This window comes from Thermobia domestica, chromosome 9, assembly GCF_964235325.1.
Source record: "Thermobia domestica chromosome 9, izTheDome1.hap1.1, whole genome shotgun sequence".
NCBI lineage: Eukaryota > Metazoa > Arthropoda > Insecta > Zygentoma > Lepismatidae > Thermobia > Thermobia domestica.
Genome location: NC_137462.1, coordinates 35,424,816 through 35,568,994, shown reverse-complemented (window position 1 = coordinate 35,568,994; position 144,179 = coordinate 35,424,816). Strand labels below are relative to the sequence as shown.

The 144,179-nt window shown below is 35.6% G+C and overlaps 4 protein-coding genes across 6 annotated transcripts; 2 read left to right on the top strand and 2 right to left on the bottom strand.

Annotated features, from left to right (window-relative positions):
* The first annotated feature begins 20,566 nt into the window (after window positions 1-20,566).
* Window positions 20,567-51,035, top strand: LOC145694560 (uncharacterized). Of its 3 annotated transcripts, none has more exons than XM_081770889.1 (3): window positions 20,567-20,722; window positions 33,896-33,991; window positions 46,361-51,035. In XM_081770889.1, exon 3 carries the CDS (start codon window positions 46,369-46,371, stop codon window positions 50,953-50,955), a length of 4,587 nt encoding a protein of 1,528 aa, XP_081627015.1. In that variant the 5' UTR covers window positions 20,567-20,722; window positions 33,896-33,991; window positions 46,361-46,368; the 3' UTR covers window positions 50,956-51,035. The 3 variants fall into 3 exon arrangements, with proteins under 3 accessions (XP_081627015.1, XP_081627016.1, XP_081627014.1); XM_081770890.1 differs by lacking the exon at window positions 20,567-20,722 and adding an exon at window positions 20,971-21,133; XM_081770888.1 differs by lacking the exon at window positions 20,567-20,722 and adding an exon at window positions 20,971-21,276.
* A 2,217-nt stretch (window positions 51,036-53,252) lies between these two features.
* LOC145694561 (dynein regulatory complex subunit 2-like) lies at window positions 53,253-84,355 on the bottom strand. The gene is made up of 9 exons (XM_081770891.1): window positions 84,266-84,355; window positions 79,681-79,866; window positions 77,377-77,490; window positions 75,923-76,061; window positions 74,926-75,149; window positions 69,402-69,599; window positions 62,764-62,952; window positions 59,686-59,892; window positions 53,253-54,353 (listed from the first exon to the last, which is right to left on the bottom strand). Exons 2-9 carry the CDS (start codon window positions 79,819-79,821, stop codon window positions 54,012-54,014), a joined length of 1,554 nt encoding a protein of 517 aa, XP_081627017.1. The 5' UTR covers window positions 79,822-79,866; window positions 84,266-84,355; the 3' UTR covers window positions 53,253-54,011.
* Window positions 84,356-84,401: 46 nt separating this feature from the next.
* On the top strand, window positions 84,402-132,373 carry LOC145694559 (differentially expressed in FDCP 6 homolog). Its single transcript, XM_081770887.1, has 10 exons — window positions 84,402-84,509; window positions 90,660-90,779; window positions 90,971-91,174; window positions 96,287-96,520; window positions 101,193-101,428; window positions 110,636-110,837; window positions 112,063-112,229; window positions 116,611-116,747; window positions 118,384-118,508; window positions 122,211-132,373. The coding sequence occupies exons 1-10, from the start codon at window positions 84,411-84,413 to the stop codon at window positions 122,364-122,366; spliced, it is 1,680 nt and encodes a 559-aa protein (XP_081627013.1). The 5' UTR covers window positions 84,402-84,410; the 3' UTR covers window positions 122,367-132,373.
* Window positions 132,374-133,877: 1,504 nt separating this feature from the next.
* Window positions 133,878-135,569, bottom strand: LOC145660789 (coiled-coil domain-containing protein 38-like). The gene has a single exon (XM_081726196.1). The coding sequence runs from the start codon at window positions 135,567-135,569 to the stop codon at window positions 133,878-133,880; it is 1,692 nt and encodes a 563-aa protein (XP_081582322.1).
* Between the last annotated feature and the right edge of the window lie 8,610 nt (window positions 135,570-144,179).

Sequence of the window (144,179 nt, the reverse complement as noted above, 5' to 3'; positions counted from 1 at the left end):
ATTAATAATAATAATAAATATGAACATATAAAATATATTTTGAAAGAAAAAAGTTCCCCTGGCAGAACTTGTTTACTCCAGACGCCGAAGCGTTAACCAGAGTTGGAGTGGGTCAGTGGCTCGGTGGGTCGAGTTTTCTGAGGGGGACGTGGGTCAACAGCATGTGACCCACCACCCACCGTGTCGCACTGCGACCCATCACCCGCCATGACCCACTCTGCTCACTGCATTGTAAACAGCATTTTTTGAACAGCATATTTTTTTCACCCTCGACTCTAGCCATAGAAACTAAAAGCTAAAAAGAAGAAAAACATTGAAAAAGCAGTTGAAGTTAAATTTATATCATGGCAGTCACGGTGGTTCATATCAAGGACTGCCCAATATCAATATTAGGCAGTCAACTAATATCGATCGTTTTCGATTATTTTTAGAAATCAATCCTATATGTAGAAAATGTCCCCCCCCCCCAACAAAAGGGAATTTTAAAAAATGATATTGAAATTAGGGCCTAACTATGTATATGCCAAATGTCATTTCAGTTGACTTTGATGTTGATGATCACACATACATAGTTATATTCAATTTTTATATAATAATTCATACATTGTACTGTAGGTGATTCAAAAAAATCCAGTAGTTAGCTCCTCTAAAAATTCTTAGGCTGTGTCTGAAAAGTCAAGAAGTAAGTCCTATTGCTATTGCAAATATGATCAATTTCCTGAAGTTCTGCAAGAGTGCCTGAAGTTCTTTCTTCAATAGAAACAAGTGAAAAAACAACAAAAAGGGAGGCCTTGAAAGTAAAACGTAGACAAATTCACCAGTGCTAAGAAGAAGCTGTCTACAATGCACTGAGCAGAATCGGTTGGTGAGTCACAGTGGTTCGGTGGGTCAGCGTGGGTCAGAATAAATTGTTGGGTCAAAGTGGGTCACAGTGGGTTGTGTGTCGCAGTGAATCATATTCTGTTGACCCATAACCCACTTAAAAATCTTAATCCAATTGACCCACTGACACACTCCATCATTTCAGTCATTTTTGCCGAAATCCAGAAGATCAACATTTTCGATTACTTTCCAAAATTGGCCCTGTAGTGGCGAAACGGTCAGTGAGTAGTGGTTGTGCCTATTAAATCCTTTTCTCAGAATCACAATATCTACAACATATCACAGTTTCAGTCATTTTTAACGAAATCCGGGACATCAACATTTTCGGTTACTTTCAAGAAAGTGGCTTGTAATGGCCAAACGGAAAGTGATTAGTGTGTGTGCCCATTAAGACCTTTTCTCGGAATCACAAGATCTAGAACATATTACAGTTTCAGTCATTTCTATCGAAATCCAGAACATCACCATGTTACGTTACTTTCAAGAAAGTGGCCCGGTAGTGGCCAAACGGTCAGTAATTATTAGTTGTGCCCATTAGGACATTTTCTCAGAATCACAATATCAACAATATATCACAGTTTCAGTCATTTTTCGCGAAATCCAGAAAATCAACATTTTCCATTACTTTCCAAAAAGTGGCCCTGTAGTGGCCAAACGGTCAGTGATTAGTGGTTGTGCCCTTTTCTCAGAATCACAAGATCTACAACATATCATTTTCATTTTTTTCGAAATCCAGAACATCATCTTCGGTTACTTTCAAGAAAGTGGCCTGGTTGTGGCCAGTGGTTAGTGATTAGTTTGTGTGCCCATGGAGCCCTTACAAGATCTACAACATATCACTTTTCAGTCATTTGTACCTAAATCCAGAATATCATTATGTTCCGTTACTTTATAAAAGTGGCCCTGTAATGGTCAAACGGTCAGTGATTAGTTGGTATGCCCATTCGGACCTTTTCTCGGAATCACAATATTTACAACATATCACAGTTTCAGTCATTTTTAACAAAATCCAGAACATCACCATCTTCGGTTACTTTCAAGAAAGTGGCCTGGTTGTGGCCAAACGGTCAGTGATTAGTGGGTGTGCCCACTGAGACCTTTTCTCGGAATCACAAGATCTACAACATATCACAGTTTCAGTTATTTTTTAAGAAATCCAGAACATCACTATGTTCCGTTACTTTCAAAAAAGTGGCCTGTAGTATCGAAACGATCAGTGATTAGTGGTTGTGCCTATTAAATCCTTTCTCAGAATTACAATATCTACAACATATCAGAGTGTCAGTCATTTTTACCGAAATCCAGAACATCAACATTTTCGATTACTTTCCAAAATTGGCCCTGTAGTGGCAAAACATTCACTGATTAGTGGTTGTGTCTATTAAATCCTTTTCTCAGAATCACAATATCTACAACATATTACAGTTTCACTCATTTTTACCGAAATCTGGAATATCACCAACTTCGGTTACTTTCAAGTGGTCTGGTTGTGGCCAACCGGTCAGTAATTATTTGGTTGTGTCCATTAGGACGTTTTCTCAGAATCACAATATCTACAACATCTCACAGTTTTAGTCATCTTTACCTAAATCCAGAACATCACCATTTTAGCTTACTTTCAAAAAAGTGGTCTCGTAGTGTCCAAACGGCCAGTGATTATTGGCTGTACCCATTAAGACTTTCTCTCAGAATCACAATATCTACAACATATCACAGTTTCAGTCATTTTTACCGAAATCCAGGCCATTATTATTTTCTGTTCTTTCAAGAAAGCGGCCTGGTTCTGCCCAATGTTCAGCGATTAGTGGTTGTACCTATTAAGACCTTCCCTCAGAATCACTAATCTACAACATATCACAGTTTCAGTCATTTTTACCGAAATCCAGGACATCAACATTTTCGATTATTTTCAAGAAAGTGGCCTGGTTGTGGCCAAACGGTCAGTGATTAGTGGGTGTGCCCGTTGAGACCTTTTCTCGGAATCAGGAGATCTACAACATATCACAGTTTTAGTCATTTTTACCTAAATCCAGAACATCGCCTTATTCCGTTACTTTCAAGAAAGTGGCCCTGTAGTGGCCAAACGGTCAGTAATTATTAGTTGTGTCCATTAGGACATTTTCTCAGAACCACAATATCTACAACATATCACTTTTCAGTCATTTGTACCTAAATCCAGAACATCACCATGTTCCGTTACTTTAAAAAAGTGGACCTGTAATGGCCAAACGGTCAGTGATTAGTGGGTGTACCCATTCAGACCTTTTCTCGGAATAACAAGATCTACAACATATCACAGTTTCAGCCATTTCTATCGAAATCCAAAACATCACCATGTTCCGTTACGTTCAAGAAAGTGGCCCGGCAGTGGCCAAACGCTCAGTAATTATTGGTTGTGCCCATTAGAACATTTTCTCAGGATCACAATATCTACATCATATCACAGTTTCAGTCATTTTTACCGAAATCCAGAACAACACCATCTTCGGTTACTTTCAAGAAAGTGGCCTGGTTGTGGCCAAACGGTCAGTGATTTGTGGATGTGCCCATTGAGACCTTTTCTCGGAATCACAAGATCTACAACATATCACAGTTTCAGTTATTTTTTAAGAAATCCAGAACATCACTATATTTCGTTATTCAAAAAAGTGTCCAAACAGTCAGTAATTATTGTACCAATAAGGACATTTTCTCAGAATCACAATATCTACAACATATCACAGTTTCAGTTATTTTTACCGAAATCCAGAACATCAACATTTTCGATTACTTTCCAAAATTGCCCCTGTAGTGGCGGAACATTCAGTGATTAGTGGTTGTGCCTATCAAATCCTTTTCTCAGAATCACAATATCTACAACATATCACAGTTTCAGTCATTTTTACCGAAATCCAGACCATCAATATTTTCTGTTCTTTCAAGAAAGCGGCCTGGTTCTGCCCAATGGTTAGCGATTAGTGGTTGTGCTTATTAAGACCTTCCCTCAGAATCACTAATCTACAACATATCACAGTTTCGGTCATTTTTACCGAAATCCAGGACATCAAAATTTTCGCTTCCTTTCAAGAAAGTGGTCTGGTTGTGGCCAAGCGCTCAGAAATTATTGGTTGTGCCCATTAGGACATTTTCTCAGAATCACAATATCTACAACATATCACAGTTTCAGTAATTTTTTCCGAAATCCAGAACATCAACATTTTCGATAACTTTCCAAAAAGTGGCCCTGTAGTGGCCATATGGTAAGTGATTAGTAGTTGTCCCCTTTTCTCAGAATCACAAGATCTACAACATATCACAGTTTCCGTAATTTTTACCGAAATCCATAACATCACCTTCTTCGGTTACTTTTAAGATAGTGGCCTGGTTATGGCCAAACGGTCAGTGATTAGTGGGTGTGCCCATTGAGACCTTTTCTCAGAATCAGAAGATCTACAACATATCACAGTTTCAGTCATTTTTACCTAAATCCAGAACATCACCATATTCCGTTACTTTCAAGAACGTGGCCCTGTAGTGGCCAAATGGCCAGTAATTATTGGTTGTGCCCATTAGGACATTTTCTCAGAATCACAATGTCTACAACCTATCACAGTTTCAGTCATTTTTACCTAAATCCAGAACATCACCATATTCCGTTACTTTCAAGAAAGTGATCCTGTAGTGGCCAAACGGTCAGTAACTATTGTTTGTGCCCATTAGGACATTTTCTCAGAATCACAATATCTACAACATATCACAGTTTCAGTCATTTTTACCGAAATCCAGGACATCACCATGTTCCGTTACTTTCCAAAAAGTGCCCTCGTAGTGTCCAAACGGCCAGTGATTATTGGCTGTGCCCATTAAGACTTTTTTCTCACAATCACAATGGCTACAACATATCGCAGTTTCAGTCAATTTTACCGAAATTCAGGCCACCAATATCTTCGGTTACTTTCAAGAAAGTGGTCTGGTTGTGGCCAAAGGTCAGTAATTAATGGTTGTGCCTTTTAAGACCTTTTCTTAGAATCGCCATATCTACAACATATCACAGTTTCAGTCATTTTTACCGAAATCCAGAATATCACCATGTTCCGTTACTTTCAAAAAAGTGGCCCTGTAGTGGCCAAAGGTCAATGATTAATGGTTGTGCCTATTAAAACCTTTTCTTAGAATCACCACATCTACAACATATCACAGTTTCAGTCATTTTTACCGAAATCCAGAACATAATGTTCCGTTACTTTCAAAAAAGTGGCCCTGTAGTGTCCAAACGGTCAGTAATTATTGTTGTGCCCATTAGGACATTTTCTCAGAATCATAATATCTACAACATGTCACAGTTTCAGTCATTTTACCTAAATCCAGAATATCACCATTTTCGCTTAGTTTCAAAAAAATGGCCTCGTAGTGTCCTAATGGCCAGTGATTATTGGCTGTGCCCATTAAGACTTTTTGTCCTAATCACAATGTCTACAACATATCGCAGTTTCAGTCATTTTAACCGAAATCCGGGCCATCAATATTTTCGGTTACTTTCAAGAAAGTGGCCTCGTGGTGGCCAAACGGTCATTGATTAGTGGTTGTGCTCATTAAGACCTTTTCTCAGAATTACAATATCTACAAAATATCACAGTTTCAGTCATTTTTACCGAAATCCAGAACATGGCCATCTTCGCTTACTTTCAAGAAAGTGGCCTCGTTGTGGCCAAACGGTCATTGATTAGTGTTTGTGCCCATTAAGACCTTTTCTCAGAATCTCAATATCTACAACATATCACATTTTTAGTCATTTTTACCGAAATCAAGAACATCGCCATCTTCGGTTACTTTCAAAACAGTGGCCTCGTAGTGGCCAAACGATCAGTGATTGGTGGTTGTGCTCATTAAGACCTTTTCCCAGAATCACAATATCTACAACATATCACCGTTTCAAGCAATTGCTATGAAATCCAAAATAACGTTAAGTTGTGCTGTTGGCAAGAACGTGGCTCTGTAGTTACCAAACGGTCAGTGATTGGTGGTTGTGCTTATTGAGACTTTTTCTCAGGATCACATCTACAACATATCACAGTTTTACTGATTTTCATTGAAATCCAGAATATCACTATGTTCGGCTGTTTTAAAAAAAGTGGCCCTGTAGTGGCCAAACATCAGTGATTGGAGGTTATGGCCATTAGGACTTTTTCGGAATCACAATATCTACATCACGGTTTTAGTAATTTTGTCCAAAATCTTGAATGTCGTCTTCTTCGGCTTTTTTTTAAAGAATGTGGCCTCGTGGTGGCCAAACGGCCAACGATTTTTGGTTGTGCCCATTGAGACTTTTCCTCAGGAACATCATGTCTACAACATAACACGGTTCGAAGCAATTCCACCGAAATCCAATTTCCATAAAGATTGTTCGGGGTCCTTTCTCATTTCGTAGGAGCATTGCCTCTGCAAAACTTCTCTGTGAAGAACTTCAAAACCCGTATTTTGTACTTTGAAGTCATCTTTGCATCGGCAGAGTTTCGTTTCTTTAATTTGGTCCTTTTTAAATCAAAGGTATCCTTTTTTAAAAGGGACCCTTTGCCTCCTTTAACCTGTTCTCTGAAAGAAACAAAAAAAACATGTGTGCATTTATTTTGGGTCTAGTATATATGTGCCAACTTTGAAGAAAATCAGATGAAGAGAAATCCTTGTGAAGCTATCTCCTTTATACTTTCACTTTTTGGACTTGACAGGTAGTTTGCCCCGAAGTCTTCAATTTCTTTATTACCTCAAATTGCATTGTAAATAAATGCACTTGCAAATTTGCAATATTATATATTGTTATTTCTTAGCCGATACAATTTTCTGTCCCCGAAAAACAAGAAAGCACCCGTCAAAAGCAATTCCTCGAACTTTCTCCTAGAATTTATCATAAGAATGTTTTGTGTTCCTCTCTCTAAGAGATTTGCATACCTTTTGACCTTTAGGGCCACTCATTGACAAAAGGTACTCACATGACCGCTACATACAGACATGCTCTTAGGTACGGTCAGAGATTGAGAAAGTAGATGATTTTTTAGTAATAATAATAATAATAATAGTAATTATTATTATTATTATTATTATAACAATTAGGTTTACAACTAGGGTCCCATCTCTTTATCTTGTATGAGAAGCCCGCTAGTCAGCTAAGCCATTGGTGTTCCTTATTCTGTTTCTCTCTCTTTCTGTGTCGTGTGGATGTTTGTTTCGGGGTTGTTAGGCTTTTATATTAAACCTTTACATTATATAATCTTTTTCTTTTTTACGAGATTTTCTTTTGGAAAAAGGAAAGAAACTGCTTTCCTCTTATGTGTGTTGCTTACCGTTCACCTTGTTTGAACTGCTTAGGTAAGATGATTTTGTAACTTTTATGTCATCCATTGCCATCACGATAATAAAATGGTAAGTCTTAACAATTTATTTTATTCTCTTATTTGCAGTTTGCCACACTGATATATTTGTAACAAAATTGAGGTTTGGTCCAACGCCTTTCGAATGTGCAACCAACCCAACCGCTGAGCGTTTTGGGTTGCCTGCTATTGCAGGAAAGGGAGAATTGCAGGTGGTAATGCACTTTTGGAGTCGTGTATACATATAAAAACGAAGCTTGTTATGCATTCATACATACTGGGTGAACCTAAAAGATCTGCACATACTTCGGGAGGTGATTCGTGATATCAAAAGAAGACCTGTTGCATGATGCATATCAAAAGAAGGCAGAAAGTCCTGTTGCATGTTGTGGAATTCCGCGTCGTGTACGAGTGACAGGGGTGCCATCTTAAAATTGAAAATCGAATCCTGGCAATTGGAACGAGACATAAAAGTGTGCACAAACTTCGGGAGGTGTTTCCTGACATTCAAGAGGACTTTTTGTCTTCTTTACATGTCACGAATCATCTGTCGAAGTATGTGTACGATTTTCGATGCCAAGTTGGCACCTCTGTCACTCGTATACGACGAGGAATTCGACAACATGCAACAGGACTTTTTGTCTTCTTTTCAGGTCACGAATCACCTCTCAACGTATGTGCACACCTATCTCTTCCGTTCCAATTGTCAAGATTTGATTTTCGATTCCAAGTTGGCACCACTGTCACTCGTGCACGACACAGAATTCGACAAAATACAAGAGGACTTTTTGTCTTCTTTTGGTGTAATTAATCACCTCCCAAAGTATATGCACAACTTTGAAGTTCACCCTGTATGTACATTGTAACGTAGCACGTGTTTGTATTTACACTTATACGTATATATGCGTCTTTATTTATGTTGTATAAATTATATATTTTCCCAATGAAGGCTTATTTTAAAGAAAATGCATAAAATAGGCAACATTAGGCACTAAAGCAATTATTTAGGCAGTAAAGGTCGAAATAGACAAAGTAGGCAAAATAAAATTGACTTAAATCGAAACTATAACCCCCCACATAAACTTTGAAACTTATTTTTGATCATATCTTTAATATTAAAGAATAGGCATTTTGCCTAACATCCGGTCTCTACTCATTACACAACTGTTCCATTCTGGTGTTTAGTTCTTGTGCATTTGAAGCTAACAGGACAGGACTATATGATAAAGGAATCGTAAGTGATGAAGATATTCACCATTGACCATTATTCCAATTTCATTCCAGTTTCAACTTTGGAAAACTGTCTATAAGTCAGCTGTAAATAGTTTTGGAGAAAGTGAATCTCCTTACCTTACTCCTTTCCCAACTTCAAAAATTTCACTTTCTTAGTCTAATGACAAATCTAGCAGTGGAGTAAATGTTTCGCAGTAACTAGATGTATGTTTTATCGATGTCTTGATGTTCAAGAATTTACATACTGCTGCCAAGGAAATCAAAATCTATGAATCCCAGACATAGTAGAAGTTTTATTAGTTCTTTCCATAACTTCATTCAATGTTTGTATGTGATACAATGTGCTACGACGAGGTACAGCTTGTTCATTTCCTTCGTTAAAATCCGTCTCATTGAATACGATTAAAATAAACTTTGGTGAACATTTTGTATAGAACTGACAATAAACTAATTGGTCTGTAGTTTTCGACGCGTTCTTTGTCCCCTTTTTGTACAACAAAATGATAACAGCATTATTCTAACTTGACAGTACATCTCTCTTCCGCAGGTACATTTGGTAAATTTTCGTTCCATTTTTTTACCTCCCATGTCCATGTCCACTTCCTCTGGAAAGGTTTCTTGAAAAAATGTGTTGAAAATGAACAAACTGTTGACTTTTGAGTTAATGAATTATAGCATTGATACAAACTATGTAATAGGCTATGCAGCTTAGAGACCTGCACGGGCCGAATTTTTCGGCCCGAGCCCAAGTCAGCCCGAACGTACCTAGGCCCGGCCCAGCCCGGGCCCGAAAAGTTTTGGAAATTTTCGGCCCGAGCCCGGCCCGGCCCGATAAGTTTTTCAAAATTCTTGGCCCAAGCCCGGCCCGGGCCCGATCAATTTTAAAAGTTTTTGGCCCGATCCCGGCCCGATAATTTTTTTTAAAATTAGCTCGAGCCCGAATCTTTCTCAAAATTTAGTACTAAATTTGACCTAACCCTCAGAAACATTTTCTAAACTTTGGTTCACAACCTGACGCTTGCCTTCCGAATGGTACCATTGCCTCCTAGAACTTTGCCTGTCATCGAGAGAACAAAAACTCCATTCTCTGTAACAAAAATCTAACTTAATTGATTTTTAGCATAAAGTGAAGATGGCAATATTATTTAGCGACAGGCAAAACATTCTCACCCCTTCTTTTTATATTTTGAGTTCAGTGAAGGTCAAGGTCAGAGCTCAATTTACCGCATAATGCCTGCAATCCTCTATAGAGAAAGTGGAGCCTCTAAGCAACACAAACTGTAAATAGCTATTGCATTCTTTGTAACATTTTTCACGGACACACTTCTTCAACGTTTGGCTTTATTCCAATTTTCGTTTAACGAAAGTCAATAATTATTAAAGAATTGCAATTGATCGACTCCAGCCAAGCCCGACCTGAAGAGAAATCAGTGTCTGCCAGCCCAAGCCCAGCCCGGCCCAAAGAATTAACAGTGTCGGCCCGCCAAGCCCGACCCGGCCCAAAGAAATAACAGAGTCGGCCCGCCCAAGCCCGGCCCGTGCAGGTCTCTAATGCAGCTCTTCGCTTGCGGTACCACCGTCAGTAGTTTCGCAACCCAGAACACACCACGAGGAGGTGGCTGCATGACGTGTTCCACCCATGCCCTCCCATCCACCCAACCTTTTGGGCATGCGCATTTGTGACTACATTTTCAAAGAATTACTCAAAGCTCTATTGATTGCTGTTTTACTATACAATACTCAAACTAAAATTGAATGCAGTAATGTATATAGGCCTACAAATTAAAAGAATGAATAGGTGCATAGGTTGGGAGTTTTAAGCTTAACGTAAAGATTGAAGAATTCGCATTGTACACTCCAATGAATTTGGGAGCAGCGGCTGCAGTCAATCTTGTAAAGTGATTGACAGATCTGCAAAATCATTGCACTTGGCTTTTTTTGTTCTTCCTCTGAGATTTCATTTCTATTGCTGCAGTGATGTATGGTGGATCACGGATGGGCATATTTCTTGGTTTCCTTGGATCTACTAACTCGAGGAGGAGACAGTTCATATAAAATTTCTCAAGTTTTGGAAGCATGTTTTGTTCCCAAAACTTGTCATCACGCACAATCTTTTCTGTTCTTGTTCCTCTTGGTGTCCAAATAGCATAGATGCAGTAGTCTCTTCTGGTAATGTGTAACTGGCCTTGCACTTGGAAGAAGTGATCATGGTTTTTGTTTATGCCCAATATATTACCGTTTTTCGCTTTCCATATTGTAGCTTTTCCTTGTTTTATAATTTCATCTGGTGTCATTTCCCTGGCTGATGATGGGCACTTTATTTCTACAAATCCATTGTCTCCTATAAGTCCATCCGGAGTTGCTCCAAGATAAGGGATCTCAGGATCAATGAACAACCCACAATCTTCGATAGCTACTTTGCACACCTGTTCAACCACTACTTTTGCCTTCGCTTCATTATCTCGCCCATATGCCATATGGTCGTTATCGAATTTAGAATATAACATGGCCCTAACAATTTTTCCGCAACTTGTTGTTGGTAGCATCTTACATACTCTTCCAAAATTTGATGCTGTCAGGAGTTTCCTTCGATATTCCATCCATTCGCCACTCTCCCGTTGGGCTATCGTTGATCTTTCAATTAGTCTCCTTTCTGCATCCGATTTTCGGAGTTCCTGCATGAAAGCTTCTTTTTCAGATTCAAATTGATCTGGAGAGAGATCAGGTCTTTGCGCGTTAGGGCCATAGTCTGGATCAGGCTTGTCCTTTCCACGAAATAGTGATTTACAGCATCTTTTCTTTGGAGCACGATGCAGTCGTTGTAACTCCGACTTTCTTTTCCTTCGCATTTCAGTGCTTTTAGCCACATTTCCTGGACTGGATTTGTACATTTGTTTATGTAATTTATAAAAGGCCATACTTGTATTGTGCCTCACAACAGCTCCAACGCATCTCCCTGCATATGAACGACCTGCAGAAAAGTTAATCCTCTTGCCTCCAATAAATTTGGCCACTGCAGCATTGTAGTGTTCCACGCGGTTGCTGTCAACATCATGTATAAAACTTCTACAGTTCAAACTTAGGTGTCGCACAACTTCCCTGATCTTTTCTAGAAGTCCATGGCTTGCCAAATCAGGAATAATATTTCTGTCATCCTTGACGCCGTCTTGTTTGCAGAAATATGTTGCGCAGTTCCTGTGATTACCGAATATATGGTCAGTTGAATTTAAAATGTCTTTTCTTAAATTTTCTGTCTTTTCATGGAACTCAAAGTTTGTACTTTTATGATGTTTGACGGCACTGACTACTGCTTTCCTAAATCGTAAAATCCTGTCTCCTAACATTTTTCTCAGTACAACATTTTCCTTTTTCTTGTCGCTTGTAGTGGCTATGTCTCTAAGTTTGTTGCAAAAATTACGAAGCAAGTGATTGCGGCATTCAATTTTCTCAACTGTCAAATGTTTGTACGGGCGAGCATCTAAAATTTTTTTATATACACTGCTATCACCATCCGCAATAAGTTTATTGTAGCGTACTCCATACATTTCTTCACTTCTGCAAAATCCGTCAACTATTACGGCTGCTTCCATGCCACTTGAACTTTGATTGCTACTCCAGTTCTTGAAACACGTATGTTTCTTCGGTGAAACACCTTGGGCAGCTGCTCGAGTGCAAGTGTAACAATATTTATTTTTTATGCCGATATAGATAACTTTTCCAGTTTCATAACCGACAACAGCTCCCTGAAAAAATAAATAAATAAAGTAATGAATTTATGAATAAACAGTCTTTATGTGCTGCAACAAATATATTTTTGTTTTTTAAAGTTTGAATTCAGAAAGCAAATCTGTTGACCAATATTTTCAAAATACTTAGTTTTTTTTTTTTTTTTTTTTTAAGAAAGAAACTCGCATATCTACTCAACCATTTTTATTGCCTAAAGCACAGGACGTCCATTTTATATCCATATATGCATACTGCACATGAAATGAACGTCTAATAGACGTACAGAAAATGGAAGTTTCGAATCCAGTGGACATCGATAATGTTTATTACTAAAGTACAGTTGACGAGGTCCACTGCAAGTACTAACAATATTAAAACTTGCAGAGCCTAACATGTATAAGGGAAATTAAACTTTAATATATATGCCTTTAATAAACAATACCTCTTCCATTCGTATTTATTGTCGCGAACTACAGAGCACACCACATTTATTGTTCAACTGTACATTCACTAAATAGTTACTTCATAACAACGAACATCCTACCACTATGATTTCGAACGTTTCAAGCATCCCAGACATCACACGGACATCCAGTGGAGTCCACATGTAGACCAGTGGATGTCTGAATTCGTACAATGGGCATCCCTGTACCAGAGATGGCGTGGATCAATGAAAACGTGACCCTTGGTCCACTGACCCACCCCATCGTGATCCACGATCCACCGTAACCCACAACCCACCGTGACCCACTTTGACTCACCACCCACCACGAACCATTCTGAACAACTCCGACCCACCGAAACCCATCGTCATCAACTCTGACCCAAGATCCACGCCCTCCTTTCCATTTACTAAAAAGTTTACATTTGTAATAAAACAAGGCTGTGAAATAATCACTAAACGGAGTTTGCATTTCTACGGTCATTATCTCAAGCACCGCTCTGTTACAATACCGGTGGACAGTGGCGTATTTAAGGGGGGCTTCCAGGCTTAAGTCCCCCCGAAATTGTATTTACTACATTAAAGTAAATGAAATATCTTGCATAATTTTCACATTTCCAGGAACAAAGTTAGAGAAGCCCCCTCCCCTCCGAAACAAAATCGTAAATAGGCCACTGCCGGTGGATCAGATCTTTACAATATACAATGGTAAAGATTTTTTTTTTCACTATGTAGCAAGAGAGGATACTAAGTCTCTTAATTTTATTACAAAGGAAACACTTCCGCGATAGTGATACAAAGAAAGTCACTTGCAAAATGGATATCACTTTTTTGTGAATATAATTCTTGCGTTACTGTTTCCTTTACCCCGAAGGGGTTATTGTACTGATTATGAATTTAGAGAGTTGAATAATAATAAATTGAATTTTGAAACTTACCACTCCAGATAGTGAATTATAATTCTTTCTATACGATCGTTTTCCCCAACTTCCATCGGCAACAACAGTTATAAGAGGTGTGCCATCGGTATCCACATTATTTTTCTCTCGTGCTATTTTTGCTTCCTCTTCTGCAGCAAGTTTCATTTCATTCTCTGCTGTCTGCTCCCAGGCTTCACACACAACATCGTGATACTTTTTAAAAGTTTTTGAAGACATACACGGTACATTCATTGCTGATAGTACTTCTTCCAATTGTGCATGTCCACCACCTGTTGATATAGTTCCCGCAACAGCCGCAGTGTTCACATCCATACTACTTTCATAATTCCTTTCAGTTGAAATTGGAATTTCTAAATTGCACATAGAACACTTGAAAATAAGAGTGCTTTCCAATCCTATTCGCTTCTCTCGTACTAGTTTCATATTTTGGAAAGTGCAACCAATTGGACTGTGACTGTCTAATCTTTTCATAGCTTCTAGGAAATACTCAATGTCTATGATCCTTCGACCGGATAAAATACAGCCAGTTTTACTTTTCACTTCATTGTTGCACGCTTCATTTCCTACTTCTTCCGTTGCAGGCACTGACCTAAAATAAATTATTACTTTATGTTGTGTTCCTAAGGAATTAATTACTTTATACTTAAACGATATTTAAACTTACTTTCAATGTATAATTGAAGTGACTTTTTAATTACCCAAGGAATTATCCGTCTACGGCAAGGGCGCTGATCCTGGGGAGCCGAGGAGGCCCTGGCCCCCCAAAGCTCATGTGGGTCCCCCTATTATATTTGTGAATATACAATATTTGGCGTAATTTTAGTGCGATTTGTCTTAATATCTTCATATATATACCTTCTGCATCTGAATGAGTCCCCACAAATTTACAGAGAAATCGGCGCCCTTGGTCTACGGACAGATCATTCCGGTTTTCTAAACACCATTGATGCAAAAAATGACCAAAAAGCCAAATATGTGCTGTTATGTCCATGAAACTACGAATGGATGTATACATAAGTGAGCCGTACGTAGTATGAACATGTGCTACTGCTAGGCTTCAGTTGCCACCGTCCAATTTGGATGACCTATAACTAACTGCCTAGCTTATGGAACTCACAAGTTTATAAATGTGTAATTGATATGTCTTGCCCCTGATGTATGGCTATGAAATGTGAACGTTGAATGTCAAACAAGTCAGAAATTTAGAGTTAAGCAAAGAGCAGTGGACAGATACATGCTAGGAATAACTAGGAGGAACGGGAAGAAAAGTCAATAAATTTTATCTCAAACAAAGGTAAAAGATATGTTCAGGACTGCGAAGAAAATGAAGTGAAGATGGATCATAGGTAGGCAAACAGATGGAAATTTAATTACGATTGAATTGTTTTACATTGGATACCCAGAGGAAGTAAACGACCTAGAAGATGGCCAAGATGGACAGATGAAATCCGCATAGCTCCTGAAAACACTTGATAAGGGCAGCAGCTGAGTGATCTTGGTAGGAGCAAAATGGGGGAAACCTTCATCCAGTAATGGATTAAAAATCATTTTTAATCTAAACAAATTATTTTTACATTCTTTTCTTTAGTTCACAATGGTCCGTGGTGTTATCAATGGAACGTTAATTGAACTTATTTCCTGACGTTATAGAATTAAGAAATGTTGCAGAGCGAGATAAGTCCGATGAAATACAATATTCCATTATTAGTTTCATATATTGCAATATATTTATTTATTTTAAAAGTAAATTTTAATATTTTTTTCAACTTCTTTATTCTAAAATAAATACTAGCCTGCAATTAGCCCTGGTTTTCCTGGTTACATATCACTTTAGGATTTGGAAAAAGTATCCATCGATAAAATGATACAGCACATTTTAAAGACATTCTTCTTTTAATCAATTCGCACTAAAAAAAAAAAAAAAAGTTTATGCAAAACTAACAAAAAGAATGAGGCGTGTCATTTTAAGAATTTATAAAGTAACATTATATGAGAGCGCGTCCCATTCTTTTCTTTTTAGCCATGCATAAACAAAATTGTTTTTTACTTTTTAGTGCGACTTGATTAAGAAAAGAATGCCTTTAAAAGGTGCATTATTATTATTGTTAATGTTCGCATCCTTGGCATATGGTATGTTTATTTTGATAAGATACCATATGGTGCATTTCTATATTACTACTGTATATTATAAAATTTATTATAATAACTAATAATGTGTCTTACCTTTTCTCTTGCATATATTTTCTCAGACCGGGAGGAAGTTTTCTTTTCTTTCTTGGAATAGATAAACGAAGTTTTTTCTGGTTTGGTTTGTCCTTCGCAAATCTTTGTCGAAAGTTCGGCATTATCGCTTCAAGCACAAATCACTCCTTCTCACAGAAACCATTCAAATACACTGAACTGCTAAAACAGAAACCATCACCTAAAGAGGTCATAAATTTTGCCATTCCTTGTGTTTGAAGTTCCGTTCTTTACAATGATTTCCTTCCTCCCCCCTCCTGTTAAGAAGTTCAAAGTGTGTTTCCAAAAGGACTGGCTCCCGCTGAGAAGGAAGGGGGGATGAGAAATGACTATAGTGCCATCTAGCAGTTAGACGGCCAAGTACGTGAACACAAAAAAATCTGATTTCTGATTTCTGTAGATTCAATGATTAAGGATATAATTTCTCATCGATTGTGGAATGGATGTCTTTGGAAACAGCGAAAAAATAGTACAGTAGCGCACAAATACAAAGATAGTACTCCATTCTCAAAAAAGTTCGAAGTTTTTAGCTCTTTTCCTTACTATAAAAAAAACAGAAGATTTTTCCCTCTAATTTTGATCATTTTCTTATGGGAATTTGGATTATAATTATCCGTATTTATAAGAAGAAAATACAACGTAAAGTGTTCAAATTGTACCTTTAAAATGAGATGCATCATATTTAGTGAGCTATTGAGACACTTTTGCGAAAGAACGAAATGCAACCATGATTTGCCTAAAAAATGTTTGAGATCCCATGTTAAATTGAACGCCAATATTCTGGTCGCTGTGGCTCACTCCTTCTCCCTCTTAAGAACAAGATAGCATACAAGTAAGTTTCTACCGTGTATTAAGCAGATTATATATAAAAAAAATTGATTACGTTTTATTTGATTTCATTATAAAACAGTAGAAACCTGTAAAACTCAGTAATAAGATGTAATGACTAAAATATTAATTATGGGTTGGTAGCTTAGATACTTGCGCAATATCTTGTAACTGTAAGTTTAAATCAAGTTAAGGCTCGCGATGATTGTATTTGGTTTAATGTAGGTCTATCGAATGACAACTAAATTATTTTCTTGAGTTGTAGCCAAGAAAGAATTCCGATACGTTTCCACTCGAGAACTGTGGAAGTTCTCTCCGTTGGTCTATTGGCTAGCGCATGTGTCTTTGTTGTACGTGGTTCTGTGAGAGCCCAACAATTAATTTTACAATGTTTCACTTTCATTAATCATCTGTCTCCTCTAGCATAAAGACCATAATCATGGGACGTTAAACTAAAGAAATTTCATTTCATTGTTTCGATTAATGTGAACCCTTTGGGGGAAAAGGAAGTGAAGAAAAAATTTTCCTTAATTTTTTTAAAGGGCTACGGGATTGGATAGCTTGTCTTTCGGGATTGCCTTGTAAAACCTGATTACAATGTATCTTTCTTTTAGGATTATAATCGTAATCCAGCCTTTTGGTAAATGTGAAATAAAAGTATCGATAAAATATCAGCGTATGGGTAATGTAAGCATAAATATCATTGGTTCAATACACAATAAATTCATAACTTTTATTTATGAGTAGAAATTCCCTTTGAACTCCCTCTGAATTTCTTTCAGACCCTAGGTCTCTTGTGACAATTCTATTATCTGTTTTCATACACAATATAATTTTGAAACTTGGGAGCCTAGTGTTGTCTTTGTGTCTGTAATACGTAATCATTTGTCGATTGACTTCAGAAGACTGAGTTTAGCCCGTGAGCATAAGTTGCATATAGTTCAAACATATCAGATGTACGGTCTTGTTTAACAAATCCTGTGTGCACATATGAAATTCAAAGACAAAGGTAATCAATCGTCTTTAAACAGCTGTATTTTTATTTCAAGTGTAAGTACTAAAATGTGCTACGTAGACTTCCGGCCAATTGTTTCATCGCCGGTATCTTTGAGTAATGAGATAGCAGTGGAAGACAAACTTCGTTCTTCTAACTTGATATTTTGAAAAACTTACGCAAGTGGTTTTGTTACTTAAATACATATCTATTCGCTCTAATCAATTTCAAAAGTACCATTAACTTTATAATAACATAATGAATGTAAGAGTTACCCTGAAAATGTATTTTGTATTTCTTTTTTAATATGAAATTCATTTTTTCTGAATTTCACGAGCTATAAGAAATCAATTGTCAGGCTCCCCACTTTAATCGCTCCCCTACCGCCTCAATGTAACATTGGGTTTATTTCTTTTAAATATTTTTTTTTCAAAATATGGTAGAAATACTGGATTTTTAAATTACCAAACCATGCTAAATAATGACAGATTAGATATCAGAGAAAGTTATATTTATCTACCTTCTTAATTAGGGGCGGATCTAAATCTCCTTCGGAGGCGGTTAGATTATCAGTTTCTCTCTCACCAGTCTTTTGCAGCACATCCGAAAATGATCTCAATGCAAATTTGTTACTGAAGGTACTGTCAATCGATCGATCACATGGTCCAAATTGGTAGCAATTTCGAAGACGCCTTATCTCAAAACTACACAATAGAACTTGCTTTAAACAATGAAAGCGCAGTTGCCAAAGTATAACTTTGATTCACAAGGATGAACTTCGAGGTTTCGTTAACAGATGAATTAGGAATTCCTTACACTCTAATGCTACGAAGTTCTCAGTGTTCCTTTGTACAACACTGAGGTTAGTTTATTCGCAAGTTATTGTCATATTAATATGGAGGGTGTATGTACTTTTTTTTTTCAGTCCTTTAAAATGTTCTGAAAATAACTTCCATAACTTTTGAAATTGTGTTTGTCTTAACTTGAATATATGCGTGAAGTGGTTTATTATGAACAGGGCAAAAACAACTGTGATAGATTAATTACAAGTGATCCGGTTAGAAACACTGTTGTTTGTATTTTAGTTCCAAAATCGGCCGCCCGCACTCGTTCGCTGGTGGACTAATATATGTTTAGAAGTGTAATTGCGCGTTCTTTTTCTGAGGAGTTTTTTAGGAAATCTATGTTGAAATCTCCGCATATTATAATTTTTTTCTTATGTATATTCCGTATGCCCTCTAGAAACATTTTGAGTGAATTAAAGAAGGTGTCAAGAGATCCCCGTTGGCTACGATATACTACAGCAATTATTAAATTTAACTTTTCTATAGTAATGACTGCATTTTCATAAGCGAACTCGGTACTTCGCATGTCTATTTTTTTAACATCTTTTGTCAAGTTTTCTTCGACTAGGATTACTGATCCTGCCCTGCTGTTTATTTCCCTACAGAAGTGACTAACTACTTCATAGTTTTGAATTTTTATTTGTTCAATATTTTCTTTTGTTAACCAAGGTTCGGTCAGGCACACGATTTGCAGTTGTTTGTCTATTGTATGTAAGAATGCTTCAAGGTCAGTTATTTTTGATGTCAACCCTTGGATATTCTGGTGCATTAATGTCACAATGGGTTTCTGTGTGTTTCTCCTTACCTGGATATGTGGGTCGATGTCCTGTCCTCTACTCACTTATCACTGTTGTTCACTAACACTTCACTTCCCCCCTCCGCTCCTCTTCTTTGGTTGTAGGCGGTTTTTCCTCTAGGGTCCCTCACGTTGATGTTTCTTTGATAGTCTCCGTCGCCCGTTGCTTCCTGCAATGACGTGTTCCTGTCCGCAGAGGGTTTTGTTTGGTGGACCTGTTCTCCTGAATACATGCTGTTCTCATAGTCTATACACTGTTGCAAGCTGTATTTTGTACCGTTGATAATTATTTTGTCATATCTGAGATGCGCGTTGTAACCATCGTTTCTGACTTTTATTAGATGAACTTTTAACTGTTCACGAATTTCTTTCACTCCGCGAGAATATTGCTCACTGATACTTATGCCCGCTGTGTGTAGTTTTCGCCCATTTCTAAGAATTTCTTGTTTTTTCTTGAACGAAATTAATTTCACAACAATTGGTCGTTGCCCACGGCTGCTTCCCATCCGATGTGCTCTTTCGATCATGTCACTTGTTATAGTTACGTCCGTGTTTTTCCTGATAAGTTCTATGACCTTTTGTTCTGTTGTATTCCAGTCCTCGTAGTTTTCATCTTCTTTTACACCGTATAGCACAATGTTGTTTCGTTTGGATTGTCCTTCGAGATAGTCAAGTTGGTTTTTGATATCCCGGTTTTCCTTTATGAGTCTTTGTACTGTGTCCTGTTCTTTTTGTAGCTGTTGTTCGAGCAAAGTCACTTTAGTTATCATACTTTTCATTTCTGTTCGCAATGCTTTTGTTTCCGATATAAGGTTATCTTGACCAATTTTTAATTCTTTCAAGAGTTCTTCGATGTTCGCAGTAGTAGGTCCTGGGTTCGGTTCAACTGCTTGGGCTAATAAGAGTATCAATATAAGCGTAGCACTGATAAATGCACACTTCCCATTTTTGTTATCTTTGTTCGCACATGACACAGCACTTCCCTTTCTTACGTAGTTTTTTGATCTTGTTTTCGATATGTTGAAAAGTCCGATGGCCGGGGCCGCTCTATACTGCACAATGTCTTGCCCCATGTTGCAACGTCGCACTGAAGAGTGTACTAGAGCGCGTCCGTCTTCTCTGAAGAACTGAATTGAGATGCGCAAGGAGCCGTTACGGAAGAGAGTGGGCCTTTGCTAAGTACAAAGTTTAACTGGCTCACGGGCCGTACTGATATGAGCAAGGGTGCGGCCCGAGAGGACTTCTTTCGGAAAGACGAACTTCCGTTTCCGCAACGTTTTTGCTAGGAAGACTCAAGGAAGAAAGCATTTGCGATCGAGAAAATTCTACCAAGGCCTGCAGGTCCTGCGCCTCTTGATCTCTTGGGCCTTCTCGGGCGCTTGGCAATCGACAAGTAGCCAACGTAGCCAATCCGGCACTGGTGTTTAATATAAATATATTAAGTATTATGGTATGAGAGAGCAAATTTATATGTTTTGATATATATATATATATATATATATATATATATATATATATATATATATATATATATATATATATATATATATATATATATATATATATATATATATGTTTCCAAGAACTGAACGCCCTTCGAAAATTCAGGACAATTGCCTTCCCCTGGGGACGACTACACTGTAAAATAGGTGTTACTACAACAAAATGTTTTTGAAATAGAATTTTTGCAGTGGGGTAACGGTTAACGCGGGCCTAAATAATTTCATTGACGAAAGTAGAGAAATATGTTGCTTCCTGTGTAGAAATTGTAATTTAATTTCTTTGCAAGTGTATGTATTTTCTGGCAACACTGATTGATGAGAATTTCGGAAAATAAAAGTATGGCGGCAATATTTGACAAGTGAGTTAGGTGATTGGTAAACCATGAATTGCAAGCTAATATTTATGCTAACAGTTGTTTTCAAGAGTGGACAGTAACTTTTTGATACAAACTATATAGGAATATTATTGGTATTCGTTAGAATTAAAATGAAGAAATATCAGGTGTGTATACATATTAATTAAGAATATTCAGATAAATATGAGCATAAGTAATATTTTTACACTATGACATAAGTAATATTGCCTAAATTAAGTGTCTCAGTGGGCTGTGCTTATGAATATCCATGTAATGTAGCAATAATGATCCAAGTAGTATTCCGAATGGTAATGGTTAAGAGTAGTGCCACTATTTACAAAAATTTGCTATCCGAGTTTACGGAAACAAATTGGCATTTATTCCGTTAACCCCCGCCAGTTTTTAATTAACAACATTAAGTGATGATAATTTAAAAATTGCATAGGAAATTACTGTTTACTTGTACTAAATTGCCATACAAGGAGACCCGTGTCTCAACCCACGGGGTAGAGGTCGGGAAAAAGCACTGGGCGAAACCAGATGGTGAAGCGAGCAATGCCAGTTTAGGTTGGGCATTATTGTTGTATCGCCTAACCAATTTGGAAATCGAAAAAAAGTACCGAAGTTTACTCCATTTGGTTATATGATTCGATTAGATTAAGTTAAGTTAGATTACATTAGATTAGTGGCATAAAAACTAGTGCAAAAACAAACCAACCTGTGCTAGGTGCCCATTTAAGAAGCACGAATACTATCTAATCGAGTCAGGCAGGGTGAAGCTGGGTAGCCGCGTTGTGCTGCGTCCGAAGGGAGCAACCACATCAGCGACGGTGGGTATACCGTAAGCGAGGATAGTGAAAACGTGAGGGTTTTGGAAATCATACAAATTTCAATAGCACTTGCAGTAATGCTTCACTTGTAAATATAAAATTCAGCCTCCGTACACTGTGCAGAAATACATTGCCGTTGAGTTGGAAGTCACTTACCTTCAAAACTAAGGCTTGTAAACTTTTGCAATTTCAAGAAGAAAGTCATGTGCAACAGTTTCTTAACTGTCGCTCGTTATTTTTGAATGGTTCCATATAAGTTTCATAGGGAAGGTTCTAGAACGCAGGTGTATCTATATAGATTATTAGCTAGATTGGTTCCTTTGTGTACCAAAAATTTAATATTTAATTTACATAGGGTTATAGTTAAGGAGCCGTACTCCCGTTTAGGGAAGGACGAGGAACGCCATACTTTCAGGAATTATTCGTTGACTATCTAGGATGTTAAAAAGTAGGTAATAGACTGAGTTCTTGCCCTTGTACTTAGGGTGTTTTTCTAGGAATATCTGTTTTTTATATCGTATGGGAATAATAATGTGCCCTTGTACTTAGTGTATGACTATGTGTGTGGGGGTACGCCTATGGGGGGGATTTGAAAACACATATCGCATATTCCGTGTGCGTGGATACTTCTTACTGTTGCACTACGTAGGAAAATGATTCTATTTGGTGTACAAGTGGTAATAGAACACATATGAAACGCAGATCAATCTGTATTCTCACTCCATATTGGAGTGTGAGTGCAACATTATCTGGGTTTGTTGTGTGTTCTATTACCACTTATACATGATATAGAATCATTTCTGTAGGTAGTGCAATAGTAAGATGTATCCTCGTGCACGGGAGATGAGAAGTTGCTGTTCTTAACTATTACCTTACATAGTACTGACGAGCGAGCGTCAGCGAGTGAAGGCGGGTTAGAGCCCCGCAGGGCACGTTATTTTCTGTCTTTATTACAGCTAGATCGGAAGGGGGACCTGTGTTCTAGAATCTTGCCACTTTCACATGATATGTCACACACTCTTGATATACATGCGCCATTTCCACACTGTGTTCACGCCACTGTCATAACAAGTGTACCTCTCCGCGAAATAGTCCATCAGCATCCACATACGGTGCCGCGTACAGCATCAAAAACAACCACTTTCTTAACTTTTACTATTCCCCTTATTTAACTTTCACTCATTCTTTCTCACAAACGTAAATAAATTCTCCAATTGATGCGGTAAATTTCCTAAAATTGGTCCGGCGATACAGCACTTAACTTTTAGACTGCATAAAACGATATGTGCAGTATATTTCCAGAGTATATTTATCGTTGCTTGTGTAGTTATGACGCACCACATTTTGGAAGATTTTCAAGTAAAATTCAATACTTTGCTTGAAAAGACATGTTTAAAAGGAACAAATTGCTGCAGGGGACAAAATTAAATACAAAGTAAGACAGCTGTATTTTAGGTTTATAATTCTATGGTTACTAGTGTAAAATCATTACAAGTGCTTTACGAGCGATAAAATAAGTAATTGTATATGAAAAATAACTGTTAGACGCTATTTTCCACCGGTGGTGTGTTTCTACACAACTTACAGAACCTGCATTTTATGTTTACAAGTGGAGCATTATTAGTATAAAACCATGCCATTTACTATTGAAACTCGTATCATTGCCAAGACCCATATTTTTTTCAATACCCTTACTTACGCGCATGCTTGCCCCGGACGCACCGCCCCGCTGGCTTGCGGGTCTACCAGCTTAAACTGCAATGACTGTCAGATAGGATTCGTGCTTTTTAGTGGCCACCTAGCACAGGTTGACTTGTTTTTGCACAGTTTTTATACCATATATCCGTAAGCTGTAGTTATATGCAAATCCTAGAAGAACAATAAATTTTCAACAATTCTTGAATTTTGTCTATGCCGAGTGAGACATTTTCGGTATTAGACCTTAAATTTGAAGTATTTATTTAATAAAGAAACTTCCCATAGCCCAACGGTACATGTAAATATGATATCCAGGACTAAATTAGGGGAAAAATGTAGTGGAAGTGGGGTAATAGGGGATTAGGTTATAAGAAAAGGGGGTATTTTTCTGCTCTCTCTCTCATAGTTTCGGAGATATGACCCATTTTTGGGTACATCTACTCACCCATAAATTTTATGATTGGAGTCGTCGTAGAATATTGAGAGTTAGCAACTATATGTTTTATGATGTGTTTTTACCCTTGAGGGTCAATTTTGAGCTCATCGCTTCGGAGATATGGGCCATTTGTGTGTCCAGCGTCAAATTTTTGGAGGTACTCTTGAGTGGTGGTATGGAGCTGTTACTTGGTAAATGTACACGTATTTCGTTTTTCTTTTACTGTTTATGATCAGAGGCCATTCTTATTCTATTTTTGGACTGTGTCTGTCATAATTTGGCAGAAATGGGCCACGTTGTTCATAGACATAATTTTGGGGGATAGGGGTCCAAGTTAGCATAGGAATTGAGCTATAGCGTTATGATTTATAAATTATTTTGACAGATTAATAATTGCTTTATTATCTCAAGTGACAATATGAGAGTATATTGAAAATTTTTAAATACGTAACATTTATATCGACAACTGCCACACAAATTTGAGGGATAAATCTTTATAAAATTATTGTAATAGTGTTTGGTATAGTATGCCGATCCATTGGTACCAATAACTAGTATCTTTCCACCGCGATGTCTTGGGTGAGAATACCTGTGAACCATATCGTATGTGTAATACTGAATAAGATAGCAATTACCATTAATATATTCCCACTCTGGAAGTTTTCTTTCAACATTTTTAAATTCATGACCATGAAAAATGTTTCTTCTAATCTGATCATCTGACCATTATGTCAACATAAATCGAATACAAATTTCGAAATGAGCAGTCATATTTACTCATATTTATATTACTGTTCAAACTGTATTATATAATTGTAAATTGAAACAAACTAAGTATTTGCCTTAAATGTGAGTTGCAGCTTTCATTCCCTTTTTTTCTCTCTCTACAACAGTCAAACACCTGCTAAGTCTAAAACCCTATTTCCGCCAACTAATAAGAATAGCAAAGCATATTTATAATAGCGTAAAAGAGAAGAAATTTTGCTAAAAATTATATAGAAAGATAACGTTGTAGACTGTTTGCACGATGGGTCTAAGTATTCTTGGCTTCGTGTTTTATTGCCCATGACAACAAGGACCCCTACCCAAATAGTAGTTTGTACATTAAAACATGACGAGACTCTTATTAAGTTTTTTAATATTCATTATTGAATTGATAAATAAGGAAAATTTTTTTTTCGATTGTTGTTGGGGCCTTTTAATCTATTGTGAAATTAAGAGCCACCTTTTGTTCCACATCGAAAATTTCGGTGTTCCATGTTAAAAGTGGTAGTTGAGACGTGGTTGATATATGTTTCTGTAAACTTTTTTTTTATTTTTCTATTATTTATATAATCACAGTCCTTGAATTAACATTTACAACATATGCCATGTGCCATCTTTTATTAGTTCACTCCAGGGTTGGACCCACCTGAAAAAACCCACTTTAAAACCCACCTGGGTTTTTGACCTATTTGTTAGTATATTATTGACACAACTAAGGTGATCACATTGTAAGTAATTTTTATCAGATTTCAGACTTTCCTTGGGAGAATTAGAGGCTTTCACGTTAAGGTATACAACAACATTCATAAAGTTCTGAATGCACTAAATGAATTTGAAAAAAAAAAAAAATAAATAAATAAATAAAAATAACTTAGCTTGAGATAGTTATAGAACAAATTAATGTGCGGATTATGCTTATAGCCTATTTGAAGTAAAATAAGCAATTCTGTACTTTAGAAAATATTTTCCGTGAATAGTATGCTCGTCGACTTGGCGACACCAAGGGACATTATCACTCATACGTTTAACGGGTTTAAGGTCATAGGTGCCGGTACTAATAGTACATATATAAATACATTAGTATTACTATTAGTAATACTCCTATTAGTAAAACTATTAGTATTATTTCTTACCTTTGATGTAAAACACAAGGTTCTTCAACTAAAATTTGGTTTTCCAACAATAACAGTTTAGTTCAGTCATTTGTTGCTACACTTCAAGTAAGCATTCTGTAGAATCAATACCAGCAATAGCGTAAAAATTCTTGTCAAATTTAAGAAGCTTAATGCTCGGGGTTTCGAAGACTACGTAACGCTTACTATTTCAAGTGCTGAGTTCAAATTTCCGTACTAGTGGAAGTTTTGATGTACACGCTGTGAAAGAAGTGCTCGGGGAATTCCCGAATTAAACGCAGAAGATCGGAAATTAACATTTCAACAACAAAACTATTTATTTAAGCTTAAGCTTGCCATACGTCCCGCAAAAAACGGGAGTGTCCCGCGTCCCCGTAAATTTAGTCGGGACAGGGAAATGTCCCATATTTTAACTCCGTTCCATTTCTGCTATCAATATCAGCTTATTCGAAAAGCGAAAAACAAAAAATTCTGACATTGGCTGGGAATCCTGTAATTAGTGTATGAACAGTACGCTGTTGCATGTAACAGTTTCGAGGAAGTTGTAACACCACCCTGTTCGACTTGATAGCGAGCTAAATTTGCAATGCTACTTTTTCCATTACACTTGATGGAAACTCGTATACTCTCCGGAACATTAAAAAAATGGCTTTGAGTGTTTCTACATTTACAAACATAGGGAAGATGACTAACCTTTTCTTAAGCAACACATTAGATAATTAACAAGAATCATAATCTTTTTCAGAGGCTAGGGGCACAGAATTGTACTTTGGTCCAGGTCTTAGAAAAATGTAAATCTGGTCCTGACAATTACACACGACACAATGAGAAAAATCAGCTTTTCATCAAATTAAACTGACGAACGTAATTTTGGCAGATACAGCCATGTAAATAAATATTGCTAAACGCGCGAAAAATATTGATAGTAGATTGTATTACTGATTTAAATTTGCATATTGTTTTCCTGTAAAGCATTTTTATAGCACATCTTTAGTCTATACAATTAATTGCAGGGTACGAAAAGAGAAAAGCAGCTGCTGCTTAGTAAACTTTCGCCAATTATATTCTTGAAAAAAAAAAAATAATTAAATTAAATAAAATGAAATCTTTTACTTTTAGTCTCACGGTTATACCTGCTATGCTCAAGGTGACGGTGATTATGAGAAATGAGTGAAATGACAGAATGAAGAAAGTGGGAGGAAACGTGAGAATCTCGAGAAAACCCACGCAAAGGTGTTTGTCCACCACAAAGCTCACTTGGCGCGAGCTAGGATCGAACTAGGAACCCCATGCACTAGAGGTGAACGCTCTACCACTGAGCCACCGCGGCCTATTATACTTTTGTTCATAACCAGACAACAGTTCATTGCATTGTGTTGGAAACTTGAGGAAGGGGGGCATCTGAGGTGTCCCGTATTCTCATGGAGAAAATATGGCAGGTTTATTTACGCTGGAAGATGTAAATTTCATATAAGACATTTTAAAACATGTATTTATTTCATACAACATGAATTGTATCTTTGTTTTAAATTAATAGACCCCTTTTGGTATTCATATTTGGCGAACGTCAGTCAGGCTTCTGGATGACTTGATCTACATTTGTTCGTTTGTCTGCCGAGCTCCTTCATGGCTATGCGGTTAGTGTACGCGTCTTCAACGTGGGACCCGGGTTTGCTTCCCGGAGGGAGCTCATATGGTTTGGATTCCACGTTAATCAATAGGTCCCGTCTCATATATACTCCACTGCTGAAAGGGACGTTAAACACAAAATCAAATCAACTCGTTTGTCTGCCTCTACCACACACACTACTGGGTACAACTTTTGGCCTTTTAAGTTAAAATTTTCAGAATACAAGCACGAGACACTCTAAATTTCCTGTATAGATTTTGGTGGCATACCAACGTAAAATTTCAAAATGGCGGAATTTTTTTTTTTCAAAACACCGAGTATCCGCGCTACGAAGCGCAATTTTCAGTCTTTTAACTTGAAGTTTTGACGGTGAAAGCACGAGATCTGCCAAATTTGCTGTATAGATTTTCTCGGCGATCGAGTGTAAAATTTCAAAATGGCGGCCATTTTTTTCAAAACAGCAGTAAGTAGAAAATTGTTGCAAGTTCTGACAATGACAATCTTGAAATATAAATCACATTTTAACATTTTTGCCCCAAAGACATTGAAATATTTCGAAAAAACCCGATTAAACCCGAAAAAACCCAATTAAACCCGAAAATACCCGAAAAAACCCATATGGACCCAGGTGGGTTGGGCTTTTTCAAAAAAGCCCGGGTTTTTTCAAACCCTGGTTCACTCCCATTTTTTTTTTTTTTTTTTTATAATCTTCTTTTTTAATAACTCGGCATGTGCTAAAATTAAACTAGTTTCGCCAATAACTAACTTCTTGCTTCCAACAACTCCTCCCCCCGTCCATTATTGATCACATCCCCATCTGTCAGGAGCTCTTCTAATTCTTTGGGACCTTCTTCTATAATTAGTAGCAATAGGTTCCTTCTGAGACATAACAGAGCTTTTATTATTTCCAGTTTGCTCATAATTCTGTAATCTTCAATCGCTTACAATCTGCCGTGTATGTTCTGCAAATCCTCCATCATTTCTTTGACTCCATTGATTTTCTGTCGTAACTGAATGCTCTTGTATTTGTTTATTTTTCTTACTCAACATCATTCTAGGAATTCTCACTTGGTTTCTTTGATGTCTATGAATATTTCCATTTACTAACACTTCCAAAATGTTACTACATAACAATCGTATAAAATGACCTTTAATAAACTTAGGTAGATCGCCTTTATAATTTCTTACCCATACAGTTTCTCCTTCAGACAAATCTGACTAGATGATTCCAATAATCACGCTTTTTATTTTTACTGTCAAAAATACTCGGTGAAACATTATACCACGTACTAGGTTTAAACGAAAAAATTAAACCAGCTGGTGAAGAGTTGGTTACTTTAGTTGGAGTATGTAACATGGTATAATTAATTTCGTTTAACCAATTAACTACATTTTGTTTAGTAATCCTATATACATTGTGTATATATCTCTTTTTTAGTAGTTTCTTAAAAGTTTGTACAACTCTCTCGGCACTTCCATTATTTGCTGGTGAATATGGTGAAGTTGTTACTAATCTAATGCCTCTGTTCTTGAAATGGTTCTATTGGTTTTCCTTTTAATACAGATGAAGTATGTCCTATTGCAGATACCGCAGCTCCTGTATCTACCAAAAATCCTACCGATTGCGCCAGTTGTAAACCTTTTTTATTTTTCTATGATTTATATAATCACAGTCCTTGAATTAACATTAACAACATATGCCATGTACCATCTTTAAATACATTTGTCTAAACAAACAAAAATATGTTTCATATCCAACCCATCTTCTATTAGTTCACTCCATTTTTTATCTTCTTTTTTAATAACTCAAATGAAGAAGTAGAGGAAAATTATGAGAAAATAGAAGAAATTATAGATAGGGAGAAGAAGGGTGCATGCGTAATTTTAATGGGAGATTTCAATGCAGTTGTGGGAGAAAAACAGGAAGGTAGTATCGCAGGCAAATATGGTTTAGGCGAACGAAATGAAAGGGGAGAGGGACTGGTGAATTTCTGTAGACAGAATTCACTAGTAATTGGGAACACTTGGTTCAATCAGCACAAGAGAAGAAGATATACATAGAAATCACCAATAGACGGCGGAAGATATCAGACAGACTATGTTATGATTCAGGACAGGTATCGGAATAGCTTAAAGAACGCGAAGACCCTTCCCGGGGCTGATATTTTCTCTGATCATAATCTTGTGCTGGCCGAAGTAGATATTCAACTGAAAAATGTAGGCAGAAGAAAAGTAGGTAACAAAGTGTTGAATACTGAAAAGTTGAAAAACGAGGAAATAAGAAATCTTTTCGCTGAAAAATTCGAAGAAAAATGTTCAAACGAGGAAAGGATAGGCGCAGGTAGTAACGCACGGTGGGAACATATTAAACGTTGCTTACGGCAGGCTGCAGAAGAAGCAGTAGGTTACCGCGAACACAAAACTGCTAAGAAACCATGGGTTACAGAGCAGATGTTGCAGAAAATGAGGGAGAGGAAGATGTGGAAACAGGTTGATACAGAAGAGGGCACAAAGATGTACAGAAAGTTAAATAATGAATTACGAAGGGAAACAGACAAAGCGAGGGAAGAGTTTTACAAAAGAAAATGCGAGGACATAGAAGAATTAGAAAGAGTTGGGAAATATGAGGAAATGTACAAGGAGGTGAAATCTATGGAATTTCGGAGGAAACAAGGGAGTATCATGATGGCAGTAGAAATTAAGAATGGGAAGGTAGTCAGCGAGAGAAATGAGGTCATAGGAAGGTGGAAAGAATACGTTGAAGACTTATATGAGAGTAGGGATAGACCGTGTAGCCTAAATGTTGAAGTAGAAAATGAAGTAGGCGAGGATGATAAAGGATTTAGTATTCTTAGGGATGAGTTTGAAAAAGCTATATCCGAGATTAGGAATGGAAAGGCAACAGGAATAGATAACATACCAATTGAATTCATTAAAAATATAGGAGACAAGGGAAAGAAAGAATTGTGGCGACTATGCAATGAATTATATGAAACAGGAGAATGGCCAAGAGACTTTCTGAAAACGATGATGATACCGATGGCTAAGAAATCGAACCCAAAGAGATGTGAGGATTATAGAACTATTAGTCTTATATCTCATGCAGCTAAAATTCTGCTCCGAATACTGAACAGAAGGTTATATGGAAGAACAAATAAAGATGTTGAGGAGGAGCAGTTCGGGTTCAGAAGAGGCAAGGGCACAAGAGATGCTATTGGATTATTAAGGGTGATCGATGAAAGATTTATAGAAAAAGGGAAAGAGGTGTATGTTGTATTTATTGATCTAGAAAAGGCTTTTGACCGCGTGAATTGGGAATTGTTGTTGGGAGTTCTAACAAATATAGGGTTGGAATGGAAAGATAGAAGACTCATAAGAAACTTATACATGAACCAACAAGTAAGTGTTAGGATAGGGGAAGAACTGACGGAAGAGAGTGCAATTGGAAGGGGAGTTCGACAAGGATGCTGCCTCTCGCCAACACTATTTAATGTCTATCTAGAAGAGATAGTGAAAAAGAGCCTACATGATGATGATGGCATTTCGGTAGGAGGTAGAATAATTAGATGCATAAGATTTGCAGACGATATGGCCCTTGTTGCAGAATCTAAAAAGAAAATCAATAAAATGTTAGAAAAAATGAGAAGGGGCTTTGAAGAATATGGGATGAAAATAAATGTTAGAAAGACAAAAACCATGGTGATTGGAACGAAAGGGTCTGTGTCAAATATAAAAGTAGGAGGGGAGAAAATAGAACAAGTGAATAGTTTTCGATACCTGGGTAGTGTTCTTAGTAATGACATGAAGTGCGAACGTGAAATAAAAGCAAGGATAGGAATGGCGAAAGAAGCCTTTAAAAGAAAGAAAAGTCTGTTTTGTGGGACCTTGAACAAAGAGTTGAGAAAAAGACTCATAAAATGCTTCATGTGGAGTGTTGTGCTGTATGGGGCGGAAACGTGGACATTGCGTAAGGGTGACGAAAATCGACTGCAAGCCTTCGAAATGTGGATGTGGAGAAGAATGGAAAGAGTTAGTTGGGTCGAGCGGAAAACGAATGAGAGAGTGTTAGAAATGGTGGGTGAGAAAAGAACACTTTTAGATATTATTAGGAAGAGGAAGAGAAACTGGTTGGGACATTGCCTAAGAAGAGATTGTATCATGAGGGACGTCCTAGAGGGTATGGCGGCGGGAAAGAGAGGGAGGGGGCGAAGGAGACTACAATTAATGGATGATATTAAAAGAGAAAGATCATACGCGAAGACGAAAAGTTTAGCGGAGGACCGTGGAGCATGGAAGCTTCTCAGCTGCGGCAAGTGACCTGCCAATAAAGGCAGAATACCTATGATGATGATGATGATGATTTTTAATAACTCGGCATGTGCTAAAATTAAACTGGTTTCGCCAATAACTAACTGCTTGCTTCCAACAGTTTCGTGGTGTGTTTTGACCCGAAAGTAGTTTCGAGGTTATTGTGCTATATCTTCAACCGTTCCCGAGATATTTGGGAATTTTTTGACTGCCAAAGTTTGATGGTTCAATGTGGTCGTAAAGAGGTAAAATTTGGTATTGTGCTGCCAAAATGTCTTGAGTCGTGGCAAAAATGCAAACACGCTCACACCCACGCGTTGAGCCAATAAGGGTCCAGCTGTTGCTAAGCGAGAGAAAACGAGTGGAATTCCTTCAGCCGATAGCAGCGCTTGTAAGAAGACTAGGGATCAAGTCAATGTAGCATATCTATACATGTAAAGGTGATGTTCAGAATTAATTTGGGAAAGAGGGATAATGGGAGTAGGGGTAAAATATTGTTAGTTTTTTTTTTTGCTTTATTTTGGCTTTATCTTTCATAGTTCGGGGAAATGGCTCATTTTTTGGTGCATCTACTTTCACGTAAATTTTACGACTTGCAGTTGTCGTAGATTATCTGCTAGTCTATTTTATAGCACTCGTGCACTTTTCATGTATGGGCTCTATTTTCTTTGGGAGAACGTTGGTTCGGATTCGAGTTTAAACTTTTAGGCCTATGTCCTATGTAGCCTAAGTGCTTAAAAGAGGCTCTAAACTCCCATCAGCGAACTAACCTTTGAACACTGTATCTTAAACTAGAAATGTCGAAACTCGTGCGAATAGCCTCTCGGTTTCAGTTTGTTCTGGCCCGATAAATGTGTTCCAGCTCATGTGAGCACGAGTCCTATAAGTGGAATGCTAGGTTGATTCCGAGCAAACCCTTGAGAGACTACTGATCGTAACCAGGAGCGAGTAATCTCACTGAGGATTGCGGTCCATATCTCGAGCGAATGAGAGTCTGAGTTGAGATGATTCTCTTTAAGAGTAATGAGTACGAAGTTTATTGATTATAGTGACTGTTTTTTTTTTTTTTTTTTTTTAATTAATTTAATGTTCTGCGATTATGCACGGATGCTAAAAGTGGCGGTGATGATATGGGTAGTCATGATGGAATGGCGAAAGTGAGAGAAAACAGAAGAACCCTGAGAAAACCGTTGTACACAGTATTTGGAATGGTGTCTATCGGCTACGAAATCAGAAAACGGTCATGAAAGTCAAGAAAAGGTCACGAAATTTAGCTTTTGGGTCTTTTTTTTTTTCTGCAAATAAAAGTACAGACTGCAAAATTTTGTTCTATAAAACGTCAAAACTCACCACCAAAAATTTCTATGGTCGGCTTTAGACGCTACCAAATCGCAAACAAAGCATGCTTCTATCACATGCATGAAGATTCGGCCTAATTTGTACCCAAATTCGCTCTTGAGAATGTTACGAAATTTTGTGGTTTGGTAAAGAAAAAGTCACGAAATTTCATATTGGAATTTTAGTAGACACCTTATTTCTCCACCACAAAACCCACGTCGCGGGAGCTGGGATTGAACCAGGGATTCTACGCACCAGATGTGAGCGCTCTACCACTGAGCTCAAGTGAGCCCTTATCGCAAGATGCTCTCAATTGCTGGGGGAAGATCATTTTGTTACAAGAATATATTGCACGTACAGTCACGAGTATAAATAAGTAGAGGTAAGGGTCTTTATTTCTTATGGCTCCAACCTCTACTTATTGATGTTCGTGGTTGTGCAATAGATAATCGACATCAGATTGACACATAATTACATAATTTGATGTGAGGTTTAAAAATACTGTTCTTGGCTTACAAGTTATTTATTACAAATGTATTAGACACTTTCGCTTTCGATTATTTCATTGATTTGTGAATGTTTATTGTTGCAGTTCTAACAATGATCTTACGTGTATTTAATTTTCAGATAAAATTGAGGAGGAAGTTCTTGCATGGTTGCACGTGGCAAAATTAAAGGAACGCTAGGAGAGTCTTGTCATTGAAGTGCAAAACACGACTGAAGGTGATGTAGTTTATTATTATTATTATATTGTAGATACGTATTGAACAATGTTTTCCTTTTGAGTGACTCTCGCGCACTATTGTTGGAATCAAGGGCGCCGATACTGAAGGAACCGAGGAGCCCCCCCCCCCCCCCCCAAAGCTCATGTGGAGCCTCTCGCATTGCATTTATGAGTATACAATATTTTGCACAATTTGAGTTCAATTTGTCGTAAAATCCTCATATATTCCTTCTCCATCTAAATGCTCTCCGCCCCGAAGTTACAGAGAAATCGGTGCCCTTGGTCAGAATGTCTTTTTTTTTTTTTTTTTTTTTTTTTTTCATTTCATTCATTTGTGGATGCATTGTGACCATTTTATTGCAGGCTGTGACACATTATTCCCATGTCCTTCAAATTAAAATATGAGGAATGATCAGAATAAAGGTTACAAAGAGTATTATGGTTTATTGCTCAAGCACTTGTCAAAACGATAAATAAGGATTTACTTACCGGCTACACTAAAATCCGCGTACAGTTCTCATAGCCATCGTGAAACAGCGATTTTGATATCGTTACATATCAGATAATGGTGGCTAGCCGTGCTCTGCTTTAGAGCATGGGAGAGATGAAAGTCATTGGGGGCTAGGTGCGAGCTGTAGCCCGGTGCTCGAGTCGTTCCCAGCGTAAAAGCTGAATACATTCAACAGTGTTTTGTGCTGAATGGGCTTTGTTTTCTTTTATTAAGGAGAATAATGTTAATTGTTTCAAGCTTTGGTACCTCTTTAAATTGACATTTGTCAGAGGTTTATTTGTTGTTAAAGGAGCTTCTTTACAGACACACCGATATAAAATGTATTGATTAGGGTTGAAGTGCATCGAATTTAAAATAAATAAATAAGAAATTGTAGCACGTCCTATGTCGCCACAATCTATTCTTTTAAGTACACAAAAGAAAGCAATACTGTTGCTAATTTGAAGTGTTGTGAACTCTAAAGTAATATTGTTCGTTTCGATGTGTAAAAATATGATGACCATGTAGCTCTAATAAGTTTTACTTCATCCGTAGTAAATATAATGGTAAACCCTGAGAATTTAAATGTTTAGACCTAATGTTATCATACAACATTCTGCTTTTCACATGATAATTATTCCCAATACCCTCGTTCTGTCAGATATAGTTTTCCGGAGATCTGTTGGGTTCGATGTCTAGTGTGTTCTTTCATATGCGAAGATTGTATTCAGTCCCAAGTAAATAGTGCCCTTCTTTTTTTTGTCTGCAATAAATAATAGTTATTTTATTTTCATAGTGATTAATAATATGACTAAATGTCGAAGTCACGTTGAAATGAATTTAAATGAAGGGATGATGAATAGAGAATAATGTAATGTATTAAAGCGTCAAATACATTGTGAGAGACGGAATTAGAATACTTACTTGCCCATTGTATGTTATCGAGAAACTGTCTTCTGAATCGGCTACTTAATCCAACACTACCTGTATTAATAATCTGACGTATTTGTAGATGTTTTTGCGAGCTATTTTCTACAAAGAATGCAATAAATTATAGCTCTGTCTAAACGTAGATGTTTCTGTTATAAACGGTTTTATGGTAATAATCGTTTAAAAAAAAAAAAAAAAAAAAAAAAAAAAAAAAAAAAAAAAAAAAAAAAAAGTACTGCTGCGTTGAAACAAAGCCCTACTTTAAAATTACATTTATCGTCCTGTGACAACAACCTCTACCATGCTTGGAACTGTCTACACTTCATCACAGAATTAAATTTAAACTTGCACTCTCACGTAAGACGAACGTAAAATTCAGCTTACAATATCCATTATGAGTACCAGGGTTGGCTGGTTTAATTCAGAAGAATTGTGGATGTAGGTGATTTCAATAAAAACCTTTACTAAAAAATAAATAAATAAAAAAATAAGTTACTCTAAAAGATATGGCTACACGAATACTATATGACAGATACTTATTATTTTAAGATTAGGACTCTAGTGATAATGAAGGTGCCTGAAAAGAGCAAGGTAAGGAATACTTATTTATCTAAGAAGTTGCAGATATGCTGATGTAAATTTAATGGGAGATGATAGGGGAAGAATAGAAAGAAATGCAGAGGTCTTATTAAATGCTTACAGAGACATGGATTTAGAAGTAAATATGCGGAGAAAACTGAATACATGGAATTTTGTCTGAATCGTTATACGGCAAACTATGGATTCGTTAAAATATCAAACGGGTAATTCCACGTCAACTCAACACAGTCATCCAGACTGACCTGTTTGGATTTCGATGAATTTTGGTACAGTTGTTGACCTCATAAACCTATGAAAAAATACCAAATTTTAGGTCTCTTACTCCATTAGTTCTTAAGTTATTTAATTTTGAAATTTAAAAATTTCGAGAAAATTGGACTCATTTTGAAATCTTTAATGAAGTACTGGGCAGCAACTAATTAAGATACAGACCTGGAAGTGGTATCGTTTAAAAGCTCTTTTAATGGGTTTCCATATGAGATGTTACTTGATAGGGATTATTTTTAAAAAAAATCAAAATTTGTTTTTGAAATTTTCAAAATTATTTTTTTCAAAAAGTGACAATTTTAAAATTTTGAAAAAAATCTCAAAATAAGTTCATAATGTCTCCTTACATCACCCAAAGTTTTGTTCTAGGATCTCCATGGCATCAGGAGTTACAGTGTATAACAATCACACATATTCAGAAAACAATGCACTTATATCACTTATTGTCTCTAGTGACAAACTTTTAACTACTGGAATGTCTCCACATTTTTTTCCCCATTTCCTTTTCTTTTAAAGCGTATGTTCGACCGGTTGCTGTAACTGGATTGACTGTGCATAACACATCTGCAGTGGGAATCCACAGTATATCAGGTGCTGTAGGATGGGAAAATGAAGGTGTTGATTCTGTTGGAAAAAACCACTTTGAGTGTGAACTTTTCTTTGAACATTTTGTAGGCCTCCTGTAAATTGCAATGCATCAGTCTTTGGATACTTTAACTTTAGTACCTCTTTATCCACCGCGGACATGCAGCCCTTAATTCTTGACACTACTCGACTGACTTCGTCTCCTCATAAAAGTCTGATACAGTTAACAGTTTCAGTTTGTGGGTCTTCCCCGGGTTTCATGTCAGGGCTTGACAAGACAACTTTTTGTTTCAAAGGTGCCTTCGCTTGTCTTACAATGTAGTTGGGGCTTGAAATTCGTGCGTTGTTTTTATTATATTCCAATTATCAGGCACAAGAGTTAGCAACATAACCTTCTTTCTTTCTACTAGTGCAGCTTGCATATATCTTTTGACGTGTTTTAGGAAATCACATTCAGTATTACTGTCTTCTTTGATAGAAGGAGCATTCACCAACTTCCTCTTCACTGCAACACTGATCCTTGTTGCTTTCTCCTTCGAGTATGACTTGTAACCAATCTTCCTTTTATTCAGAGATGACTCTCCCATCTCTAAAGGAGAACAGTTTAGAGATTGAAGTGCTTCTGTTGTATTTGAATAAGATAAATCACAAACGTCTGCATCTTCCTGAGTGCTGCCTGGTAGATGAGAAGCGGTATCTTGTTATTTCAGATTGGAAAGTTTCTTCCTGCAACTATCACACACCTTAGAATTGTCACTTGTTTCTGGTATCAAGGCACAATCCAATGGGTCACAGGTGTCAGTCCTTTCCTAACGTGCGAATGGCTAGGCTTATCAAAAGGGTTAAAACAAGTCAAACTCTGTCTCTTGTCTGGGGGGCGCGGTGACTCAGTGGTAGAGCGTTCACCTCCGGTGCTTGGGGTCCCTGGTTCGATTCCAGCTCGCGTCCTGTGGACTTTGTGGTGGACAAACACCGTGCTCGTGGTTTTTCTCGGGGTTCTCCCGTTTTATCCCACTTTCTTCATTCCACCATTTCACTCGTCTCTCATCATCACCGTCTCCTATAGCCTAACCGGCATAATCGTGGGACGTAAAACTTAAAGATTTCATTTTCTGTCTCTTGTCTGAAGGATCCATTCTGCAGATTTGTAGTAAACGACCCACTACGACTAATCGCTGAACACAATGCACTCACATGGATCAACTACCCTCCTTCAGGTCTGGAGCTCCATTGACTGAGTACAGGTAGTATTCCCAACACTCAACTAGAAAAAGTAACTACATTCAATAGTTAAAAATGGCCAGAAACGACTAGGAAAGAAGCAAGCTTTCGCGCTCAGATACGCTAAATAAATTGGGTTTCTAAAACATAAAATTAAAACAAGATATCCCTAACAAAAACACAGTAAATGTCATCAATATCATCATCTTTAGGTTGAGGCGATGCTTCATTTGTCTCGGTTTCTAGTACCCGGTTGCTGTTTAGTTCCAACTAGTTGCAAAGCTATAGCCGAAATTTCGTATAGAAAACAAAATTTTCGAACACGGCGCAACACAAATCTCACTCTTAAAATTGAAGAAAGCGTTTTTGTTTTCAACCTGTTCATGAGAGTTTTTTTTTTTTTTTTTTTTTCTACATTCACCTAGTTAAATACATACTTCACTTACGTGTTTGTATGTGGAAGCTTTAGCATGAAAAAAGCCAACAAAACTAATTCAAAAAATAGACTCTCCCTCAGCATCTGCGCAAAGATTTACCTCTTGCAAACATTCTTCAGTTGAAGATTTATTCACCCATTTCATGAAATTTATGTTCGTTACTGATTATCAATTTTATCGATATTATCTTCAAGTCCCAAAGTGAAGCAAAAACTAAGTCATTAAAACACTGTTTCAGTGGTTTCATATATATATATATATATATATATATATATATATATATATATATATATATATATACTTAAACACACTTCTTCCACGAATATTTTTCTCAGCGTCTGCTGTAACTTACAGGTTTTGAGCTCCTCTACTGTGTAATCAAGATATGGGGCGGGATTAATATCACCATCAATACAATTTTTTTTTTTTTTGGGGGGGGGGTCAATTCTAGCAGTAGATCTGTTAGAGAACAAACGAATCCAACTTCAGAAAATAGAAAATGATACACACAATATATCAAGAAGTAGTTAAAGTCCAAAAATTGCTAGAAATGGCTAAAAGCAAAAAGAATATGGCTAGAAAAGCCACTTGTGGCTTTTTCGAAAATTTGTGGCTAGCAAGTTGCTCAAAATGGCCAGATCTAGCCACAAAGTGACTAAATTGGCAACCCTATTCACAGCTCGTAGTTGGGTGTGGAAGAAGCAATTCATGGTCAGGTGTGGATATTCACAAAATTGTCCAGACTTACAGTGGCAAGACCTGCCATTGGAAATTCTGCAAAAAGGAACTTCTATCAGTTTTAAGAACAGGACAGTGATAAAAGTGAATTTTTTCCTGAATATGTATGAGTATTATGCACTGTAACTCCTGATCCCATGTAGATCTGAGAACAAAACTTTGGGTAATGTAAAGAGACATTATGAACGTATTTTGAGATTTTTTCTAAATTTTAAAATTGTCACTTTTTTTAAAAAATTAATCCCTATCAAGTGGCATCTCATATGTAAGCCCATTAAAAGAGGGTTTAGACGATACCACTCCCAGGTCTGTATCTTAATTAGTTGCTGCTCTGCACTTCATTAAAAATTTCAAAACGCGTCCAATTTTCTCGAAATTTTCAAATTTCAAAATTAAATAATTTAAGAACCAATGAAGTAAGAGACCTTAAATTTAATATTTTGTCATAGGTCTATAGGCCAACAACTGTACCAAATATCGTTAGAATCTGAGATGTCAAGTCAGAATTTCCTCTGAAATTGTGTTGAATTGACGTGGAATGACCCAAATAATACTTTTGATAAAGTAGATACTTTCAAATATTTAGGATCAATATTAACGGTCGTAAACCACATTCACGAAGAAATTAAATGTCGACTAAAAGCAGGGAATTTGTGTTATTATTCAGTTCAAAATCTCCTGTCGTTGCGAATACTGTCGAGAAGTTTGAAGCTTAAAATATATAAAACGATAATCATGTATGGTTGCGAAACATGGTCGCTTACTTTGAGGGAAGAAAGTATTTGAAAGCAAGATCCTGAGAAGACTACTCGAACCCAAAAGGAATGGGAATGGGAAATGGCGGAAACTTAGTAACGAGGAACTAGGTAATTTATACGGTTTACCAAACATTGTTAGGGTCATCAAATCTACGAGACTCAGATGGGCAGCTCATGTAGCCAGGAAGGAAGAAAATAAGAACGCTTTCAAAGTCTTAACTGGAAGTCCAATCGGAAAACGACCATTAGGATGACTTAGGCGCAGATGGGAAGACAATATTAAGATGGATCTCGGAGAAATAGGAATACAAAATAGAAATTGGATCCAGTTGGCTAAGGATAGAAGTCAGTAGAGAGCTTTTATGAACGCGGCATTGAGCCTTCGGGTTCCATAGGCCATAGAGTTAGTTAGTTAAGAAGTTGCCAGATATAGCTTGCGAGGCCAATTTACAAAGAAGCTATTGATAGTGAGAATTGTTGAAGCGAGCGATTCCCTAACTAATATCTACCACAAATTGTCGAAGTCTCTAATCTTCAGCAAAACATGTACCGTTTTTACGGGTAACGCCATTTATAATGTTTTCAGATAAGTCACTTTAAAATTCCCAGAATTTTTCTTTTCTCACTCCCGCTGATGGTACTCTTACTTTCTAATCCGCTGAATCTGTATCAAATTCTCCTCTCTATCCATTACCCAAAATAAAATGAAAATGCTTATAAACAATCAAGAGAAATAAATCACAGAATCAGCTAACAATGCTCTATCTATCTACTTTCCGCTCTTAACGTTTGAACTTATAACAACCACTCCGTTATGAAAGTGAAGATCATCAAAGTGGCGCTACACTGTAGAAAAAATTCGAATTAAGATTGCAAGGAATTAACATTGTATACCATCTTGAAGCTCTAAACGAAACTAATGAACCATACAACAAAATGAGCAATTTTGTGGCTTAAACAAAATTTACAGAATATTTCGAGATGGCCGTATATTTTCGGGATTTTAATTTTCTTTTTTTCTTTTTCTTTTTTCTTTTCTTTTTTTTTTTAAAATTAAAACTCGAAATATTTTGGAAGTTTAAGTTAAGGGATTGTTAAACATCTTATTGAGGATATTTAACATAGGCAGTTTTCTTGATTACTGTTTATTCCACTACCGAATAAATTACACAATTCAATTTCCTGTTTTCTTCTTTGCATTTCATTATTAATATTTCAATAAGCGAGTTTATTATATACGACTTCTATCCAGAAAGTAACCCCCAACTTCCTCGCTATAATGGCACTTGTGGAAATTGTTCAGATTTTGTTCTGTAACCCCTTACCGCATGCCGTACCATATATGGCTCATCCCCTTTTTTTCACTTTAGCTTTTATGTAATTTATCAAAGGCGCCAAATGACTGTTTCGTCTGCTGTGTGAAATATTGACGTTTATGAATAAGAAATTTTGGTATCATCTGCCATGTTCTTTGTGAGTTGTATTAGGCGAGGAAATGTTGACATGTGGTTCTTGTGAAGCAGTGGATTCTTGTCAATGAAAATAATTTTTTGGCGAAACATTGTGCGCAGTTCCCCCCCCCCCCAAAAAAAAAGTATTACATTCAAGATAAATACTTTGAGATGTATTTCCAACAATATGATAGTCACTTTGTATGTTTGTATTGGAGGAATGTCGAAAAAAAGGTATGTGCCAAATATGTCACACCATGCGTTTACAGGTCTTTTATGTCGTTGAAGTGCGGAAGTGACAACTACTATAATCGTTCTGCAATACTGTTACAGCAATGGATCCAGGGGTTTATTTTATGATGGACGTTCATCAGTAGCTGTTAGAGAACTTCCAAATGGTGAAGAAAGTGAATTATCATATTTACCCGAAGATGAATCAGCACTAGATCCAGAAATACCAATATTTTGTTATCGGACTTGGATGGAGATTCTGTTGCTTCTTCGGGGCCGCGGTGGCTCAGTGGTAGAGCGTTCACCTCTGGTGCTTGGGGTCCCGGGTTCAATCCCAGCCCCCGCCAAGTGAACTTTGTGGTGGACAAACACCGTGTGCGTGGGTTTCCTCGGGGTTCTCCCGTTTCTTCCCACTTTCTTCATTCCACCATTTCATTCATTACTCATCATCACCGTCTCCTTTAGCCTAACCGGCATAACCGTGAGACGTAAAGCTCAAAGATTTCATTTCATTTTTTCTGTTGCTCTTTACCCTGAGAGAATCGTCATACCCAATTCTGATAATGGAATGAATTCAGATGCTGATGTCCCTTTCTGTCTCATAAATAATTCTCAGGATAGGAGGTCTACGTCATCGAACGATTTGAAAAACTCAATCGGAGACCTAGAAACATGGAAAAGTCCCAAGAGGATATAAAATTTCAAGGACCTCAGGACTTACCTGAAGAACTAAAACAACTATAAACGCCTATTGAATATTTCAAGTACTTTTTCATTAATGACATTTTTCATTACGCAGTTGAACAGTCAAAACTATATTCAACGCAAGTTCGGCCAACAAATGACTACAAATAAACTTGAACAGCTTATTGTGTGGTTTCTACATGTCAATTATTCAACTCGCAGCTACTAGACATTACTGGAACAGAAGACTTGGTCATGATGCGGTAAATCAGGTGATGAGTTGTGATCGGTTTGAAGAGATCAAATTTATTCACTTCAATGCCAATTCAACTTTTATTCCTGCAGGAGAACTTGCCCATGGCATACTTAATAAAATTAGGCCTTTTCTTGATCAGATACGAGAACGTCTGAGAGAAGTCTCCAAAGTGGATGAGCAAATCACTCCCGTAAAGTGTAGATCATCGATAAAACAATATAACGCAAAGAAACCTCATAAATGGGGTTATAAAGCATTTGTTCTGAGTGGAATTTCAGGTTTCATTTATGCTTTCGAAACATTTACTGGGGCTCAAAGTAATGTTGTTCCTACTGCAGCTCCAGACTTAGGCGATAGTAGTAACGTTAATGTTTGGTTGACTCAGTCTGTACCTCAAAATATAGTCCACAAAATATTCTTCGAAATTGGTTTACAAGTGTACCCTTAGAATTGTATTCCTGCGCACTGCTAGGAAAGTTTACGTTACTCATAGTGTGCCATATATGGCATAATATGGATACTTATTTCTCGTCAGAATCAAATGAAAAATCTAAAATTCAAGTTTTAATTCATTTTTCAAGTTTCCATATGAGGATTTTCAATACTGATTATTTTTTTCGCTAAAAGAAAAAAAAATCATGCGGAAAGGGGTTAAGATATAAAAAGAATGTAAACAATATACCGTTAGCGTATTTTTGTAATTTCCCTGGATGATTATTTCAGTATCTCTTATCAATTTCTACTCTAGGCAAGTACTGAACCTTCTTCCAGTCCTTTTTCCTTGTAGTTCGAGATCCAAGTTTTTACTTACATCATTGGTAGATTACGTATCCTCATAACTTGAAATTTTCCAGTTATTATGTATAAGTTTTGTAGTTATAGTACGGTTGTGTCCGTCCATCCGTGTGTCGACAGGTATCACAGCAAAACCAGTGAGAGAGATCGAAAAACATTTTTTTTTTTAAATCGATTAATCGTCCCAAGAACAGGTTCAATCCCCTCCGCTAACCTACTATTCAGATCGGAAGTGGTAGAAACCAACCATTTCCGGTTTGAACATTCATCGCCATAGAACTAAAACGGAAATAGATAGCAACAAGCTTTTCTTGGAATCGATTCAGCGTCTTACCATAACTACACGTAACATTATACCAAAATTGGAAGTGGTTGCAACTTCATAGCACTTCCGGTTTCAATATTGATTTGTATAGTGGAAAAAGTGAGAAAAGGTTTTATTTATTTATTTATTTTTGAACGATTCAGTGTACCAAGAATAGTTTCCATTTCCTCCGTTAACTTTCTATTCATACCGAAAGTGTAGTGGGAAGGGGCACGGTGTCTCCGTGGTAGAGCGTTACCTTTGATGCGTGGGGTCTCTGATTCTGTTTCCGGCCAAGTTAATTTGTGGTGCACAACATTGTCTGTGGATTTTGGCGGGATACACCCGTTTCCTTCCACATTGTGATTCTACCAATTCTTCCATTATCATTCACTTTCCGTAATCATCCGTCTCCTTAGTCTAAAAGTCATAATCGTGGGGCGTTAAACTGAAATATTTCATTTACACCGAAAGTGGTTGAAATTAACCATTCCTGGTTTTAGCCTTGCTTGCCAAACAACAGCAAGCGTTCTCTGAATTTGAATCACCGATACCACCTCCACTCGTATCATTCTACCAAAACCAAAACTGGTTAAAATTTCCTAGTACTTGCGGTTCGGTTTTGAGACTGATTTATGTAGATCGAAATTGGTAAAAGGTATTGACGACCGTTTTTAAATCAGTTTAGCGTCTCAAAAATAGGCCCCATTTTCTTCATTGTCTATTCAAACCGGAAATGTTAGAAATAATCGATTTCCGGTTTTAATCTTTATCCTTATACAACAGAAACGGCAAGAGATAGCGACGAACCATTTTTTTTTCAGTCGATTCGGCGTCGACTCCACCTTCTTATCTCTTTACTAGTACCGGTAGTAATGGAAATTTACTACTTAAAATATTTCATCTCATTTTTGCCAGAAGTTATAGATATGTGTAAATAATAATGGTTTGGAATACACCCTTGCAGTTTTCACGCATTAACTTGTTAATGGCTGTATACATTTACTAATTTCAATCAAAATCTTAAAATAGAATGGAATTGACCTAATATATGACCAAACCGTGTTTAATCCAATTTCATAATTCCCTTCACTATTAATACATCTTTACCAGCGCGTCATCCACTGCTTTAACTCATCCTGGAACACACTTTTTGTTATAGCTTGGAAGTCTTGTAGCATATTGTTGGTTCTCTTTTATGGATTTAAACGGTGACCTTTCAGGGTAAATTTCAACTTGGGGGAAAGAAGGAAATCTGCAGATGCCAAATTAAGTGTGCAGGATGTCGAGGTTACAACAATCGTATTGTTCTTCGCCGAAAGCTTTCTAATGGAGGAGCACCGAATGGTTAGGAGCGTTGTCAGAGTGCAGCGTCCATGTTCCAAGCTTCCTGTCTCTTCCTTCTTATAGCTTCGTCACTTCTGAATAATACTCTTTGTTGTTGGTTTGACCACGTGGGACGTACTCATAATGAACAACAACACTAAAATCAAAGAAAACTATAGGCTCACTTTAATGTTTGAGCGACTTTGACGTGCTTTTTGTGGTCTCTTCGAAAATTTTCCTACCCATTGGGATGAGTATGCCTTTCGTTCAGCGTCATAGCCATAGAGCTAAGTCTCATCGCTTGTTATAATGCTTTTCGAGAAGGTATAGTCTTTGCTCACTTCAAAAGATCTTCACAGATTTTCACACTTGTTTCTTTTTGTTCATTTGTTAGCAACCGTGGAACGAATTTCGCAGCAAGACTATGCATGTTCAGTTTCTCAACTAAGATCACATAATAAGACGATTTATTGACTTCCGCTTCTTATGCTATTTTTCGGACTAACAAGTTTTCTGTACATCGTACAGTTTTTGAACGTGAACGCATCACATGATGCTAATAGGTTTCGCTGCACCTTTGATGGATGTTCTTTAAGTTTTGAAGCGCTAAAACAGCGCTCGTAACAGTGAATTTTGCTCATACATTCTTTCTGTACACTTTCTGTAACATTTTCGAAGTTTCTGTAACGTTTTGCGCAATATAAAACAATTTGATGCCACATACACTGCTCTTCCAAAATCTTCATGTTCGTAGTACCACAAAATCATCACAAGTACAGAACACAGCTTCACTCCAGCTCTTGCAGTCTCACAATGATATTAGGCAGGATGATGCAATTACCGTTAAAATGCTTGGGAAGAATCTCACTATACGGGACTGGCAAACAGAAAGTCAGGGACAGTTTTTTTTTATTCTGTTTTTCAAAGTTGAGTTTCTTATTAGATCTCTTGCTACTTATTATTAAATTTATATCTGTGGTTTTTGGAAGGAGGAAAACAAGTACAAATTGCCACTTTTCAATCACCCACAATTTAACAGTATCCACAGTGTGCAACTGCACTTGTAACATTTTGAGCAATACTAGTAGCAGTCGAAATATTCATGATGGACGTATCTCTGTTCACCCGAAAGAGGAGTCAAGGAGACCCAACATTATATAGGAAACTGTAGATAACTTAAAATTGGCAATTTGGGATTTGTTCTTCTTTTTCGATAAATCACAGTAAACTATATAAACATTGGAAGCTTCAGAACTGATATATTATAATGCAATTTATTGCTCTGTTTGTTTCAGATTTCAGCATGCCTTCAACAAGGTCTCAAGTTAAAACTAATCAACAGTCGATGCAAAGGCCCAACCAACCTCCCCGTGAAGAACATAGTATTGCTGCACTAACTAGAACTCAAAATGACCGTCGTGTACAGAAAAATGTGAAGATGTCGAGTAACTTATCCGAGGGTATTTTCAAAGTGCCCAACAAGCGGCCAGCTCGATCCAGAAAGACTAATGTTCTCATAGAAGAAGTATCGAATGTTAATTCAAATTTTGAAGTAAAAAGTTCAGTATCAAGCGATTTGGAAAATGATACGCATAATTCAAAGGAGAATAGCTTTACAGATAGCGACTCTAGTATGATTGATTATAGGGGATTGACTGCAGAATGGTGGAGATTACTTGGTGACAGTACATACCAATCCCCTTTTACTAGTGCTGTTCGGAGTGAACATACGAGCGAAAACGTTGAATCATCAGAAGAAACTTTGCCCAGAGATTTTGATGAACCAAGTACTTTAAACAAAGAATCGGATATTTCAAGCAATTCAGTATCTGATAGTGACAGCTTGCAGCCAATCCCTAAACTTCGTCTTAGGAAAAGTAAAGTAGATCCAAACTTATTTGATCGTGCTCTTGAAGAGGATGTAAAATTACAAGGAAAAAGAACCACAAGCTCCGAAGTCACCAGAAGAGGTATTAAAGTTGGAAGTAATGACAACCGTAACTTTAGTGCGGCGAGCAGTTCAGTATCCGATTTATCTTCTCACTCCCATAGCAGTTTGAATAAGTTGCCATTGAGAGTTAACAAACTGAATCGAAACAAGAAGATTGAAGCAAATATGTTTGATTCTGCCCTAACAAATGATATACTAGAAGGTCCAGATGTAGAAACCGAGAATCTTCCCAGAAACTTCAAACGAACATCCTTGGACGGTACTTCAAAAGGAGCTTCTTGGCTTCACTCTTCTTCGGATTCAAATATTACAAACAAAATAGATTTAACAGATGATTCTGAAGATACTTCTAAGAGGGCACGAGCTTTAAAAAAGAAAAGGAAGGAAACAAAAATTGACCCGCAAATATTTCAAGGTGCTCTTGTAAACGAAACATTAGATCATTTGTCACCGTCTGGATCTAACGGAAGCATGCAGATTTCGAGCGATACATTAGAAGATGCTTTCCCAGATGAAGAAGAGAAAACGTTAGCATTGAAAAGAACTAAAAAGCCTTGTGTTGATCCTTATATGTTTGAAAATGCGCTAGATATTTCCACCAAATCACACGAGTCTACTAAAATTGTTGGTCAAATAGGTAACTCGTCGAATAAAACTGGAAGACTTGAAGATCTGTCGAATGAAGGCAAAAACATCAATTTAGAAACCACAAACCATAATCTTGAGAATGATGAGGTTGAAACTAATCGTTTATCAGAAAGTTCTTTGTCATCTTCTGGAGTATCATCAGCATCGCATAAACCGTCGAAAGTTAGAATTTCGTCATTACCACTCAACATTCGTAGTCAAAGGAGAGAAAGAAATGTAGATCCGGATGTATTTGAGGGTGCTGTAGAAACGGAGGATCTTCCCAGAAACTTCGAACAAACGTCCTTAGACGGTACTTCAAAAGGAGCTTCTTGGCTTCACTCTTCTTCAAATTCAAATATTACAAACAAAGTAGATTTAACAGATGATTCTGAAGGTACTTCTAAGAAGACACGAGCTCTAAAAAGGAAAAGGAAGGAAACAAAAATTGACCCACAAATATTTCAAGGTGCTCTTGTAAATGAAACGACATCAGATCATTTGCTACCGTCTGGATCTAACGGAAGCATGCAGATTTCGAGCGATACATTAGGATATGCTTTACCAGATGATGATGAGAAAACGTTAGCATTGAAAAGAACTAAAAAGCCTTGTGTTGATCCTTATATGTTTGAAAATGCGCTAGATATTTCCTCCAAATCACACGAGTCTACTAAAATTGTTGGTCAAATAGGTAACTCGTCGAATAAAACTGGAAGACTTGAAGATCTGTCGAATGAAGGCAAAAACGTCAATTTAGAAACCATAAATCATAATCTTGAGAGTGATGAGGTTGAAACTAATCGTTTATCAGAAAGTTCTTTGTCATCTTCTGGAGTATCATCATCACATAAACCGTCGAAAGGTAGAACTTCGTCATTACCACTGAACATTCGTAGTCAAAGAAGAGAAAAAGGTGTTGATCCGGATGTATTTGAGGGTGTTCTTCATGATATGTCCAAAAATTCATTGTCATTAAGTTCTAGATCGGATTCTTCTATAAATCTTTCTTCAAAAAACTTATTACAAAATAGAAATGAGGCTTTCCCAAGCAATCAACCTACAAATAATTCTTTGCCTGAGGGAAAAATGGTTACAGTTCCCACGGAAAACAACGAGCAAGAAACTAATAACTTTTTGTATGAAGGTGGTAACCTGAATATGGATTCTCAAGATTCTGTTGTAAATTTGTGTCAGAATATTGTTGTTAATGATGAGTCGCAATGTAAAACAATACCTGATAATAATGATCTTTCTTATGGTGAAGCTGTAGATAAATCGTTATCTGAACAGACAACATTAAAAGCTGGTAATGTGAAGATACCTCCAGTGTCAGTAATTTCATACGATGAACATGAAAAAGAAATTTCAGGAAAGGATCTAGACAACATTAAACAATCTCTTGTGGAAGATATGCAACATGTTTCCAAGAGCGATATGTCTGACAATATGTCAGTAGCTTCGTCTATAAGCAAAAATTCTTATGTTGAACATAACAGGAAACTACCGTTGAAAAAAAGAGTGGTTGATCCGGTAATGTTCGAAGGAGCCTTGGGAAGCGACTCAACCGAATTAGAACGAACAAGTTCCCCTGATGAACCATTAGAGTTAAATATGGACACAAAACACGCCAGGGCAATTTCAATAGCTGCTGATGCTAAAATAAGTGAGTTGAGCGAATCAACAAGAAACGAGGCAGTAGATGGTCCATTTAATGGCCAAAACAAAGATGATCCGTTAAGAGAATTATTGGAAAAAGAAAATACACCAATAGTTAACAATAACAACGAAATTCTAAATTCTCGTTGTGATGTATCTTCTGGGGATTCAGCTATTGAAAATTCATCTGTTCGTCAAAATAATCATAGAACTTTGAGCGCAAGCATCAACGCATCTCTTCAATATGTTGAAACTGAGAATAATATGCTTGAAAGTTATATTTCCGAACACGGGAGTGGTATGGATACAAGAGCAGATATATTATTGGGTCATGAGAAAGGATCGTTACTACATGCCAATGGTTCTAATCCAATCCAAACCATTAACTCATCGAAAAGAACACCTTTAAATGTAGCAGTGGAAAATGTAGAAGTAACTTCATGCTTTGAAAACGAAAATCAGCACTCAAATGAAATGAAGTCTGAACATGACGCATGGAGTGTGTTTGAAGCTTCAGTTAATTCATCGAAATTACTGTCGTCACAAGGACTTAAGCCAAGAAAAGTGAAACACGTTGATCCTAAACTTTTCGATGTTGTTTTTGATAATGATTTATTCTTAGATCATTCTAAATCTGATTCGTTGCCATCACCAAGTAATAGTGTGAAAACTGGAAATAATTCACGCGTTGAAGGTAGCAGACGAAACGCAAAATCTAGTCAAAATAGCTTTCAACTCATAACTAATGGTAGTTATAATCCTATAGTCATGGAAGACTGTCCTAGAAACTCGCAGCAAAAACAAGATCTTGCAAATAGGTTGTCCCAAGATGACTGTAACCAAAGAATGAGACTAAATCAATCGCAACAAGATGTTCAGTGTGGTGCTATGACAGTGTCATCTATCAGAGAGCAGGAAATTAAAATAGAGGAAGATATCGAGGCAGCGCAAACTATATTAGTTCCAAGATTATTCAACTCTAGTAATGTTGAGCATGTTCCAAGAGTTCTGAATTCCACGTCTGCAACGGAGCAAAAATTAAAAGGCAATTTGAGCGCAAATGTGATAAACAACTATCGTAAATCATTGCCAGCTAATATTAAATTTCAACGTAAAGTTAATAATGATTATGTTTATAATGTACGAGATACTTCTCAAGAACTCTATTCAGATTTCTTTCTTAATTCGGAAGATACACAGAAGAAGAAAGTGGTGCGAAAGAAACAAGTAAATCCGAAAATTCAATTATTTGAAGGTGGTAAAGTTTATCGACCTCCGAGATACAGGAAGCTAAAATCCTGGACAACTAAAGCATTATATAAGGCAATATTTTCTGCGTGTGAGAAAAAGGACAAGAACATGGCGGGTTACTTATCAGAAAAGTATTTCCACAGTATAGTTGATGGTGTGGATGAAGTTATAAAAAAGAAAAAACACTTCGTATCTTTAGTGAAGCTTGTCAGAAGAGATTTACTTGAACTCGGGCTAATTGAAACTCAGTTTGACTTCTATGATTTTACTAGAAAGAATTTTCCGTATGAGTTCAACGTAAAAGTTGTTCCAGCTTTGCGAGCTTTCGGTGAGGTATATCCGCCTGTGGATAAAAGCGTTAAATTGTTTGAAAAGTTAAGATTAAAAACAGAAAAATACTAAGCATCAGATGAGACTTGAAAGTAGACCAAGCAATGAAAATGTTTAACATTGATATATATATCCATTGTAAAATAGTAGAATATGATAGAAGCTGTATATTTTTTAAATATTTCTTACTGTACTGTAATTAGTGTTTATACAATTGAACTTTTTGATTTAGAATTTCGCCAAACTTGAATTAATACTATATCATTTGTAATATTTCTTACTTTACTGTAGTTAGTGTGTATAAGATTGTGCGAAATGTTTCGGTTAATACTGTATTTGTCATATTTTCGTAATAAGTAAAAGTATTTTAATATACGATGGAAATTATATCTCCCTTATTCATTTCGGTGAGGTAACTACATTAAAATGTGGGGTACTGAGCAGTTAACTTTGTGTATCATCCACGTAAAAAGCTTTAAAAATCAGTTGATTTTCGCTCATTAATAAAAGGTCATCAAAGCTTAGATGAGAAAGAAAATGAATGCCAGTTTTGTCGATTTCGCCATCATGAATGATGGAACAAAAGGGGGAAGAAAACACTAGAGGTATACAACTCAAAAGATGCGGAATAGGTTAATACATTGTAGGTATACAAAAGCTGACGAACCTTCATTTCTGAAATGCTGTGTAGTTATATCTTCATAGTGTTTTCTCTTTTGAAAATTTTTCCCGAAACTGATCGAACTATTCGTGTGTCCTGTTATCCATTATGTATAGAAATATACTAACAGGTTGTTTATTTTCTCCAGTTCTCGCATTTCTTAACTTTTTTCTGGGTTTTTGATGACAATTTATTAATGAAAACTTGTAAACTGGACTTTTCTTCATTCGAATCATCCCTTTTTAGACAAAATTGTTTATATTATACATATAAAGGGAGTCAGCAACTGATTTCTGTATTATTATTATTTCATTTGCAAAATGACACTTGACAGTGTTATTTTTAAAATAATTTCTTCTTAAAAATAATATAACAGTAGTACATATTGGTAGGATGTCCTAATATTCGAATATACCGGATCTCAATAACTGTTGTTTTTGAAGAATTACAGATTTAGATTTAACATGCAATAATACACATTACAACCTAACTCAGATACATAAATCAGTGGTGGTTGGTAATAGTGCTATTAGTGTAAGCCGCTTATTGAACTGTAAGGTACCGTGTTATTATTATTATTTTATTACATATTCCTTCAAAAGACCATTTAAAATTCGAATATTTGCTTATTAATTCTTCCTGCCTACTATATTTTCACTAAACTTTTTTTTTTTTTTTTTTTAATCGGACTTGACTATGCTCAGAGCAGTTAGCGAAAATGGGCGATTTTTTTGAGGAATATGTAACAAGACACAGACCAAGGTAAGGACCTTTTGTGTGTATTGCTAATGATTTTTTGAGAGAGTAGTGGGTGTTGTAAGGTTGCACGTCACTAAATACAGAAACTATACTAAATTCAGAAACTATTGGTGCAGAAGTTGTTCCGATTGGGATTCAGAGTGCCAAAATATGTCTCAGAAAGCTATTTTATTCGCATAACAAAAGATTTACTTAAAGTTTAAAGCCCCTTTTCAGTAATCTTTGGTACATGGATCTACAACACTATATGCACTCGCACTGCGAATGCAAACTCAACGGCCTTATGCGCAAAAGAGAGAGCTCATGTTCGTTTTGACTTAACACACTGTTGTCAGTTTTGCTTGATGTAATTGTGTAGAGTGAAGTGGCAAGTACTTCCAACCGCTTTTGTATTACATTTCTGTACATCAGTCTGCTAGGAAATACTGTTGCAAGTGTTGGTATGTTACTTTGACTAATTCTTAATGATTCTGATACTTATTTTGTTCTACTTTGTATATGTTAGACATATTGTAGTTCATAGTCATTTTTAACGAAATGAATAAAGTTGGAAAACCAGTAATACCTATTAACAAGAAAGTTAAACTTTCAAAAGAATCATGAATTATGTGCTATAAAACTGTATATTGTCTATACAATGTTTATCAAAATATTCATGTATTGACTTAAATCGCTACTGTATTGTAATAAAAAAAAAAAAAAAAAAAAAACCCGAGAAAGAGATAAAATTAATAGTTTTGTTTCATGTATAAAAAAGAACATTTATTTTACCTTGAAATGGTGGATTGTATTTTGTTTTGAATGTCTGTGAAGTGTAAAAATAACATTACTTGTATATTTATTGAAGATTGTTTCTAAGTTCCAAAATAAAATTCAGTTATGAAACTATATAAACTACTGAAGTATTTAAATTTTATTTCTTCATTTATTTTTTAAACTTACACTGTGACGTTTATTACAATTCAAAATTATTCGACATTCAAATAAAATGACAACAGGCATAAATGAGGAATGGAACAGTAATTGCTAACAGAAAAATATAATAATTTGAATAAAATTGTAACAATTGCATTAAATAAATTTATGAAACAATTGCGAAAAAATAATTAAGTCAGCAGGAAATATATTTCGATAGTCGAACCAAAGGAAGGGGTAGAAAACCACCTATCAACGGCATCATATCTAGTGTTACTGTCTGCTTTACTACGCCATCCAATGACATTACACCTTATTTGTATTGTATGTCGTCTAGTTGTATAAATGTTCAGTGTTGTCCTTTGTGTTAGAGAAGAAATACCTCATCTGGTTCTTTTCCATGTGGTAAGAACCATGCAAATAAGCAACAAAATTTTACTAGCCCAAGAAAAAAGCTACTAGCTTACATCCCACAATAGAAATTATTTACTTACCTTCGGTATAATATTAAATACTCGCCCGCACCGATGAATCACTCGCTCCGGGCGAGTGGTTATTTGCATCCCTGATATATATATATATATATATATATATATATATATATATATATACCATTTCTTGTGAAACATCGATATTAAAATAGTAAAACAATGCGGACACCAAACGTATTAGAAATTATACACAAATTGCTGAACTGTAATGAAAACAGCTTGTTAATATTTTACATCTTGATTGTTGGTGAAGAACAGTACATGACCTTGTGAGTGAACATGCACATACCACATTGAAAGTTCTAAGGCAGTATGTATCTAGCAGCTATAACTCCTTCAATGCACGGTACTTTACTGAAGCAGGTCATAACTCTTGAATCACCGACAGTCGAAGGACGAAGATCAATGCTTGTTTTCTTTCTGTTCCCAATTGCATTTCCTGAACGTATTATTAGTGGTGACTGTTCACTTGGCAGTTGGTCTACAGAAGGAGCCATGTGTGATAAGTAAAGACGAAGTGCCATGCAAAGTTGTTTATTTTCCAGTGAGAGAGATTCAAATTGAAACTGCAGCATCAAACGATCCAGAAATACTTTATTGTAACGCTTCCAGAAATTCTCCAGATCACCAATAGTTCCGTATTCCTGTAAAAGAAAATAGAATAATAAAATCAAAATAAGATATTCTATCTGTCACTGTGATTTGAGGCAGACTTTGTATGAATTAAATCGTATATGAGGAAAGTTCATTCGAAGTAGGGTGTGTTATAGCTTATCTTAAACTACTGAACTAATATATATATATATATATATATATATATAGATAGATAGATAGATAGATAGATAGATAGATATAGATATAAAGGAAGAAAAAACTACAAAGTTGTATTTGATACTTTCCAAGTGATTTAAAACGTAGCAATGGATACGAAACTATTGGAGCTTAGGTTCGAATTTTACGAACTGTGCCAAGTTGCTTCGAATTTACTATGACAGAATTACTCTCAAATTGAACCTTAACAGATTTTTATTTAACAATTCCATACATAAACATTCTCAGATAAGCCTCTTCACAAAACATTAATTGTTTAAATTACAAAATGGTTAACCAGTATTTTATCTGTGAATACCAAGTTCTAAATGATATTTCAACATTTAATATCATTTACAACTCATTTAATATCAACTCGTCAGTGCATACTCATGAAACTAATTTACTCAGGCTCAGCGATCTTGAAGTACCAACACATATCGCTAATACGGTCTTTTATATCCAGCACTGTGTCTACGTTGCGGATTCCTTCTTTAAGAGCTCTCCTGAACATTTCAGTTACTTATTCTGAGACCGGTCTCAACAGTTGAAGTCACAAGTTCAATATTTTCTGCACGATGGTCACCGCAGAAAGAAAATAGGCATAAGTTTTTAATGTATAAAGTTTGTAAGAATATCAATTGCGCGAAATCACTTTTTTTTTTTTTTTTTTTTTTTTTTACCTTTAATTTTGTATAGATGTTCTATGTTATTTGTGAAATTATCTTCAATGAATGAAGTGGTGCCCATGTGAACTTTTATTAAGAAATCTCAAGATTTTTTCTTTCTGCAAAAGCAAGGCCATCAAAAGGTGCACCTAAAGTGGAAAATGTTTTCATAAAGTGATTTATTTTTCATGTGAATGACTTCACAAATGACTGAAACGTTAAAATAAACAAGACACAATTTTTCAAATAGTATTGAACATGCGACATATACTTTCTTTAAATAAATTGGGCAGAGTTTATTCTATGGCTATTTTTTATAGGTAAAGTATCCTACTTAGCAAAGTAGTGGTAGAAATTTAACTATACTGAAATCGCCGGTTGAAGACACTTCCTAGAATTTCAAAACACCAAGATTGTTTTTTTTTATTATGCGCCACATAAATTTGTACTTCGATTTCTGTATGCCGGCAGCCTTCAAACATACACATTAGATCGGACATAAACGAATTTAGGTTGCATGTACACTCATGTCCAAAATTATTGTCGCATGTCTATAAATATGTTGTAGGAATATAATTTGATTACGAATTCGCCCGGTATTTCTTATAATGTTAGTATGTGTATAATCGGAAAAGACATGTATGTCGCAAATTTCCTGTCAAAAGAGCAGTAAATAAGAACAATAAAACGGAAACAAAACTTTGTCCATTTAGCAACATTTTGTTTTACTTTTTCTAATTTTCGTGTTTATAATTGTATTCCTATGATATTTACCACAAATATACATCTCCCGATTATACACATAGTATCAGTATTAAAAGTACCTGCAAAATCATTATCAAATTATATTCTTACAAGACAGTTATAGATATGCGACAATTATTTTGGACATGAGTGTACCTCTAAAGGCAACGTCGAAAGAAAAAAAAATGTTCCAAAATATTTATGAATTACTTTGCAAAGAAACGAAAATTGAACTTAGTACACTTTAATGAAACATCGTAACTGCCAATAACAACACAATGGTATTCATAAACAAACAAACAAAAATCTTACATCAGAATAAAATATACTACAATTTTGACAGCTTTATATATAAAAAAAAAATATTAGAAACAACTTTTATGTTTATTTCTGGGCGCTCAGTTACTTACAGTGGCCTATTAATGTTTGTATCAATATTTTATTTCAAAGATGCTATGCTGTGTTGTAAAGTGACTGTCTAATTTCCGTTTTTTTTTTTTTTTTTTTTTTCGTATCTTCTGTCATAATGTGATTTAACCGCTTCAATAATATAAACAATTACTTCCTGATAATACCATTATTCTCTCTGAAAGATCAGTTATGCAATACTCACAGTTTTGTACTGATTATTAATCGTAATATACCACCATTAAAAATGAAACTACACCCAGTTATTTAGAAGTAACAAATAGCTGACGTACAAGCGCACTTTTACAAACTGAATAAAGCAAAGGAGGAGAACGCCCAAAACATGGTAACAACGCCCACAAAAACGATCAGAACACCCAAAAGCAGGAACAAAGAGCCACAAGAATAATTCTACATATAGGCGAACTTAACTGAGTGTGACATCATCCAGTGAGCACAGCCATACACAACGAAGCGGACTCAAACATTCCCTTGAGTCTACGTTTACTGCACATATTTTTCATATTTACGTGTTGCTTATAAACTAAATTTATGAACTGATACAAAGGGCTTCAGTTGTCCAGCTTGTATGGAGAAAATTTAAGTAAGAACTAACATGCAAGTGGTGCATATGCTTAAAAACATATATATTTAAAAATCATGCTTTCTTTAATTTACCAAAGAGAGAAAACTGGTCGTACTAAAAAGTGAAAAATAATTCTGCTTTGAAAAAAATATTTTTAAGACAGTTCTATTTATGCATGTTATGTCTAAAAAGTATCGGAAGCGCTCTCATATACAATCACTTGATAAATTCTTGAAATCTAACTGTAATATTATTATATACGTATTCTATTTATTATTTGTAAATACGTATATATTTGTACAATATTGTAACTTTATATAATACTATAAGTATTCATGTTCTGCACAATGTTATATTTTTTTTTATTTGTATATGTTTCATAACATATGAAATATTACGTTTTAGGTTAGAATTCTAGTATCCTAACTATAGTATACACAGGGGTGCCCACAAGGGGGGGCTACGACGCAAACTGCGTCATTGAAATATTTGGGGGGGTTAAAAATCTATATAAATATGCTTGAGGGTGTGTAAAAATTAATCGAAAAGATTTTTTTTTCATGGAAGAACATCTACGGATAGACAATTGAAGGGGGGTGCGTCATGGACATGAGGGGGGTGGGCACCACTGGTATACAGTGTGTTTCAAAGCAACACCGACAACGTTTGGGAGGTGATTCCTGACACCAAGATAAAACGAAAAGTATAGACCAACCTGGGTGCACAAATGCTTCCTTTCGGAGTTATAGGCTGCCGAAAACACGAATAAATGAACTTTAAAGGTCCATAGCTCCAAAACTATGGGACGTACCGTTGTCGGGTGAATTCCTCGCTTAGGAACTAATATGTGCCTTATGCAAATATGCATGTTTCAGAATCCTAAGGTACTCACGCAACAATTTTTATAGAGGGAGTTTGGCTACTGGCACATAATTTGAAGTACTGAAAAAATACCTCCACAAAAATTGATGCATGAGTGCCGCAGGATTCTGAAACGTAGATTTTTGGATAGAGCTCATACTGGTTCCTAAGTGAAGTCTTAATTCGACTACGATACGTCCCATTGGTTTGGAGCTATGGACCTTTAAAATTCATTTTTTCATGTTTTCGGCAGCTTGTAACTCCGAAAGGAAGCATTTGTGCACCCAGGTTGGTCTATACTTTTGTTTTATCTTGATGTCAGGAATCACTTCCCAAACGTTGTCAGTGTTGTTTTGAAACACCCTTATAAAACTACATGAACTGACTGACAGAAAGGGGTCGGTTGACGTGAAAAGTTGAAATTTGACATGATTGTAGCTTTTGGGACTAACCAACAGAAAAATTGCCGAAAGTGAACATTTTTCAGTTTTTAATGGATCTAAAGGGAGGAGAAAAAAAATCCCATTTTATTTAAATGAGCGTTTTCTTGGGATACAAAATCTTCTCTTTCTGATAGTTAAAATAGGAAAAGAAACTAGAAATTCCGTAGAATTGTAGGTTTAAGAGGTGCGAGACCGTAGGCCGAGCAAGCACGGTGATCTGGGGAGCGAAGCCCCAACTAGTTTTATTATATAACGCAATATCATATTGAGCTTATTTTATTTTTGGTATATAAAATAGTTTATAAACACACATAAAACGTTCTGTTTTATATATCAATCTTATTAAAATGCTACATTACCAATTAAAAGCGCCCGAGCTCCAACGTATAACTGTGGCTTTCAAATCTTTCATTTACGGTTATGTGTGATTTCACGTTTAACAGAGACAAACATTTTAAGTACGAGTATTTTAAATAAATCAGTTAACTAGATCTTTTTTCATAAAGTTTATGATATAAAATTGTTGTTCAAAGCCTTTGTATTTTAATAAGCCTTCTCCAAAAGAAATGCACATGAATTGTGCTTCCATCTTCCGAGTTCTTTTAAACTATATGTTGTGGAAATTTATGTTTGTGGCCAATCCTTTCGACAATGAGAGCTCGAAAACTACAGGCTCTAGAAAGATGACGTTTTCACTGATCGATTGGAAATTTTGCGTAGATTGTCCAGTTCTAATTGAATAGTTTTAAAATATGGCCGTTATTTCTTTATTACATTTTTTTAGGATACGCATGGAAGCGTTGAAATTAAAAAAAAAAAAAACTAAAGCACCATATCCTACGTGTTATGCATTCCAACACAACGCTGTTGTATATAGGGGTTTCATATGTATCAGGCGTTTATTTCATGGCCAAATAATAATGAAAAAGGAACGATAACCATTTCTCCAGTTTAACCAGTAAGATTAATATTTTTGGAGTGATTTATCCAATGAACACCATATATATATGCGATTATAATTAATTGCGTATGTAATGTATTTGCTAATTACATACTGCGAGCAAGTAGAAAGAAAACACTGGTCATGCATGAATTAGTAACTTCAACCGGAAGTAGGCTCAAATCTTGCAAACGGTGCGAAATATTGAGGTCCCCTTTATGATACGCTTTGCCGATTTTTTTTAAAATCAAGACTTTTTTCACTTGTGTCTGTGAAGGGACATGTATAGATGTGAGGAATGAGAAGGATATTTATGCTCATATGCGAATGATGCGCTGTGTAGAGAGCGCAGGTTCAGCTAGTATATATATAAAATATTACATGAAAAGTGAAGAAATTATCAAGTAACTGTAATAGTTTCAAACTTCCATTTTGAGCATTATTTACAGTTCAAACAGAATTGCAACTTAGTGATACCAGTACATACAAATTAAAGTATTATTTAGTGCAACTTACCATTTGGTTTTCAGATAAATGTTGCATCTTGGTTTCGCTTAAATCAGTCAAAATCTGTTTCTGTTCAGGAGGAAGGTCTTGTAGTTCCTCTGGACTAACCGAGTCAGTATAAAAAGGAACAACCTTTTCTTCTTCTGTTTCATACTTATAACACATATCTGCTTTGCGTAGAATTTGACAGCCTTTGCTCTGCAAACGTTCTAACTCCTGAAACAAGTAACATATTGAATTTTTCATATGGTTTTGTTAAACAAAAACCAGGGTAACTACTTATCTTTTAAAAGGCTATATTCTCATAACCGTAAGAGGAATACGGTAATTCATTATTTGGCTTAAAACAAAGGTCTCAGATTGTTAAAGAAAATCTATTATAAATAAAATATATATGCAAGGTGCATATATATACATATAGTTCATTAACACTGTGTGTGTATATATACTCGTACACATAAAGGTAACAAGAAAGTTCTGTCGCTTTTTGTGGAAGTCTGTGTTCAATTGGCCCTCACACCGTGAGTTGAATGCGAATGGAGAAAAGTCGAAGGTCAGTTGTTGGTGTGGGTATATCCACCATACTACCTGGTTGTGGCAGTTCAGTTACACCGTAAACTTGGCGTAAGGACAGAGTGAACATGGAACCTCCACAGAGTGTCATAGAGGAGTGTATGCTGTACGAGTTCAAACTGGGGTCAAACGCCCTTGCAGCGGGGCGGAAGATATACCAGGCCTTTGGTGAGGGTGCCGTGACTATGCGGACAGTGCAGCGGTGGTTTAACAATTTTAAGGACGATGACGAAACACTCCAAGACGCACCATGTAGAGAATACCAACACATGTACAAAATGAAGATCTTCAGGCAACAATTGAGGCGAACAGTAGCCAGACATGTGAGGAACTGGGAGTACAATTCAGTGTGAGTCGAGAAACCATTCGGCAGAACCTCCATCAATTTGGTAATCACTACAACTTGGGTCGATGGGGCCCCACATGATTTAACTCTGGGCCAGAAGGCAACGCGAGCAGACACCTGTTTTTGTTTGCTGTCTCGTCTGAGGAAGGAGTCATTTCTGGACAGCGCATTGACATGCGATGAGAAGTGGGTCCCGTACGAAGCTCCATGGCGCCATCATCATTGGTGAGCATCCCACGAACCGGTTCTAAAACAGCAACAACCAGCACTGCACCAGAAGGTCCTCCTGTGTGTTTGGTGGACTGCTCGCGGCATCGTGCATCGGGAACTGCTACCAGCTGGTTAGATCATCAATGCAACTGTGTACTGTCAGCAGTTGAGCCGTGTTCAAGGAAAACAAAACTCTGGAGCCGCACTCCTGAATCACAAACATATCCTGTTACAGGACAACGCTAAGTTCCACATGGCTAGGATGACCCGGGACATCATTCTACGCCTTGGATGGGAAACTATTGCATTCGCCATGCTCCCTGAACATTGCACCGTCCGCTTATCACCTATTCCATTCCTTGGACAATCACCTTACAGGACGCCAGTTCAAATCCCTAGTACAAATGCAAAATGCACTTGATACCTTCTTCGCTTCTCGGCCTACCAAGTTCTACCGCGATGGAATCCACGGCCTTCCAAACCGTTGGCAGAAGGTTGTCGATGCTGATGGGGACTATTTTTGATCTTTCAGGTACGTCTTAGGTGACATATCGATGTTGGAAGGTGGTGGGTGAAAACGCGACAGAACTATTTTGGTTACCCTTATACATATAGTTCATTATATATATATATATTAGGGGAAATCAAAGTAAGAGAAATTTATTCTCTCTTACCATAATTTCTCGTAATGTGTTTGGACAACTTTGCGGAGAAGTTGTGGCTGTTCTCTTTCGATATAAGTTGTAGACAACATAAACAATGTGTTTGTAAATTCGGAAATTAGCAACACGTGTTAGTTAAAGTCTTAGTACGACGCTAATTGCATGTGAAAACGTGTCTGAATACAGCCGATTGTTTTATTTTTTCAGTACGGAATGAATTAACCCCTTTGTCCTATATTAATTTTATACCCAAGCTATAGGCCCGATTTGGAAGCCGGAAAGGAACACATGGCGTGTATCAGGTAATTTTCAGGGTGTTATCATTAAATATAATTTTTTTTAATGGGGTAACCACATCAACAATAGAATTCTATCTCATGCAAAACAATTGCTATTTTTCTTAAATCGTGGAATATTGTGATATCCTGATCTTGTGTTCGCTATAGCAGAAGACACTTCAATCATCAACAAGCCATCACATGACCCCGAAGTATGAATTCGACAACGACTGCAGCGCCAGCAACAAGAATGGACGAAGAACCCCATAAATCGAGTGTAAAAACAGGTGCACAAAAGTCCATGAGATTAGTCTGCCTGGGATTGGCCATTCCTCTCTTAGTTGATTGGACTTTGAAAAGCTCTCTCATCTCTCCAACTACTTGAGCCTGGAGACTCTTTCCTTTCTTACAAGCTGCGTGGGTCTGGAGTCCTCCTATACAAAACATTCACCACTAACCTGTCTTGCTTTTCAAATGAGGAGAAAGATTTACAGGAAGGTACATAAATACTTCATTGGACTATTTTGTAAAAGAAAATTCTGTATCACAGTGGGGTGTAGGGACTAAAACGCTAACCCCGTGTCCATTTCCCCTTACTACTTAAGTCAGAAAACTGCGAAGATGGCGTTATATCATTTACACTTGAAAGATTTCCACTTGAAGCAATTTGGGTGATTGGGGAGCCCTAAAGAAAATGTACATCACATTGCGTGAAAACTGAATAATTTTTACGGAAGTTATTGTGATTTTTTCCCCCTGTAAGATTAAGAATATGTGCAAGTTTCTAACATATAATTGATTTTACCCATTGTGCTTGACAGAAATCAATTCCACATAACAAACTTATTTTCAAAGCCTGAAGGAGCATGAATCATTGAAGTTACATAAATTTTACAAACAAAGAAGATAAATTTTACAAACATTTTTTTGTGAGACAGGCAGACTAACATTCAAAACCAGGTTAAGTGTAATACTAGAACTTCACAAATAGAAATCATTTCAATTATTAAAAAAATACCTGTATAACTGTATTACTTTGAACCGTAAGATCAGTAATGGTCTTCTCAGAACTCTTTTTCATTTTCTTTATCCTTTCTCGTACATTTTCGAACTTCTTTGACAATTCTTCCTTTTCCTTTTTCAGATTAGAAAGTTCCAAATTTTCTTCTATTGATGCCAATTTCGCCCTCGCTTCTTGTATATTTTCCTAGAATACATTTACACAATAATACAATATAATAGCGCCTCGCAAGTACCAAGAAATCAAATAGTACTTTTGATTTGCTACTTTTTTAGTTTATAATTAATTTTATCTTCAAAAAAATTTTCCACACAAGATAAAACCATTTTGCGGGCTATGCAAGGTGTATGGCTTACACTCTGCCTACTGCAACAAACAAATTCTGAATTTTTCACTAATCTAATTTACAGCATCAACAAAAAAATAAAATAAATAAATGCTACTACACTATTCTTACCGAAATAATACGTTTAAATAACAAATAGGAGTATTACTTACCTTAAACTAGTAAAAGTATTTCATGCATGACCAAATGAACCAATAAAGAAATAACCACCTCACATTTTAAATTAATTTAGTGTTCCTCATTTTCTGATAAAAGTAGTTTTTACATTTTGATTTAATAATCACTGAATATCTATGGCTGTGTTGCCAAACTGATGTAGTCATTACTATACGAAACTGTTTCACCAGCTGCAAACTAAATCCAAAGACATAAAATAATAAAAATGAAAGTAAAAAGCAACGGAAATTAATAAACAAACTTGTGTTAAAATACTGAAACAGACTGACAAGTAAATTTTCTTTTATATAGTGTGTCGGTGTATTTGAGTCCTATCTTTCGATATTCTCCTGCTAGGAAATACCTTCAAGTATGTGTACTATATATTGAATTCTTCAAGAGCAAAAATATTAAACTAAATGAATAAGTTGAATAGAGTAATCTTATTAGCCTGAATAATTTGTTCAGCACAAAGATAATACGTGTTTATGACGATTATAAACGAAATATTGTAACGTTATATTTACATTACATTCCAGTCCACAGTTCGCGTAATTTTTAGCTATATCAACATCATCAAATTGCATTAAATAAGACGCACCACATAGAATCACTATTACCTTTTATTATCCTCAAAACTCCATTAATAATATTTTCCCTTTTTGGTGGTTGTTATAGCAACATTTAAATAAACAATTTTCTGCTGTTATGGTAACGAAGAGTACCTATTATACACATCAAATCAACATATATCTTCAGCTACTAAGATTAAATCTTATTTTTTCACTTTATAATCAACAACATATAAATTCTTCTTTCTTCTTCTACACGACAGATTGTGTACTTTTATGCACCCTTGCCCAAAACCAAGATATAAAAATAGAAGAAATTCACAAAATAGAAAAATGAAATGAAATTTTTGAGTTTGTGATTATGAGAAATGAATGAAATGGTGGAATGAAGAAAGTGGGAGGAAACGGGAGAACCCCGAGGAAACCCACGCACACGGTGTTTGTCAACCACAAAGTTCACTTCGCGGGAGCAGGATTTGATACCGCGACCTCATGCAGCAGAGATGAACGCTCTATTACTGAGCCACCGCGGCCCCTTCACAAAATAGATATACAATATCGTTGTATATATGGCTCTCGGACGATGACTTCTTGAATTGGTTACAATTTAAGAAAGAATCCTGGACCGTTACTTATTTTTACGTATACTGTTACATTACTTTCTGAATAGCCCTCATATATATATATATATATATATATATATATATATATTAATTTCATTTTATCTCATTCTTATATTCACTTAACAATTGATTCCATTTTATTTTTATAAACTTATCAACAAAGAGGACTTATTCGAAACGCGATTAATTTAATTATTCAGTTCCTAAGGTATATTCTTTAGTTAAATATTATGGGAGCTCATTGACGAATCAACTCTGTATATGCTGACATACTATATAACTTATTTCTTCCATTTGAGCAAAAGTACAATACTGATAAACAATATTTGTATTGATGCATAAATGTAAATTACATAGAATTCAGAAGTATGAATTACAAAGAAATTATAACAATACATTAAATGAAACAAAATAAGAATTGATTAACATAACGGAACAATACAAATAGAGAAATTATTATATTAAGAATCAATCCGATAACTCAATGTTATCTATGTTAATCTTAGATAAAACTTCTGAAGGAACTAATGTCTTAACTAACTGTATCCATTTACTTTTAGTATGTTTTGACGGACGCCACAACATTAGCTTAAGTTACATTGCCAAAGGGTTCGGATAAGTTGCATTGTACACTACAATCTTGTGTACCGTCCCGCCTATTATGTACTTCAACGGTATTCCGATTTCTATTTTGATAACTTCTGTCACCTATGAATCTATTATGAAATCCATTTCGTGAAAAGTTAAACTTATTGTTCGTTTGATTCCTAAATGTATTACGATTATTGTTCCTGTTCCTCCTAAAATTAGATTCAGTTCTATTACCGGTAAAGAGGTTCAGTTCTATTCTCGTTACAATGGAATCTATTATTTCTAGCATTAACATCACCTTCTTCCCTAACATTAATGTTGCGAACAGGTACATAACTAACTTGATTACGATTAGTATTGGCTTGATTACGATTACTATTCGCTTGCAACATAGATTGACTTTCAAAATTTTGCACTATCATAATAAGGTGATTGAAATTAACGCATTGTGCAGAAATCAACATTTGTTGCAACTTAAAAGGTAACAAGATTCGTATTGATGCTGTTACTCTTGATTCCTGTTGATATGGATTAACTCCAATTGATTATATACAAATATTGCAAGATCAGTATGACTTATCCAATTTTGGGTTATAATGTCTATTTCGAACTAAGGCGTCTCTATTGGCCAACATGAAATCGTTTTCACAATTAGAAAGTAAAGCATTTTTAAAATTTAGATAATTATGTAAATTACTTCGGATTGCTTTGAACCATACGGAACACGGTGGTAATAAAATATGCGGCAAAATTTTCAACAATTTGGATTTATCTATTCCCATTAAATCACTCTTCCTCGAACTTTTCTAGGAATGTGCTAGCGGGATGTCATCTGATCTTCCACTAAATTTTGTTGGGGATCTAATTTCGCTGAACCGAAAATGATTATTTTTACTATTATGCTTACAAGATTTGGAATTTACGGGAATATTTTTCCGGCAGTAAGATTGATGATTTCTTCTATCTCTCTCCATACTAGCTTCACTACCGTCTCTGTCTGAATATCCTTCAGATGAATTGTTATCTTCTACTGCTACTTAGGATTCATAGGGTATAGGTTCAATGTTGATAGTGGGAACTTGATCACCATTTGTAGTACTAAATTTCTCTTTAATTGCATTCACTTCTTCCTGCAATTCCCGGATCTGACTAGTATGCTCATTAACTAAAATTTCTACCACTTCTACCGAATTTTGTATGTCATTACATCGATGTAAAATCTGTTCCATCTTATAATCGGTTTGTTCTAATTTTGAATGTATTTGTTGGTTTATTTGTTCAAACTTATCATCCATCTGTTGTGCTAATCGCTGTGACATTTGCTCCAGCTTGGTATCCTTTTTAATGTCCAGTTGATTAGTTATTTGCTCTAACTTAGCATCCATCTGTTGTGCTAGTTTTTGAGTTTGATGTGACATTTGCTCTAACTTGGTATCCATTTTAGGTCCATTTGATTAGTCATATGCTCAAACTTAGCATTCATCTGTTGGGTTAATTGTTCCAACTTGGTATTCATTTTTTGCTGTTGCTGCGACATTTGCTGACCAAGCTGTCTTATAAGATCAGCCACGTTCGTTGATGAGTTCATACCAGATAGCTCTATATCACCACCTTCTTCATTTATATTTTCACTTCCAGAAACATTCATTTTGATGTTTCTGTAAATTCTTTTCTTACTTCTAAGTAAAGTATACTCCGTGTTGAAAGCTATGATGAGACTGCTTTACGGAACTTCCTGGGCGGAACCATAATCTAAAATGTAACGTTATATTTATGTTACATTCTAGTCCACAGTTCGCGTAGTTTTTAGCTATATCAACACGATCAAACTGCATTAAATAAGACGCACCACATAGAATCACTATTACCTTTTATTATCCTCAAGACTCCATTAATAATACTTTTTCCTTTTTGGTGGTTGTTATAGCAACATTTAAATAAAGAATTATCTGCTGTTGTGGTAACGAAGAGTACCTATTATACACATCAAATCAACATATATCTTCAGCTACTAAGATTAAATCTTTTTTTTTCTCTTTAGAATCAACAACATATAAATTCTTCTTTCTTCTTCTTCTACACGACAGATTGTGTACTTTTATGCACCGTTGCCCAAATCAAGATATAAAAATAGAAGAAATTCACAAAATAGATATACAATATCGTTGTAAAATGATAAAAAAATAATTCTTATTCACATTGAGAATGTAAATACATGTACATACGGTAGCTATTAAATGAAACAAATCCACATTCTTATCTTAATTTCGCAACTATCGGAATGAAAATAGAGGAATTTCATCTTGTTTTTATGAGAATTGAGAAATATTTGAATTTTGATAAATGTTTATTTCCTCAACGGACAACTAAGAAAATGACAAAGCATATTGTGAAAACATTGCTGAAATACGCGTAGAATACAAAATAAAAAGGAATAGGAAGAAATTATGTCGCTTTTGGAATCTAGTTTCTAAGGAAAAGGGTAAACAGAAATATGATAACTGTAATTTAAAAAATGAAATCTTTAAAATTAACGTCCCACGGTTATGATAGTAATATGAGACTTGGAAATGATATTTTAATAAGTAGCACTGATATTGCAAACGGATTTGCTAAATATTTTGGACCTTATGTAGAGTCGTTTTGACGTATGATTAGCGTGATACTAAAGGCCTGACTGCTGCAGGAAACATGTTAGTCGAACTCGTTAGTATGCCACTAATCACGCGTCAGAAAGACTCTGCATAAGGCTGTTTAAGTCTATCTATGGTGACAATGTTCAAGCAGATGTGTATTTAATGATTATAACTGGCATTATCCAAATATCCTACCCCTTGAAGAAATTAGCTATACAACGTATAAAAATGCTATATATGAAAATAAAACCCAAGTGAGCAAGTGGTTCTGATGGGGTACCTTCATATACTTAAAGGATGTTTGGAACCACTTGTGAAACTTCTGTGCTCAATATTTAATTTAATAATCAGACAGAAATCATCCCCAACATTATGGAAATTTACACAGATTTGTCCCGTTTCAAAAAACTGGTGATTCAAAATTACAGACCAATAGCAATCCTTTGTGTACCTGCAAGAGTGTTTAAACAAATAATATATAATAGTATTTTCAATCATGTTAAATGTTATGAAATTAAAAATTAGCATGGATTTTTTTCTCGTAGGTCTGCAATGACTAATCTTGTGAACTATATACAAAGTGTATATTCTGCATTACATGCTTCTTCACGTGTTCATTCTATCTACCTTGACTTTTGTAAAGTTTTTGATACTATCAACCAAAATATTTTGTTTTCTAAGCTAGGTAATTTGGATTTTCTACTCAATTCTGAGAGCTTATTGTTTCATACTTAAGAAACCGAAAACACTATGTTAACATATAAACAATTTAAATCAACCGAGTACGTTGCTAAATCAGGTGTACCCCAAGGATCAAATTTGGGTCCTTACTATATGTTAACGACTTGCTTTCAAATTTAAAATATGCTCATTGTCTATTGTATGTTGAAGACATAAAGCTTTATAAAGATATTTGGAGTGTAGAGGACAGCCATCAATTTCATAAAGATAACAATGCGCTGTTTGAGAGGAACTTAGGAAATTTACTCCAATTTAATATATAGAAGTGTTGCTATATGGTTCTAACTAAAAGTAAAAACTATTCTAACATACTCTGTAAATGGACAAGTAATGGATGGCATGCAAAGATCTAGGAATAACTATAGACAGAAAAATTAACATTCAACGGACATGTGCATTATGCTATTAGTAATTCTTATAAGCAATTGGGATTTATCATAAGGAATGCATTGTATCTTAACATGGATATGTCCTGAAATTACAATTTAATAACATTATCAGATCAAGATTGGAATATGAGACGATTGTATGGCCGTCTGCCAACAAATCGCGTACTGAGAGAATAGAACACGTTCAAAAAAGGTTTCTTGTACTTTATACTTTAAAAAATATCATGAATCTGGACTTCTAGACAGAATATCTTAAGAAAGGTTACCAGATGAGTTCGAACATAAAACTTAATTTGAGAGGCGAGTTTTGGCTGATCAAATATTTTTGTACAAATTGATTGTTAATGATATTGATAATAGTGACCTACTTAAGCAAGTTGGGTATACTACCAAAAAGGTTAATTTAAGATCAAGATCACTTTTGGTTTATCCAAAATATAAAAATGAACATTTTAAGAATTCGTCTGTAACAAGAATGTGTTCAAGAAACAACAATCTTACATGTCAAAACAAATATTTAGATTTCAGTCTTCTGTTCCACAAATATTTTATAAACTGTTTTTAAGCAATATTATACTTACGAGTAACTTATCTCTTTTATTTAACAGCTCCCGTATTTCTTTGCTTGATTCAATATCTCGTTCCCGTAGAGTGGCATAAACTTTTCTTTTATACTCGGTGCTCTCGTGATAATCCCTCAGAACATCTTTCATATTTTTCAGAAGAACAAGAATACGATTTTGGTTTAGGTAAATAAGATCCTCTTGTTCGTAGGAGAACTGAAAAATAAAAATGTTTACTAGTGATCTTATACCGTATATTTTTAAAAGATATAAGCATTCATACAAGTCTATTTCTTTAGAAGAGCTTTAAATTGATAAAAGATTTATGAATATTAAACCTGAAAATGCAGAATGTTTATTTCCATGTAATCGAGATATATCAGTTCAATTCTATTGTTTGGCAATTGATTACCTGCCATTCTTGATTTGTATTTTTTTTTTCTAAAACAGTGGTTCCCAATCTTATTTAGCTGGTGCTCTCCTTTGTAAACCCTGCATACCTCACGCCTCTTCCTTTCTGCTTGTTGGTCATACGTGCTTTTTCTTTGACCCTTTCTGACATTTCAGATGCATCATTGAATCTTTAATAATAATAATAATAATAATAATAATAATAGTAATAATAATAATAATAATGAAGGATTTATTACGGCCATCCAGGACCGAGTGATACCAACCCGAAACTACTGTAAATACATACTGAAGCAAGAAATACCGGTTGAAAAATGCGGAGGCACATCAGAAACGATTCAACACATCATAAGTTCATGCCATATAATGTCTCCCACAGACTGTCTAAAAAGACACAACAATGTTGCAACAAGCATTCACCAGTTTTTGGCACATAACTTGGAATTAATTGCCGATACCAAGGCATACTACAAATACCAGCCAAGTCCAGTACTTGAAAAAGACAAATACAAATTCTACTGGGATCGAGAAATAATAATTTGTCACGGTACCTACAAACAGACCCGGCATCACTGTTATCAATAAAATTGACGACGAAGTAACCCTCATAGATGAAGCAGTACTATTAACTCATAATATAAGTACAACATTCAGTACAAAAAAAAAAAAAAAAAAAAAAAATCGAAATATAATGACCTGGGAGACGAAATCAAGTAGCTATGGAAATTGCAGAAAATTACAGTAAGACCAATCATTATCTCAGCTACTGCAATTGTTCCGAAAAGAACGGTGACGCAACTTGAGCAGATAAAAGCAAAACATCTAACAAACCTACAAAAATCACCTAATTCTAGACACTTGTCATATATTTAGGAAGTTCTTTGGAGAAGAAGAATTCTTCAAATAATCTGCATTTGCCAGAGATGACGGTCAGATTACTAAGCTGAAACCGGTTTAAAGCGAGATACAGCAATAATAATAATAATAATAATAATAATAATAATAATAATAATAATAATAATCCTATTCTCATCAACTTATATACCAGTTTTGTCCTTGATGAAATTGAAGTTCTCAATTAATAGTTATTTTGTGTTTTTATGGGATTTATTTTAACGCCCTTTTGCCATAGCATTCGTAATATTTATAATTAAAAATGTAGTTTATTTGCGTCAGTAGCTCACGCCACACTGCTGTGTCTTCACGTCTCCAGGTTGAAAAGCACTGCTCTAGAATAACAGACAGAACCAACATGATAAATACATTTTTATTCAAAATTCAATTTTAAGAAAATTCTTTTATAGATTTTATTATTTTCATATCTCTTTGGTATTAATACACATAAATACTCTAATTGGAGAACAATTAAAAGTATAGTTTCATCTTATACTAAAATAACTATAAAAATCAATAAATCCTCCCTGTCAAAGATTCATATATATATATATATATATATATATATATATATATATATATATATATATATATATGTGGTATACTCATTTTTTGGAGTAACTTACTGTTTCTAGTATATCTGTTTCTACGAGTAATATGATAAATGTTGTCATTAATAGTTTCTGGAATAAATAAAACAACATTAACAATCTGTAGAAAAATGCATTAACCACTGTTAAAATTTATTCTCAACTGTAGATTGTGATATAATACCTCTGAAAGACCTGCAGTCACCTTTTCTAATTAATATTAAAATAGATTCAGCGAGTTATTAAAGTTGACCAAAAAATTAGTATTCTACGTAAGCTGCTATCAAGATACCATCAAATTAAATAGCAAACTTAAAACGAAGAAATACTTCATTCTGAATCTCTTTTCTGTTACTATTAAAATATATATCAGAAAGTTAGATGCAAAACTGGAGAGAGACTGTTTATAGCTGATTTCCTCCGCACTTCCTGACGGACAAAGTAAGCAATGTTGCCAACAACCTCTGAAGAAAATTGGCTAGATGGTCTTCAGAAATAAGGTTTTTTAAGCAAAAAAATGGCTAGATGGTCTTCAGAAATAAGGTTTTTTAAGCAAAAAATGGCTAGATTTTGAACTGTTAACCTATAATTCACATTGCAGATTTTAAACCCCTTTTCTGCGTATAGGATTATAAGTGAGTGTATAGTAAAATTTGAAATATTGAATTTTATCTGCTGAAGACTAACAAGCAACACATATGAGTTTAAATTGCAATAAAATCCAACAACAACTTATCTTATTTGTGAAAGTCAACAGCCATGTTATCTGTTGAATTGAAATAAGTCATCATCGATGACGTCGCAACTAACCGAGGCCCTGGTCCTGGATACACCATCATTGGATTGTGGATTGGTTGTGTTTGTGTACACTGCCATTATTCCAATTTTCAGTAGTATTTCTTTCGGCAGGTCATAGTCCTTACAAACACTTCTTATTTCTGACATGAATCATCATGATGGCATTGAGAGTTTTAAAGCTAATTAGATATCCTGTTTGTTTCCCTTAATAAACAAAAACAATCTCTATGACTTGAAGAACCGGTGGCTTAGTGGTAGAGCGTTTACCTCTGGTGCATGAGGTCCTGGGTTCAAAACCTGCTTTTGCCAAGTGAACTTTGTGGTGGACAAACACAGTGTGCGTGGGTTTTCTCGGGGTTCTCCCGTTTCCCCCACTTTCTTCATTCCACCATTTCATTCATTATTCATCATCACCGTCTCCTTTAGCCTAGCCGGCATAATCGTGGGACGTAAAACTTAATAATTTCATTTTATTTCATTTTGACTTAAAGAACCGAACACTTTACTAAATTTGTATCAGAAGACTTTCATTCTTGCAATGAAATGCAAAAATCAAAATAATTAAAAGTAGCAAATAACGAGACCGTTACGGGAGCGACATTAAAATTCTTTCTGAGTTGTTAAGTAGACCCATACCTGTAAATCTGTGGTTGGGGGAGAGAAGAATGAAAAACAAGTGTTTGTTGCGTAATAAAACACCCTCTGTCTAGAAAAATCAATTAATAAGATAATATATAATGACAAATAGGCTAATGTTTAAACATTACTCTTTGTTTTCAAAGAAAAAGTATTTTTAGAATTAATTTAACGGTTAATAAAAAGGCTAAAAATGGCAAAAGAGTTTCATGAAATACGCTATATTTAAGGCTATAAGCATTGCGCAGATTTGTACGGCTAAATGCCTCTCCCAATAGCCTAGATTTAGCCAAAAATAGGCTAAATTGGCATCACTGAAAGTAAGTGTTTCCAATATAACAATTCTCACAATAAACCCAACTGGTTGTGGTGTATCACGTCATATATTTATTTAACGAAAGCTACATTGACAATCTAAAACAGTTTGAGTATTTACGTTAGAAAATGGTCTTAGAAATATTAAGTATAGTAATGGAAATCTAATATCAATTCTTACTGAATAATCGTTAGAACTCTTTCACGGTCTGAAATATCATATTACTTCGTTAGATTTTAGGCTTTGATCTGTCTATACATGGCTAATTATTTATTGTATACAACTTAAACAAACATTTTTGATTATAAATTAAAATCTGAAGATGTTTTTTTAAAGGTGTAAGTGTTTTAAAATATAAATAAGCAGAGGATTATTAGAAGAAATAAATACAGGGTGTTTGAAAAAGAACTCCCTAGTTTTATGTATAAATTTAATTGGGAAATGAATGAAAACTTGCATCAATGAGTACATATCATGAAAGAGAATTCCGTCAAGTTTTGTTTAATGTTGGTAGACTTCAACGTGGGATCCATTTGTGGTCCTGCACACATCGAGATGATATTCCACTTCTCGCCACGTAATCACCAACATTTCATGTAACAGTTGCAATTTGTAGGCGCGCAACTTAAGTGTTTTACGCACAGCATCATACACAGTACCTTTAGGCACTCCTAATTGTAGACTACGTCTGGCCAATGACTTCTTCGGGCTCCGAACACAAGTAACACGGATCTGTTCAACAACATCTTCAGAAGTTCTCCGTTTACCTCGTGATTTTGCTTTTAAAACCGGTTTCCTTGAAAGACTTTAGCCAATGACGGATAGTTTTTGCTATACTGACGCCTAAAATTACGTTCACCACAATACTGACGTCTAAAATTACGTTGCACTGTTATAACTGACTCAGTTTTCTCAAGCCAAATAACACATTGCGCTTTCTGTTGAGGAGTACACATTGTTGCTGAGTTGCTCTGCACTCCACGCCTGCCTGGACTGAACTCAGTAAACTGAGGAAACAGAGGGGAAAAAACAGCACTGGTACCATCTCAAGGTCAAGCAGACCTGACAACTGCAGGGGAGTCAAACTTAGAGAGTTGATGAATCAAACACACAAACTAGAATAATGTATGTTACTTTGTACAGATTCTAGGACACATTAAAACTAGGGAGTTATTTTTCAAACACACTGTACTTAATATGTAGGTAAAACAGTTCAATACAACGCTAATAAACAACAATATTTGATAAGTAGAGGTGGTTTAGTGGAAACTGATAAATATAGAACTGACAAACATAATATTTTTTTAAATTTATGTAAATAGAGTATATTCAGATGATAGAAAAAATATAAATTTTTAAAAACTACTGTATTAACTTATATATTGGTATACTAAATTGGCCTAATGTCTTACGAAACTTTATTTTCGTAAACAAGAAAATGTATTAAAGGAAATAAATGATTCACAGTGCCACCAAGTAAATCTACATTTTTAAAGTGTTATTGAAATATATCTATTGGCAGTGGCATATTTAGGATTTGGTTTCGGAAGGTGGGAGCTATGCACAACACATGAATAAGCACGTTTTTCCTTTGGAGTGTCGACAAATTTTAATTAAGTTTTGCATATAACAAATTTATTTCGGAGGTGGCTCGAGCCCGATAACCCCCTAAATACGCCACTGCCTGTTGGTAAAAATTTCAAAACTTAAAGAAAAGAAAATAGATAATCTTATTCCGCCTTATGCAGAGTCGTTTTGACGTATGATTAGCGTCATACTAAAGGCCTGACTACTGCAGGAAACATATCTTAGTCGAACACTTTAGTATGACACTAATCACTCGTCAGAACGACTCTGCATAAGGTCCATTGTCTTTACATTCACTAATATAACATACCTTTGCCATTGCTTGCCCAATGGCTTCTTTATACTGGTTATTAATATCGTCCATTAACAACTCAAATTGTTTTGCTTTCGCAAATAAAGCAACTGCTAACTGGTCCTCGTCGCTTTCTTGTTTCTCCGTAATAACATGTAGCTCAAATGCATCATCTTCCTTCAGGGCTTTCAAATCGCTCAGATAATTCTCCCGGAGATCAACTAAATGCTCATTTCCGAAACCTTAAATGTAATATTAATAATGTTTTGTTTAATATATTTAATATTATTTCATGTAGATTAGAATTCACAGCTAATGGAAAAAAAAATTTGCACATGAACTCTTGATTTTGCACATTTTTTAAATGTTTAGGATGATTATTAGAAAACCACTGTTATTATCCTAGTTAAGTTATTATCTTTGTATAATGAAATAAAACAATTTGCATATTAAATATTAGCAAAACTGAACATGTTTTACTAAAATAATTACTACGTATTGTCCCATTAACATTGTTCAACCAACAGCCATTACTCTTTACATGGAGTTTCACATTAAGATACATAAATGAAAGTTCTAATCTGTCTGAAACAATTATTTTGTGCAATTCAACAATTAGCAAAATATAACAAATATAACTATTTTAAAATTATATGATTTAAATAGAATAAACAAAATGTATAACTTAAAAGAAAACGTAAAAAATATATATTTAAAAATACACGGTAAGTACATTTTAACATATAACGATGAAAGTTAATACAATTTTAGATTTTGTCGAAATTGAACAAATTTCTTCATCACATAAAAACAATCATACTCGTTTTATATTATATAAGAATTTAATAATAACATATATTATCATTGAAATACACTTAACTTTGAAGCCAAATTAAGTTGCTTTTTATGATGGAAAAGTTAACTACTTATGAAAATACCTCTACAATCTATCCAGTGTATACGAGTCATTTAAGCTTTTTTGAATTTATTTATTTCTAAAAGAAATATATCTTACTAATAAGTTGATCAAGAGCTTCTATATGAGACTGCAACACTCGCATATATTGCTGTTCGGCTTCATCAAGATTCACTTGAAGTCTTTCTATCAACGTGTCCTTGATATTCAGAGTTCTTTCAAAGGAAATTCTCATGGCCTGTGAAAATTAAATATTTAGAAAACAAATAGGTTACGATTTAGAATGTTTAATCAAATTATAATCAAATTAAATTATAAATTACCAGCAACTGCATAAAGGTTAAAAGTCTTATATATATAATTTTCCTACCAATAAACCAAAAATGTTAAGTAACGGATATATAATTTATTTATTAAGAATAAACTAGCTTAAATTCCTGGTGTTGGCTGGAAATAAAGAAATGACGCGGAAATTCTAAATAGGCTATTCTTACTAATAAGCCAACGATGTGCATTTGTAATAAAGAACAAACAAACATTGTGACATATGATTAAATACAATGTCGCATACACGGCTCATTTTAAGTTCTTTGAGTCGATAGATAAATTACTACAATTTAGATACATTTCACTAATTTTACCGTTACTTTCTGGATATACATTGCACATAGAAATTCAATGTATAGTGTGATTCAAACATTCTCGATCTTTGAATTGAATTTATTAACATTTATTTAGAGAATGTGTAATACACAAGATATATTACATTCAGTACTGTAAATATCTACATTTCACGAAGACAATACATTTTAACTACCTACATTTTTACTACAAAAACCTTACGTTACTTTTATCCTGTATCTGAGAATTTGTTCAATAAATAAATAAAATGTTTACAATTACCTCCATTAGCTTGAAGTCACAAATTGACCTGGCGACACATGTTGGTTAACAGTTTTTTCAATGTGTTAGCTATGATGTATCATAATTATGACTTCGACTGTACTATACTGTAGTTCTTGGAGCGTTTTTTCAGATAGTTTCATAAATAAAAACAGGTGGACTCAATTCATGTGAGCAAAGGAGGCCAGAAATATTTGGATACCATTTGATCTAGGAAGAATTTGTGGAAAATCTGCATCGTTTGATGTATGCCTCCCCATGTCAACAGAAACATCCCCAAACATACAGCTACCTCCACCTACCTGTACAATATGCACCATTCACGAGGGGTTCATAGTTTCGTGCAGTTCGCGCCACACACGGTGGTCATGTTATCAGCTCGGCTGCCGGCCACGTCTTGTGTCGAAAGGTGGACACTCAGTAAATACTTCGTGTATAAATGACCCACATAATATGCTATAAAATGTTATTTTTTTCTTTTAGCCCAAAGGCTCTTTTCACAATTTCTATCCCTGGTTCTGTTTCCTATTTATATCTAGATTTTCACTAATAGCCCTAATATTGTTCAAACACTGGAAATTACTCACCTGCATTCGGTACTTACAAACATTAATTTAAATATATTTATAATATTGAAAAATGGTACTTACTTCCGTGTCTTGTTTTAGCTCTTTGCATTTCAATTGGCGAAGTGTTTTTCTCCATTGTTGATTGATTTTAGCCAGATTCAAACGAGCAAATGCTTCCTCTCTCTTCAATTTTATCTGAAATTAAGATAAAGAAGTTTAATATATATATATATATATATATATATATATATATATATATATATATATATATATATATATATATATATATATATATATATATATATATATATATAACACAAGCAACAATAAACATTTTAATCTGTCCTTAAGCTTTCTTATATCTAATATTTAATCTTTCTTGTAAATTCCCTCAAGCTACAGTATTTCTTATTTCAGTTTTAGTTTTTTTTAATGAAACGAAATATTTATAGGCATTTTCTATTTAGGAAATTTTGCACTTTTTCTATTTAGCAATAGAAATATTCATTTTCGTAATATAATTCAGGATTTCCCAAACTATGTGGAACGACGTCCTGATATTCCTTGGTTGGTTAAGAGGGGTGCCGAGAAATATTTGGAATACCGAAAGCACATTCACTATTAATAATGTCGTAAATATGGTCACTGCATAAATCACGTCCATACTACAATGCATTTTACAGTATTAAAATTTGACAATTAGTCCTGATTTCACATTCATTAAAGTCTCATTAGTCCACTTCCTGCCAATAAAGAACTCTGTTGAGTCGATGAACTTAACACATGAAAAATCACATATATAGCTACTCCCAATTTCTACGAAAATTCCCTTCATTACTTTTCAAGAAAATAACGTCAAAAATCCAATGAAATTGGATTTTTCCCACGGGTTGGCTCCACTGATACCCGTATGTGTGAAAAGGTTATCACAACACACGATTACTTACAGCAGTTGAATGATTCGAGATGAAAGGAATGTTTTAAATTATCTCCTAGTTCAAGATATTTCTTTCAATAGGAAAGCCAGACACAAAGGTACACAGAAATTTGCATATATTCTATCAGTGTTTCAATAGGAAACCGAAAGACTTCTTATACAGAGGTACACAGAAATTTGCATATATTCTATCAGTGTTTCAATAGGAAACCGAAAGACTTCTTATACAGAGGGACACAGAAATTTGCATATATTCTATCAGACAACACTGATGTAATTATTTCTTATCTATTCTTGACAAAGTTTGTCGTAAATGGTTTAATAAAAGTAAATTTTGTCTAGTAGACTAAATACTTATTATATTTTTATTCAGTGTTCCAAGTCGAATCAACAGTTCTTTGTGGGGGGGGGGGAGTGGGGTTAAATGACTTAATTATGAATTATGATATAGTAAATGCAAAAAAATATGACTTTCGTATTGCAGGTGATAGAAGGAAAGAGATACAACTGACAATTTGATTTAAATTGAAATATGATAATAATTAAAACCTCATTTAGGGGACATTATCATGAATTTAGTTTATAATTCCAGATGTTTTTTAAACCTGAACTTTCAGCTTTTGACCTTGACCAATATGAACCGAATTTGTTACATCTTGTAATTACACCATTAATTACCTTTGTTCCAATTTTTGATTCAAATCGATAAAGCCATTCCTTAATGAAATATTAAAAAAAAAATATAAACGTTTATCCTCTGGTGATAACTATGGTGACTCATTGTAAATTACAATGATAAAATAACTTTAAAGCCGTTCGTTACAATGAAATAAAAAATTTAGTTTAACATAAATACTTATGCCGTGTAGAGTAAAGGAAGCGAATAATTGAAGAAAATACATGATTTTGGAATAATTGGTGGATTAAAAATAGTGTACGAAAACGAGAGAACAACGGAAAAAGTCTCAAATACAAGTTCTGTATCAGAAACTTACATTGTTTGCAATTGAAGGAGGGACCCCTGCATCAAGGATAAAGGCTTCATCACCCAGTCACCATGCTCAATTAAAGACATTACTCTCATAGGAGGAAAATTTCATTTAAAACATTTTGTTTTTCATTCTCTCTTATTATTCGTTATTCTTTTGTCTACATTTGTACACAGCCATTTGCTATAAAGAACTTTCGAAAATAGTAGTCTGCATAATGTTGTATTGTTTAAATATTATTTTCTTTTAACAATGGCTTTGTAGAAGATAATATGTAAGCAGCGTATCGGAATATAAAATAGTCCCATTATGGGCAATAACGTTTAAAAAATTATATACACTTCGTCTCATTCTTCAAAAAGTGGAACTAGAACTCTATTAATATGAAAATAATATTATTTAAAAGGAGGTAAATTGACAATTTCCTAGAATAATGAGTTATAAATCTTTTGTACTTACTTTCATGAATGTTTCAATCAATTGATACTTCCTTTGTCGCGCTTCTTCTTCAGCTGCCAATTTCTTTTGTAAATACAACATTTTCTCTTCCTCTGTCATACGGGCTAGTTTACTCTGCTTCCTCTTCTTTTTTGGCGCCATGTTCAAACTTTTTTTTTGTAAAAGTACAAGAGTACTTTTTTGAATCTAAAAAAAAAAAAAAAAAAAAAAACTAAGAAAGAATTATGATTTTCAGCTGTATACCATTATTTCTTTAGTATGCAATTAATTTAACCCATAACTTCCTAGCTTGTCCATATGGATACGCAAATAGGGATATTTTTTTTTATGCCTGGGAGATTTTATGTGTGGAATTTTGTGTGAAATTTTGTGACACGGCTCACAGTGAACACATTACAACAATAACAACAAAAATTTCGTTATTTTCACATTAACTACGATCATATGGAACAAACATAACTGAAAATATTATAAAATCAGGGGGAAAAATAATTCGGGCAGTTATGGGTTAAAATACTGTGAAAGTAGGTATTATTTAATCTTTCACATTTATCAATAATAACAACAACAACAACAATTTACTTCCAACAAGATAGTGACACCTTAATTATTTATTTTCTTTATATCTTTAAAAATTAAAAAAAAAAAACTCAAAAATAAAATTACGAGGTGTATTCAAAAAGTATTGAACCTTATTTTTTCCCGCGTAAACCAATGAAGCAGATATAGAAGGGACACTCATGAGTAGTTGTGAATTTTTTCCCACCCGCAGAAACCATCATTCGCTGGCAGTCGGCCAACGAGTAAAGACGTGTAGTGAACGGTCGTCGGATTTCTTTCTTTCTTTCTTTCTTTCTTTCTTTCTTTCTTTCTTTCTTTCTTTTTTTTTTTCTAAAATGACAGGAAAACTTAACCAGCGATATTACATTATATTTTGCCAAAAGCTTGGCGATATCCAAGCGGAAACCATTCAATGGGGTCAGTGCATTCAACTTTGAACGATAATTTTGGGCATGAGAAGAGTGTCTGCCGAAATTTGATTCAGGTTTTTATTGCTAAACACAACATTCCTGTGTGTCGTCACGCTCTCTACTCACCCATGGCTCTGTGTGACTTTCAGCTATTTCTCAAGTTGAAACTGCCTCTAAGAGAAACTCGATTTGAATTAAGAGAAAATATCTCAGCGGAACGCAACGGCACGGTTGCTCACCATTTCCAAATCTGCGTTCTAGAAGTGTTTCCAATAATGGCGAGAGCGCTGAGAGAAGTGTGCGCATCACCAAAGAGACTACTTTGAAGGGAATTAGTGTTTCGGATTTCCAAATCAATAAATATATCTTTGCCAACGAGAGAACGGAAAAGATTCGATACTTTTTGAACATATCTCGCATATTATCAAAATATTTTGGCTTAGCATAGACAAGAGGTTAACAGAACCTTATTGGGTTGTTGGCCAAACTGCAGCTTAAGATATAGGTGTTAACTTTTAATTTCCTCAGTGCGTGTTCACGTTTCGGTGCTTCCATACTAATACTTAAAATAAAGTGTGTGTGTGTGTGTGTTTGTGTGAGATCAGATTTTTGTATACAAAGGAATCACTTAAACCCACAAAATTTTATATACAGATCTTCACCAGATAAAATCGCGTATATGACCTTTTTTTTCAATTGGGGGTTAGGGTCAAAATTTATACAAACGTTGTACATGAAGTTGTCCATGAATTAGTCAATCCAACCATTTTTCCTGTGGTCCAGGTTGCATACCTTTCACATCTTTGAATTGTTTTGTATTAACCTTCCTCTTCCCCCTGAAAAAAAGTCATCGACTCGAAAATCGATAGGGCCAATGCCAAAAGCATTACTGTGCATTATATACAACGTTTGCGCAGAGAGTATTAAGACTGGCCACCGCGCGTCGCCGCAGTCGCCAGTAGGGATGCGCACGAGACAAGATTTGAGGCTGTCTCGTCTCGAAAATGTGCTGTAAAAGTGATGACTCGAAAAATGTATTCTTCTCTATTGGAAGAGCTGTGTCTCGACTCGAATTTTGTCAGGGAAATTCTGTCTCGACTCGTCTCGTGCGCATTCCTAGTCGCCAGTCGGATCTTCCCTTAATTCTCTTACTCTTTTCTCTTTCTTTGTTTTTGTTCTTTGGAGAGTATTTCCATTATCCACCAATGGACCCGCCGTGTCTTGGACATTTTCTGCATCAGCGTATTTTATTTCTTTCTCTTTTTTCGCTCTCCAATTTTTTGCGCCTTAAATCTTTTTTGCCCTAAGCACGTGCCTAGCGTACCTAAGCGGAAAAGCGGCCCTGTCTCTGGGGGGGATTGTGGTGGGGGTCAAAGCTAAGCAACGCACTGGGTGGCAGTCGCGTCAGAGCTCTGACGCAGTGAGGAAGACACGTTGCGAAAAAGCTGTTTTTGAGTTTTTGTAACGGCAGAGAACATGCGAAATGGGGCGCATTCGTTGAAGCAGCGCTACGCGATGAAATTTTGCTCTGGACACCCTTCAATTAGTGGGTTGAATAAAAACGTGTCAAAGTGACAAATCTCCTGGACTCCGACCATCGTTCGCTCCATGTCTTCAACGGTCTCTCGTCCATTCTTGAATTCATTCAATCACCGGAAAACTTGGGCCCTTGACAAGGCGTCGTCTTTGTAAGCCTTCTTGACAAAGGCAAGCGTCTCGGAAGCGGTTTTGCCTAGGTGAAAGCAATATTTAATCGCATAGCACTGCTTTAGCGAACACTTCTTTTCTTACATTCTCTGCCGTGACAAAAACCCAAAAATACCTTTTGCGCCAATCGTGACCCTCACTGCGTCAGAGCTCGGACGCATCTGCCACCCACTGCGTGGGTTAGCCTGGACCCAACACCACAATCCGCCCGGGGAGCGTGCTACTAGCGACTGAAGCGCCGCACGGCGGCCAGTCTCATTACTTTCTGGATAAACCCTGTATTTCTCGCATTTCTTTAGTTTCAAAGATTTTGGAAAAACACAATATTCTTTCCGTGCCAAGAACGGTCACTTCTGCCAGTACAGTGAAACTTCTCCTAACGGACATCTCTAAAATACGGGCACCTCTAAATAATGGCCACTTCAACTCCTCTGCAAAATATCATTCGGTACAATAAAAAGTTACTTCTGAATTCTTAATTACGGACATTCTTAATAACGTACGCGGACACTGAAAATTATTCCCCAGCGCATATGTAGAACTTCCAAATAACGGATAGCCAAGAATAAAACTTCTATTTTCTGTAATTTCAAACAATATTGTTGCATCTTTTTATCTTCATCCGTTTGAGATTTATAGGCACTGGACTTTTGAAAAGACTCCGCACGAACTCACAGTTAAATGGTGTAATCATTTCGTTAACGATAACCACACGACAGTTTTTTTTTTTTTTTTGAAAAGTTGTTTGTTTATCCATGATCTTTTCAAAGATATATCACATGTTATATTTTTCCATTTAAAATTTTCGAGTGGTCTCCCAGTGGACCATGATAAGAGGCACTGTCGGAAAAAACAGCACGGTCCATTCAATGCACCCTATAACATATTCCTAACTGATTTTCTGTTTCATCTCTTTATCTTCAGCCGTTTGTGATTTATAAGAACTGGATACTTTTTTTTTGTCAGACTGTGCAAGAATTCTGATTTAAATTATGTCCATTTCGTAAACAGTGCGCCACGGCAAAAAAGTGTATTTTCATGATCTTTTCAATGATATACGCCTATCAAATGATATATCTTTCTATTTAAAAATTCTCGAGTGACCTCAATACTCTATTATTGGGGGGCCCTGTGGGAGAAACAATATAATCCATTCAATACGCCCTATATAATTTCCTTATAGCAATTTTTGTTTAATCTCTTTATCTTCAGCCGTTTATGCTTCATAAATACTGGACCAGTGGCGGATCTAGCACGTGGCCAGGGGCCAGGTTCCCCAACTTTTGAGTGACAAAAATAATTGAAGCTATTATTTATAGTTTTTGAAAGTTTATAGTAAACTCATGATATATCTATGATATTCTGATTAGCCAGTCCTTCACGGGCTTGAAAGATCATAGATGGTTTATGTTATCAGTGATGATTTCAGGGCTTTTCCGAGTGGTAAATCTCTCCCTGGAGTGACGAAGTCCCCGCCCCAGCCCTTATCTTAGGTCATTCTCGATGTTTTCAATATATTAAAAGTTTCCCAGGAGAAAAACTCTGACACCACCACTTATTATTATTATTATTATTATTATTATTATTATTATTATTATTATTATTATTATTATTATTATTATTATTATTATTATTCCACGAGATATTATGATCTCCGATCAAATATATATAGCGTAAAACTCTTTATTTATTTATTACTTCACCATTTGTGTACGGAATTAAACGTGTCGATGATTTTGAAAATGTGATAATTCTCCGAAATTAATGTATATTATATAAAACTAAATGTTTCAATAAACTGCAAATGTGACGATTTGAAAACAATCTCGAAATTTTAAATAGATATTTGCAATTATGTTTTAAAATAACTAATTAAAATACTCAAATATATAAGAAAGTTCACTTACTATGTGTGAGAGAGAGCAGAAACAGATTACGAACAAGTCCCTGTTCTATTTATTTACTTATCTCGTTGTCGTGACAACCGCCGGGCTGCGAGTTTGTAAACTACAATCGAATACATTCAATTTCGATTCGATTTGTAGTTCGATAATGGCTGTGTTGCTGAAAAATGTTGAGAATAGCATCTGGCATGCATTTAACTCTTTAGCAATAGATAAAAATGGAACAGTGCAAAAATCAAAGCTAAAGGTGAAGATTTGTTATTTCTCTAGTGCATTGAATATGTTTTACTTGTAATCAAAGCATAATTTCAGTTAATTTTAAGTAAATTACATTGGGGTGTTACCAATACCATTCATGAGTCATAGAAGGACTGTCAGTAGGTCATAAGATGCATGTGAAGGAGAAAGTGAAATTAAGACAACAAAGAGTTTATGTTTAAAATATTAAGTACGTTAATTATTTAAGTGGTCAGTTCTTTCGTACTATGTCTGTGAAAATAACTGGTGGTAGTGATATTTATTTTATTTTGTCAAGTTCGGCTGTTGACATTGAGGAGTCAATTCGAGCCTATTCCCGTAATAGTGGCTCTGTTGATGTCCTAGGATACATTTCGAACATTTATAAAAGTATATGAGCACTAAATTATTATTCGTGACAAGACAAATAAAGGGAAAATAGTTGGAGTATTCAATTAACATATTTTCCACTCGCATTTGTTACATCATATCGTTGAGATTATGTAAGGTCATCAAAACGCGTTACCTTAATCTATCCTTACAGTTTATACTGTCGACAACTTCTGGATAATAGCAAAGACATCACGGCTTTCGGTAACTTACAAAGGGTTCTCAGTGTATACTAATAATACTTTTTTTTTTTTTTTTTTTTTGATATAGTATACATGAAGCTGCATGAGTTCCCGAAGGAGCAGGACGCTCATACTTTTAGGGATTATTCATTAAGTATGTACGAACTTACAAAGGGGGTAACAAAGCGACTTTTATTTACTTATTGACTGATACGAAAATAAAAAAGAACGTACCTGTACTTTTAATCTGCATGTGTAGTGCTCTTGTACTTTATCTAAGACTATGTGTGTGTGGGGGGGGGGCGGGGGAATTTAACGCATATTGCATGTCTTGTGCACTGGGTACTTCTTACTATTGCACTACGTAGAAAAAAATTATGGTATTTCATGTAGAAGTGGTAATAGAACACAGAACAAACGCAGATCAGGGGGTTCTCATGTATACTATTACCTTTTTTTTTTTTTTTTTTTTAACGTTCCATGGTTATGCCATGTTGGTTGAAGGAGACGGATGCTTGTGAAAATGAATTTAAATTGATGTGAAATTAGTTTTGGATGGCTTAGTTTGGGTGTCTTTTAGTTTCTCCCCAATTTTGCACATGTAAGATCTCCAGTGTTACTTACTTCGCAAAATATAGCTGAGCAAGCGAAGGGGGTTAGACGCAGGTCTCGTTTTTTTTTTTTTTCTTTCTAACTTTTATCACAATTTAAACAAAAAGAGGGTACTTATTTATGCATGTACTCGCCGTCGCTGACGCGTTTGCTCCCTGCGACGCACATCTTTGCTTCCGCTCGGTTCATCTGCTACGCTCCTGCGTTAACTGTTATGTAGCATTTGTTCTCATAGTTGCCACCTAGCACATGTTGGCTAGTGTTTTTTGCACATTAGTTCGTATTGCCGAGAACACTGAAGTCCTCCTAAAGTGAATCTGCACAGAGAAATGCAAGTCCACATCCCCATCGACAGCTACGGGGCCGATACTTGAACCAGAGTCACTACCAAGTGATTTAGGTAGGAGACTAAATACGTAATATCCTTAATTTTTTGTGCCCTCTCACTGCAAGTCGAACCCGGGGTCATGTGCACTAAAGATGCACGCACTGTCTATAGACCAATGGGGAGGACTGGAGTCAGCTGAAAAGAGCTAGAGTCGGTCAATTCACAAGAGTAATGTTTCAGGAACTTATGTAGTCGGAAGGCCGTGGTGGCTCAGTGATAGAACGTTCACCTCTGGTGCTTGGGGTCCCTGGTTCGATACCAGCTCGCGCCAAGTGAACTTTTTGGTGGACAAACACCTTGTGCGTGGGTTTTCTTGGGGTTCTCCCGTTCCTTCCAGTCTTCATTCCACCTTTTCATTATTTCATCCACCGTCTTTTTTAACCTAGCAGGCATATGAGTGGGAGAAAACTCAAAGATTTCATTAGAGCTTCTCTATGGCTAAGCGGTTAGTGTACGCGCCTTTGGCGTGGGAGACCCGGGTTCAATTCCCGGAGGGAGCTCATGTTCGGATTGCACGTTAATCAGTAGGTCCACATCTCATATAGCCTCGCTGCTGAAACGGACGTTAAACTCGAAATCAACTCAACTCAAAGATTTCATTTCATTCATGTAGTCGGAGAACATGTTAGCCATAGAAACAATATTGAAAGTGTGATTTCTTACTGTACAGTCTAATGGAAAGTAGCCTAATTTGTAGTGACCACGTAGCACAGGTCGGTACTTACTTTTCTATACACATATATGTATTGTCGCTAACTTGCCTGTTTCTATGATCCCATGTCTTCCAGCTTCATATTGTCCTGAACAAGAAGAAGTGCAAAACTAGCTAGTAGTGATCACATAGTAGAGGTAGATGCTTGGTTTTCCCATTTGAAGTTTGGATGCTTATTATAAATCGGATGGCATTTAATATCTCCTCCAAATCCATCGACGGCTCCAGAGGTGGTACTGTGACTTATAGTGAGCCGTTGTAAACGACCTCGTTGATGTGTATACCCACCATTAATGACGCGTCTGCTTCCTATGGACGCACCCGCTCCTGTCCTGATTTGGTTAGATAGCATTCGTGCTTTTTGCCACTGAGCACAAATTGGTTCGTGTTTTATGCACTGTAGTTTTTATGATATATGTCCACACTATTTCTATACTCATCACAGTTAAAAGTAATGAACTGTAATCACTGGTAAGTGCGCCAGAGTCACTATCAAATGATTTGGGCCAGAAAATAAACAATACCCTATAAATCTATACACAGTTGGTGGATAGAGCAATGACATCTAAGAGTAAAATGAATTAGGAGACAATTAGAGGAATAACTTTAATTTTTTAACAATTATGTCTGCTGGCGCCCCTTAACTTTACTTATGTCATGTGGGGATGTGGAGATGATCCAACAAAAGGAGAATGTCGTAGGCATTATGATATTATTTCCACGAAGAAATATAAATATAAAAGTTGCATTAATTTTACCTCTTATTATACGGTCCTGTTTACGTCGAATAAAGGAATCGAATCAGTCCGCTCTCTCCGAAATTAACAAAATCTGTATGTGTGTTGAATATGCATTTTTATGCTTATTATGCGATATAGCTATATATTATTCATCCTAATCCTAACAAAATTTAAGTTGGTGATTTTTTTCAAATAGTGGCTCCTATATTCGTGGTATGTACCAATCTTCGTGTTGAAAAATTAAATGAAAAGATAGAAAAGAACTGTAACTACGACTAAATTTCTGCAGCACATGAGCACTCTTATTGTATTTCCTTAAAATTTGAAGAGTTAATACATGAATTTCGCACTACTAATGCTTATTGCTGAAATGAGTCTCCCTCAACACATGTAGTCTATGCAAACTCAAGAATTAAAAGCTGAGAGTTGGAAAATGTTACCCTGCTTGAGAGCTACCAAATGATTATGTCTCAGTTAGAACTTTTTTCTTCTCAAATCAGCAATGTTTCTAGCAGTCGTTCGTTCAGAAAAAATATTCCGGGGGGCACTGCTGGTACTATTCTATTTATTATTATATCATAGATGTATTATTCTGGTCCGATCCGGGGGGGGGGGGGCACTCTCAGAACTCCGGGAGGCAGTGTCCCCCAAAAAATATGTCTGGAAGGAACATTAACTGGTTTCGAGTGGTTTGATGCGGCTTTTCACACTCTTGAGCCAGACTTTTCAGTCGCTGCCTTCTAGGTACTCTTCCTTCTTTCATTTCCTCCATAGCTAATATTGTAGTTCCTCCGTGTCGTATAATGTGCCCAATCGTCCTATCGCTTTTTTGTTTCGTTCGTCGGATTATTCACTGTGCCCCTCTTTTCTCCTACCATTTCCAATACTCTTCCATTTATATAATTTAGGCACCCATCTACTTTTGAACATCCTTCTATAGCATCACATTTCGGACGCTTCTACTCTCCCTTTTTCCTCTTTTTCTAGTCCATGCCTTACACCCATACAATACATCTAGGTTACTACGTATAGTATATGCTTTCATTTGTCTTTTCTTGCGTTCTTTGTTGATATTTTGGTTAGAAGCTTTTATTTTGCTTCTAATGCTTTCTTCACTTGAGCTATTCTGGATTTTACATCTTGTTTGCGCCTACTATCGCTTGTTATTTTACTCCCATAGTATCAGAATTCCTGCACACGTCCACTTCTTCCTTATGGTGGTCTATTTTGATCATCATTTTTCTCGTTTCTTGCACATCTCGATAACGTTTGCTTTTGTTGATCTTTATGTTGAATTTCTGCTAAGTTTAGACCAATTTCTTAATTTTTTCTCACTGCCAACAGCGCGATATCATCCACTTACCAAAGTGTATTTTCTGTTCATGAATAGTTATTTCTGGGTTGTGGCCACTATATCACATGAATAACTATATGATATAAAGATAATTTAACATTGATTTACATGTCGTGAGGTAGGTTTCAAAGTTTCAAAACTGGCTGTTAACCTTATTGATTTACCTTAAACATGGTATTTTTCTGGCAGAGCTCTCATCTCTGATTGAGGCCATGTGAACTTCTGGATGGACAACATTGTCTGTGGGATTCCTGGGAAATCTTCCTTTCCTCCCAGCTTCTCATTCCACCAGTTCTTCAGTTATCATATCCACTTGCATTTATTCCTTTAACATATAGGATATAACGGTAGGACTAAAGTAATCATTTTCAGCTGTATTCAAAGATGTTTTTACGTGTGATTAGCGTCGTACTAGGAGTTTGTTTGAGGCGTGATGTAACTTTCCATATTTAGTTACCTACAATTTATATCGAAAAAGACCAGCCACGATTTTTCCACAATGTTGTTCAAACACATTAATAATAATCGAGATAAGGCAGAATTATTCTCTCTTACCTTTATTTCTGCAAATGTGTTTGATTCTCTCTACCTTTATTTCTACGAATATGTTTGATTCTCTCTAGATTCATTAACATGTGACGTCAAGGATATACGGTAGTGTGCGTACACGCGCGCGCAATACGTTTTCTGTTGACTCCTTTGTTTTGTCAGAAGATCTCAGAGCTGAAATTTCTCCTCTATTTGGTAGAGTTAATACAAATATTCCTGCAAAAGCTTTTATACGGTCATTTGGCGGACAAGATTAGACGAAATCTTGTGTCTGTTATGTCACGGACAGCGTTATTTTATTTCCTTCGAAACTTTCTCTTTGGCTATCTACTTCGTCTTCTGTAACCAGTTTACATTAAATATACAATGGATATCAAAATCCAATGTTATTTAAAAATACTTGACGAGTAAAAAGAAGAAAAAAAAAAGTATATTAAGGGCAGAAGAACCACATTGAACAGCTAACCAGCGCTCTGAATACGAAACGTATAAATGACTTCTTTTCTTATAATGGTATTATGTTGGTGACATTTCATAGGTATTTAAGACGCTATACTGCTAATTGTTTATAATTATAAAGACATTACTCCAAGGGAGAGATGCATTTTGATGTACCGGTATATGGTAAGCACGCATCCACTGTTATCTTGATACCCTGTTAATCCTCGTTACATTAGACTCGTTGTTTGATCTTCCAAAATGGAGTTAAGTTTGCAATGTAAAGAATTTTAGCAAGGTTGCCTTGGGGTGCAACTATCACAGTATTACAGATGCTGTAGGATACATTTTGAATATACTTTTTTAAAAAAATCCTCTTACCGTATGTATCCAATATGGCGAACTATATAAATATAATTTCAGTGTGCTCTGTCGTCATCACTCGCACTTATGAATGTGAGCATATAATCTTGATATCCTCTATCCCTACCAAAATACTCCGTGCCTAAGTCCTCTATCCATATCAAAATGCTGACGTTTGTCACCGAAAATTCGGTGTTTAATATATAAACTATCGATAATAATTTGGAGAAGCAAAAGTGAATACCTTGTGTTTTTTGATAAGCTTGCTGTGCATATATATTTAATTGAATATCAGAGTATAGTACTCACCTTACTGTTATATTATTCAATACAGGAGAGAGGAGAAACTATAAAAACTTTACATCTTGAACATGTTCCCTCCATGTATTGTTAAGTTCACATAATTAACTTTTCTCTTCCTTTCTTTTTAAGGTGTTGACTGCTAATATTGGCACACTACTAGATCTTAATGGCGTGGAAAAAGGACTGGAACATTATCGAAGTACCACATACCTCAACTTTGAACACTATGTCTACTACATTCAAAAAGAGGTAAATGTGATTATTTAAATGTAGTGTAATTATCTTTTTCTTCCTCTATGTATTTATTTATGTAGTAATAGTTAGTTAACTTATTTATTTACTTCATGCAGGGCTGAATGGATTTTACTTATGCATACATATTTTTCATGTTTCACTCATATAAAAATATGCTTGATCTTGTGTATTTCTGTATTCTGCAGGTGTTCTCTTCCTTGCCTGACACATTGCCTCTGACAACAATTAGAGATCTCGAAGAAAAGATAAATGAAGTTTGTTGGTTGGTGTGTAAGAAGGGGTTTCTGAATCGAGATCATCCTATCTTTCCGGACAAGTGTGTGTATCAGCTATTCAGAATATTTTGTTTACTTGCTGAACAAGTTTCTGAAACGGAGGATGTGATACAGGTAACATAACTTTTTTTTTTTCTTTTTAAGAAACTTATACTTCAGTGTGATTTCTAGGGAGTGGTATTGAAAGTGTGAGCGTGAGTCTTGCAAGCAGCTATGTTCTACCCATTCGTGGAAGTAATTTTAACAACAGTTGACGAGGACATTTTCGTTCAATCAAGGGGGTTAGTTATTTTCACTTCCATAAATGTTGCCCCTAAGTGTGTTTTTTTTCTAAGATAATATTGACTAAATTACTTTCTTGCACCCGAAAACGGAAAAATATAAACACAATGCAACATGATAAGAATGATACTCCCTCGTGGATCGAGTCCCACGTTAAGCTGTAGATCCACTTTTATATGGTCTTAACGTTGAACGGAATGCTAAACACCAAATCAAGCAGTTAACGAATGATCAGAACGTGCGTAAGAAAAGTGCATAATTTTATGATAAAAATTATATACCAGGTGAATTGGAGAAGAGCCGTATTTTCTTTCGGGTGTGTCTAAAGGTTTTAAGTTTCTAAATAATGAAATAAACGTATTTATAAAATACGTTTAAGTCTGTGGAAAAGTTTGAACTTTTCATGTTATTATGTAACCCAATAGTACTTCTGTTGCGTGCTTGGCAGTAAGTTTCAGTATTATACTAGCAGACACAGTTAAAGGTACTTTTTTCCCGGAATCTGGAAAGTCATCGAAACTCTCCCTCCTGTTCTTGGAGACATTTGTTAGAGATTTATGACCCCCGTTACCTGAAAATCAACTTTGTCACATCCCTCTGTTGTCCCTTTCTTTTATCTTCCATTCATTGCTTTTTTAATGATGAATTTTGTTCAGTTTATGAAAGGTTACGGAAGTACGGCAACATTGAAGAGAATGATAGTGCTCGTGCTGCCTAAGATCAGCCCTGGGTAGTGGTTGGGGCAAGAGATCTCTAAGTTTGTCTCCAACAGTAATGCAATTTTCATCATTAAGTAAATGAAGTTTTTCGGCGCCTATTCCAAAGAAATGAAATGAATGTTTATGAAATTATTGGCGCATTTAGAAAATGGGGGGAAATGAAAGAACTCGAGAAAACCCACGTACACGATGCTGTCTACCACAAACTCATATGGCCTGGGATTAAGCTAGAAACTCCTTGGTCAGAGATTAGCACTTTACCACTGAGTCACCGTGCCTCCGATATTCCTAGGGAGTGCACTTAATTAGTTAGTGTTGTACTGAACCCATGCATATAGACCTTAATAAACATAAAACAAGATTTAAAATGTAATTGAGTCAATGATTTGCAGAAAGGACCTGAATCTATTTTCTGTGCAGTTGATTTATGGATACTTTCCGATTCTCTAGGGGCATACACATCTTCCTATGTAGAAAGCACCGGAGTAGAAGGTTTTACAACATTGTAAACCAATCGTTGAGTTATGTGTTAAGTGGAGAAAGGTGACCGTTGGAGAAATTTATATAGTTTTTATTTAATGTCTCAAAACTATATAAATTCGACTTCCGCCGTTTCTACAATCATCGATTCAAATATACAATGTGGAAATTGCATGTAACAATAAACAAAACAGTACAGCATTGTTTTGATGTGGAAGCCAAAATGTTTGCGAAGAGGTAAAACTTCATAGTGTAGAACGAAATTTTTAAACCTAAAGTTTCGATATGGCTCTGGCGTAGTAATTGGAATGTTTCCACGGTGAGGACACGGAATTTTAGGCGTTGAATTCGGTAAGGCAAAAATTCGTGTGCTGAACGTTTAAGTAAAAATTTGTCTGGCCGGCTTCAGGTTTTTGTGAACAGTATTGGAGTTTTTGTGAAGCTTAATAAATTTCTTTCAGTATAAGGTTACATTATATATAACAGTTACAATATGATTTCTCTTTGTCAACTTAGTATTTAAATCATTGTATTTGGTCTAGGAATTAATTCGTGCGGTTGGTACGCAAACATTGAAGCTGTAGCACAAACACAAAATACATAAATACCTTAAGAAAAATATTGTCCATCGCTAGCCACCACTTTCGCCCATCTGCCAGGCAATGTACGGATTCCGTGACGAAAGAAGTCCTCATCCTTGGAAGCGATCCAGTCAGAGACCCATGTTTCGATATCTTCTGAAGAAGTAAACCGCTGTCCAATCAAATCGTTGTTCATGCAATCGAACAAGTAGTAGTCCGAAGGAGCAACGTCTGGTGAATACGGCGGGTGGGGTAAAACTTCCCATCCGACATTTTCTAAATAGGTTTTGACCGGTTTTGCGACATGTGGGCGAGCGTTATCATGTTGAACAATAAGTTTATCATGTCTGTTCTTCCATTCTGGTCGTGTTCTGGCCAGAGCTTGCTTCAAACGCATTAATTGTCGTCGATAACGTTCTCCATTCATAGTTTCACCCGGTTGCAGCAGCTCATAGTACACCACACCTTTCATATCCCACCATATGCACAGCATAACCTTTGCACAGTGAATATCTCGTTTTGGTTGTGATGGACCTGGTTCACCTGGTTTCACCCAGGCCTTTTTTCGTTTAGGGTTCTCGTAATGGATCCACTTCTCATCACCCGTAATAATTCGATGCAGAAACCCCTTTCTGCTCTGTCGTTGAAGCAGCAATTCGCAAATGGTTTTTCGTCTTTCAACGTCTCTGTCTTTCAATTCATGTGGAACCCAATGTGACATCTTTTGAATCATTCCCATGGCTTTCAAGCGTTTGGAGACTGTTGTTTGATCAACGCCTAATGCTGCTGCAAGTTGTTCCTGCGTTTGACACGAATCCTGCTCGAGCAATGCTGTCAATTCTTCGTCTTGAAATTTTTTTGGCTGTCCAGCTCGCTCTTGGTCTGCCAAGCCGAAATCACCACTTCTAAACCGTGCAAACCACTTCTGACACGTTCGCTCAGCTAGAGCATGGTCACCATACACTTCCACCAAAATACGATGACTTTCAGTCGCACTTTTCTGCATGTTAAAGTAATGCAGCAGGACACCCCGCAAAAACACTTTATCAGGCACAAATTGCGCCATGTTCACTTAACTACAAACTGGTGTTGTTGACGCTTTAATCCACTGCCCTATACTACGAACGATACGCGATGACAGGGGTTTGCAACACATGTGTGGATACACGGAACTGTGGGACGCTCCGTTCGTTGCGCCATCTCTTGTCCACCCGCACGAATTAATTCCTAGACCAAATATTTAAATAACGTTTATCCTTCAGTGAGCCACTCTGCTAAACTTGCTTCTACTTTCTGACCTTACGCTGCTTTGGATCGTTCAGTAGTTCGTAATTTTCTAGTGGGCTTTTTGCGAGCGTGTAGGCCTATGCAGTCGTGTTTCAGTAACGTTTTAAAATACATATCACTGCATTTTATGTTCATACTAGTAGAATACTCGTTCTTCGCACGGAGAAAATAAGTTTCATTGTGGACATAAAGTGCTGAATTTGGGTTTAAACGGCATTGGAAGTGTCACTGTTCATTTCAGCAACCCTGAAAACTATGGATTGGACACTAATATCGTTCATTTTCGATTATTGTTAAATATCTTCTCCCTCCCCTTCCCTTAAGTTGTACTGTCAAACTGAAATGATAGAAACCATCCCTGGTCCGAACCTCATATATATGTTGAAAATTTGATCGAGATCGGTCGAGTGGTTCAAGAAGTATGAAGACACAAACAAACATAGTCACTTTCATTTATATATATATAGTTTTAAGTTCAGTTTATTTTGTTGTCGTATAATAATAAGACTATATACTATACCAGCGTTGCTCAGATTGTGAACCTCGAGGCATGTTGTAGTTTTATGAAATTGAACGGTAAATTAATAAATGAACAGAAGTCCAGTGAATGCATTTCACACACTACAGCTGAGAACCTCCAACAGGTATGGAGGATCCAATTTAATAAGGTACATGTCATACAAATTCTAATAACTTATTATATTCTTGCTAATCTTCAATTATTTTATTAAAAAGACTAATAGGTCTTTTATTCTATTAATACTAATATTAAATTAAGGGAATTTTCAGTTTATACTATTTTTAAAATATAACTGTACTGGTGCATGCTCAAAACATATAAAGATAATAAATTTGTTTTCGAAGGGAGACAGGAGTAGTGTAGTCTGTCGAATATAAAGAATCTCTTACCTTTATATTCACTGAACACTTATTATCCATCACCCTTATCCTCGAGTGGCCCCACATAACGTAATCGCTAACGCTGTGAGCTTTGATGCGAGCAATCTTGGGTTCGATTGCCGGTGGGGACACTCCGTCGAAGAGATGTAAAAGCTTTTTCAGACCAGTCATCCTGAGAGGTTTTCCAGGGTTTTTCTCATTCACACCAGGAAAATGCCGAGATGGTACCTCAGGTCCCATCCTTCCCCAATCCTTTCTTCCTTCTCGTTCTTTGGATAGTGTGCTCGCCGTGGGGCGTCATCCTCATACGTGACGGGCCATCGATACCGAAAACCCAGAAATCCAATTCCTAATCCTAATCCCCTAGCCTCGGAGCATAACTGGGACGTTAAAAAAAGACTTACTACTACTATTACTAGGTATATCATTTCAAACACTCGATGGTGTCTTCTTCAGTAATCCTTACCTCGTTGCATACTAGACTCGTAAAAAGATTCTGTGTCCTGAAGGAGTGAAAGAGACGTGAATCATTGGAATAACGAAAGTACAAAGCACAGTATATTGACATATTTGTATTTTGAATTTTTCCGACATTGTGTTAGATAAAAATATCAATTTGAAGTGTTGAATAATACGAATCGAAGTTGATGGCCCTGCTTGAATTTTGCATGACATAAATTTCGAAAATATCCGATATCTCTTGTATATTTTCAGAATTCTATATCCGGCAAAACGGAGTTCAGTTTTCACCTTAAGACTTCGAATTTTTAGCAAACAACCAAATAAACGTTAAGAGACTTTTCCATTACACACACGGTAGTTTGTTCTCTAAATGCATTTCTTTTAGACAACCTTCTTGTAATTCAACACAGTCTGGTTTCATATTTGCCGGGTTAGTGAAAACATGAACTTGCTGATGAGAAGTAAAAAGTGTGTTTCAAAATATAACGAATGCTTATGAAATGTCTCTTTACCAGGTTGTGATGCATTCGTCGGAGGTTGGCAATGTAGCTTCCCAATTTGTGACATCTCTTGGTCTTGAGTGGGATAAGGAGGATTTTAACGGATTATCTAGTGTAATTGGTTCGTTCAAATTTCCCATCTTCTTGGCTGTTCTTGAAAGCAAATATGCCCTGAATGTTGATGAAGGAGGACTTATAGAAGCTATACAGGAAATTTATGACATCTTCATAAAAGATGTATTGAAGAAGGTAACGTCTTTTTTAAATACCAGTATTATGTGAGTAATAATATTTTGGTAGACTCTTAATCTTAATAGTTTTTTTGTTATCGATCTCCACGAAACTTAAAGAGCCGAAAGATGTTTTTTTTTACATCGCTAAATTTATAATTCTAGATAAAATTTTTATATGCTAGTATTATTGTTTTATGACGTAGGCACGTGTTCTCAACCTGTCTCTGCCTTTTAAATAAAACACTTTTCAAATACACAAAGGATGTTTAAATCAAATTGTTTTCTGAATTCTGTATGAGTATACATCGCGTCCGATTTCGTCTTTTTTTTTTTCTTTCTTTCTTTCGTTTGGAATTTTGTTCCATCTGTTCAATAGACACTTATGATTGAAATTAAAATTACTCGTTATTTCATGTATCTTATAATAATGTAAATGAATATTTATGCCTTCTATTGTTATTACCTCAGTATTATTATTATTATTATTATTATTATTATTATTATTATTATTATTATTATTATTATTATTATTATTATTATTATTATTGTTATTACTGTACTTTGACTGGGAAATAAATCAAAAAATGTATGAATAAGAAATGAGAAAGCTTTTTGACGTGGCAACATTAACATCAGCGAAATTCATGGTAGTGGCAAACACACAGATTTAACATTAGTGACAAAAGACTAAAGAATTACGAAGATATGATTTAAGAAAGAAGAAAGTACAATACTACCATCTTACGTAATTTAGGACCAATGTACTACTTCAACCTACCTGTAAAATCAAACATGTAGGAAATCTCAGGTAATGATCAAAATTAGGGTACAGGGTCTGCAGAAGAAGCTCTTAAGTGAATATTGTCTTCATATCTCATCGTTTATTTATGTCCTACGCAGGGTGGATTGATTTAAATCAGTCTGATTTAAATCACGATTTTAATCAAGATTTAAATCACTTGATTTTTTTAATAAAAATCGTTGATTTAAATCAAATTCTGAAATAAATTAATTTAAAGTGAAAATAAGTAAAATCCCGTTTCTGTTCTGTTATTTCTATTATGGAAGATAATAATCATAATACAATAAGACTCAAATGTATGTACAGCACAGTATGAAAACGAGTATCATGCAGAGGATGATTAGGGAAAATCCCGTTTTGAACGGGTAACGGGAAAATCCTGCTTTCTTCTCTTCGTAACATAGGGTTTTTAAATCGTTAATTATTCCAACGGAGAAATCACCATCGACATTTAAGACAAAAAAATTTTTATGTCCACGTCTGTTTGTTTGTTTCCAGATAATAGGGGCGTATTTAGAGGGGCCCGATCCCCTTTCCAAAACAAAAAATAAATAAATAAATAAAATAAAATAAAATAAAATAAAACTTTAGGCGAAATTTATGTACTAAATACCTAGCATAGAAGTTCCTCGGGATCGTAATAGGGCAAATTTTGGATGCGTTAAAATATCCAATAATACTTTTGATAAAGTGGATTCTTTCAAATATCTAGGATCAATATTAACAGACGAAAACGATATTTACGAAGAAATTAAATGTCGACTAAAAGCAGGGAATCCATGTTGCTATTCAGTTCAAAATCTCTTGTCACGAATTCTGTCCAGGAATTTGAAGATTAAAATATATATGCCTGTTGTTCTCAGGGTGTCTAGCAAGCAAGCATAATCAAATTCCCTGACTTTCCCTGACAAAATTATAATTTTCCCTGACTCTGTCATTCTTTTTTCTTAGTAACTCATGAAAAGTAACTTATATTTAAATCATGAAAATGAAATCTTTCAGTTTTACGTCCCACGGTTATGCCGGTTAGGCTAAAGGAGACGGTGATGGGTGAGTGATGAATGAAATGAAGAAAGTGGGAGGAAATGGGAGAACCCCGAGAAAACCCACGACCACGGTGTTTGTACACCACAAAGTCACACGGCGCGAGCTGGAATCGAACCAGGGAACCCAAGCACCAGAAGTGAACGCTCTACCAGTGAGCCACCGCGCCTCCAACGTATATTTAAAGTGAACTGTAAGTTTTCACCATTGTTTATGTGCTTATACAATATGCTACGAACGTACAAACGAACCCATTCATTTACCTATAATTTATGACTATTTTAGTGGCATCCCTTCCCCCGTCACAGCCTGGAAAAGATTTTTCCCTGACACACAATGAAATTCCCTGACCCTGCAAATTCCCTGACTTTCCCTGATTGGTAGACACCCTGCTTCTATATGGTTGCGAAACATGGTCGCTTACTATGAGGGAAGAACGTAGACTGATAGTATTTGAGAACAAGATCCTGAGACGAATATTCAGACCCAAGAGGAGCGGGAATGGGGGAAACTTCATAACGAGGAACTACATAATTTATACGGTTTACCAAACATTGCTAGGGTCATCAAGTCTAGGAGAATCAGGCGGGCAGGTCATGTAGCCAGGATGGAAGAAAATAGGAACACTTTCACATTCTTAACTGGAAGACCAATCGGAAAACGACCATTAGGAAGATCTAGGCGCAGATGGGATGACAATATTAAGATGAATCTCGCAGAAATAGGAATACAAAATAGAAACTGGATCCAGTTGGCTAAGGATAGAAGTCAGTGGAGAGTTTCTGTGAACGCGGCATTGAACCTCCGGGTTCCATAGGCCATAGAGTTAATTAGTTAATTTTGGGCGAAATTTATGTACTTTACATGTACTTCGTGGCGCTGGCTAGTTTCGATTTTTTTAAAATATACTCCTGCCAAATATCAGGAACTTTCGTGAAAAGAAAAGTGTCATGTTGATAAACGTTGCTGTACGTTTTTTCCTTAATGCTTAAGAAATATTGTTTCGGATTGAAATAGCTTAACGATTGAGGATTAATTCGAAATTAAACCAAAATACTTTCACTTAAGTGGCATAATTGTCATTTAATATTAATTCCTAATGTTTTTTCTCCAGTTCGCGACTTGTATTATACGAGGAGAAAGATTTGATTTAAATCAAAAAAATCGATTTAAATCAAAAAAATCAACAAAAATGATTTTTATTAAAAAAATCATGATTTTTTTCCACCCTGGTCCTACGAGAAGCACCAAAACGTGTAAATAATTCCAAAGTTGAACTAGCACCTATTTTTGTTTTCCCTTGTTTTGCGTTTTGATTCTTACTTCGGATTGCTGTCTTTCGTTTGAGAGAGGGCCACGTTTTGGCCTAAACATAAGGTGAAGATGGGAATAAGCTTTTGGAGTAATGAGTACGTTCCATGTAAAAAGCTCGAGCGCAAGTGTAATATGATGGTTATTTTATTTTAACCTTTCTAAAATATTTAAATCTTAGTACATAATTTGATATTTATATGCGCAATCGCGCCTGACTATTTGCGCATATTTACAGTATTCTAATGCTTTGCAGTAATTTGAAATAAATTTTCATGGAGTTTTCAATATTTTTGTAGTTTTTATGTATTTATTTACTTATTTATTTATTTATTTTTAAATCTTCAAGATCTTTGATTGCAGTGAACAAATCGTAGACCCTTTTCACTTTATAGTTAGAAGTATTGTATGAATTCCATCATATTTTCTGCTCCCAAAAGTCATATCCTAAAATATGAACATTTGCCTTCTTTGGAAAGGGGTCTACTTGTATTTGCGGGTGGAGTATCTAAATAAATAAGGGTATTTCTGAATTGTTTTAAAGAGATAAATATTATACTTGCAATATTTTCTTTAATTTTATGTAGAAATAAAGGTGTAGGGTTCCTGGAAGAGTAGTAGTCATGTACATTTTTTAACATGATAATAGAAGTTTTTTAAAATATATTTTTTACTTAGATATAAAACTATGAGTGTGTTCATGTATATACGTAGAAGTTAATGGGGTTATTTTATTAATCTTATGTACACCAAAGACTTATTTAAAAATTGTCCACACTTTTATTAGGATAAGAATTTTTATGGATGTTTCTGTAGTATCATGTCATAACTCAGGTTTTGCGTCAAAAATAATATAAATTTTATTTTCTGTCATGATTCAATACTTTTAATTTCTAGAAAATAACCCAAAATTTAAAATTAAAAAAAAAAAAAAAGTTTTCGTGATGGACACAAACTATCATTCCGTGGTGTAACTACAACGATATAACTTCTTCGAAACATGATCTTATTTAGGCATACTCATTTTTTTAGTACTTACTTCAGGCAAATTCCATTAAGTTACCATTTTTCTTCTCTACACATTGATACTTTTGTAAACAAATATTAGCTATCTATTGGTTCCTGAATTCAAACTTTTAACCCGTCGCTCATTGTTGTTTTTTCTATTCGTCTTTCTGTTATAATATGTAGGTTTCTTTATGGTTCTTTCCTGCGGGGTACATGTATTTTTGTAGTATTTTCTTTACCCTTGTAAAGTCCTATTTTGAATCGGCCAGGCTACAGTGTTGCATCAAAATGTTAAATGATTGCTAGTAATATACCATCTTATTTTCTCTGTACTATTCTTTTTCCTTCTTGTGTTCTGTCTTTGAACCCATAGTTTTTCGAAACTTAAAACATTTCTGTTCATTTCTATTGTCTTTTGGTACAAGTATATATGTTCAGTATAATCATGTAAATATACCTATTATTTTGATTTTCATATATCTGTCGTAGGATTCCTTTGTTATAAGTGTGTATTATTTTTTAGGGCTACTTGTTGAAGAAAGGGGATTTAATTCCTACTTTCCGTGAGCATTGGTTTGTTCTGCAGCCTACAGAATTGACGTACTACAAAAATCAAGATGAGAAGGATCAGAAGGGTTGCATTGCTCTTAATCCCAACTGTTGGGTTGAAAGTACACCAAGTAATGCAGGAGATAAGATACAACGTCTTATTTTATCAACAACAGAGAGAAATTATGAATTGGGAACGTATGATCACAGGTAACTGAAGTGTTGTTGTTTTCATTTGTGTGTAACTTCTTGTAAGATTAGAGCCATGGCGGCATAGTCAATAAGGCGTCTATTTACCAACCGGACAATTCGAGTTTGATCAATGGTAGGAGCAGGATTCTTTTTCTCTCATTTTATCCTGATTCAAATGCGACTTAGGGATTCACCCATCATCTGTCTCATGCATACGTGGTATAAAGGCGATCGAAGCATGGTGCTTAGTACACCACCTCATGCACATGTCGAAGTCGAGTGTGGAGTCGTATCCACACGTCTTATCAGCCTCATTGGCTATCTCAAGTGTGGGGTGTACCTTATAGTTTTACTAGTATGATTATTAATCCCTTCACGTTGAAGGGATATATTTGTCCTATTTCTATATAAACTATCCTAAATTTGTACTGGGTCATGTAAAATGCTTCAATTTTCGTGTGCTGGATGTTAAAGCTTCAATAATTACCTAAATGAGTTTGAATATGAATACAATTTGCTCTATAAGAGCTTGAAAATCAGCTTTGGTTTTGTACAATTTTTATCATGAATTTATTAAGCATATAGCATATAGCATTTAGCATTAACTCTACTATTAGCACATACAGACCTTATACTTGCTAACACTATTTAGAAGAAGAAAAAGGTAGGAAAAATATCATAGATATAATTGCTTAAGCTTATTTGTTTGAAAAAGAATGTCTTTTATTAACCATAGCGACAGTATTGTCCCAAGTCATAACTGTAAAGCCGTTGAAGTAATAAACTTCCAATGACGATTTTCAGAATCTTCCTGTCATATTTAACCTAATCAGCTCGAAAAATATGTTCTACTTGCCTCAAAATTCTTATAGACCTGAAAGCGTTAAAATCGTTATCATAGGTGATAGTTGGGGTTGTGAACGGTTGTGATTACAGTCGCAATTTTTTCGTTCTTTAGTAATACCACAAAATTTTCTTCTCTCTTTTGCAGAACTACGAACCATATTTTTTCTTTCGTATTATCAAATAATATGTGCAGATCTTAGCTTTCACTCACTGCAGATATTCGTGTACTTTTTCCTTAACCATTTCACGTGTGTTAAGTCCATGTGTGTGCAATATGATTCTTAGATGTTTGAAATAGGGACAGTGGCATGTAGTACAATATTATGGTTCAGGTTAGAAAATAGGATCAGACATAATGTGTTTGCAGATTCTTATTAGTTTGAATTGAAATAGATTTATCTCAGCACTGAAAGGGAGTTGAGTTCAGACTTACGAGAAATGGAGTCAAGGGACATTTTTCCATATGAAAATTTATTCTTGACTCTTATAATCGAAGCAACTTTTAGGGAAAGTTATTTTCACATTTCATACAGAGAATTGTAGGGAAATTTTGGATATTGATCTACACAGGATGCGTTCACATAGTTTCAAGACTGGTCTCAGAATAACAAATGTATTACACATTTTTGTATAGGGAACTAAAAGTCTTCGAAATATGACCCTTGGGCATCAACACACCGCTGCCAGCGTGTTTTCCATTGTTCATAGGCTCCCTGAAAGTCATCGCGCGCAAGGCTGTGAAGAGACCTCGTCGAAGCCGCGTGGACCGCTGGAATCGTGTGGAATCGCTTCCTTTCATGTCTTGACAATACTCACATCCACCCTACAGCCCTGACCTCGCTCCCAGTGATTTTTGTCTCCCTGAATTAAGAAAGACCTGAAAGGGAAGCGATTTCACACAAATCCAGCTGTCCAGAGCTCCGACGAGGTCTCTTCACAGCCTTGCACGCGAAGACTTTCAGGGAGTCTGTGAACAAGGGAAAACACGCTGGTAGCGGTGTGTTGATGCCCAAGGGTCATATTTCGAAGACTTTTAGTTCCCTACACAAAAATGTCTATTACATTTGTTATTCTGAGACCAGTCTTGAAACTTTGTGAACGCACCCTGTATCTCTCTTCCTTAACAATGGGGCACGGTAGAGCGCTTACCTTTGATGTGTGGGGTTGTGGTTCGAACCTTGGCCAAATAAGTTTGTGGTGGACAAATTGTGTCTGTGGGTTTTCTTGGGATGTTCCCGTTTCCTTCCACTTTTTCTTTGCACCAATTCTTCCAACATCATTCACTTACCTTAATCATCGTCTTACTTAACCTAAAGGGCATAATCGTGGGACGCTAAACTGAAAGATTTCATTAAACCTTAACAATAATAAGTTCTGGTACAGACAGTAAAGACTATCATGGCAAACTAAAGACCAATGGAATTTTTGCAGTCCTAAAAGCTACGTATCCTTTTATCATAGGCAATCAGCAATGCTTTACTGGTTTCCAAATAGTGTAACTAAGCGTTCATTATATATTCGCAACAATGTTGAATATCTTATTACTTTCATTTTGAAAAATAGAAAAGAAAAAAAGATATCAGCGTGTAAGGTGTCCAGTAGAGGAATGTATTATTTATTGCTCGCAGTTTGTCGATGAATTGTTTGACGTTCTTTGTTTTGACATTAACCGAATTTTTGTATAGAATCGGTGTATGTAGAAGACTTCTCCATTCCTGTCCTTAAAAACGAACTGATGAAAACTCCGGAGAGATAGGAATCAAAGTATTGTATTAGTTTCGAATATATTTTCTGGGACATAATAAGTAAATTTCACAGTTTTTGTACATTTACCTCTTTTTCCTTCTTGATTTTTAGTACTACTGAGAAAATAATAGAACTATATCTATGTTATAGGATGTGTAAATTCATTTATATTTGTATATTGTATGAGAACAGATACGGTTTCGTATGTAATTAATGGGAATATATCTGTGTTGATACTTAAAATGAAACAATTTTATTGCAGCTGTTACGAAAACCCAAATGTAAATAGGAATATTGGTAAAGTCCTGCGATAATAACAGGTAAAAGAGTGGCACGGTCGTGGTGTGAATTTGCATGATTTGATGTGATGCATTTATGCATGCACTTTCCGTCTCAATATTTGTTTTACGACTGATTTTGTAATTGCAAATTAAAGCATATTGATTGATTTTCATTTTGTTTCGTACGCATAAAATAATAAGCATATTATTTCTAAACGTAATTAAGTCAAAATTTTCAGGTAACATCGCAAGTAATGCTTGTTTGTATTCTTACAAAAATTATTTATTTCGTGGGTAGTCCCAAAAGTATCCGACCTGACGTATAGATGGTGGTTGTTGTTTGAAAACCATTATTGTGGTCGAAAGTACCAACATTATAAAGTTTAAGTTGAAGTTCGAATACACTACGTTGTTTATTATTTGTTTGCCAGCCATCAATAGTGAAAACTCTCAGTGAATTTGTAACCATGGAAAAAATGGGTCATCGTTACGTGTTACAATACTTACATTTGAAAGATATCAGTCCAACCGGTATCAAAGCCGAGCTAGATACTACTCTCGGGGAGTCTTCCCCTTCGTTTACAACAGTAATATGTTGGGTGGCAGAATTTAAACGAGGCCACACAAGCTGTAAAGACGAACATCGCAGTGGTCGATCAAATGAGGCGACCACGCCAAATATGGTGAAGAAAATTTACAAAATGGTATTGAATAACCGTCAACCGAAAGTGCGAGAGCTAGCAGATATGGTAGCATATTGACTAAAAATTTGGACATGAGAAAGCTATGTGCGAGATAGGTGCCGGGTTTACTTACAATAGAATAAAAACAACGTCGTGAGAATGTTTCACTCGAGTGTTTGGAGATGTTTTACTGCAGTAAAGCCGAGTTTTTGCGTCGATTCATAACCATCGATGAAACATAGGTTCATCACTTAACGCCTGAGACGAAGAAACGGTCAAAACAATGGACTGAAAGGGAAGAATCAGCTCCAAAGAAGACAAAAACAGTTTCATCTGCTGGTAAGATCGTGGCGTCAGTTTTTTGAGGTGCTCGTGGGATAATTTTCATTGATTAACTTCAAAAAGGAAAAATAATCAACGGCGAGTATTATGCAAACTTATTGCAGCGTTTGAGTGATGAAATCAGGAAAAAACCGGCCGATTTGACGAAAAAAGAAAGTGTTCACACATCCGTTATCGCGATGACCAAAATTAATGAGCTAAAGTTCGAATTGCTTCCTTACCAACTCTGTTCGCCAGATATAGCCCTTTCAGATTATTTTCTCTTTCCAAACTTAAAAAGAAAAAATGCTCGGTGATAAAAGATTTGCCAACAAGGAAGAGGTGGAGAGTCTGCGGTTAATGGCTGTTGTGAAAATCTCGACGGTTCACACTATAAATAGGGTATCGAAGCTATCGAACATCGCTGGGAAAAGTGTATCGAGCTGAAAGACTATGTTGACAAATAAAAATAGTTCTCAAAAAAAAAAAAAAAAAAAAAAAAAAAAAAAAAAATTGTTAGGTTGGATCCTTTTGGGACTATCCTCGCACTTTTTTCTTTTTAATTAATACACTGCTGAATTTTCAGTGGTGCGGCTACCATAAATCTTCCGAACCTTTTAGTTAGAGATGGATTAAGCTTATGTTAAGCTTTAGATGAATAATGTGATCTCTGTGGTTACTAAGGGACGAAAAGATACCTTGTATCCAGGGAGAAGAAATTTTCAATCATTCTTAAGTCGAATCTCTAAGTTTGAAATATGTGGCACCATTTTTTATTGGAAGTCATTCTTTACATAAATGCAAGATTCCCCCCCCCCCTCGGCTGTCGTCAAAAATAAGCCGTAATGGGTGTATACATACACTTAAATAAATAATACCCGTGTTTTCGTATATTAAGAGTGTTTCATAATCGTTTTTGTCGAAAATAAACGAGATTCTATGTTGGATATAGAACCAAATACATTAAAACCACGATGTAGGATCACAAGACCATGCTGGGCAGTCAAAAATGTTTCCTCTTTCAATCCTTCTGGGGATATATTGCACCGTCTTGTTGCCAAATGATATTGTAGTTTTTGCTCAAATGGTTATTATCGAGGATGGAAGAACAGCTTTACATAATATAACAAGAGATGCTTGTTTCCTATAAGTAAATAACGACGTATGATTTCTGTAACATTTCCACACAATTCCTACTTATATTTAATCAGATATATTCATTAAAAATAAATAAATATTAAATGCGTTCTAAGATCGTTCCTACACTGTTGTGCGTATAGACTTAACCATTTAGTTCAAAGGTACCTTCCGTGTGTTCACGTAATAAAATGTGCGAGTTTTTATTCTTTCCCGTATCAATTCAAATATTTCAGTGAGTTCAGCCTTACAAAATAACGATTGTATTCATTAAAACGTTATGTAGTTTTTTTTCCTTCTTGTTTCAGTGGTTCAGCTGACTTATTGAATATGCTTTTACATTGTATGCTTGCCTTTTGATTTGCAGATTTAACTCCCTTAGTTGGACGCAGCTGTAAGCATGATTAGGCTTTGCACGTAAAGTACTGGGTGTTTCAAAATGAATATCGGAGAATTTATTACATTTAACATACAGTCATAATTAATACATCAAACGAAAGAGCAACTCAAACAGTTTTTGCTATAAGTGTTCAATGTAAGCACCATTCGTCACTCGTATGTCGAATCGATAGGCGAGAAAAGCCCATAAACTTTCCGCTGGGATATGGCACAGAGCACATGCAATTTAGGGGAGTCTCGTTGATACTATACTAGCTCGTGGGGATTTGCTGACCCCAGATACGAACATTATGAATGTTCACATCGTCACGTAGGTGAAATATCGATTCATCACTGAAGACAACACGATCCAAAAAATCTTCATCTTCATGCAGCAACATGTCATTTGCACGTAAACCGTAGTCTGTCGGCTTTGAGCAACTGAAGACAATAAGGACGTAGTTGTAAGCGTCTCTTAAAATTCTCCACACGGATTGCTGCACTGTAACTACAAATTCAGTCTTTGCAAACTGTAAAACACAGAAAGCTTTCTGCTCACTAGTCGCTATCTTTGCTACTAGCGCTTTCTAACGGCGGAGAGAAGAAACAGTACATGTGCATTCGTGCACACAAAATTGTTTGAATTTCTCTGTCATTTGATATATTATTTGTAATACTAAGTTAATTGTAATAAATACAATAAAACCTTAAAACCCCGATTTCATTTTGAAACACCCTATATTGTAAAACATAGTAACGCAAAAGAAACATCAGTCCTTTCAAGTGTTGTGTTCATTAGAATCTAAATTATTGCATATTTTGTACTTAGGAAAATTAAATTTAGGGAAGAAATGGTAGCTTTATGACTATGGTGGTTCCTTGATTATAGAGATTAGAAACCACTACTCTCACATCTGAGTCGTTCAGTAGATAAATGGCAAATGTCCTTTCATATTTATGTAATATTCACTAAAGAATGAATGAACAATATTACGTAGAAACGGACTGAAAATGAAAAAAATCGGAAAACACTACCATAAAATAAACAAAAAGCTTGCTTTGATTTTTATTTAAAACAGAAAGAAAAGATAGAGAAAAAAACTCGAAGACTTAGGAGGATATTGCAAGATGTAATCGTATTCGAAGTTATATGCATCTGGTAATTTTAATTTGTGTTGAATTTTAATTGCATATTTTCTAAACGTAATTTGATGGTGGTTGGCCCATTTTTCCATGTTTCGTTTCGATCACTTCTCTTATTATTTTCTTAGGATTCTTTTGTAATAAGTTATTTTTCTCTTTCTTTTAAAAATTATACTGTTACATACATCTCTTTCAGAAGTTTTCGCTTAGCCTTTTCAGATGAATATTGAAAGAATATTACACAAGAATCCACACTCGTTATTTGTCACACAACTTTTCCTGGAGGATGCACTTATACGTCTTTCCCCTTCCAGAATCTACATTGGCAGAGATCTTGAGCAAGTTAAGTCTGAAAATCAGGGTGGATTGATTTAAATCAATCTGATTAAAATCAAGACATAAATCATCTGATTTTTAAAATAAGAATTGGATTTAAATCAAATTCCGAAATAAATTTATTTGAATTGAAAATAAGTAAAATCGCGTTTCTATTCTGTTATTTCGATTATGGAAGACAATGATCATAATACAATGAGACTCAGATGTATGTGCAGCACAGTATGGAAATGTGTGCTTCATGCAGAGGATGATTAGGGAAAATCCCGTTTAGAACGGGTAACGGGGCAATACTGCTTTCTTCTCTTCGTAACATAGGGTGTGTTAATCGTTAACTATCCCACCGGGGAAATCACCATCGACGAAAATTCTTTTGTATGTGCATCTGTTTGTTCCCATATATTTGGTCTAGGAATTAATTCGTGCGGTTTTACAAAAGATGGCGTAACTAGCTTATTGTCCCATAGTTTCGTTGATCCAAACATGCGTTGAAAACTACTGTCATTGAGCATCTTGTTTAGTATATGTCAGTTGCTTGAAGCGGAAACAACAACATTTTTTCTTCAACTGAAAATGGCGCATTTTGTGCCTGATAAAGTGTTTTTGCGGGGAGTTATTCTTCATTGCTTTAACATGAAGAAAAGTGCTACCGCAAGTCATCATATTTTAGGGGAAGTGTTTGGTGACCATGCTCTAGCTGAGCGAACGTGTCAGAAGTGGTTTGCACGGTTTAAAGGTGGTGATTTCAGCTTGGAAGACCAAAAGCAATTTGGACAGCCAAAAGAATTTGAAGATGAAGAATTGAGAGCATTGCTTGATCAGGATTCGTGTCAAACGCAGGACGAACTTGCAGAAGCATTTGGAGTTGAGCAAACAACAGTTTCCAAACGTCTCAAAGCCATAGGAATGATTCAAAAGATGTCTTATTGGGTTTCACATGAATTGAAAAGAAAGACGTTGAAAGAAGAAAAACCGTTTGCGAATTGCTGCTTCAAAGACAGAAAAGGAAGGGATTTTTGCATCGAATTGTAACTGGTGATGAGAAGTGGATTCATTACGAGAATCCTAAACGAAAAAAGGCCTGGGTGAAGCAAGGTGAACAAGGTCCTTCACAACCGAAACGAGATATTCATTGTGCAAAGGTTATGCTGTATATATGGTGGGATTTGAAACGTGTGGTGTACTATGAACTTCTGAAACTTGGTGAAACTATTAATGGACACCGCTATCGACAACAATTAATGCGTTTGAAGCAAGCTCTGGCCTGAAAACGACCAGAATGGAATAACAGGCATAATAAACTTATTTATCAAGATGATAACGCTCGACCACATGTCGCAAAACCGGTCAAAACCTATTTGGAAAATGTCGGATGGAAAGTGTTACTCCACCCGCGATATTCACCAGACACTGCTCCGTCTGACTACTACTTGATCGATTGCATGAATAACGATTTGATTGGACAGCGGTTCACTTCTTCAGAAAATATCGAAAAATGGATCTTTGATTAGATTGCGTCAAAAGATGAGGAATTCTTTCGACACGGAATCCGTAAATTGCCTGAAAGATGGGAGAAAGTAGTGGCTAGCGATGGACAATATTTTTGTTAACGTATTCATTTACTTTGTTTTTGAAATAAAGCTTCAATTTTTATTAAAAACCGCACGAATTAATTCCTAGACCAAATAATAGGAGCGTATTTAGGGTGTCTGATGCCTCTCTAGAACTTAAAAATTTTGTACATTTTACATAACTTTAGGCGAAATTTATTACGTATTTTATATGTATTTTGTGCCGCAAGCTGTTTCTGGACCGCCCGATTTTTTTTTTTTAAAAAAAAGAAATGTCCCTGCGAAATATCAATAACTTTTGTGAAAAAAAGTGTCATGTTAATAAACGTTGCTGTACTTTATCCTTAATGCTTAAGAGACATTGTTTAGGATGGAAATAGGTTAACGATTGGGGATTAATTCAAAATTCAATCCCAATACTTTCTTTTAAATGGCATAATTAAATTGAATACTAATTCCTAATGTTATTTGTTCAGTTCGCAACTTGTATTATACGAGGAGGAAGATGTGATTTAAATAAAAAAAATCAACAAAAATGATTTTTTTAAATCGTGATTTTTTTCCACTCTGCTAAAAATCGAAATAAATAGAACTAGAAAAACAAAATAAAAGCTGGGAGTTGATATGTAGAATTTTTAATTGTTGCTTGCAAGCTTTTATATATGTTTGTAAAGATACTGTTCAATTTATTTATTTTAGTTCCTAGAATGATTCACAGATATTTATATGTACTAATTGTATGTATGGATAGTAAATAATGTCTACACTTGTATTTGTATTTAGAACACGCTTGCAATGGATGTCAGCATTTCAATTAGCCATCTCTCATTCCGCAAACCGCGAAGGTTATCAGCGAGTTCAGTTCACTAGGAGACGATCGGCACGAGAAGCCGAGGTTGTGCGCCAGTTCGAAGAACACAAGCGAAGAACCAGTCAGATTCTTGATATGGAGCAAACACGAGCAGAACTGGAAGCTGAAAAAATGGTAAGTTGCATTTGTAGTTAAGATGTATAGTACTTAGGCACTCTAAATACTACATATAAATATTTTTTTTTCCGTCGTAGATCACATGTATACAGCATAAACGAGTTTGGTTGGTTGGGATTGGAATTTAGCGTACCTTTCAGCACCGGGGCTATACGAGAGGTGAACTTACAATTCGAGGTGGAATCCGAACTACCGTATCTGTTTGAATTTTTTCAAGGCTATTCTACCGGAAATCGAACCCGGGAGTTCGTGCACCAAAGGCGGGCGCACCAGCCATTAGACTAGTGGTTTGGGCTATATATATATATAAAAAAAACGATCGTTATTTTCATTTTCGTTTTTGTTCATTTATTCCAATTTCAAAATAAAGGGCAAAACTAATATTTGGGCTTCATAACAGCGGGAGAACAGCTGTTGATGAAAACCCCAGAGAAGTTTGAAGTAATTTAATATAACACAACACTTTTTTTTTTTTTAAAGGATATAAGGTTAGTACCTAATTCTAATTTGGAATATGTATTCAATAGCGTGCATTAGCAAGTATAAACAAAGTGGTTATTGCCGTTGAAATACTTTATTTCAAAGAGTCAAAACATGCAACTAGACCCGAGATTGCCCAGTATTGCCCGAAGGTAAAGCATATATCAGTCGATAGGTCACATCGAACTTAACCGAACGACAAGGGACACGGTGGCTCAGTGGTAGAGCGCATACCTCTGTTCGATTCCCGGCCAGATAAGTTTGTGGTGGACATCATGTCCGTAGGTTTTCTCGGGATATTCCCGTTACCTCCTACTTTCTCATTCCGCCAATTCTTCCAGCATTATTCATTTGTCTGAATCATTCGTCTCTTTTAGTCTTAACAGGCATCATCGTGGGACGTTAAACTGAAAATTTCATTTAATTTTTTAACAAAGTGACATGTTCAAGGATAAATTTTGATGCGTAGTTTCCGAGAAGATCGACAAAGACAAACTTTTCTGGCTCTAGGTTGTTCGTTGTTCGTTGTCAGAAGTAATTGATAGTTCTCCAGGAACAGATCGTGTATATATTTATGTCACTATCACACACAGTTGAACTATCAGATCGTATCTTTTCCTAACAATGACACACACACACTCCTAGTAGTTTTAAAAATATTACCTGTAAATAGACCCAGAAACTGGTATGTGTTCACTGAATAATTAATAAATATTACTATGAGTGTCGTTTATTCCACTAGGCTCGAGTCGCCGCAGAAGCTCAGGCGAGAGAACTTGAGGCTCAGCATAAAGAGGAAGAACGGCGGCTTCAGGAGCTGGAAGACATTCGACTGAAACTGGAGACTTTGCTGGAAGAAGAGACTCAGGCTAAAAGGGACGAAGAAATAGTTAGGAATTTGCAAGCCAGGTGAGCGTATTTTTAATATTGCAAAAGTAACTCAATGCAGCCGTCTTTACATGTGGCGTGCACTGCATGTATTTTTTTAAATTAATTAATTTATTTATTTGAAAGTACACAGCCATAAGCTCATAACATACCTTCTTAACTTTTATAATAATAATGACAACACCATTACAAGGTAAAAAGTAGAAAAGAGACACGAAGAATAAGCAGAAAGGAAAAGAAGTGTGCAGTTCAGCCATAAGTAAAACAATATATGCCAGTAAATTACAAACAGTAAAATCATACAAGATAATATACATTATTTCATACAGAAGTTAAATAAATTTAAGTTTTCCATCAGAAGACAGATCTATCCTATTATTCACTTTATTATAGATTCTGAGACTAGAATATGTTAAGAATGAAGTTACAATAGATGAATATGTATGACTTAAGCTTGCTCTAGCTATGTAGAATATATATATATATTCTTTTCGAAAATGATAATTTGGCATATAAAAAGAGAGATATTGCAAAAGTGTTGAACTATCAATTGTATTTGTCAATATACTTCTTAAACTCTAAGATGATGTACAATTCTTCTTTCCTTTATATTATTGGGAAAATAATTAGAGGCAAGGGTTTTTCGCAATGCGCGATGAAACAAATGCATCAGAATTAACTAATTTTCATTTTCTTGACGTTTTATGATATTCTATGTGTACTTTTATTGGTTTCCGTTGCGCGATAAAACGGAAATTGGCATTTTTGCGTGAAATTTCTAACAATGCGCGAAATTTTAAAAATACGTTTTCATTTATTTATAAACGCCAGTTTTTCGCTGACGGAACGGTAGAACGTGGCATGAACGGTGCATCTTGGGTGATTTGCACACAGCTATAGAGAACATGTTGCGCGTTAGCTATCACCATCGCAGCTGGATGGGGAGGAGTCGTTTTAATTAGCTAGCCAATGGCATGGATTGGTGATAAATGACAAACGTACAACAATGAAGAAGGAAAATGTGGAAACATGTAACATGTTTATAGTTAATGCTTGAATGTAACGTATGTGTGTTTTCAGAAGACAGCAAAACTTTCCTACTCATAGTAAGTTTACTGGTAGTTACTTATTTTCCTTCAGTTTGATTTAAAAAAAAAAAAAATGCATATAACTTTCTATAAGTGAAATTTACAATGTCAAGTGAAATATTCAATGTATTTTGTTTTTAGGTAATTAATGGTTTATTTCTGTAGTGATTTTTTTTTTTTAAATGAAACTATTTTAAAAATATCAAGGAATGTCTTTTCCACAAGAGCGAAACTTTATGTGGAAAATGCGACAAAACGCGAAATATGAAAAACGAAACGCGAAATTCTCAAATTCTTAGTGCGAAAAACTCGTGCCCCTAAAAATAATATTTATGAACGCAGAGACGAGATTGACATGAACGTAATAATGTAATAATATTTATATTAAATAATGAACGCAGAGACGAGATTGACAAATAAGTTGTTGAATCTTACTAAATGTTTTATGATACATGATATACCTTAGGAATTGTTTTGAACCATTGGTATTGGTAGACTGAAAAAACATCACTAAGTATATACATAACTATATCCAAAAGGGGTCACGGTGGCTTAGTGGTAGTGTTTACCTCTGGTGCGTAGGGTCCCTGGTTCGATTCCCGCCCAAGTTAGCTGGTGGTGGACTACATTGTGTCCGTGGCTTTTCTTGCGGTACTTCCGTTTCCTCCCACTTTCTCATTCCACCAATTCTTCCATCATCATTCACTTGCTTTAATCATCGTCTTCCTTAGCTTAAAGGGCATAAACGTGGGACGTTAAACTGAAAGATTTCATTTCATTTTTTTTTTCAAGTGTATCCACTAATGATGGATTATATAGTTACTTTTCTTACAGCCATTTCGAGTATCTCATGACATAGTTCCCCATATAAGAAACGAAAGGAAGGGAAAAAAAAATACAAATGCAGTTTTAGTTTATTCAAGATCCTTGGTCTGAACACTTTTCAAAATCTGTTTCTTTGGGCATGTCTTATCTAAGTACAGAAGGTCTTATTCAGGTTTATGTGACGAATTCCATCCCCGTATAGCGCATGAATTTTTTGCAAGTACTTCGAAAGTGCTGTGTGTTGACTTGCAGGAAGGACGGCTGTTTTGTGTATGTAAGTAGTCGTATATGGTTCCAAAAATTACGGCGTTTTGGGGAGGAAACAGTTTTGCTCTTTCTGACATTGGTTAAGGGTATAGCATCATAGATATCGGGGGCTCGGGCGTACCCCCGATATAGTGCAAAAAGAATGATTCCTTAGTGCGACGTGAAATCCCACCATCTCAAAAATCAATAGCAATGCCAGTATAACATTCCACCGTGACCGTAAATAACAATTACATGAGACTTATATTTGGTAACGAAGCATAAGGCTCGAGTTCATAAGCTCCTTCCTTACATAGCATGGCGAGGAAGACAGGCAGTCGAAAGTTGTACGGGGGGCCGAGGTGGCTCAGTGATAGAGCGTTCACCTCTGGTGCGTGGGGTCCCGGGTTCGATCCCAGCCCCCGCCAAGTGAACTTTGTGGTGGACAAACACCCTGCTCGTGGGTTTTCTCGGGGTTCTCCCGTTTCCTCCCACTTTCTTCATTCCACCTTTTCATTCATTTCTCATAATTACCTTTAGCCTAACCGGCATAACCGTGGGACGTAAAACTCAAAGATTTCATTTCATTTCGAAAGTTGTACGAACACAATCTTTCAGAGGACAGTTTCAAGTTTGTGACGACTCTGGACGAGACATGGGGAAGGTGATAAAAAATAATGGCTTTCTTCTGTAGCCCCGTGATTCCAGAGATCGTTCTGACTGAGAATGAATGTGCGGAAAGTTTTCCACACGCCTTTATTTGTTGGTGGTTACTGCTATAATAGCAAAGTTTCGCTACGTAGAGTGGACAGCAAGGCTAACATCAATGCAGCCTAATACAAGACAGATATTTTGGAGTCTGAACTGCTGTAATATTTTATCTATAAATGACAGCAGCAAATCTCGCGTTCTCATTCACCAGTACGAGGCGTGCAGTTATACTGCATCGAGCGGATGGCACGTGAAATTTATAGATATTATTATGAAATCCCGTGATGCATCCACGATGGATTTTTGTGGGTTCTTGTTGTTGGAGCAAGCGTGAGGCCGTCAACAACCGTGCACACTCGATGGTCTTGGAAAGTCGATCAAGAGGAATGAACAGACTTGATCAAATGGTGCTTTAACGCCTTCTGCTTCAGTGGAAGCTGATATGCAGAATAATAGCTAATAGAGAAGGCTTGCACATCGAGCAAAACTACTGGTAGCGTGCGGTATTTCTTAAGTGTGCCAATTCGTTACCATAAACCTGGAACGCCCTTCCGTATGTCTATCGAAAAGGAATCAGTAACCGGAAAATTAAGTCAAATATGATTTGTTTTCTCATCCACCCAAGCATGGAAATTTGACGTGTTGTATCAGAAGAAATTATACACATTTAAACATGCATAGTGTCCTTTAACTAGAGTCGGCGGAAGGCATTTCATTACTTTGCTTATGAAGGTATTCATTGTTGAGATTTGTGCAAAGACCGACAAATGTATCGCAATTGTTAAAATAATTTGAGAATGATTATTACTTTTATAATAATATTGGTTGAATAATTATTATTATTGGGTATTAGTATTTTACTGATTGAAAGTAGTGGGAAGTTGTTCATTCTTGGTAGGAGTAATTTGGTGTTCTTACCACACATCTTCGAGAAGAAACTAAGCTCCTCCATATACAAATGCTTTATATCAGTGGTCTTCTCCTCTTCTCGCTCTCACTGATTTTGGCTCCTTCACATCTACTTTGTAAGTAAACAAGGGACCACTAGCGGTTCTACGAAAAGGATATATCTCTAATATATATCTCTCAGTAATGCCATATTAAAGAAATTTCAGAGCTAGCTGTAGCGCACAGTTGGTGCCTAGATTGAATGACACAGTTGTAGTAGAGATGGACTAAATCTCCCACACGAGAAGTTCCATAACTTTAGTGAATACATACAAAATTGTTAGCGATTGTGCATGCTTTTCGATTAAGTCTTTTTTATATAAGTTGTAATTTCATGTTGAGTCAGAAAATCATTTTACACTGGAGCATTCACAATTAATAATGGGAAAGAAGATACCATTATCTAGTACAAACCTCCCAACAGATTGGAACAAACCTCATTAAGATAGCTGGCTCCAGGATTCGAACATCGGACCTGTTGATTACGGAACAAGAACACTTAACATCTTATCTACTTTCGCTCTATGGACTGTGGGATTGGAAGCATATAGTCGCTATTGGTGTGTTTTTGGTTGTTCTTTCAGGGTGTTACGGGAAGAATGGGAGAAAAGAGAAGAATTAGAACAGTTACAGGAGGAGCAGCGTTTGCTTCTGGAGGAAGAAAGAGAGAAAAGAAAAGCATTTGAAAAATTGCAGAGAGAAAATGAAGCTCGTCTTCAAGGTAAGTGCTAGTTCAAATATTTCCCGTTATTTTTGTTTAATTTCTGTATTATATATCTTTTGCAAATTGTCCACTTAAGGACTTACGTTTGGAACATTATGGATGGAGTCATCCGAATGACATAGAAGTTCTTTTATTTTATTTATTTGTGTCAATATTTTTTTCAAAGTTTTGCTTACAATTTCACGTTTTCGCCTATGAAATTGTGACTTTTTCATGTAAATCGATTATTTTTCGTCTCCCAATCATTAAAATGCATATATATAGGGAAATAGTGGAAACATAATCTCAACATTATCATCAAGTCCGAATATAGCCTATATGTAAGGCAGTGCGGAAAAGTACATCCAAACTTCAATAGGCGATTCCTCTAGGAATAGGCAACAAAAAAGTTTGCACCAATATCTACATGGTACTGCACCGTTTCGGAGATATATAGAGTGAGCCACAAGATACGGAACACCGTAGGTTATAGAAATAGAGGTAGACATGTCATCGGTAAGCCTGACAGAGATATTAATATGGTGGAAACAGTCAGCAAGGGAGGAAGGTGGAATGATGAGAACAAGTACTAGGAGTATATTTAATTAAAGCAACATTGGGTATGACACGCACTTTTCGGGAGGAAGCAGGGATGTGGTCAGCACCGTAACTTGGAACGTTTCCTGGTGAGGTTAATATTTGGACCTCCTAGAAAGATATGAAGTTTGCTTCCCCTAGAATTTAAAACTTAATAATATTTTATGACGTCTAAGACCACAGTTGGCATTTTACTAGAGAAAGTAAGACTCAGATTACGTTTATGCTTAATTTCCTTCAGATGATTGGGCACCAGACACTAGCAGCACCTTAAATTATTTTCAGGTCTTTTGAAAATAGTATGGTGGGTCCATTTCATGCTTCAAACGTTAAATTGAGAGTACAATATTTGACACAACTAAAAGCCTTAAGAAATATATATATGATTTCTGGAGCCCCTAATAGACAGTTTACTGAAATGGATCCAGATCACATTTTCGTTTCATTTAAGTTTTTTGTACCAGGATGGTGGTGGGACCTATTCTATGCCTCATTTATACATTCATGTTCGTATCACATCATATGGAGTAAGAAAGTTTCATCTTGAAGTAGATTTCCCCCTCGAACACCAGCTCCTCTCCACAAGTTATGACATAGGACATGATCCCACATTGGGCATTGCGTTATTTGGGGAAATGTTCCGAATATCACTGTCATTTTTTCTCCACGATGGGCATCCTGCCATCCAGTGAGCATATTCCCGAACACCCTGTATATTTCCGGAACAATGCGGTATCACATGTTTTGTTGCCCATTTTCAGAGGACTACCTTCTGATGTTTGGACATACTTTTGTGGATCACTGCAGCTCCAACAACAATAGAGCTCACCTCTAGCCGAATAATAGGAGTTGTCATCTTTGGTGGCGGAGGTTGAGCTTCCATTTCCGGTGGCACTACATATGCGAATTCTATATTGTACTATAGGTTCAAATTCTAATATAGCCCTTGTACTAAAAAGAGACATTAATTAATCTATTCAGGATTAATTAATGGATCTGAATTAAAATCTATTCTAATATTTAGCTAACACTATGTATGTTTTTGTTCCTATTGTAGAAGCTGAGAGAAAGCTGCGGAAACTTGAGGAAGATCGAATGAAACTGGATAAAGAGCTGCAGTTGGCACAGGAAAAAATTCTTCTCTCCGAAAGATCTAAAGAAGTTCTGGAAGCTAAGTTGAGGGTAAGGCATCATTTACATTGTACATATTTAGATACTTTTTTGTTTTACGTGAACAATTTTCTTCTCAAAAGAGAGTCTGTGAGCATGTGGAAAAGTCAGGAATACGCGCTTCATCATCGCGCAGTTCACAAAATTTCTTGTTTTGTAGTTTTCGGTGCCTCATGCAGTGACAATCCGACTCTTCAGTGACCTTACTAGTTCGTCCGACTCAGTGTTTTCTAAGGGTAAGGAATAAAATTAAGAAAGGAAAATAGTCTAATACTCTCATTATTGAGTTCATAGTAATGTACAGGAAGCACAACAGCAGCAGCAGCACAGTGTAGTCTTGCTTTCTATGGAATGCTGTGCTGTTGTCGAAGTGTGGTTTTGAAGTGAAAGCAAGAAATGTCCGCTTGAAAGAGGCACATGTGCTTTCTTTCACTGCTCGGTGGTCGGAATTAGAACAAGTCTTTGAGTAGAGTTATAAAATAATATATCTTCGCAAGCTTTTCGTACTTGTTCCAGCAAAAACACGAAACTTTAAAAGGGTGGTTGCTGATAATAAATGAAATGAAATTTTCCAGTTTAACATCCCATGATTATGTCCTTTTAGGCTAAGGGAGATGGATGATTAATGCAAGTGAATGATGGTGGAAGAATTAGTGGAATGAGAATGTGGTCGGGGATCGAACCAGGGACCACGCATCAGAGGTAAGCGCTCTGACACCGAGCCACCATGTCCCTAGTTGCTGGTAATAATTTCATGTTTTACCAAGTTCATAAAACTTCACAGGAAACTATATTTTCATAGAGGGATACAAATACACTCATCCCTCAGTTCTAGGGACTTCCATTTAACAGATATCGGAAGCAACGAACAAAATCCGGAGCAGCCGATTCAGTTGGAAAGTCTTGATTTTAAACTAAAAATATTTGAATTTATTGACAGTTTACAGATATTTTATACTTTCAGATTGGATAGTCGCTATTGCTTAATTAAAATTACAGTACTGTATTGTTTCTCTCTCTCTCTCTCTCTCCGGTGGGAGCTCATGTGGTTCGGATTCCACGTTAATCAGTAGGTCCACGTCTCATATAGCCTCGCTGCTGAAAGGGACGCTAAACTAAAATCAACTCAACTCTCTCTCTCTCTCTCTCTCTCTCTCTCTCTCTTTCTCTCTTTTTTTTCTTTCTTTTCGTAATGTAATTGTGGATATTAATCACAACAGACTTAGTATCGGAACTTACACAGAGTCGGCAATGTCGGACCGCTGTTACTTCCTTTTGATCCGTTTAAACGGATGCCTGTATACACTTCAGTGGTTATAAAATAAAAGATGCACTCAACGAATTGATTTTCCTTATCTTAAGGGGCACGATGGCTTAGTGGTAGAGCGCTCACCTCTGGTACTAGTTTGTGATTTGATCCCAGGCCAAGTGAGTTTGTGGGGGACAACATAGTGTCTCTGGATTTTCTCGGGGTTCTCCCATTTCCTCTTATTCTTTTTCTATCATTCTTCGTAATTCATTTTCACTAATCATCGTCTTCTTTAGCCTAATTGGCATAACCATGGAACGTAAAACTAGAAATTCATTTAACTTCGTTTCCACATCTTTGGAATGCTCAATGTGTGTATGGCTGGGACACACATCTGTCCTGTTGTCCAGTTCAACTCATACCAGATTCAGCAGAAAAAGATGACTGTGATACACTCTAGCCAAAAGATTTGATCTCATTTAGTTTTGTGAAAAGCAAAGTTTACGTATCACACCTACCAAGGGATTTCCCAAGATCTGCTATACCGCATCGTAATGAAATTAAAATGAAATCTTTCAGTTTTACGTCCCACGGTTATGCCGTGTAGGCTAAAGGAGACTGTGATGATGAGAAATAAATGAAATGGTGGAATGAAGAAGTGGGAGGAAACGAGAATCCCGGAAAATCCACATACACGGTGTTTGTCCACCACAAACCTCACTTGCCGCGAGCTGGGATTGAACCAGGAACCCCCTGCACCAGATGACACCGGATCATGACAGCTACCGCCATAGTCGCCCCTTATATATTAAATCTGGTCTTCGGTGAAATGGGTACCGTAAGACCAATTGTGGATGCATTGAACATCTGTACGACGCTTAAAAATAACTTGGTGAGTGCATATATCATTTTAGAATCAAGTACATGTCTATATTTCTATGTGAAAATATAACAATTGGTAAGGTTTCATTAACTCCCTGATCATGATGTGTATACCTTCTTCCAATTTATAGAATAATTTATAACTATTTAAGTATGTAATAGCAAATTGTTCTCATGCAGAAAAACAACACCAGATATTATTTTTCGCTTGCGTAAATGTTTCATAACAAAATTTGCAGCGCATACAGTTTTCAGCTTAACAGAGATAGCTTTTATCGTGTAATACTTTTGCCATTTGCTTTCAATATTTTCGTCGTGCTCCTATTCAGTTACAGAGGTTGATTCACTTATATTGAGCCGAAGTCAATGCGCAGTTGTACCGCTCATGCACAACCCATCATCGTGAAATTACCACGAGGCAAGCAACAGTATCTCGATAGTCACACAGTAGAGCAGTGGTCGAGCATAGTCTGATGGTGCCGAAACTGAACATATTTTGAGAGGGGTTCATATTTTGAGAGGGGCCAAGTTCACGGCGTCGCGCGTCGTAGAAATGTATCAAGTACATAGTTTCCGTGTATGTAGTGCCACTGTGACTCATACGGAAATATGCGGCACAGAGTCTTGGGCCCACCATTCCGACGGAGCAGCTAGAATCGTTTCCCAAAAGGATTCATGATTGTAGCTAGTTTCTCGAATAGGAGCAAACTTCGTCTTCGAAAGTTGGAGCAAAAGTCAAAATTTATGCTGCGTACTACCAGACTTATGTCCTGACTGAAATATACCAGCATAAAATACCAGACAAGACATGAACTCGGTTGAACTGGACCGAGACGAGGCATCCAGCCACAGGGCGAAAGCATCGCTGGAATTCTATCGCCGTATAAAACAGGAAGTTGGAATTTCGGCAGTTCCCTTGTCTGACATCCCTGTTAAAAGTCCAGATGCCAACCTAATGAACTGTGTACTTTCGGACTCCTCAGACGGCACCTGTCCCATCATGTAGTCCGCGCCGTCACCGGCCTGTAGAAAGTCTGTAAAGAGAAGTGGGGTGGAATACCCATGGTCCAGCTGCAACGCAGTCACCTGCAATGGAAATTCCGACGCCGGACAATAGTCAATAGAAGTGGCCTCCAGATCGAGCACAAGTGGTAGTGGAAAGAACAGCATTTCCTAGGTCAAATTTGGCTCATTATATATGGATCAATCTCTGTATTATCTTCATAATGAAACTCTTATTGGTTCAACAAAAACTTAGAGAATTAAAAAGAAATAGGACTATAGCATCTAATTTACCGTACCATGGTATATTACGTGAACTAAAGGAGACGAGTGATTAATGGGAATGAATGATTACGAAAGAAATTTTCTACCACAAACTCACATGTCCAGGAATCGAACCATGGATTCCTAGCGAGATAGGCGAGTGTTCTACCATTGAAACTACAAGAATTTTGGTAATTAGATCACTCAAAATTTTGTTTCTAAGAGCATTCCTTGATAATATTTTTTACTAGTAGAGCTAGTTTTTCTTCAATTTCATCTTATTCAATTATAATGTTGATGTACGAAATAACTTCCAGGTACGTGAGCGAGAGAAAATTCACCGAACATTATCATTTATGCCATCTACAAAGGAGAGGCCAGCGTATATTCAGCCAAGAAGCAACAGTATGAGGCAGCCGAGAAGAAATGCAACTCCCGACGAAGAGGTTAATAATAATTCTAGTGACAGCTAAAAGGTTTTACTATCCCCAAAGAGTTTGCTCATTGTAAAAATTTAGTGTACAAAATAGCATATATTTTTATTGTGCTTGACAATAATTGTATATATCAAGATACTATACATATAGGTCGTATAGTACTATTAACGTACGTAATTGCAGTTCTTACTGTAAACCACGCTATTGCCTATAGCTGCTTGTACTTCTGATATTTATTGAAGATTTGAAAATCTTTGCTCATAAAATTTCATATTTTTTAATTAGGAATATTTAGACTGACCTATTTGTAGTAGAAGACTAATGTATTGCCTTGTGCTTGTAAGATACAACGAATCTTGTACAACAACATATTATAATTGAATGAACTTACTGTTATATATACATATATATAATATTGTGATTATAATCGTAATATTAGTTCTAATAACCTAGATGGTTCGTTCAAAATGAAATACTAATTCTGGATTGCTTAATATGGGATATATATTTTTGTAGTATTACGAAGTTTAAGCATAAAAACCGGTTTCGTTTAGTAAACTCAAAAGTACTCACTTTGGCTCCTCCAAATTTTTATTAATCGTTTCAAGTATAGTAAACATCGAATTTTTGCTGACAGCTGTCGGCATTATCAAGACGTAGGTAAGAATTTCCGTACTTCCTGTGCTTACCAAACACCGTTCTTTATTTAAGTATTAATAAACTTGTGAGTTGTCAATGAAAATTTTAACGTTTAATGTAGTTTTTTGAAAGATCTTGAAGGATTTAACGGGGCAAAAGTGAGTACTTTTGCGTTGATTGATAAGATTACTCTTCAAGCGGTTCAACAGTTTCATTTATCCGGCTACAGAATCTGTATCTATTCCTGTAATTATGCTCTTAAATTGAAGTTAACGTTATTTGTTAAATATATACTAATCTTGCATGCCCTTATTGGATTGAATTAACTTCTCAAATCCAACGAGCTAGTAGTGCACATTTTATGTGCATTGTTCTGGTGTTAAAAGAAAAAAAATGTTCAGATTAAATTGTGGTAAAGGCAGGAGTAAGTAGCATGGAATTTGAATTTGAATTTCTACAGGATAATTATTATTCTGAATGTTTTTTTTCGTTTGGTTCTCACACTTTAACGTTTTTTGTTGTTATTAAAGAAAATTATGTCTAGAAGAAAACTAACATTTCAGGATGGTTGTATTTTTGTTCAGAATTTGTGTTGTGTACTTTCATTGAGATTTTATACTTGTACACGTACTTTCGTTTTGATTGTTAACAGCTATGTTTCGTGCATAATGTATATGTATGTAAATATGTTCGGTATCTACTTAATTTAGAACTAACTATTATATGGTTCGTGATATTATTATTATTTTTTTTTACATCACTTCCGTTGTGAATTTTTAGAATGTTATTTTTTTGTGTGTGTTTTTATTGTCTTTTAACTAATTCAGTCTTAATATTGGTTAGTTATAATTATTAAAACATAATTTCAATGCTATTTGTAATTACTAGATTTTTGTAGATATCTTCTCGATATCTTCTGTGGATAATTTTAGTAGATGAATAGGAACTTACTAAAGTGATAAAGAAGTAAAGATGTGCTCAAGTGGAGCGGAAACAAAGATTTTTTTAAAAAATGTAAAATTTATGATAATTGGGTCTATCATTCTAGCTCCGACACTGCAAAATGAGAGGTTTTTCAGTAAATTTACGCAGGAAATGCGTAACGTAACGTAAATCTGGAATTAGAGAAAAAAGTTACCCATGCTTTTGCTTTCCATAGAAATAAAACGCATTTTAGTTTACAAGTCGTATAGCGGCTGCGAGACGTTTCTCAACGGAAATATAAACATTATTTGGCTAGGTCATTTTTTTAAAAATAAAAAAAAAACATAATTGTCTTTCACATGCTATGAGTACTATTGGTATTGTAATTGTAGCTTAAGTACCAACTTAAATAGATAGGCAAAAGTATTTAGATTCCTGAATGTTACCGACCTACATTATGTTACAGTACAAAATAATAGCGGTTCCTAAGTATCTTGATTATTTACTTAATCATCTAGAGTAGTTATTTGGAATATCGTGTGTTATGCAAGTGCCTTCATACTGACATATGTATCAGTAGTATTCAAGTACAGTAATAGATTTAAAAAAAAATGTGCTGAATAATTTGGCGCATCGTGTGTATACTGGTTCACTCTCCATCACATAACATTTTCGCAGTAATTAAAGCTAAAATGTAATGGTGGGTAAAATGTTTTATATATATATACCGGGTGCGTCATTTATAATGTCAAACCTTGATGACGGAGAAACCAAAAGAGAAAGAGAAGCGAAACTTTGCACGAAGCAACTATACAAAGGGGCACATTGGTAGACGTATTACTTGACATCACCGGATGAACAGTGTTGCCAACCCAATATAAAGTTACGATTTTTTAAATGGAACGACCTAAATTGTATTTCATAATTGAATTCAACACTAAAAGGAAAGACGAAAGATATGCCACCCGCAGGTCAGTGTTGCAAACTTCTCGAGAAATAACGTTAAATATGTGTCACATTTAAACGCCTTTTGCACACACAGGGAGTGAGGTACACACTAGTTTTGCACAATAATTTAAATATTGGCCAGAACGGTTTAAATTGACACCAAGTTTAGATGGGTCCGTTAAACAGTGTTGACATAACAGAAAAGACAAAAGTTGAGTTTGGATATGGTGCAATAACTCGAAAAAGGCCATAAGTACATTACGGTTTAAAATTTATAGGACAATTTGTTATGTCATAAGAAACATTCTCACGTTTATTTGAAATCGATAAGTCAAGTACTTACCGAGATATTCGGAATTTTGTAAAAGCTGAGAATTTTGCGCTGTAGAAGTTGGTAACGCTGCCTCAAATTCCCACTTTTTCCCCCAACGTTGAGGAATTCGTAAAGAAGTGGTTGAAACAAAATATAAACATTAATAAACACACATACGATGATAAAGAAACGTTTTTCAGTACTTCAAATGACTAATTAGGCGTAATTTAGTGGATATGAAAAAAAACGTAAGGAAGTAATAGGACTTCATATGACAAGATAATACAAAGACGTAGAAGACATGCAGGTACCTAGTAGCTACTTTCACACGATGAAAATATTTATTCTCTTATAAGTGTGGGACACCAAAATCAAAACAATCCAATACTCGCACCACTAAACGATACGACAGGTCAAGCTGCTTTACTGTGACAAATCTGGATTGAGCTACGAAGGTATGTATCATATGTTTGAAAGATTTGCACATACTGATATGTAGGGTTACCAGACGTGTTCTTTTATGAGTACATGTACTGTTTTTCAAGGTATTCACTTTTCTACCCTCTCATTTTGAAGTAAAATATTCTTTTGTACTTTTTTTTTTTTTTTTTTTTTTTTTTTTTTTTTTTTTTAATAATGTGTGACTCCTGACATGCTGAATAATTTTTCCATGTATCTGTTAACAGGAATTGGTAACATGCTGGTAATGTACACAGTGAGTATTGGATTGTTTTGATATTGGTGTCCCAAACTTATAAGAGGATAAATATTTTCATCGTGTGAAAGTAGCTACTAGGTAAATACATGTCTTTTACGTCTTTGTATTATCTTGTCATATGAAGTCCTATTACTTCCTTACGTTTATTTTTTCATATCCAGTAAATTACGCTTAATTAGTCATTTGAAGTAATGAAAAACGTTTCTTTATCATCGTATGTGTGTTTATTAATGTTTATATTTTGTTTCAACCACTTCTTTACGAATTCCTCAACGTTGGGGGAAAAAGTGGGAATTTGAGGCAGCGTTACCAACTTCTACAGCGCAAAATTCTCAGCTTTTACAAAATTCCGAATATCTCGGTAAGTACTTAACTTATCGACTTCAAATAAACGTGAGAATGCTTCTTATGGCATAACAAATTGTCCTATAAATTTTAAACCGTAATGTACTTATGGCCTTTTTCGAGTTATTGCACAATATCTAAACTCGACTTTTGTCTTTTCTGTTATGTCAACACTGTTTAACGAACTCATCTAAACTTGGTGTCAATTTAAACCGTTCTGGCCAATATTTAAATTATCGTGCAGAACTAGTGTGTACCTCACTCCCTGTGTGTGCAAAAGGCGTTTAAATGTGACACATATTTAACGTTATTTCTCGAGAAGTTTGCAACACTGACCTGCGGGTGGCATATCTTTCGTCTTTCCTTTTAGTGTTGAATTCAATTATGAAATACAATTTAGGTCGTTCCATTTAAAAAATCATAACTTTATATTGGGTTGGCAACACTGTTCATCCGGTGATGTCAAGTAATACGTCTACCAATGTGCCCCTTTGTATAGTTGCTTCGTGCAAAGTTTCGCTTCTCTTTCTCTTTTGGTTTCTCTGTCATCAAGGTTTGACATTATAAATGACGCACCCGGTGTATATATATATATATATATATATATATATATATATATATATATTCAATTGAACTTACAATAACCACTAAAAACGGATTGTTGTGCAGTTTACAGTATGAAAATTTATATATATATATATATAAAAAGACAAAGGATCAAAGGATATAGCAGATAAAAAAGTTTTCTTTTACGTCAGATCTGAAGGTTAAATTACTACTTCGTATAGATAATGTGTATATTCTCAGACTATATATATTTATTTATTTATTTTTTTTTTTTCAAAACTGGGTCATCTCTAGTATTTTATCAGGTCTGCTCGGGACTACTGCCTAGTTATTTCAGGACTACTAGATCTTGATGTAGAGGGTAGGTCAAAAGTCTCTCTCCATAGGTCACTATACGAACTTACGTAAAAATATAAGATGTACTTTCTCTGCACTAGTTGTGTGTCTTCATTAATCGTGACACAGTTGTCGATAATGTACTAGAGAATATTACAATCTGCTGCCATTTATTTAGGATTGTCTCAGGTCTAATAGTGACAGTTGTGACATTTGGCCTTCCCGTTTACAATATCTTCATCACTAAGCAGAATGTCTGAGCAAACGTGTGATTCTTCCCGTGTCGCTCTATGAACCAGTGGCATATTTCCATTCCTCGGGGGTGATCTTCAATCAGCTCTTGTGTTACTATTTGTAGGATTTTTTCCTTTTCTTTTTTTGCAGGATCTGTCGCATCATGGTTCGCGGAATATGTCACTTAATTCTTGAAAAGACTTTCGCAGCATTTTCCTCGATCTTGTTAACGCAACTTCCCTACCTCATCTGTCATGGAAGGTTATTCTTAGCATGTTGCACGAGAACGCTTCTGATGTTTTTCAACTCACCAATTTTGAACTTGGTTGTCATTTTAACTTCACTGCCACTGCCGCCTAGTTGTTGATTTGTACTTGTTCTCCAAATTTAGCACAATGATCACAAATAATCAGTGTTTATCTACAAAGAAAGAATTCAAACATGAAAAGAGGCACCTATGAAAAGGACTTCTGATCAATCCGGTATTAACAGTTCATAACAGAAATAGTTTTACAGCAGCTAATATAGAGAATTTTTCGTTGGACCTCTCATATGAAAACGACAAGTGGAAAAGTTCTGGGGAATATCTAACCACACAAGCTTTTCTCGTGTGAAAACTGCAGTGTGTTGAGGAATGCATGGAGTTCCAAACCGTAACTTATAGTTAATTCCACTCGTTCTTCTACACGGTGTAGAAAATGGATAACCTAGTCCTATGTGAAGTAGTCACTTTCCTTGCCCTTCTGTAAGAAAGGTATGTACAAGTTGGAACAGGGGTGAGCCAATCACACCAGGGTTCCTACCGGTCAAGGAAATCAGGGAAATTGGTGCAAGTCAGGGGAAAAGGCTGCAAATCATGGAAAGTCAGGGAAATTTCATAAAATATATTTTTTTCTAACATTAATTGTACACCAATTTCAGTTTAGCCAACCATTAATGACCACAGTATGGAACGTTGCTCAAATTTTTATGGATGATAAGTGGAATGTACCGTATGAGCAGTTGATTACTATTTGTCTCTATAGAATAAATGTTCTCATATATAAATATTCACCGTTATTTATTCCTTATTTATATGTCAACGTCATCCGACATCAGTCATGAAAGTCAGGGAATTTCTTGCCAAAGGCCATGGAGAAGTCAGGGAAATAGATTTCTCCAGATCAGTAGGAACTCGGCACACAAGACTTACAAGACAATGCATAACATCTCCATAAGAATTAAATGGCCATGCTAAATGAAGAAACTTGTTCTTCATACGACAAAAATTTCGTATAACTGTAAACAAACTATACATACTAAAGAAAAGCAGAAAAAAGTCACCTTGACATCTGAACTGGGTATGTGAAGGTTACTTATGATGAAGCTTGAAACACAAAGTTGAGTGAGAGGAGGTAGAGATGAAGAGTTGGCTTCTGTATTGTTTTTCCAACGTTGCCAAGTCGCGAGAGAGAATTTTCACTGCGCGATGGAAGTTCGGAAAAATTTCCAATTCAGTTTAGTAGATTACGTAAGAAATAGATTTTTAGTAACGTTTCAGGGATGCCGGATGAAAGGGTTCAATGGACTGTTGCACATGGCTGCTGTAAAACATAAGTTAATTCGCACTTTTTAAATAATATAATTTTAGTTGGCGCAAAATGAGACTTAAGGGCCTACTTTTTTTTCTAAGTTGAATTTGAGTCCTAATTTTTTCCACAGAGCTTTGACTTTTCGAAAATAAGTTGACAAGTTAAAATATTTCTCTATGGTATTGCTTCGAATTATATGCGAGGATTACTTGAGAAAGTTAAAGAAAACAAGTATCGGCGTATCTGGGATTGGATCATGTCGACTAATGTTCTACATTGTAAATTGTATAATAATTCCTTAAATTATATGAAAGACGACGGCTACAAATGTGTATAAATTGAAGTTAAGCATATAAAGAAAAACATTAAATAAATGGATCAGAATTATATATATATATATTTTTTTCTTAAAAAATAAGTACACTGTAAATCAAAAGAAGAAAACTTTTATACATAGTCACAATAGATTAAATTATATTTTGTACAACAGAAACTATTGTTGATATGCCTCCATTTATATAAAGTCTTAATTAGATTTATAAGAGACATTTTTAACACAAGAAACCCAGAAAACCATTTGCGTTTTGACGAATGATTTGTGCTTGATTTCTTGTTAAGGTTGATTTTTGGCCAACAAAAATGTTATTGTTGTATTTTAAATGTTTATCATGTTATTTTTTTTTTTTTTTTAAATGTTACGTTTAATTGACATACTCTAAAAAGTTAACTTCTTGGACATATATTTTTATAAGGCACTTTCGCTATTTTTGAAGAACTACATTTTTGATAATGTTTCAGAATATAAATTTGTATTTGAAATATGACTGAGGAGATATGTATATACATATTTTGTAATTACATTACATAAAATAATGTAACGTATAAATAGTGAATGTTTATTATAGCGTACTGAATATTGTAAAAATTATCATTATTATTAATAGTTTTGTGAAACGAAGAATGAGATATTTTATATGTTGTATACAATTTGTTTAATGTTGGTACTCGTTATATTGTGAAATATTGCGTTTAGAGTTATATATCACACTACATTTAGTTATTTTTAGAATTGTGGAATGAAACTACGAACTGTGTATAAAAAATACAGTACATTACTGAGGAAAGTTAGATTCTTACTTGAACTTTTCAGATTCTAAATGCCTTTTTCCTTAGATATTTTGGGATATAAATATAGCTTAACGTGCGCATTGAATGTTAGTACTTCTTAGCGGTGGTACTCCAAGGAAGACTTCCTTCTTGCAATTTCTGCTTTTAAATAAAATTGTTCTACGACAGAGTACTTCTTTATAAAATTCAGTGTTAGGTATTTTATGTTTACCTGTATATTTAAAGAAGAGCAACATTTCTCGAAATATATGTAGATCTTTTCTGATTAATATACATAAATGTATAGTATCATATAAACATAGAGAAATATGAATAGGGAAAATGTATTACGTAGTAAAAAAAATCTAGTTATAGGTAGTAAAATATGTGCAGTCAAAAGGTAAAGTTAAACCAATCATTGATTGAATTTGTGAAGAGGGTTCAGTATTCACGTGGTGAAAGGACAAAGTTTGGGTAAGGGAAAAGCGTATAATATTTAAAAAAATGCGTATTTAATTATTACATGTGCACTTAATGTCAATAGGTAGGGGTCATTGTTGGAATAACACAGGAAACTTCGCTAGATTGTCAGGGACTCGAATCGTGACCTCGCACCTTTGGCGTGGGAGACCCGGGTTCGGTTCCTGGCGGGAGCTCATGTGGTTCGGATTTCACGTTAATCAGTAGGTCCACGTCTCATATAGCCTCGCTGCTGAAAGGGACGCTAAACTAAAATCAACTCAATCAACTCGAATCGTGACCTCCTGTTCCTACTCTACCAACAGATGTATTAAAGGCTTTTATTTTATTATTTTAAGCTCGACCAGCCAGCTGTCTGCTGGTAATTTGCAATCTCTACAAATCTTTTGTTAGAAATATATACAGTAGATATATATATATATATATATATATATAAATGGCGTTCACGGACCTCAGATCATTACTCTATAAGTCAAAATAAAGCAAAAAATATATATATTTGTATATCTTTTGTATCCTCGTCTGGAGACACAAATTGCACCATGTGGCAATGGCGCAATCAAAGAACCATAGATTAGATCTACCAATCTTACCAAATAGTTAAATCGATTCTTTCCAGATGGCAGCTAAAGTCGATATTGATTGACGCGTCAATTATCAGTGTAGCAATCGATTCAACTGTTTGCTGTATTCGTAGAGTAAATATAATAGGTCCAAGTTAATCTGCGACATTGCCACATTGTAAAATTTTTATTTTCCATAGCAGCTACGGAGGCCCCAGAGGACATACCAGCATATAATATTTTCGCTTTATTTTGGCCTATAGAATAGTGCTCTGTGGTCCGTGGGCACCATTTTTTAGAACAGCCGATATATATATATATATATATATATATATATATATATATATATATACATATATATATATATATTTATTGCTGGTCGTTCCTTAATTGAGCTTCTACCCCGGCAAGTGGAGTCGAGTCCTCACCAGTCCAGCTGTAAACATTTCCTGTTATTCCAACGATATAAACTGTATATGAGAAGAAAACCATGAGTGTAAATACTTTTTCTTGTATCACTTAAATGTGTGTGGTGTGTATGTTGTATCTCAAATCTTTTTGTCTCCACTACAGTGAGGTTGTCAACTCATCATGTCAATCAAATTTGTAGCTTTTGCTCAAACATGAGTAGATAAGTTTTGTTCACATAGAAAAGTCGTGAATATAAAAACAGAGTCATGTTTTAAGTTATCATTTCTTAGGATCTGTCAACATACGTGTAAGTTTGAGTAGTTTATATTTTTTTATACATATTTATATACAGTGCCATAAAACTATATACTAACGCTTCGTACTGTTAATGATATAAAGAGAAAATAACTGAATATATATATATATTATTGTAAAGAGTGTTAAAGATTAAATTAAAGAGTGGATTGCATACATACAGCCTGAAGGTATTCGATTTTTTTTTTTTTTTAATCTTTGCACTCTGTGTATGCAGTAGTGTTTCTAGCGTCAAGAAAATGAAATTATTGCAAACAACACAAAACTGAAACCTAATGAAAATAAACAAATAAATAAAGTATCGAAAACAAACCGTATAGTTTCGTGATTTGTAATAAATTCAATAAAAATTATAGAAATCGCGTACTAAGCGAACTTCGCATTAATTTATAACGTAAGTTCCACAAAACTGCCATACAATCTCCATAGAAACAATTGTTTGTATCAGAGAATGTTTTTTTCGAGACCAAGACTTCTATGTTCGTAATGCGAGATTTATTGTAATGTTATATCGAACACGCAAATTGACTTGTGCGTTGCTTTAAAGTAAAAAATAAATAAATGTGGCAATACGTCGTCTTATTTTTTGTCCTCATGTACTATGATTGAAGCTTAGTCGTTTGTTTCCATTTCTTGGGAGCCAAGTTTATAAATGTAATAATTCTTATGCAGCTCTTAATTAGCTCGTAAGTATGCATCTAATAAACATTTTCAATTAGGATAAACAATTACAATTTTCACACGTCTTTATGTTCCCTGAAGACATATCCAAAGTGTTTCAAAACAACACCGACAACGTTTGGGAGATGGTTTCTGACGCCAAGATAAGACAAAAAGTATAGACCAATCTGGGTGCACAAATACTTCCTTTCGGAGTTATAGGCTGCCGAAAACATGGAAAAATGAACTTTAAAGGTTCATAGTTCCAATACTATGGTACCTACCGTAGTCAGGTCAAGACTTCACTTAGGAACTAGTATGTGCCCTATCCAAATATCCATATTTGAGAATCCTAAGGTACTCACGCAACGATTTTTGTAGAGGTAGTTGGTGAGTATTTCAAATTATATGCCTGTAGCCAAACTCCCTCTATAAAAATCGTTGCGTGAGTGTCTTAGGATTCTGAAACATGAATATTTGGATAGGGCACATACTAGATCCTAAGTGAAGTCTTGACCCTACTACGGTAGATCCCATAGTATTGGAGCTATGGACCTTTGAATTTCATTTTTTCATGTTTTCGGCAGCCTGTTATTCCAAAAGGAAGCATTTATGCACCCAGGTTGGTCTATACTTTTTGTCTTATCTTGGTGTCAGGAATCACCTCCCAAACATTGTCGGTGTTGTTTTGAAACATTTTGTATAGTGCATAAGCATCTAGAATACTTTAAAACTCGACTTTTCTTCTAGCACTAAAATTTGCAATATCCTTCTCGTGCTTCGTTTTCTTACATGTTTAATTATTGAGACTCGTGTTAAACGAACGCAAAAGTTTAAAACGTGGAAGGTAATTGACACAACTGATTCTGTAAAATACGATAACTGGTATTTGTAGTTTTCAACGGCATTAACTAATTCATATTTTCAACACAAACTCTTTTTTCCTCTTAGGTGAACCCCCTCATTTTAAACTTTAAAAACGTACTGTTATTTGTAAAATTTGTTCAAGAATTTAGTTATTTCTGAATTATTACTTGGTTGTTTTCTTCAAAGCAGACTTGGCAATAGTGGGATCCATAAAATCTATGGCTGACCCTCCTTTTATTCATCCCATTTCCACACAATCGGAAAGGGAAATCAATATGGTAATGGTGAGGGAAAATAGAAGTCAAATTGTTCCATCCTTAAATTTTACGTTGGGAAGGTTGTCACGCACATATTGCAACTTGATACGCCTAATGTGTACAAAACCCACAAGACTACTGCATTATGATGCAGTACATACTGTTGACAAAGATTGTGGACCTCTTATTCGACAATCTAGTAAAATCAGTGAAATATTCAAATAGCCTAGTAAAATGAACTAACCATTTCTCTTTTTCTATTTTTATTTAATTAAGGGAGTGCTTTTTTTATTTACGCGAAAAAATATTGGAATTCTGCTTCCGCTTCTAGAGATTCTCTATCTTTTTTACGTTCGCGAACTTTCTTCTTTTCATTTTGTGGAGTAGATCGTTTGTAGATTTTTCTTCCACGCTGTATTTTGGGAGGAAGCAACGATCGTGCCAAAGAGTTTGAAATTACTTCTGCAATTTTAGTTTTAGCTTTGAGTTCATTATCTTCTTTCAGTTTTCGCATCTCAGTTATCTTCAGTTGGTGAAGTTTTGTTCTCACAATGGCGTCTGGGAAGGAATCAATTTCTATCGCTAATTCAACATATTTTTGCTCAATTTTGCGGAGCATTTCTACCTCGGTGAGATTCGATTCACACTCCCCGTATATACCTTCATATATCCGATCCACTGTTTCCGCAAACGATTCGATTTCTTGTTCCTGTCCTAAAATTTTAGCTTCCATGTTTGAATATACTTCTAACGTTGCTTGAATTTCATCCATTCTGTGTTGTTTCCATCTAATACCCTCTTCAATTAGTTTAATTTGTTCTTTAATTTGAACAATTTCTTGCTCAAATTTACGAATACTGGATTCTGTGTCTCTCTTTATCTGCGTTATGGTATCCTCAAGATCCTGTGAGTACTGAAACACCATTAGATTATACGTTTCAATTTCTGAAATAACATCCAAGAATTCTTGGGGAGTTCGAAATAATAGAATAGCTTCTCCCGGAGTCTCTTCAAGGTAAGTTTCGATAAATAGTTTTGTCAGAGACGCTGTCCTATCCATAGACACTTTCTCAACAACAGTGAGAAAGTTGCCTTCATCTTCGTCAAATGTTACTTCAGCGTTTAAAGCTTGGAGTGCTGCTGTCCGCTGTCGTGGAGGAAGGTTCTTCTGGGCATCATAAATGTACGATTGGTAAACTTTGTAGCGATTTAGGGTTTCATCAAGTTTAATTAATGACTGCCTTAGACCTTGAGTCACTTTAATTAATTTTATAATGACTTTCTGTTTTTGTATGCTTTTAGTAGTTTCCACCATAGCAATATGCATGGCAGTGTCTGCCTGTGTAGAAAGGTCTTCTAAATAGTCCTCAAATTGTTTGCTTTCCCGTTGGTACTTCATTTCTGTGACCGCCAACTCAAGGTTTTCCTGCCTGTACTGTTCGTGTATAGACTTGATTTTGTTTTTTCTTTGTATGGTGAGAACTCTTGTAAATGCAAGATTCTTCTTTATCGCTAAGAACTTCTTGTACGTTGTTTTCCCCTCTCCTGTGTCCAAAGTCACTCCCTTAAGTGGATCCCAAACGCCATCTAATTTTCGCCGAAGTTGTGGAATAAGGTTTGTAACTACGAATGCCCCGTAATCTTCATCTCCTTCCGGTCCTTCCTGTTTCACCTTCTTAACCTTTCCTCTTGTATCTTCTGTGAACCCTATTCTTGTTCTGATTTCAGGTAGGCCTAGAAAATGTTCATGAGAACTATATAAACTAAAAGGATTTGGGATGTTCTCCACTCGCTTCCGTTTTGCAGCTTCACTACAGCGTTCAAAGTAAGTGTGCAGACCTCCGGCAACATTGACTTCTTTGCCGATGATGGGCAAGTCTTTTACTGTATATTTTTTGTTAACTGCAACACCAAAGAACTTCAACCTTTGCTGTAATTGTGACTTTGGTGGTTTATGGGTAGGCCTTTGTGGTTTCACCTTCATTTTTTTATTTTTTTTTTTTTATTCTTTGTTTCGAACCAGAAGTATTCAAGATGTATTTTTATTCTCTTGAAATAAAGCTCACTTCTTCTAATGACTTTATAATCAACAATCTTTCTTTTCTGATGTTAGGTATTTGTATTAATTCTCTGTGCGTTAGTTTTCGGAAATGCTTTTCGAAGCAGTCGCTTTAAAACTCATTAATGTTGATCAAAACCTTTAACGTACTCTTTTCGTCAACAATGGCCTTAACTATAGTAACAAAATCAAATAATGTTTTTTATTTTTGTTTTAAAAAAAAATAGCCTTTTCTTAAATGAAAGAAACAATTACGCTTTTTTAAGTTGCAACGGATACATTCTAATTACGGGAAGCCAGAATTTTTTCCCTGAGAATTCATACTTTTTTTAAAAAATATAACTATGGTCTAATTTTGATTAGGCTAGGTTAGGTTAGGTTTAGTGTCGTAAAGGCCTGGAAAAAACCGGAAATTTTGGGTAAAAAACAGTTTTTTACCGTTTTCCCCCAGCTTGGAAAAAACCGGAAAAATAGGGAAAAATGGAAATTTTCGAATATTTTACTACATTATGCTTTTAAAATGAAAAATATTTTATATTTACTAGTTTACAGTTAAGATCAGTGAGTAGTTATATTTTTTGTATTAGAATAGGGAAATTTTGTGGCAACAAATATATTTGCAGCACTCCTTTAAAGTAAGCACCATGGTAGAATGGAGTTATGCCTACAAAAGGTACTCAAATATAATCCTAGTATAATACTTTAATATTACTTAAATTATCTTAAGTAATATTATAAAGTTACCGTTTTACGGCAGGGAAGTGTTGAAGTAACAGGGCTAGAATCATTTTAGTTATAACCAGTATGTTAAAATCAAATATATATTTTATGGAGATACCTATCTTCCTTGTGCTGTGTAAAATTTCCGGAAATTTTGAACCCATTACAAAAAATCTTTTGTTCGGAAATACTGACAAAACCTAGAAAATATAATTTAAAAACTATTTATTCGCCTGATGCTAATCTTATTTGCTGTAACGTGTCTGCAGAATGTATACTACATTCTCGTAGCCAGCCCAAAAATTTAGGGGGGGGGCGACCCAATCATATACTTCATCACCATATTATAGTTCATTTGCAAGCCTACCGTGAAAATCTTAGGGGGGCAGCCAAAGTTTAGGGGGCCGGCCCCCCGTGGATATAATGTATTTCGCCAGCAGGAAAAATATTTAAAACAACAGCTTTTTATTTTTCTGATTTCTGACGAAAATCCCTCTTTATTATTTGTGTATTTTTCGAACTACTCAAAAAGAGAGAGGATCTTATTTACATATACACACACACACGCCGTACAAGTGCGCAAATTTGAGCAGCGACAAATATATTAATAAATTTAACATGTGTAACTTCCATTCGTTATTATTATTATTAAAGACTAGCAGAATACCCATTCTTCGCACGGGAAGAATGGTTTCATTTTGGGTATAAGGGGCACCAAAACTGTCACCAATGAACTTAGGGACCCCAAAAACTATGAATTCGACACTAGTATCAGTCATTTTCAATTACTTTTACATACCATCCCCCTTTACTATTACTAATGAGGCTAAATTTGGATTTAAACAGCTTTGGAAGTGTTAATGTTCATCTCAGAAACCCCAAAACCATGGATTCGACACTAATATCGGGCACTTCTCCCCGCCCCCAAGTTACGAGGATGAATTTTGATTTAAACAGCATCGAAAGTATTACTGTTCATTTCAGCGACTCTAAAAACTATGGATTCGACACTAATATCGGTCATTTTCGATCATGTTTATATATCTCCTCTCCCCATTAGTTATAGGGATGAATTTGGATTTAAACGGCATCGGAAATGTCACTGCTCATCTCAGCGACCCCGAAAACTATAGATTTGACACTAATATTGGCCACTTTCAGTTATTTTTATATATCTCTTCCTACCCAAGTTGCGGGTCTGAATTTGGATTTAAATGGCATCGGAAGTATTACTGTTCATCAAAGCAACCCCAAAAAACTATGGATTCAACAGTAATATCGATCATTTTCGATGATTTGTGTATATATAACTCCCCTCTCCCCCAACCCCAGGTCACGGCGCTGAATTTGGATTTAAACGGCATTAGAGGTGCTACTGCTCATCTCAGCGACCCCGAAAACTATGGATTCGACACTACTATCAGTCGTTTTCGATCATTTTATATATATATCATCCCCTTCCCCCTCCTTAAAGTTTTGGCGTTGAATTTGGATTTAAACTGCATCGGAAATGTCACTGTTCATTTCAGGGGTCCTAAAAACTATGGATTTACACTAATACCGACCATTTTGCATATTTTTATATAGTCTACCTCCCTCTCCCCCCAATTTGCGGGGATAAATTTGTATTAAACGGCATCGAAAGTGTCACTGTTCACCTCAGCGACCCCGAAAACTATGGATTCGATACTGATATCGGCTATTTTTCATCTTTTTTATATACCTTCCCTTCCCCTTCCCCCAAGTTGCAGAGCTGAATTTGAATTTAAGTTTCATCGGAAATGTCACTGTTCATCTCAGCAAACCCGAAAACTATGGGTTCGACACCAAGATCGGTAATTTTCAATATATATCCGCACTTTCTTCCTCCAAGTTCCATCTTCAAAGTGAAATGCTAAAATCCATCCCAGGCCCTAAATTCATCTATGTTGAAATTTTTTTATTGAGATCAATCTGGTGGGTCAAGAGCTTTTAAATTCACTTTCATTTATATACTCATTTATATATTCACTTTCACTTTCACTTGACTTATATATTCACTTTCATTTTATATATATATATATATATAGATAGATAGATAATTTGTCGCACTAGGAAACAGGTACCGGTATTTGTTTACTTACAAAATTTTGTACATAAAGTTTATAGTAAATTCTGTATTTGAATATTAAATGATAGTAATTATATGTATAAGTGCATGAGTAATAGTGTAATTTACCTACTTCTCTTTCTTTTAATAAATAATTTGGTTAAAATTAACAAAATTTCACCAGTTCAAAGAGCATATTAAGGACTCAGTTTCATTCAAGAGCCCTATTTGTTGCAAAACAGAAACGCTTCATGATGGTAGATGTGTATGCAATTGTAAAAGTTCTGTAATTAATGCACATCCAGGTGTAAACGACTAAAAGGCACATAAAGGAAATGAGTGCAGACTATTAATTTTCAAGAATAATTACAACAATTTTATTTTCGAATACTTCTTTTTTTTTAAATATTCACTATAATGAAATTTCTCAACTTACATTTTTCACGTGTTCGAAAAAAAGGCCCCATTACTAATAAAACTAACCTAATACAAAGATTTTTGTTATTTTTCATTTTTCCGGAAAGAAACCGAAAAAAACGGTTTTTTACTTGCAGTTTCAAAATTTCCGGAAATATTACAACACTAGTTAGGTTACATTACGTTGAATTTACTTTCATGGTTTGTATTGGTCCCCCACAATTAGAATTGACTCAGTTCCAACGACAATTACATTGGCAACTACAATATATCTACTAAAAACTTATCAACGTATTATCAACGGTAATAATTTCAGGGGATGGTGCGGGATGACCATGGGCAGAGCTAGGAATTGTCTGCTGGGAGGGCAGTGGGGAGGACCTTTTGGTCGGTCTCGGAGGTCTTGGTATGTAGCCCTCTTATAGGTGGCATTTTTATTTTCTGTCAAAAAGTTGGGGGGAAATGCCCCCCATAACTCCGCCCATGGGGATCACGGAATCATCTCCTCCCCTTATTCAACGCCATATTTCCGTTTATGCTGAGTATAGTTATTAATATTTTCACCGACGCTAATTTTTACTTTCAAGCAACGAAAGGAGATAAGAAAGCACGATGGTCTTGCAAAAATCAAATTCGAAACTTCAATGGATTTACATGTTTCATAGCGCATAGATTCCGAAGTAGTGCTCGTAGATTTTCTTAATAAAATTTCCCTCAACTAACACAAAATTGTCCCTTTTCTTATCAAATTTTCCCTAGTTTATTGAGTGTCCAATTCCTGTGACAGAGGTTATGCAATTTAATTTAGCCATATCAAAGGAAGTGCCAACTAAATTTGTCTTATTCGTTTGCTTTTTCCTTCTATTATTTTTTACTTTTTCCTTTACTTTTTTCACAAAAAAAAAAAAAAAAAAACTAATATACCAAGCCAACAATGGATGTAAATTATGCCACTTTGAACGCACACACAGTCACACACAAACAATCAATTCCTATTCTATTGGTTTATTTCTGAAGAATAAAGAAAAATTTAAGTGTTTATATTGGTCAATCAGCGCGAGAATTTCCTTGGATTTTCACTTTTTATTGAAAAATTCCCCTTTTTGCTAAATACCTACGAAATTTCCCTAGATTAGGGAAATTTCCCTCAAACTATGAACCCTCCTGAGAAAGTCATTTTTCAACATTTCTTCGTCCATTTGTCCTGATATGCATTCGCCTACAGCCCTTACCGTTCAACTTATCAAGACCAATTTTTAAATTTTTTTATGTGATTTACCAGGTTTGTTTTTCGAAGTTTTATCCTACTCCTAAAATTAACGATAATATTCCTAAGGATAAAAATCAAAATTTGGGATTTTCTCAAAAAAAGGCTCTAACGATTTTGTATATATTTCATAAATATTATTTTCAATTTTTTTTAACCTATAGTATGGTATTTGCCATGTCTCTGAGAAAAATCGAGAATGAGCAGTTTACTCTTGGAGTAAGTTCTTTTACGGACGATTTTTTTTTTTCAAAATTGGCTCAGGAGATTTTCTTCATATTTCATAAATAAACATTTCATTAATCACTTGACAATATGATTTAATATGTCAATATGAGGACAATATGATTTGTCCTGAGAAAATGTACGAGGTGTTGGATGTGGGATTCTTGGATGTGCGTTTTATTCAAAAGATTTTTTCAAAGACGACTCAGGTGATTTTGTTCATATTTCACAATTAAATAAATTATTAATATCCTGACAATATGACATAAGTGACATTAACTCATTTGTTCTGAAAACTTCTACGAGAAGTAATTTATTCTTGTTTTTAAAAATGATTTTTTTTTTTTTTAAAAAAAAAGACGATTTTGTTCACATTTCGTTAATATTCCTATAATGTGGCAGAAACTTCCATGACAGTATCCACAAGAGATATTTTACCCTTGGGGTGAGGGTTTTTTTTTTTTTTTTTTTTTTTACAGTTTTATGAAATAGGACTTCTGTGATTTTATTTGATATTCATATATTTCATCAATAACTTTAATATATCATACCGGTCATTTTCTTATGGAAAAAATCTACAAAAGATAGTTTATTTTTGGTGGGCGAGTTTTCTTTGAGCGAAATTTTACCAAAAACGGCTTATAATTTTGTTCGTATTTCACAAGATTTGATTTGAGTTTAGTTTCGTTTAGCGTCCCATTCGGCAGCGAGGCTATATGAGACGAGGATCTACAGCTTAACATGGGATCTCAATCACATGAGGTACTTCAATAGTAACTACATGACATCAAGATCTAGCTGAAGTAATTGGAGAGAGGAAGTTTAGTGCGGTGGCCCGTACTTTTTTACATTTTTTTTTAACAAACTGAGGGGAGCAATAGCAGTCCGATGTTTCTGTTATCGGATTCCATAAGAATGCCGTGGGTATTATCCACCAGCAGTCAACCAAGCATAGAGGATACCTTCTTCTGGTGCAGTGCTTGCTTCAGCTGTTTTAGAACCAGTTCATGGGATGCTAACCAATGATGACGGCGCCGTGGAGCTTCGTACAGGACTCACTTCTCATCACATGTCAACACCCTGTCCAGAATTGACTCCTTCCTCAGACGAGACAGCAAAGAATCACAAGTGTCTGCTCGCGTTGTCTTTTGGTCCGGAGTCAAATCATGTGAGACCAATCGATCCAACTTGTAGTGCTTCCCAGGTTGATGAGGTATTGTCGAATGAATTGTAGTCCCTGTTCCTCATGTCTGGCCACTGTTCGCCTCAATTGTTGCCTGAAGAGCTTCATTTTGTATATGTGTTGGTCTTCCGGTACGTGGTGCGTCTTCGAGTGTTTAGTCACCGTTCTTAAACTTGTTAAATCACCACTGCAATGTTCGCGTAGCCACGACACCCTCACCAAAGGCCTGGCATATCGTCCGCCCCGCTGCAGCGGCGTTTGACTCCAATTTGAACTCTATTGAGGTCCTATGTTCACCCTGTCTTACGCACGTTCACGGAGTAACTGAACTGCCACAACCAGGTAGTATGTTGGATATACCCACACCAACAACTGACCTTCGCCTTATCTCCATTCGCGTTCAACTCACGATGTGAGGGCCAACTGAACACAGACCTCCACAAAAAGCAACAAAACTTTCTTGGTTACCCTATACATAAGGTATCAATCACCTTGTGTTTTTTATTATTGTTATTTATGTATCGATATGTGTAAACAGAAACAATATCAAACAACATTTATTGAATACTACTAATGGTGACATGATTACTGCTATATTGTAAATTGTCTTTTTATATCAATAACATCAGGAGTCATTCTACCATATATCCGACTATGTAACAATCTATTCTAGTAACGTGACATACCAATAAGTACATTTCACATATGTTGAACGTGTTTTACGCACCGCAATATAAACAACCCTTTTTATGTAGGTCCTAGTAGTTGAAGTCTATAGCATTCATAAAACGTATCTCATAAATTTGTTCAAAAGCTGAATACAAGACTAAAGCTTAATAACAGGTTTTATCAAGTATTAGAAATCCTCTAACTTTCGTTAGTTTGATAAGTAAGTAAACCAAATCAAAGTCAATTTAGGGTGCTTTACGAGAAAGCGTCCATTCGATTGTTTTCAATGTCCAAGCGTATTATCAATTTTACAATCACTGTCGAAATGAATAATTTGGCAAGAACTGTACATAACGAAACAATAACATCTCCTAGACACTCTACAAAAGGCTGACAGTTCGGCGCGACGGTGCCATTCCCAAGAAATCAAAAGTAAGTTCTGTATATATTGTTCCCCCTCCACTACCACTTTAAAAGAGTAACATATATAAAATCAAATAACATTCATTGCCTGGGAACACAAAGAACATGACCTGTAATAAACAATATATAAAATCTCCCTTCACTTTTTCTTCTACATGTCATGTTTCAATTTGTCGATACACTCCTCTAGTACTATGAAACTCTCTTCTTCCATGGTGGAATGGAAAAAGATGTAATTGATACTACTTGATAAGAATATAAACCGTAAAAGTCAGTAGAAAACACGTTATAAAATTTACTTTTTGAGGCTCGTTTTGGCGCCCGGGTTGCCCGCCCTTGGCCCTTCCCTGAGTTTCGGTTAGATAAACAACTGTGGATAGCATACAGAACATTACAAGTGCTTCTAAGTGTTTATCTACTGGTGATATTGTGTTATAGACTTGTGTTATTAATATTTTTAATTTGTTCGTGTGTTGTGCTCTGGTGTAATTCTTGCCTTTTGTTTTTCTGCTTTTTGTGCTGTCTATCATGGCAACTAAATCTGATGGACACCTGCTTCCGTCGGATAACATGGATACTTCTGCGCCTTCCAATCTTACACCTTCACATCCATCAAATCCGCCATATGCCCACACTAACATCAATTCATATAAAAATCATCACCTTGGGCCTTTTGTTTTTTATGTTGCATCTACTTCATCCATTGGTAAACAACATCCCATGAAACTTGGTAGGCCTCTATATAATAATAATCTTATTGATGTCACTGACATTCGTACTCTTGGCCCTCATGGCTTAAAGGTATTTTTCTGCACCGTCAAAGCCGCCAACCCACTATTGACGGCACATAATTGGCGTGCTTACATTCCCAATTATGACGTCTTTTGTCAGGGCATCTTACGTGGAGTCGATCCGTCCTTTACGAACGATGAACTTCTTGCTGCGTTGCGTTATAGTGCTCCTATATTGCATGTACGCCTCATTTTTCGTAAAGTCCTTCCTCTGATGATTCTCCTGTTAACCATTCATTTTAACATTCTTTACTCCCTAATCCCAACCCTAACTCTTCTGTTACTGATTCCACATCCTCTTGAATCCCCACCGGCACCATCTTTCTTACTTGTGATGCAAACACACTCCCCTCCTATTCCACTCTTTACTATTTTCATCTCCCCGTTGAAATACATCCCACGCCTAAAACAAAGTACTAATTGCCTATTTTACGGCCATTTCAAACAAGTCTGTCGTGGTAAGCAATCTTGTGTCACGTGCGACCAACCTGATCATCCTTTTTCCTCCTGCTCCGCACCTCCCAAGTGCAAGCTCTGTGCCGGTGACCATGTGGCTACATACCCTCAGTGTCCGGAACGACTAATTCAAATTCAAATTAACACCCTAATGGCCACTAAACACCTTTCCTATACCGAGGCTAAACGACGATATTTAACTACCACCCATACAGTACGCCCCTTAAATGGAGAACAAATTCCCCATTCTCATTCGTCCTCTCCCGCCACTTCCAGGTTTAATCCGTCCTCTATC

Excerpts from the sequence above, each read along its gene's own strand:
- LOC145694561 (XM_081770891.1), bottom strand. The coding sequence starts at position 79,821 with ATGGCGCCAAAAAAGAAGAGGAAGCAGAGTAAACTAGCCCGTATGACA. Across the intron at positions 59,893-62,763 it reads AAAGTAATACAGTTATACAG|GAGTTAGAACGTTTGCAGAG; the intron begins GTATTTTTTTAA and ends TACTTGTTTCAG. Across the intron at positions 54,354-59,685 it reads ATTTATCTGAAAACCAAATG|GAATACGGAACTATTGGTGA; the intron begins GTAAGTTGCACT and ends TTTCTTTTACAG.
- LOC145660789 (XM_081726196.1), bottom strand. The coding sequence starts at position 135,569 with ATGAAGGTGAAACCACAAAGGCCTACCCATAAACCACCAAAGTCACAA.
- LOC145694560 (XM_081770889.1), top strand. The coding sequence starts at position 46,369 with ATGCCTTCAACAAGGTCTCAAGTTAAAACTAATCAACAGTCGATGCAA.
- LOC145694559 (XM_081770887.1), top strand. The coding sequence starts at position 84,411 with ATGGCTGTGTTGCTGAAAAATGTTGAGAATAGCATCTGGCATGCATTT. Across the intron at positions 91,175-96,286 it reads AAACGGAGGATGTGATACAG|GTTGTGATGCATTCGTCGGA; the intron begins GTAACATAACTT and ends TCTCTTTACCAG. Across the intron at positions 96,521-101,192 it reads TAAAAGATGTATTGAAGAAG|GGCTACTTGTTGAAGAAAGG; the intron begins GTAACGTCTTTT and ends ATTATTTTTTAG.